At 39.1% G+C, this 144,179-nt stretch overlaps 2 protein-coding genes and 1 long non-coding RNA gene across 3 annotated transcripts; 1 reads left to right on the forward strand and 2 right to left on the reverse strand.

Annotated features, from left to right (window-relative positions):
• Positions 1 to 41,522: 41,522 nt before the first annotated feature.
• On the reverse strand, positions 41,523 to 42,371 carry LOC145790257 (uncharacterized). Its single transcript, XR_014328942.1, has 2 exons — positions 42,007 to 42,371; positions 41,523 to 41,866 (listed from the first exon to the last, which is right to left on the reverse strand). It is a non-coding gene; the product is annotated as an uncharacterized LOC145790257 (long non-coding RNA).
• Positions 42,372 to 48,405: 6,034 nt separating this feature from the next.
• Positions 48,406 to 66,638, forward strand: LOC114315520 (S-adenosyl-L-methionine-dependent methyltransferases superfamily protein). The gene is made up of 15 exons (XM_082888899.1): positions 48,406 to 48,769; positions 48,844 to 48,932; positions 49,630 to 49,696; positions 49,802 to 49,917; positions 52,616 to 52,682; positions 52,808 to 52,856; positions 53,105 to 53,190; positions 53,395 to 53,660; positions 53,751 to 53,806; positions 60,241 to 60,326; positions 62,084 to 62,176; positions 64,083 to 64,401; positions 64,964 to 65,541; positions 65,881 to 66,115; positions 66,198 to 66,638. The coding sequence occupies exons 1-15, from the start codon at positions 48,569 to 48,571 to the stop codon at positions 66,461 to 66,463; spliced, it is 2,574 nt and encodes an 857-aa protein (XP_082745025.1). The 5' UTR covers positions 48,406 to 48,568; the 3' UTR covers positions 66,464 to 66,638.
• A 2,557-nt stretch (positions 66,639 to 69,195) lies between these two features.
• RABA4A (RAB GTPase homolog A4A) lies at positions 69,196 to 74,011 on the reverse strand. The gene is made up of 2 exons (XM_028262129.2): positions 73,389 to 74,011; positions 69,196 to 69,795 (listed from the first exon to the last, which is right to left on the reverse strand). The coding sequence occupies exons 1-2, from the start codon at positions 73,616 to 73,618 to the stop codon at positions 69,348 to 69,350; spliced, it is 678 nt and encodes a 225-aa protein (XP_028117930.1). The 5' UTR covers positions 73,619 to 74,011; the 3' UTR covers positions 69,196 to 69,347.
• Between the last annotated feature and the right edge of the window lie 70,168 nt (positions 74,012 to 144,179).

The raw sequence follows: 144,179 nt of genomic DNA on the forward strand, positions 1-144,179 counted from the left end.
TCACACGCACGCAAACTTATTACAATTGTGCCCTCGCTCGGAGGGTCCGAATAAATAATATACAGTCCGAATAAATAGTTACAGTCCGAATAAATACAAAATCCTAATTAATTAACAAATTAATCTAGGAAAGCAGGTAAATTGGCACGCAAATCTATGGACCACCTCAGCTCTGTTCCAAATGATGAATGATGCATGCTCGAGTTGCCTTGCGTAGAAATTCATTACGATGCCCCGGTTTGCCTCTGTTTGCAATTGTTTTTGAAATATTGTGCAACGCTCCAGAAGGCTGTTGATTTCTGATTTACTTCAACAGAGAGCAACAAAGGGGCATGGCAAAGTATTTCACATATGTATGCATGACTACTCTTCAGGGAGTGTGGTCCTCGATCCTCGTGCCACCAATCACGCATATCGATGCATGATGGCCGATGAGCCGAATTGCACGACTCAATATGAGATGAGTGCACATGAAAACACAACAAGACCTAAACTCCATCATGGGTAATCCAGAGTGTCGGCGACAGGGAGTTGAGACACGTTCCGTCACTCGAAGTACGAAACGTCCCTCGTTTCCCGTGCTCGGGCTAACTCCTATCCCAAACACAATGCAAATGAGATGGAATACACAATGCGACTAACATACAACCTAGCATACACAATGCTATGAAATGGCATACACAATGCTCGATGTAACATGGCATACACAATGCACTAACACGCAACCTAGCATACGCAATGCTATGAATTGAAAAAGCATACACAATGCACAATGGGCTTACACCAACACGAGTGGACCTCAGCCACACTCACATCAGTAGCCGTAAGATGAAAATGAGATGACCGAAATGCGTGCACACATGCACGCAAACCGAGGACCGAACCTAAGGCATTAAATGCCACTCTACCAAAACATGACAAGGATGAAGCATGGCATTCAAACGTGTAAATTTCAGCACTGAAACATAATGCTAAATGGTCCCGAAACATGGAAATATGGCACCCGATGCATGGAATAAGCCCCGAAACTCAAAACTAGTCCAATGCATTGAACCATAAGTATACAAAGAAAGCATTATTTGATCATGAAGTCTAAAGACAGAGCCAAGGCAGTCCCAAAACATGCACATTTCTAGTTTAGAGCATGGCCAAAAGATGCTAACATGATGGACTAAAATAGTATGCAACATTGGCTAGCCAGCATGGTTTACATGGCATGTATATGAAGCAAATGAGAACTCATCAAACCAGCCAAAAACAGTGAATAAAACATGTCAAAATATGCCTAAATAATCACTAAAATGTAGCCAATGCATGCAAAAATAAGGGGCTTCTTTGGAAGGCCATTCAAGGGGTTGTTAAGCACATATAAGATAGACACTTAGCATAACCAAACCAACTTTGGAAATGAGTTATGACAGCCCTAAAACTCACAAAATTGGCCCTGAAATCAGTCAAGGAAGCATACAATGAAAAGCCCCCTCAAAAGGCCTTGAATGAAATTGTTCTACACATGCACTATAGACATAAAATATGATCAAAAGGGCCCCGGACAGACCTAAGGAAGACCTTAAAACCCACAAAATTGGACCCAAAAAGTGACTTCAATGCATGCAAAATAGAGTCCCTTTGGAAAGCCAATGATGCTAGTAAAGAAAATGAGGGGTGAGAGGGTCACCCCTCTATGATTTCAAAGCTCAAAACCCCATTAATGCCACTGAAAATCCCCTGGATTTCAGTGGCAAAGAGGCCAAAACAAGTCCAATGCAAATGCTCTAATGCATAGCCCTAAATATGAAGGAATGAAGCATGCAAGGAAGGAGATGACTCCAAACAGAAAAGTGACCTCAAGAAAACTTAAAGAGGAGATCAAAACAAGGCTTTTTCCAGTTTATAAAAAATCTCTAAAATGTCCACAAGTAAGGCTAAAGTATGATGCAAAAATAGCCCTAAAAGAGAGATAGCGGGTAAGGGGAAGTAGACGACCTCAAACAACAAAGTGCCCTTAAACAAAGTTGAAGAGGAGCTCAAAATATGACACTTTCTAGTTTATGACAAAGCCCAGAAATACTTGCAAGTGAAGCTAAGTAATGAAGCAAAAAAATGCAAGTTTAAGGGAAATAGACACTTACCCTTGAAGAGCCGACCTCCAGCAGCTTTTGGACCAAGTTGGTGAGCTTTCAACCTCTGGAAATAACTTCCAAGGTGCTGGAATGGATGATGGAGGTGTGGTGCTAAGGGTTGTAGTGCAAATGGACCAAGAAAATTAAGGTTTTGAAGCTTGGAATAGTGACAATGGAGGAGGGAGGTTATATGCCTTAAGAAATTTTGTCCAACCCTTAGATATGAAGAGGAGGGCCTCTCTTATAGAGAAGAGCAGCCAATGCTTCTCTTGGAAGCTTCAAAGATCCTCCATATACGTGTATGGAGGATGCACCAAATGCCCCCTGTTGGCACAGCTGTAAAGCTTTCAGAGAGGGCAAAAAGCAAGAAGCAGGCCGGCCAGTTCAAGTGGCCGGCCGTCCACTCCCCCTGGTCGGCTGACCAGGGGTCAAAAGGTTCAAGCAAAATTGTTGGTCGGCCTACCCAGAAAGGTGGCCTCCCAGATGAGTAGAACACAACCCTGTGGTGAAAAACCAGAAAATGTGACCCAAGAGAGAGAAAAGCCAGCTTTTAAGCAAGGTTTAAAAGGGTCAAGAAGAGAAAACTGGTCGGCCTACCATATTGGTGGCCTCCCAGATGAGTAGATCACAATGGTGGTATGAAAAGCCAAAAAATGTGGCTTAAAAGTGAGAAAAACCAACTTTTGGAGAGAAAAATCGGCTTTTGGAGAGAGAAAATGAGAAAACTATTTTTTTCGGGGAAGAGGTGGTCGGCCACCATTCTACCACCTCCCTAACAATGAAAAAAAGGGTCTCTACCAAAAATGGACCAAAACGGATGCAAAACGTGCGGTTCGGGGGCCAAAACGTGCGGTTCGGGGCCCCGAAAACAGGCTGTTAGGCACCAGAAGTGGCGTACGACCACGAAGGTGGTCTCCCGGGCCACAGTGTCCCTCTAAAGGGAGGAAATAAGGTGTGTGCCAAAAACCGGAGCAAACGGAGGTAGTTAAGCGGTCCCGAACCGAGGCACACGGCCGACGGCTCCAAAAACCGAAAACCGGGCTCCAAACAGGAAAAATGGCCTACGACCACGAAACGTATCCTACGGCCACTGAGAGATGATCTACGAGACCTCTCCCTCCCTTCGAAAAGAGAAAACAGAGAAAACAGGACCTGGTTCGTAAACCGAGGCAAAGCACAAAAGAGCCTCGAAGTCCGGAGGCAAGGCTCTCAGCCGAGACTCTGAAACCTCAGATTGAGCACAAAATGCAACATAACCGAGCGCTCAACTGGTGACGTCTAAGTCTTAAGGTCGGTCAAAAATGGGGTGTCTACAGTTGCCCCTCTTTGACAGAACTCGGAAGTCATACATGACGGGAGTGAATGTCAAAGCCTAGAGACGACCCATTTTTGACGAGGCCAAAGACTTTGACAAACAGGCAAGATAACAAAGATGTGCCCGCAGGCATGCTCGCAGGCAGGGGCAAAATGCAAAATGGTATGCACAAAGCCTGACGTAACTCATGACCATGCAAAGTAGCAAGTTGTAATGAAGCGCACACGCAACAGTTTTAAGCAAGAATGCAAAGCAACAACTACATTTCATGCAGTTTAAGAATGCGGAGAATTATTCAATTCCTGCCACGTCTCACACGGAGAAGATACAATACCTGCGCGATTCGTCTGGTCATACTAGCTTCAAATGAACCATACATATAATATCGTGCCTGAAAGAGGAAGAAACTCAACAGGTACAATATTATTAAAAACAATGCGTAGCAATGCAAGCGAAAAGTGCGCAACAACGCAAGTCGAGGGATGCGTGACAATGCCACCTAAGTGTGACGCATAACAATGCGAAATACAATGCAAATGCACTAACAAGTGCTGATAAGATGCGCAAGATAACGCAATGTAATGCACTAACAAGTGAAGGTAAGGGTGCGCAAAATAGCGTGAGCAATGCAAAATGATGTGCAATATTATGAAAACAATGCAAATGATATGCAATGCATTTGAGATGATCAAACCACAAGCGGTATAAAACCACACAAATATCATAAAGATGATGGAGATGCAAAATCCGTCTACCATAGAAAAGGTGTCGACACCCTCAAACCACAATCCCATCAGTGGAATAAGCTCGTCCATATGCAGAACTATGTGTGTGTAGATGGAACACAAGATACAAGTAATTGGGTGGCATGATATAAGTGAGGAATGATCTGCTGAGGAAAGATCATGATCCTAAATGCTGGATACAACACACTACACTTCAATGCAATGAACGCAATAGATAAGGCGCGCGGCCAAACCGTATCTTGCCTAGGAAAAGCATGGACACAAACAAACCACATCTAACACGGAAATGGTGCCGTCACCCTCAAACCATAATCCCATTAGTGGAATAGGTACGTACACAAAATCTCATAACCATGCTTCGACGTGAAAAGTATGGGCACATACCAGACCAAGCTCAACATGGAAAGGTGCAAGCCATAGATGGATAATGCAGTAAATGCATGCAAACTATAATGCAATGTATTCTATATACAATACGATAGACATACTAGATGACGTAGTAGTTAGGAAGTGAAGATACCTTACAGGGGCAATTGGCAATGACCTACCTCAGCAATGTCTTACCTCATGCTGATGTGGGAATCTTCCCCTTCTTCTTGGTTGAACCACAGGTACTACTTTTCTCCCTGACTATGGTTGCAGCTTTCCCTATTCTCCAACAGGGTGACAGAATATGTTGGTTCAGTATCCAGAATTGAGGTGCATACACATGCTATCTCAATCTATGGGGCTGCTATACAGATTTCAAGCCGAGGATATACCTCTGGGTATTTAAACCTGACTTTAGTCTTGGAAATCCCGAACCTTTGCGTTCTAGGCAAGAGCCATTCGAACTCTAGTTTCCACCGTCTCAGTTGGTCTCCTAAGAACTCACCGCAAACACAGGCAGGTGGCTATACCAGACCACCGGAAGTCGTTTGGGCACGACAAACACCAAAGGATTTGCACCTTTAGAGGATTTAAGGTCTCCTAGACCAAAGGGTGCACAAGACAGTGTGAATGATGCAAAAAAACAATGTGCACAAGACAGTGTGATGCAGAGTGAATGCACAAAACAGTGCTAAGAAGATGCACAAAATAGTGCGATGCTAAAGGTGTACAAAACAGTACGAGCATGGTGAATGCACAAAACAGTGCGATACAGATAAGGTGCGCAAGATAGCGCGATGCAATGCACTAACAAGCGCAGGTAAGGTACGCAAGATAGCGCGATGCAATGCACTAACAAGTGCAGGTAAGGTGCGCAAGATAGCGCGATGCGATATGCAAAGCATAAGACAGTGCGATTGAGGTGCGTAAAATAGCGCGAATGTAAACTACACAAAACAGTGCGATGCGCAAAATAGCATAAAATAGCGCGAATGTAAACTGCACAAAACAGTGCGATACGTTAAACAGCGCGATTGATTTGAAATGCACAAAACAATGCGATACGCTAAACAGCGCAAGTGATTTGAAATGCACAAAATAGTGCGATTGAGGTGCGCAAAATAGCGCGAATGTAAACTGCACAAAACAGGGCGATACGCTAAACAGCGCGATTGATTTTGAAATGCACAAGAAAGTGCGATACGCTAAACAACGCGAGTGATTTGAAATGCATAAAACAGTGCGATTGAGGTGCGCAAAATAGCGCGAATGTAAACTGCACAAAATAGTGCGATACGCTAAACAGCGCGATTGATTTTGAAATGCACAAGAAAGTGCGATACGCTAAATAGCGCGAGTGATTTGAAATGCACAAGACAGTGCGATACGCTAAACAGCGCGATTGATTTTGAAATGCACAAGACAGTGCGATACGCTAAACAGCGCGAGTGATTTGAAATGCACAAGACAGTGCGATACGCTAAACAGCGCGATTGATTTTGAAATGCACAAGACAGTGCGATACGCTAAACAGCGCGATTGATTTTGAAATGCACAAGACAGTGCGATACGCTAAATAGCGCGATTGATTTGAAATGTACAAGAAAGTGCGATACGCTAAACAGCGCGATTGATTTTGAAATGCACAAAATAGTGCGAGTGAGATACAACCACAAGATGCACAAGACAGTGCTAGTAAGATACAAAGTGTAAGTGCACAAGACAGTGCGAGTGAATGCATGTTCTATGCAAATGAGGTGCATTTTCTATGCAAGTATGGAAGAGTGCATTTTTTATGCAAAAGATACGAGCATTTTCTATGCAAGTATGGGGACACTTTCTGTGCATGAAGCAGGCATACTCTATGCAACTTTTGAAAGCACGTCCCATGCAATATTGAAAGCATATTCTATGCATGAGACAAACAAAGCATATTCTATACAAAAATTGAAAACAAGCATATTCTATGCATGAATCATAACGATGTGCGGCACGCATGTAACAGAAGTGTATATGAAAGTGCACATTCTATGCAATAGAGGGACATAAAACATGTACTTTGGTGCCTCTGATTTATCTCTCGGAGGGTTTCGCAACACACTCAGCTCAAAAAGGGCACACCCTGTTTATATTGGCGAGAGATAACATCTGCATGTAAAACCCTCAAGTGCTGCTTGGACTGCCATTCTGACTTGAAGCAGGTTTACGCTTAGGGTCGAGATACACTCATACTCCAGAGAAATGGCGAGGCCTGAGAAAGTGCACCTGGAATGCAGTCTCGGATTTTGCTAAAGTTGAAACATGCTAAGATGCTCCAAATTTTCCCTCTTTTCTTTTGCTTTGCAGTCCGGAACCTAAATAGCTTCAGATAGGTCCTTGCTTTACTATTCACACATGACTTGGGTTGAACTCTGCGGTTTTATGAAAGAACCAATCCTATTTTGCACAAATGTGGAGAACGACACGGCACTCTGAGCACAAAACCATTTTTGAAATTGAAATGAGAAAAGGGTTCTCAACCGGGTATTGAGCCTACAACTGACCACAGCCAAAACGACTCAACAATGGAAAACAAAGGTAGAACAACCCAAACACAACTCAACAAAGGAAAAAACAAGGTAAAATGACCTAAACACATCTGTTGACACTCAAATGATTCAAAACAAGAATCGAGACAAACACAAACGCACAAACACAACACTCAGCTATGTTACAAAGGCAAGAGACCTCTTAGTGCACGAGAAGCCAGTTTCTCCGGATATTGTTTCCCACCCTTTTTTATTTGTGATCCTCACATCACTCGGCCCTCAGGCTCGACTTTTCTCACAAAATCCTTTTCCTTACTTTTTCTTTCAGCGCACATCTCTCTATTCTTTAATCTCTCATTTTTTTTTTCATCCCTCCCCTGGGTGGTTGATGGATAAACAAGAAGTCGCGGGCTCTTGCCTCTAGCATTCTGCTAGATTCTCTTTCTTCTGCGCACAGCTAGTGAATTCCTCCCACAAAGGAATTACGTTACAATTGGGTGTGTAGCAAATCTGCAGCTAACATCGGTTGACGATGCTCTGCTGGGGAATTTGGGCGTGATCAGATCTGTCCAGATGAGGGAGTGGAATATTTTGCCCCATTCTAGTTCGTGCTTTGCACTTGGCTTGATACCTCGTTGCTTGGAGGATGTGAGAGCTTTCTGCCCTTTTGCGGTCAGCTTCCGCTGTGCCCTTTCTGGCGAATACAGTGCCCTTTTCGGCAAGTAGAGTGCCCTTTCTGGTAAGTATGTTGACAATGGGGGAAAAGACAGAACACCTAACTCAACTGTGCCCCTAGTTCATCATTTTGACCATTTTTTGTTTTTGGCTTCTGCTAAAACAATTTTAACCAAAATGAGGGTTAGATTAACATGCTTGTTCGATTTTTGATTTGAAATCATGCAAGTCAGGTTATGAGCACTGAAAATTTTCCTTTTTTGGATCTAAGAAAAAGGTCCAATTTTAGAAAAAGATGGAATAATTTTCGAGAAAATTAGTCAACCTCAGTAAAAATTTTCAAAAACTGTTTTTGTAAATGGTCACTGCTCAACAAGCACGGAACCTACTCTTGAGATGCACAACCTCAGATCCATAACAATGGCAAACTGCTCCTCATCTGAAGGACATTGCATGGCAACGGAAAGTTGCCCCTTGTTTGAATAGCACCGCAGCACATTGTATAGCAACAGAAAGTTGCTCCTTGTTTGAACGGCACCGCAGCGCATTATAGTCAGTCCTCAGAGCGACGAACACAACCAGACTCTCGGATACAGAAGATGATCAGAACCATCACATGGACATAGTCAAATTTGAAGTGTTTTGCGGCTGGACTTCAGAATGAAGTTGCCTACGTATCCCAAATATAGGAATCAAGCCTTACGTAGTTCGGGCTTAAGGTACACTCGGGTATTAACCTCTCCTTTTGCGCTTTAACTTTTGCCAAGGCCGCCCTTCCGGGTTTTCAATCTTGCGAACTCTGTTTTTCTTTTCTTTTCAATTTTTTTATTTCTTTTCTTTTCTTTTTTTTTCAATTCAACTTTTTTCTTCATTTTTTGTATTTTCTTCATTTTTTTTGTTCTTTTCCTTCTTTTCTTGCTCTAATTTTTGCCTGGGTCGCCCTTCCGGGTTTTCGGCCCAGCGAGCCTCTCAAGGGTAAAAGTGTAGCTTTTGTCCATATGGAATGGTTTGAGATCTCGAAGCTATCTGAATCTAGGAGAATGGCTGTTGTTCGTTGATGATGTAGGAGTCCATCCAATGGGGGGCTGAATTTGCCCCTAGTGTTGTGGATAGGAACTTGGTTGTCCTTCACCAATACTTTCTTCTTTTCTCCCTTCTGGGATTTGGCATTCTCACTGATCTTCATCTTTGACTCTTCGAGCACATTTGAAATTCTTTTGCCCCTAGTTCGAGGGGTGATCCTGATCTAGCTTCGCAAGCTTCTTGATCTGACTTTCTCGCCGCTACTTCACGGGCTGCTTTTGATCCGGCCACACAGGCCTTACATTGTAGTTGACCGTTGAACATTCTGAATCCAAGTTCAAGTTTTGAAATCAAGAGGGGTGGAGTCTCAAGGCTGAAAGCGATCCTAGGCTGCACAATCTCAAGAGAGATTCCACACAGGTCTTCGCAGGACTGCGCAAAACATTTTTTTGAAATCTTTTAGGAAAGCGACCAGTCGCTCGTGTTGAAGACAGTGTAGAACCAATCTGGATCAAGCCAGGATCCTTCCCAGTACTCACACTAACAAGCATGATTTCATTCATTAAGGGCTTAACATGCCTCTCTTTCTCTCAATTGATCAAATTTTTGCAAAACCTGAGGAATTCCTTCCTCTTCGTTTTCACCGCAGTGTTCAAAAAAAGATTTGAAAAACTTAGGTCAATGCAATAATTTCAAGGCACAAGAGAGCAGGTGGAATGCACTACCGTCTCATTCAAATCCTAGCACAACTAGCACACGACAGAAGCAAACACAAGAGTGCGAAAATCACTGCTATTTCAATCAGAATCTGTCGGCACAACTGGCTCTAAGACAGAAACAGACTCAAAAGAAAATGAAAAGACAAACACAAAACAAGCAAGTGATGTCCGAGGTAACACCCCCGAAATCACCCGACTCCAACAAAACAGGACTGACTCGATACAACAAGACAGACCCAAAACAAAAAGATTGACTCTATACAAAACAACAAGACTGACTCAATACCCAAGTCAGAAAGCACAAAAACTGGTGTTTGCATATTGCTCAGAACAGTGCGTGCCATTCCCACGTCTGAAGTTAATCGAGCGCCACCCGCAGCTGGTTCATCCCCCGATCACATCACATTATCCCTCAAGTTCACCGATCCAGTGCCGATAGACTTTGCTGAGCTCGGCGGGAGGATGACCCCGTTGTCAAACAGATCTTGTACTTCGTGGCGAAGACGAAAGCAGTTGTCGGTAGTATGGCTAGTTTGCTGATGGTACGCGCAGTACTGGGTAGCATTATGCGTAGCCGGAAGAGGGTTCGGGAGAGGCTGAGGCTCAAGGGGTTTGAGATGGCCTTGTCCAACAAGGATTTGGAGAGCTTTGGACAAAGGCATAGAGAGGGCATGGAAGGCCCTCCGCCCTCGGGGTTGGTACTTCAAGGTTTGTGGATTTTTGCTTGGCGCACCAGAAAAGAGATTGGCAGGTGCTGGCCTGGCTTGCTGATCTCTTCTGAGTGGAGGATTAGAGCTAACAGGATCGTCTCTGGTATGACGGCCCTTCTCCTGGTTTTCCCTTTGATTCATACTGCCCCCAACTTGAGTAGCGAAAGTGTTATCCACAGCCTTTGCAACAACTGCAATCACTTGCTGTTTGTTCAGCCCTTCGACTTTCAAAGCCTCAACAGCCCATATGAGGTGTTCATGGGGATCAATGTCTACCCCTACCTTGTTCTTACCACTGGCCTCCACTTTATCAAAGGATCGGGTCGCTATATCCGAGCGGAGCCCAGTTGTTGTCGACACGCCAACACCCAGATCTGAGATGGCTTCAGGTTGGCCCTTTTCAGTTGCAGCTTGCTCCAAGATTAAGGAGCCTTTTGGATTGAAACTTCTAGCCTGTGATGTGGTCGATGATGGAGCCAAAATTCCAAAGGCTAAGTCTACCACAGTTCTCTGAAGATCTTCGATCATTCTCATCAACTCAGAAGTGGTGGGCTCACAGGTTTGAGATGATTGGGGTTCAGATGCACCCATCATGCATAAGTCCATGCTTTCTGGGATAAACACCTCAGGCTTGGGTAGATGGACTGGGGTGATGTATATGCTGGGGTCGTAAGGGACGGCCAGTGTATGGATTAGAATGAGATGTGGATGAGGTACTTGGTCATTGGGGTCTAAAGGTGGAGCTATTGTCCGGTTGTCGATGAGATTTTGGACCTCGTGACGAAGGCGGTAGCAACGGTCGGTGCCATGATCACGCTGCTGATGGTACACACAGTACTTGGAGGGGTTATGTCTGGCTGGAAGTGGGTCAGGCAGAGGTTGAGGATTGAGGGGTTTGAGATACCCTCTTTCCATCAAGACTTTTAGTGCGCTAGTTAGGCTCATATAGAGAGGGGTGAAAGTTCTGCCCTGAGCTCGGGCTGGGCCGACGGTTTGTAGGCTTGGATTGGCAAAAGGGTTGGCTATGGCGGCTGTATTGATTTCTGCGGGTTTGGGAATAGCGCTACTACCAGCATTGGCACTCCCTGAAATCACCCTCCTTGTCGCTTCACTTGTTCTGGGAATGATCCCACTGTTGAACGCATTCTTGATCTGAACCCCCAGTTCATGCAAACTTTTGAAAGTGAATAGCGGAGCGACTATCAACTTTTGCAACATATCATGCTCAAGGTTTCGCACCATCATCTGCACTTGATCCCTCTCAGAAGGGCAACGATCTGTCATTTGTGCTGCCTTTGCTCTCCACCTCGCAACGAATTCCACAAAAGGCTCTGTTGGGTTCTGGCGAGTTGCTTCAAGCTCTTGGATGGTCATTTCAACTTAGGTATTGTAGGAATACTGATCGACAAAGGCCTTAGCCAGTTCTTCCCAGTTTTGCTCCACTGTATCCTCCAATTTGGCATACCAAGTGGCTGCTACACTCGACAGGGTTCTTCCATACAGAGAGAGTTTCTGTGGCTTAGTCAGACCCATCGGCTTCAAGATATCCAAGAAAAGGCGGATATGTACCATAAGATCTCCAGACCCGTTGAAACGGTCAATATGTGGCATTTTGAATCTGTTTAGGAGCCGTGCGGCAACCTCGGTGTACCCATCCTCAATGTCGGGAATGGAGTTAAGGCCATGTACCTTTTTGAATTGCTTCTCAAGGTTTGCAATTTTCACTACGGTCAGATCGAGCTCATTAACATCAAGGGGATAAAGCCTCTCATTAGGCTGCACCAGGGGTCTGAAAACTCGAGCTTGAGCCAACCCTTCTCGAGGATCTGGACCCTGCAAATCTTCAGCTGGCGGAAGTGGGTCAAAGTTCGGCTGGGGTCCCAAAGCTAGATGTGAGGCAGATGCCCCAGATGGGCGTTGCATTTCAGCATTAGTTTCATCCTGCACGGCAGTTCCCTGATTTAACGCTGCTATCACAGCCATAAATTCTTCCGAACCCTGTGCCATCACGGTCTGCTGAGTTCGAACAAAGGTGATGTGACTGGCGACTGACGAATCAGATGAACCGGTAAGCCCCGACTGGCCTTTCTTTGCCTTGCCTCAGCGAAAGAACAGTGGTTGCCCTTAAATTGAATTTCTGACCTAACAAAGTCTATTAGCACTAGTCTAATGTACCCGGGGGATATCGGAACCTTCTGAAGCTATGGTTCCCAGACTACCTAGCAAAAGAGAAAACAGACAGCATCTCAGCCCGATTTCACCAAAACAGATATGAGCATACTAGGATGACTGTGCCTCCTACTGAATTCTGCCCCAAAATTCTGCCTGTAAACTGATACCCTCAGGTAAAACTGATTCCCCAAATACTGATCCTGATGCCCACAGGCCTGATACTCAAACTTGCAAACTGATACATGCATTCCCTGTAGAGACGCACTCTAAAAGCACATAGCAAGCAAAGAGAGCCAAAACATCCCTATGTTGGGGGTAGGGTTTCCTTGTCCTATTTTGTCAGGAGCTAGGGTTTCACTACGCACGCAGCAGTTTCAAACAACCTATCATCGGGTAAGAAACCTGTCCTAGTTTGGAATGGTCACTATGGATTCCGAATATGCACTAGGTCGAATGGTCAAAAGGGTGCCCCTGGTAAAAATCGGGGTTTGTGTTCCCATACTGGCAAAGCCCGCAACCGGTCAGCCTTATGGCATGCTTTGACAAAGCAAGCCTCCGGCAAATCGTTCAGGAATAGCAGATAGCAAACACGGTGTCCTAGGCGCACCAATGCACATGTAATGCAAAGAAACACATAAGTGTAGTCAAAACAAGATATCATGAGTTCGAGTCAAGTTCTCTAATTCCCCAGCAGAGTCGCCAGAAACTGTAGACGTCCCCGAACATCCCGGGAGGGAATCCCCCCCCCCCCCCCCCGTTTTGTTCATTGGGCTCACTACAGTTTAGGACTCAATGTCACGGTCCTGTATCTAATCTCGCAGAGTGCAATGCAAGACCGATGAAATCATCAAAGAGTTCAAATCCGGCAAATCGTTTTTGAAAACAGATTGTTTTGAAAGAAGTGTCAAACATGGACTGCTTTGCCAGATACAGAGTCGCCACCTAAATATTTATTTTGGGAGAATTTAGAAAACCCTGACTCTTTGCCTAAGGCCACATGTCCGTCATCACCAAAGTTGCCTCGGCTCGGGAACTTGGGTACGATTGGGGAAGGTCACTTCGTGAGCACCCCCGCTCGTCCGATCAAAGATCGGCCTCTACTAACCATGATATCTAGTTTTGAAAACATTATGCGTTCTTATTCCGGTTATTAGCATAGATTTACTATATGATGCGCACAGCATACAAATATAGACCGGATTGCCTGAATTGGAACAACACATCTCATGTTTGTTTTGAAAATGGTTTGCTACTCGCAAGTAGGCTTAAAATGCAGATTTTGCCACCCTTAGGTGGGCTTAGAAAACGTGGTCTTGCCACTCTCAAGTGGGCTTAAAACTCGCATTTAATGAATTGTCCCAATCCAAATAACCCAGCCTTCACCCACAGGCGTTCAAGCAGGTATATCACATAAGCAAATAGCCTCATGGTAAGCATGCTATCATGGCAATCACTCACACGCATGCAAGGATGCTAAAGTATAAACACTTACTGAGTACTCCAAGCCAAAACATAAGCTATGTTAGAAATCCATGCATGATCCTAACTATACAGAAATGCCTAATGCAACACATGCAAAAATACAACTAAGATAGGCTCGGCTATTCTAAGATGGCATATGAAATGCTACAGCTAATAAGTATTCAACTCGGAATTGAGATACAAATGCAGTTAGTATGGTGCGCCGAGCCCAGTGCATGCAAGACAGATGAATGAATGCAAACATGTTATCATACTGTAAGCTACTTGAAACATGCCCTAATCTAACCATCATAAGCTGGTAAATAAAAAGGAGAAAGACATGGGGTTGGAAGACATACATCACACGCACGCAAACTTATTAAATTGTGCCCTCGCTCAGAGGGTCCGAATAAATAATATACAGTCCGAATAAATAGTTACAGTCCGAATAAATACAAAATCCTAATTAATTAGCAAATTAATCTAGGAAAGCAGGTAAATTGGCACGTAAATCTATGGACCGCCTCAGCTCTGTTCCAAATGATGAATGATGCATACTCGAGTTGCCTTGCGTAGAAATTCATTACGATGCCCCGGTTTGCCTCTGTTTGCAATTATTTTCGGAATATTACGCAACGCTCCAGAAGCCCGCTGATTTCTGATTTACTGCAATAGAGAGCAACAAAGGGGCATGGCAAAGTATTTCACATATGTATGCATGACTACTCTTCAAGGAGTGTAGCCCTCGATCCTCGTGCCACCAATCATGCATATCGATGCATGATGGCCGATGAGCCGAATTGCACGACTCAATATGAGATGAATACACATGAAAACACAACAAGACCTAAACTCCATCATGGGTAATCCAGAGTGTCGGCGACAGGGAATTGAGACACGTTCCGTCACTCGAAGTACGAAACGTCCCTCGTTTGCCATGCTCGGGCTAACTCCTATCCCAAACACAATGCAAATGAGATGGAATACACAATGCGACTAACATACAACCTAGCATACGCAATGCTATGAAATGGCATACACAATGCTCGATGTAACATGGCATACACAATGCACTAACACGCAACCTAGCATACGCAATGCTATGAATTGAAAAGGCATACACAATGCACAATGGGCTTACACCAACACGAGTGGACCTCAGCCACACTCACATCAGTAGCCGTAAGATAAAAATGAGATGACCGAACTGCGTGTACACATGCACGCAAATCGAGGACCGAACCTAAGGCATTAAATGCCACTCTACCAAAACGTGGCAAGGATGAAGCATGGCATTCAAACGTGTAAATTTCAGCACTGAAACATAATGCTAAATGGTCCCGAAACATGAAAATATAGCACCCGATGCATGGAATAAGCCCCGAAACTCAAAACTAGTCCAATGCATTGAACCACAAGTATACAAAGAAAGCATTATTTGATCATGAAGTCTAAAGACAGAGCCAAGGCAGTCCCAAAACATGCACATTTCTAGTTTAGAGCATGGCTAAAAGATGCTAACATGATGGACTAAAATAGTATGCAACATTGGCTAGCCAGCATGGTTTACATGGCATGTATATGAAGCAAATGAGAACTCATCAAACCAGCCAAAAACAGTGAATAAAACATCCCAAAATATGCCCAAATAATCACTGAAATGCAGCCAATACATGCAAAAATGAGGGGCTTCTTTGGAAGGCCATTCAAGGGGTTGTTAAGCGCATATAAGATAGACACTTAGCATGACCAAACCAACTCTGGAAATGAGTTATGACAGCCCTAAAACTCACAAAATTGGCCCTGAAATCAGTCAAGGAAACATACAATGAAAAGCCCCCTCAAAAGGCCTTGAATGGAATTGTTCTACACATGCACTATAGACATAAAATATGATCAAAAGGGCCCCGGACAGACCTAAGGCAGACCTTAAAACCCACAAAATTGGACCTAAAAAGTGACTTCAATGCATGCAAAATAGAGTCCCTTTGGAAAGCCAATGATGCTAGTAAAGAAAATGAGGGGTGAGAGGGTCACCCCTCTACGACTTCAAAGCTCAAAACCTCATTAAAGCCACTGAAAATCTCCTGGATTTCAGTGGCTAAGAGGCCAAAACAAGTCCAATGCAAATGCTCTAATGCATAGCCCTAAATATGAAGGAATGAAGCATGCAAGGAAGGAGATGACTCCAAACAGAAAAGTGACCTCAAGAAAACTTAAAGAGGAGATCAAAACAAGGCTTTTTCTAGTTTATAAAAAATCTCTAAAATGTCCACAAGTAAGGCTAAAGTATGATGCAAAAATAGCCCTAAAAGAGAGATAGAGGGTAAGGGGAAGTAGACGACCTCAAACAGCAAAGTGCCCTTAAACAAAGTTGAAGAGGAGCTCAAAATATGACACTTTCTAGTTTATGACAAAGCCCAGAAATACTTGCAAGTGAAGCTAAGTAATGAAGCAAAAAAATGCAAGTTTAAGGGAAATAGACACTTACCCTTGAAGAGCCGACCTCCAGCAGCTTTTGGACCAAGTTGGTGAGCTTTCAACCTCTGCAAATAACTTCCAAAGTGCTGGAATGGATGATGGAGGTGTGGTGCTAAGGGTTGTAGTGCAAATGGACCAAGAAAATTAAGGTTTTAGAGCTTGGAATAGTGACAATGGACGAGGGAGGTTATATGCCTTAAGAAATTTTGTCCAACCCTTAAATATGAAGAGGAGGGCCTCTCCTATAGAGAAGAGCGGCCAATGCTTCTCTTGGAAGCTTCAAAGATCCTTCATACACGCGTATGGAGGATGCACCAAATGCCCCCCAGCTGGCACAACTGTAAAGCATTCAAAGAGGGCAAAAAGCAAGAACCCTGGTCGACCGACCAAGGGTCAAAAGGTTCAAGCAAAATTGCTGGTCGGCCTACCCAGAAAGGTGGCCTCCCAGATGAGTAGAACACAGTCCTGTGGTGAAAAACCAGAAAATGTGACCCAAGAGAGAGAAAAGCCAGCTTTCAAGCGAGGTTCAAAAGGGTCAAGAAGAGAAAACTGGTCGGCCTACTATATTGGTGACCTCCCAGATGAGTAGATCACAATGGTGGTATGAAAAGCCAGAAAATGTGGCTCAAAAGTGAGAAAAACCAGCTTTTGGAGAGAGAAAATGAGAAAACTGATTTTTCAGGGGAAGAGGTGGCCGGCCACCATCCTACCACCTTCCTAACAATGAAAAAAAGGGTCTCTACCAAAAATGGACCAAAACGGATGCAAAACGAAGGTTCGGGGGCCAAAAAGCGCGGTTCGAGGCCCCAAAAACAGGCTGTTAGGCACCGGAAGTGGCGTATGACCACCAGGGTGGTTTCCTGGGCCACAGTGTCCCTCTAAAGGGAGGAAATAAGGTGTGTGCCAAAAACCGGAGCAAACGGAAGTAGTTAAGCGGTCCCGAACCGAGGCACACGGCTGACAGCTCTGAAAATCGAAAATCGGGCTCCAAACGGGAAAAATGGCCTACGACCACGAAACGTAGCCTACGGCCACTGAGAGATGGTCTACGAGACCTCTCCCTCCCTTCGAAAAGAGAAAACAGAGAAAATAGGACCTGGTTCGCAAACCGAGGCAAAGCACAAAAGAGCCTCGAAGTCCGGAGGCAAGGCTCTCAGCCGAGACTCTGAAACCTCAGATCGAGCACAAAATGCAACATCACCGAACGCTCAAATGGTGACGTCTAAGTCTTAAGGTTGGTCAAAAATGGGGTGTCTACACCGCCATTATTTGCCAATCGAACTGTCGATTTTTGATAAGGAAAATGGTAAATTTTAGTGACACTTTTATCAATCCGCCACCCGCCATACGGTTTCTATTTTTCTCTCAAACCGCACCGACCCGCACCGCGCACACCCCTAGTCATAATATATATACAGATCAGACAAAAATGACTTAGCCTCTTTTTCAAAATACACAAGACTTGTTTAACCAAACCCGAATTCAAAACTTAAACTTTAAATCACATAGCCATAATCACTTGACATATTCAGAACCTCCATGGGAAGCACATAGGTTGGCTGACAAAAACAGATTCTAAGCGGATGCCTCTAAGCCTGGTCACGCGCCTGATCACCTACATACATAAATAATACAGTGAGCTAGAACCCAGTGAATAATAACAAAGTAAAGGGTTTTAATGAATGAGTCCGTACAAATTCAGAAACCATAATTCAGTTTCGTATCAAATTCATAATTTGTCCAGATCATATACAGAAATCATAAGTCATGCTTAAGCATACGTGATACATCCATTAGCACTAACAGAGCAGATACAGAACAGAGGCAGACACGTGATGGTTATGAATAACCAGTTCCATAAAGGAACCTCTGGATCCAGGTAACAGAGAATAAATACGCTGAGCCCCATGATGGAGCCTCCGGTACGAGTAACAGAGTGCAGACATATTAAGTTCCAAGATGGAACCTCCGATACCGGGTAACAGCCAACGCATATCACATGATGCTAAGGATGTCACGAATACATATCAGAAATTGGACAATCATTCATTGTACAGAATATAGCACATCAGAAAACAGATCTTATTTTATCATACAGAAAATAAATACAGTTGAACATAACTTTACTAAGTTATTACTCACAGGTTGCCGCAGAAGCAAATCAGACGGACTGGACATATCAGATAAACCAGGCAGACAATAGTGTGTGACCTACATAAGCACATAATATATAGACATTGAAATACAATATTACTCCCTTGATTGAACTTGACTTTTCTAGTCTTTTTCCGTTCTACTACGCTTATTCTTTCTTATTCAAATAAACCGGGTTCTTACTTCACATATTCTTTCATTACTAAGCCTATCTTTTCCAAATAGATTGATCTTTTACTTGGCTTCTTAAACAATTACCACTAGATCAATGATTCATTCTTTAACTAACTAATCTATGTTGATTGGTAGCTTATTAATCTTTATTGAGCCATAAATCATGTCTAGAATGCTTTGGAAAGAGATGAGAATAAAAATGTGAACTAAATGCAAATTTCCAAAATATGCTAAAAATTGGGTCTCTGCTCGAGCGCCATTTTGGTAACTCGAGCGGACATCGTAAATTCTGGAATTTCCAGAATTGCAATTGAAGTTCAAATTTGATATTCAAAGCCTCAAAGCACGTATTTTTGGTACACAAAAATGGAGAACCATTGTATAATTTAGTAAACACTTTCAATTAGAAATCATTCATTCAAAATCATGCTCTAATTGTTCAAATTTAGTTTTAACTCATCTTCTCCATATCAAATCCAATTTCAAGCCCACTAATTTTAAAACACGAATTAAACTTTCAAAACTCTTGAAAAATTCATAATGTACGTACAATTTGAACTCAGTTTCATGTTAGGGCAAATAAATTCAACCCAAAGTAATTAATTTCTAAGTTAATTTTCATACATTTGATCATAGCTTCAATTTCTCATTTTCTCTTTAATTACATAAAATTGGCGTCAAGTTCATCTATTTTCCTTGAAATCATGAAATTGGCGTCATGAAACTTCTTATAAATTTTCCAACTAATTTCCATAATCTTAAACTCAACTTAATTTGTAACCTCAACTTAATTCATAATCAAAATATGTTGAATTTAAATAAAAGCTTAAATTACATCACATGCATAGATTAAAAATCTAATTATAATATCAAAGCTTTATCTAGCATTAGGATTAATTATAATTTTTCATAAACTTGATGTTCATAAAATATTTCCTTTTTCTCTTCAAAATATGAGATTGAATTAATCCAAATCCTTCAAAATCCATGATGTATGTATCATTAGAGTATTAAACTTGTAAAATTTATTCATGCATGTAACAAATGGAACTTAATCTCATGCAAGATTACAAAATTAAAGTCAAAATAATTGATTTCTAATTTAATTTCCATAAATTGAACACAACTCTATTTATTCATCATCTTGCTAACTTCACCTATTTATATGAAATTGAACCCAAGTTTATCAAATTTAAGAAATCATAATTCATACTCTTGGTCTTAACTTGATTTTACATGCAAACCAAAATTTAATCTCATAAGTCTTTTTACACATGAATTAAATCTAAAATTTTGAAATTCTAACTTGCATGTAAGGATGGACCTCAAATTTATGAAGAATAATAAAAAATCAAACTCAAACTAATTAATTTCTAAATTAATTTCCATAATCATGAATCTAATTTAATTTCTTGCTCAAAACCCAATTTCTTACTAACCCATGGAATTGGTTCCATAACTTTCTTAATTTTAGCTTTTAACTAAATTATCTACAAAAAATTAAGACAAATATTTACCTATAATTGTTGAATTCTTGAGCCTTCTTCCCAATCTTTTTTTTCTTCACTTCCTCTTGCTTCCTCTCTTTTTCCTTTAGTTCATCTCTTGAGTTAGCTTCCGAATTTCCAACAACCTGGGTTCTTGTTCACAAAGTTGAGCCCTCTCTCTCTCTGTCTCTCTCTCTCCCTCTAGGATTCTCACAGCATATATCCAACAAATGCTAACCCAAACACTTTTTAACTCATTAGTTATACTCACACGTGCACCTCTTGGCCATGGCACACGTATACACACTTGCACTTTCTAGACAATCTTATAATTGAATCATAAATAGAATTAACTTAATACATAATTATCCATTAGCTTAATTAAGCACAACTTTTAGTCTTGATTAATCATAATTAGCACATAACTTAATTAATCATAACTAATCACAAATCTCACATAATTTAATTAGTCTAATTTGACTTCTATTATAGGCTAATTAATTATATTTAAATTTATCAATCTTAATCAGATTTTTAATCAAACTTCCGAAAGGCTCCAAATATTAAATTAAATTTACTATCATTATCAATTTTAATTTCCCAAATCATTTAGGCCTTCAATTTCTGATCATGCTCAAATTTCCATCAATAAATTACATATTCAAATTGGACATATCATAGTTAAATTTAATTTATAATAACCACAATTCTCAATCCTCATGACTTAATCAACTCCAGTTAGGACCTAATTAATCGAATCTCAATTTTACTAAACTGAAATGAATATTTAATTAAACTCCCAAATGGGTCCGTAATTAAAATTAAATTAATTCAACTTCTCAATTTTACTTCCTTAAGCCATTTGGATCCTTAATTTTTAATTTCAAAATAACTCTTTAATAGAATCATATATGAATCAGATCCCACAATTCTCATAAATCCCAAATTAAATTATAATACTCGGCAATTAAATTTCAAATCCTCTTAATTAATCAAGTACTAATCATTATACGTGATGGAGTCGTTACATCAAGGCCTACTCAAAGCCCATCCCGAGGCCCGGCAGCCCAGCCTGCCTGAGGCCTAGTGTCATTACTGGTGGAAAAAACATAAAATCTTGGTGAAAAAATAGAAAAAAATAAAAAAAAAATGTTCAAGTCCTGTCCAAACCTGAGCCCAGACTCAGGTCTACCGGCCTGCCTAAGGCCCAAATACCTCCTAGGCTTGGGCCTAATTTTCTGGCCCAGTACGAATTTTGGCAGGAGCTTACGAGGCCCGACATGGGCCGGTCCGAGCCAAGGCCTAGGTGGGTCAGGCTAAAATTATACCCCTACATGTACCCACCTGATGAAATCAAAATTTCTTGCTGAAGTAATAAGAAATTTTAAAATATTTTATAAACTAATTGTTTTAAAATATGTAAATTCTTCATATTATATAATATAATATTCATCAAATTTTAATTTTTTCTATAATCAGAGCCAAATCATTCCCTAAAAGCACTAGATCAAACCATTTAGTCTGGATTGATTCGTGAATATACTTATGAATAGGTCAAACCCTTAGTGAGAGGGTAATTTTTGGTAAAATTGGGCCGAGCCGCGAAGATGGACTATGGCCCAAAGTAGGAAGGACAGGATGAAAAAGCCCAATGGGGATGTAAAACTTACTCCGGCTCAGGAATAAGAAGGTTACTCCGGTTTAAGAGATAGAGTTACTCCGGCCAAAGGAGATGAAGTTACTTCGGTTTATGAATGGTAAAGTTACTTCGGTCCGGGAATAACTTGAAGTTATACCGGTCTTGGAGGTATACCGGTCTTGGAGTTATACCGGTCGAGAATCGTTAGTTCGGTCCAAACGTACCATGGGTTGAACAGGAGAAAACCGAGGTAAAAAGGAGTAGAGGGAGAACTTAGATAAGGGAAGTTCGGCCTACTCTGTGGCTCAGCATAGCCAGTTTTACTTTGGTCAAGTGGTAGTTCGGCCATAGTAAAAACCATCCCACTTGGTTTAAGCAGTGGGGGGGGGTATAAAAGGATAAGCATTATCCTTTAGGAGTATGAATCCTAAGAGGACTCTGCATGGAGAAATAAAAGTCCTACTAGGATTGTGCCACTCGAAATCTATAAAAGCTCACAAGCATCACCTTGGAGGAGGTAACGAGATAACAAAACGAACAATTTTTGCTTCCCGAATACATTGAGCTTTGTCTATTTGTCAAGTTTTCTGACTTAGGCATCGGAGAGGTTTCCGGCACACACCCGCCGGCTAGCTCACGTTTGTGTTTTCAGGTGACAAAGCGACGTCGTACGGAGGAGCGTGGACTTAGTCAACAGGATTATACGAGGAGAATTATTTCTTCCCCGTACAATTGGCGCCGTCTGTGGGAAAAACAGACAGAACGAAACCTCTTGACTAAACTTCTCATTTTCTCATTCAATGGCACACATTGAAGACTTGCCGCAGTCCGCCGTCGACGGACTAACTCCAGAAGGGGGCGCAAGGCGTGAAGGATTACCTTCTGTTCCTTCCATGGCGGATCTGGAGCCACAACGACATACCTCCAGGAGGGATGCTAGAGGGAGACGGACTCACAGCCCCCGTCAATCCCATTCCCAAAGTCCCGACAGACAAAGACGGAGGATTGACCCTCAAACTCTGGAAGATCGCGTGAAGGAACAAGATGAATTGATAAGAAAGATGGCGGCGAACATGGAGGCCTTGAAACGCCAGATGAAGAACAAAGAAGTGGCGACAGGAGAGGGGCTCAAACACAAAACACCCCCTCGCCACTCGGAAAATCGTAGTAGGAATACTACACCCTCACAAGGAGAGAGCAGAAGCCTCAGGACAGGCGACACTCATTCCTTGACTTCCAGAACTCGTCACTCTAGGTCTGAGAGGACGAGACCTGAGAGATCATACACTGAAGGAAGCACATATTGGCCTTCACATTCACACCAAACCAAATCTAGACAGACAGAGCTGCCCAGGTCATCCGACTTACGAACCGTGCTCGAAGAAAAAGCACGATGCAAGGAGGATGCCAGGGCAAGGGATCCGCACCGAGTTTCTGCCTTACAGCGGTTGGCTCCTCGGACGCATGGAAGCGTCGAGGTTGGAATGCCAATACCGCACCCAGCCTATGAACCAACGGACAAAGCCTTAGCAAGACTATAGACTTCGCCGTTTGTTCCAGCAATTGAGAACGCGCCCCTTCCATCAGGCTTCCTTCAGCCGAAATTCACCACATATGAAGGAAAGACGGACCCGTATTCACACTTGAGCCACTTTCGCCAAGTCATGGCCGTATACAGGCGAAACGAGGCCTTAATGTGTATACTCTTCCCGTCAAGCCTTGGCGACCTAGGCTTGACTTGGTTCGAAAAACTCCCAGAGGGCAGCATAGCCTCCTGGGCCCAACTGGCAGAAGCGTTCGTAACAAGGTTTCGAACAAACACTAAAACGCCGGTGGAAATAGACCAGTTGCTCTCCATCGACATGGGTGAAAAAGAGACCCTCAGATCTTACAACAGTCGCTACTGGGAGACGTTCAACCAGATTGGAGACTGCCCCACCAATCTAGCCATTGCGCAGTATAAAAGAGGCCTTCCAGTCGGAAACAAACTAAGGGACTCGATCACCATGACGCCACCCCTTACCATGGAAGCCCTGATGGAGAGAGTGCATCAGCACATCAGGGTAGAAGAGGATGGCGCACGTGCCAAAGCAAAATCTAGTGCAACCGCAGTACCAGAAAAGAAGACCTCGGCAAAGGTCAACACAGTGGATCGTCAGAATAGAAACGGGCGTGGCAGACGGGATAACGGAGAAGACCCTGATAAAAGATGGTTAAGGATCCGCACTGCCATAACCACAGTGTTCAAAAAACCGATATATCGAATTTTGAGCGAGATAAAAGATGAGCCTTTCGTCAAGTGGCCAGCCAAACTAGGAGAAGCTCAGAAAGACTACGACGACAGATCACGGTGCACCTTCCACAAAGAAAAGGGGCACCGAACTGAGAATTGCACGCCATTAAGACAACACTTGGAAGAGCTGGTGGCAGCAGGCCACTTGGACAAATATATTGAAGGAGGGACGCAACCAGCCCCCCAAGATCACAATAACCCCAACGGAATGCCAATCGACGCCCCACCTCAAGGCATTATCAATGTAATACATGGAGTCTTTGAACCTGAGTGCGTATGCGAGCTCAAGGGATCCATCAAAAAGGCTGGGCACTTTAGAGAAGTACAGAGTGCCCAACCAGCCATTAAAAAGGGGAAAACAGAGGCAACAAATGTTATGACCTTTTCAGATAAAGACTTGGATCGAATATATTGTCCCCACAATGATGCCCTAGTCGTCACTCTCCGAGTCAAGGATTTTGACGTCAAGCGGATTCTGATTGACCAGGGTAGTTCATGTGAGATCATGTACTACGACACATTCAAACAACTGAAGCTACAAGACAAAGACTTGGCGCCTGCAGTTTCTCCCCTAATTGGATTCAACTCCATGCCAGAGTGGCCCGTCGGCAAAATAATTCTTCCGGTCAGAGCAGGAAGCGTAACGAAACAAGTGGAGTTCTGGGTATTGAAGGTCCCCTCCACTTACAACATCATCTTAGGAAGAACATGGCTGCATGCCATGCGATCGGTAGCGTCTTCCTACCACCAAGTAATGCGGTTCCCCAATGACACCGGCATAATTGAAGAAGTCTATGGAGATCAGATCATGTCAAAACAATGTTTCGCCACGGTGAATGGCAGCCGCGCTGCCAAAGGATATGTTTATTCGGTGGAAGAACCAAAAAGTAATGAACTATTCGCGGACGTCGGTAAAGAGGCTGATCAGAAAGTGGTAGAGGACTTGGTGGAGGTAAAAATAGATGAGAAGAACCCGGATAAGTTCTTCTTACTTGGCTCATCGTTGTCCAGCACTGAGAGATTAGAGGTCTTGGAATTCTTGACCTCTAACATCGAAGTGTTTGCCTGGATGCCTTACGACATGCCAGGTATTGATCCAAACTTCATCAGTCACCAACTCAATGTCCACCCATCCGCCAGACCAGTCATTCAACGCACACGCAGATCGGCACTCCACCACGCCGAAATAGTGGCAGAAGAGGTAGGCAACCTGCTAGAGGCAGGAGCAATAAGAGAAGTGCACTACCCAAGATGGATCTCCAACACAGTCGTAGTGCCAAAAAAGAATGGTAAATGGCGTGTCTGCGTCGACTACAAAACAGTCAACAAGGCGTGCCCAAAAGATAGCTTTCCTCTACCAAGGATAGATCAACTAGTGGACCTAACGGCAGGGCATAACCGACTTAGCTTTCTGGATGCATGCAGAGGCTACCACCAGATCGCCATGCATGAACCAGACCAGGAGGTCACATCCTTCACAACACCAAGGGGATTATATTGCTACAAGGTCATGCCCTTTGGCCTAAAGAACGCAGGGGCGACATTCCAACAGATGGTCACCAAGATGTTTGAACCATTGTTAGGCAGAACAATGGAGGCTTACATCGACGACATGGTGGTCAAAAGCAAGGATGAGAATGACCATCTTAAAGATCTAGGCGAGATGTTCCAGATCCTGAAGAAACACAAGTTGCGCCTCAATGCGTCCAAATGCGCATTCGGAGTTGGATCTGGCAAATTCTTGGGCTTCCTGGTGACCAACCGAGGTATAGAAGCAGACCCCTCTCAGATTAAAGCAATCCAGGAGTTGGAGAGACCAAACTCAGTCAAAGAAGTGCAGCATCTCACTGGTATGGCGGCTGCGCTCAACCGGTTCATAAGCAGGTCATCAGACAGACTACGACCATTCTTCCAAGCTTTAAAAGCCAAGTTTGAGTGGGATGAAGAATGCGACCAAGCTCTGAAAAGCTTGAAGGAGTACATGTCTTCTCCACCACTACTTGTTACTCCAGTACCTGGTGAAGAACTCTTTTTGTACCTGGCAGTCTCTCAGCACGCAGTTAGCGCGGTGTTGGTTCGTGCAGAAGGAATACAACACTTACCCATCTTTTATGTCAGCAAGACATTATTGGGAGCCGAAACAAGGTACTTGCCCTTGGAGAAACTAGCATTAGCATTAATGATGGCCTCCAGGAAATTGGCGCACTACTTTCATGCCCACACCATAGTCGTTCTCATGGCCTTTCCACTAAAAGCTCTGTTTGAAAGGGCAAATTTTAGTGGGCGAATTTTGAAGTGGGCAGTAGAGTTGGGACAATTCGACATCAAGTTCCAACCCAAGACCGCAATAAAAGCCCAATCTTTGGCAAACTTCGTCGCAGAGTTTACTCCTGGAAGTCATCATATCTGCCCAGTCGACTTAACTGACATAACCGAACTAGGGACGGAAGTCGACGCCGGAATAGCGCAACCCCTAGTAGAAGGTAATCAATCAAGCACCAAGGCAGACCATACTAAGGACAACAAGGAATAGACAAACAAAGGCTCACCAATAGTTCACACAGAAGATGAAGGACGGACAGCCAACATGGACCTTGAAGAAAACACCATCCTTGATCCCACGACATCATCTGATCCTTCCACTTGCTGGAAGTTATTCGTTGGAGAGATGTGGAAGCTCTTTGTGGATGGAGCATCCAACCGGCCTGGTGCAGGGCTTGGCATAGTCCTCATCTCTCCAGACGGCCTGGTTGTAGAACAAGTAATCAACCTTGGCTTCCCAGCATCCAACAATGAAGCGGAGTATGAGGCGCTCCTCGCAGGACTCAAGTCAGCATACTACATGAAGGCCACCGAACTAATGGTATACAGTGACTCTCTGCTGGTGGTAAACCAAATTTCTGGCGAATACGAAGCAAAGGATGATAGAATGGCCAAGTACCAAGAGTTAGTCAGAACAGAGATCAAGAAGTTTGATGTAGTAAGAATAGAACAAATTGGCAGGGAGGAAAACAGCCGAGCAGACGAACTAGCAGGCCTTGCCTCAATGGCAGATACATCAATCCCTCATCCATTACTCATCGACTTCTTACCAAGACCAAGCATAGAAGACCCTGAAGCAGAAGAAGTATGTTGCACAGAATTAGGCCCTTCATGGATGGATCCCATCATCCTGTTCCTAAAAGACGGCATCCTACCAGAAGAGAAAAAGAAGCCAACAGAATAAGGGCAAAGTCGCAGCGATTTTGGCTATCTCCATCTTTGGCATTATACAAGAAGTCATTCTCTGGGCCTTACCTCAAGTGCGTTCATCCCAGCAAAGTAGAAGCATTCTTGTTTGAAATACACGAAGGGGCATGTGGAAATCATCAAGGGGGAAGGTCGCTCGCTTACAGGGAAATTTCGCAAGGATATTGGTGGCCCTATATGCAAGCAGACTCAGAGAAATATGTGAAGAAGTGTGAGAAATGCCAAAAATTCGCGCACCAAATACATCAACCAGCAAGAGAACTCCTACCATTAACTAGCCCATGGCCTTTCGCAATGTGGGGCTTGGACATAGTAGGACCACTTCCAACAGCACCCGGCGGCAGAAAATTCTTTCACGGAGCAACAGACTACTTCACAAAGTGGATGGAAGTAGAAGCATTGGCATCAATCAAAGAAAAAGACGTGAAGAAGTTTGTTTGGCAGAATATCATCACCCGGTTTGGCATACCAAAAGCACTGATCTCAGACAATGGTACTCAGTTCGACGGCAGAATCTTTAGAAGCTTTTGTGAAGAGTACAAGATAGAGTTCTACAATTCTACACCGGCATATCCTCAAGCAAATGGGCAAGCAGAAGCATCAAATAAAGTCGTCTTGGATGGGCTAAAGAAAAGACTAGAGAAGGCAAAAGGCAAGTGGGTAGACGAACTTCCTCATGTTTTATGGGCATACCGCACCACACCTCGGCGATCGACAGGAGAAACTCCATTCTCCTTAGCTTACGGAATGGAAGCAGTAATCCCACTAGAAGTTGGCCTCCCCACAATTCGAAGCGAAAATTTTGATCCAGACTTAAATGGAGAAGCCATGGCTTTAGAACTCGACCTTGCAGAAGAAAGAAGAGAAAGAGCACTAGTTCATATCGCCGCATACCAACGAGAGTTGATCAGAAAATACTACAAAAAATTACATCCAAGACAATTCAAGATAGGCGATTGGGTACTGCGCAAAGTAATGGGAAACACTTTGATCCCAGGAGATGGAAAGTTAGGGCCAAACTGGGAAGGTCCTTACAAGGTGGTTGGGTTAGCAGGCAAAGGGGCATACCACCTAGAAGACAAGGATGGCAAGGCAATCCCTAGGCCATGGAATACGGCAAATCTCAAGTTATTTTACTTTTAAGCTTTTCTTTTTCAAACATATGTAATTTTTTCTTCCTTCAATAAAACAAACAATTCTTTTCAGCACAAGTTGTTCTTTGTAAAAGTTAGCCTTAGTAAAGATTAGGCATATTGCAAATATTCTATTCTAAGTTAGCTGGAAAAACTAACTTAGAGGTTGGCTGAATTAAACCAACACCCTTCCTAAACCCAGGATAAAGATCCAGGTTGCAAGACGTTTGGTCGGAATAACCAAACATTGTTCTAAGTTAGCTGGAAAAAACTAACTTAGAGGTTGGCTGGAATAAACCAACATTTGTTACTCTTCAGCCGAAGTAAGGGTATGGCTGAAGAGTGGTTGGCTGGATTAAACCAACTCTTGTTGTTCTTCAGCCGAAGTAAGGGTATGGCTGAAGAGTGGTTGGCTGGATTAAACCAACACTTGTTGCTCTTCAGCCGAAGTAAGGGTATGGCTGAAGAGTGGTTGGCAGGAATAAACCAACTCTTGTTGCTCTTCAGCCGAAGTAAGGGTATGGCTGAAGAGTGGTTGGCTGGATTAAACCAACTCTTGTTGCTCTTCAGCCGAAGTAAGGGTATGGCTGAAGAGTGGTTGGCTGGATTAAACCAACACTTGTTGCTCTTCAGCCGAAGTAAGGGTATGGCTGAAGAGTGGTTGGCAGGAATAAACCAACTCTTGTTGCTCTTCAGCCGAAGTAAGGGTATGGCTGAAGAGTGGTTGGCAGGAATAAACCAACTCTTGTTACTCTTCAGCCGAAGTAAGGGTATGGCTGAAGAGTGGTTGGCTGGATTAAACCAACTCTTGTTGCTCTTCAGCCGAAGTAAGGGTATGGCTGAAGAGTGGTTGGCTGGATTAAACCAACTCTTGTTACTCTTCAGTCGAGGTAAGGGTATGGCTGAAGAATGGTTGGCTGGATTAAACCAACTCTTGTTACTCTTCAGCCGAGGTAAGGGTATGGCTGAAGAATGGTTGGCTGGAATAACCCAACTCTTGTTACTCTTCAGCCGAGGTAAGGGTATGGCTGAAGAATGGTTGGCTGGAATAAGCCAACTCTTGTTACTCTTCAGCCAAAGTAATGGCTGAAAAAATGGCTGGCTGGATTAACCAAACTCTATGTACTCCTCAGCCGAAGTAATTATGTCGGCTAAGGAGTGGTTGGCTAGTAAGCATAGTTTAACAATACAAAACCGAAATAGAAGTAAGAGTTAATAGAAGGCATTACAAAGTACAGGCATACATATCAGAACCGGAATAAGAATTGAAGCAAAATTTTCATTAATTGACAAGCCATTACAGGGGCATAGCCCGGTTACAAAGCAAAAAAGCAACAAAAAGAGAAAAAGTACAAAGTCAAGAGAAAAGATCTTCAATTTCGGCATCAAATGCGGCATCAGCATTAACAAGAAGACCGGTTTCAGGCCGAAGCTCGATGTTGGCAACTAGAGGGGTTTCGGTCGGAACCACGGTTTCAGCTGGCTGTTCAATTGTTAGATCCTCCACCATGGGCTCCGACCGAACCACCTCATCGACGCTGACAACCGGAGTATCCTCAGAGGCAGAATCATCATCAGAATCTGAGCCTTCAAGAAACTCCTGTTGCTTGGCATCCGCATACTCCGCAAGGGATTTCGGTGTAAAGTAATCTGGAGGGTTGAAAACCTCGGTCTGTTGATCATGACCGAGCTCCTCAACAGCCGCCCTCCAGCCGCACTTGAAGAACAGCTCCTTGGCAGCGTCGCACTGTTTGACATAGGCATCCTCTGCCTTCTTGTAACCCTGCTTGTAACCCTGCTTTTCGGCTCCCTCCGCGCTCTTTTTTAGTTGAGTTATTTCGGTGTCTTTTCTCTTCTCAAGCTTCACCAACTCCCGCAGATACTTGTCTTTCATAGCAATGGCGGCTTTTTGCCTCTCTGCTTCAGCCGAATTAACCAGATCGGCAAGTCGGCCGTTCTCTGCCTGCATCTCGGCCATTTTCTTTTCAGCCTCTTCAAGCTCAGCGACCTTTGCTTCGGCTTCCGCCATTGCTTGCCTAGTGGTTTTTCTAAGCTCCAGGACTTTTCGGTAAGTAATATTATTTTTCTGCAAGGCCTGACAAAACGAAGACATCTCTTGAGCCGAAGTAAAATTTGGGAAAATCAGACACAAAAAGCGGACAGAGTGACTTACCAAAATCATGGACTTCGACGTGGACCGAATTGACTTCATTTCGTGTTTAATTGCTTTAGGTGGTGCTCCATATCCTTGGGGAGGCAGACACTTTTGGCCAGGTTAAAGGCCAATTGATGATCTTTTTGAGCAACAACCGAATCAGAATCTTTGATATCTCGGTCGTTGAAGGTTAACTTCGGAGCCCATTTGGAAGACTCTGCTGGGTCAGTTTGCTCCGGTTGGATAGGTTGAGGACTTTGGGGGATGGATTCAACCTCATCGATAAGTTGTTGTTCGGTCGATGTAGATCGGGCACGTTTAGAAGGGCGGGATGAAGAAGGTTGCTGAGAAGGAAGAGCCACAACGGCAGGCTGTGTTTGTATGGATGGCTGTACTTCGGCCCTGGTTGTTGCGGTCAGAAGGGCCCTAACTCTGCTTTTCTTTGCCATCTCTTCTTCAACTGTTAGTGGGACAAGTCGTATTTCGGGCAAGTTTGGGTCCGGTTCAGGTGCTTCCTCAAGAAGGAAATCGGTCACTCGGGCTTTTCGACGACCGCTATATCTGTAGGTCGGCTCAAAGTTTAGAAGTTTAGACCAACTTCTTTCTTCGATCCGTAGTGCGGCTCGGAGTGTATTCAGATTTGGGTAACTATAATAGGAAGCAAGATGAGCTAAATCTGCAAAAAAGATACAACTGTTAGGTCGGTTATGGCAGCAGAAACCGAAGTGAAAGAAAAACATACATAAAACCGAAGTAAACTCTACCAGGTTTTCCTTTATTCCAGTTAATACTTCGGCCTGGGATTTGGGCTTGCTGATCTTCAAAATTGCCCGATACCCAGAAAAAGTCATCATCATTGACGTCCTTATCCGGCGTGTCCTGTATTATCTTTTCTCTACGACGGCGTATCCTAAGGTAATAAACCCAGCCGTCTTCTTTGGAACCTATGGAGTACTGATGGAAGATTTCGGCTAAACCGAGGTTCAGGCCTGCTTGGCGGTTTAGCTCGGCTATACCCATTATTATCCGGTATGTATTAGTGGATAGCTGGGTAGGGCATAGTTTGGTTTGCCTCAAAAATTCACAAATTAAAGGCTGGACTGGGAATCTTAGTCCGGTCTCTATTATTGAAAGAAGGGTAAAGGGTATAAAGCCTGCCTCACCCCAGGGTATGATATCTTTCTTGGCTAGGGTAAGGTGTACATCGTCTGGAATGCCATAATCCCTTCGGAATTCGGCCATGCCACCAGGGGTCTCTACCAAATACCTATACTTACCCATTTGTTGTATAAATTAATAATAAGTTAGTTCGGTCGGAAGATTGGACTCAAGTAGCTCGGTTGAGCACAAGAAGGAATGCCTGGGCAACCTAAGTCTGCAAAGTAGAAAACAAAGGGGTTAAGCACAGACCATAGGACCGTGCTACAAATTAAAAACAAGGTAAAAACGCCCTATTTCAGCTTTAAGGGCAGGTGATATCTCGGTTTGGCAGAAGGTTTGGTAAGCTCGGTTTAAGCAGGTTGCTTATTAGACCGGTTCACCATCTAGGGGCAGCTTTCTTAGTTCGGTCTAAAAAACTAAGAGAGCTGGCTTAGCCCCAAGGCCTAAATCGGTTGAACTATGTGTTTTGTTACTTCGGTTGAGCCTCTAGGGGCAGCTTTCGGAGTTTGATATAGAAACTGAGAAAGCTGGCTTAGCCCCAAAGGCTTAGCTCGGTTAAATGACTGAGGTTCCTAGTTTATTGAGTTCAGACTTCGTTCGGTGATCTTATTTCGGCTAAGTCGAATCGGAAATTTATTTTTCAAAACTGCTGTCATCTTACAAGTTCTAGTTCGGTTAATTGTCTAAGGTGATCTACCGCTGTAGCACAAAAACAGTATCCTAGTTCGGCTGGGGCAAGATTTTGGATCAGAGACTAATTTTCTACAACATAGTCCATACACGCATGGGTTCTATTGATTTTCTCATGAGAGTACAGAAGCAAAAACTGAAATGTGCAAACATGTTTCGTAAAAACATAGAAAGCAGTAAGAAAAAAAGCGAAAACAAGTTTTTAGGGACTTACCAGAGGAAGGAGAAAGCTGAAGAGAGGAGAAACAGCACCAGCAAAGAACACCAAGCTCAGGGATCTCAGGGGTTGGAGAAGCAAAAGCACTGAGAGAGAAGATGAAGAATGGAAGGTGAATGATCCAAAGAATGGAAAGGTCATTTTGTGAAAAAGAAGAGAGAAAAAGCGGCAAAAAGGGGCGGGACTGTTCAAAAGTTTCGCGGTACGAGGGCGGCGTGATGACAGCTCACAGCCTATCAGAGCTTGCCACGTGTCACTGGAAAGGGAAGCGTTGCAGTCATGATTGAAGAGATGTTTTGACCGGATAAAACAGAGCTCGGAGTAAAAATTAGCTCGGCTGGATACGCTAAAGGGTTTTTAGCTCGGCTGGAAAGGCTTGTAGAACTTCAGCTCGGTTGGAGAACTAGTAATCCCAATCATGCTATGCAGATGGAATTAAGGGGCAATTGAGAGGGTAATTTTTGGTAAAATTGGGCCGAGCCGCGAAGATGGACTATGGCCCAAAGTAGGAAGGACAGGATGAAAAGGCCCAATGGGGATGTAAAACTTACTCCGGCTCAGGAATAAGAAGGTTACTCCGGTTTAAGAGATAGAGTTACTCCGGCCAAAGGAGATGAAGTTACTTCGGTTTATGAATGGTAAAGTTACTTCGGTCCGGGAATAACTTGAAGTTATACCGGTCTTGGAGTTATACCGGTCGAGAATCGTTAGTTCGGTCCAAACGTACCATGGGTTAAACAGGAGAAAACCGAGGTAAAAAGGAGTAGAGGGAGAACTTAGATAAGGGAAGTTCGGCCTACTCTGTGGCTCAGCATAGCCAGTTTTACTTTGGTCAAGTGGTAGTTCGGCCATAGTAAAAACCATCCCACTTGGTTTAAGCAGTGGGGGGGGGGTGTAAAAGGATAAGCATTATCCTTTAGGAGTATGAATCCTAAGAGGACTCTGCATGGAGAAATAAAAGTCCTACTAGGATTGTGCCATTCGAAATCTATAAAAGCTCACAAGCATCACCTTGGAGGAGGTAACGAGATAACAAAACGAACAATTTTTGCTTCCCGAATACATTGAGCTTTGTCTATTTGTCAAGTTTTCTGACTTAGGCATCGGAGAGGTTTCCGGCACACACCCGCCGGCTAGCTCACGTTTGTGTTTTCAGGTGACAAAGCGACGTCGTACGGAGGAGCGTGGACTTAGTCAACAGGATTATACGAGGAGAATTATTTCTTCCCCGTACACTTAGTATATGTAAAAAGAAAATATAATAAATATTCATCAATGAGCAATTTTTCTGTGAAATTGTATAGTTTTAAAAATTAATAGACTTATTCGGAATTTACTCAAGTGAATATATTGTGCAATTGACTCTATTGGGACATTATGTATTTTATTTTGATGAATTAAATTATTCGGTCAGTCTTTGTGTGGCTCATATTGAACTTCCATGAACCTAACGGCACAGTGCAATTCATACACTGATGGAAGAGAGATTGATCCTTTTTTTAAGGCAATTCCAATTTATTGGTATTTGGAGAGTAAAACATTGTTTGCAAACTAATGAGGGATTGTATGGAGCCAAGGGTAAATAGTAATTTTAAAGATCATGTATAAATTGCTTAGATAAAAAAGACCTCCATAAAATAAATGTTGAAAGTTGAAAGCCCAAAATTACATAATAAAAATTGAATAATAGCATTTGGTAATTTAAAAAAAATCTTACTGAGGTATTCAATAAGAAAAACTGTTTAATGCTCTCGAAGGACCACGTGTTCATACACTTTTACTAATTGTGGGAAAGTATTTCGAGATGACGCCATGTGGCTAAGGTGACGCTGAGGTGCCACGTGGGCAGATCATGTTTGCCGAGATGTTTAGGGCACTGCCGAGGTATTCTGCGGGGATACCAAAATCTGAGATATTTGGATAAAGGACTAGAGTCCTAGATGATATCAAGCTAACTATTTGGATAGAGATGGGACTCTTGAGGGAGTTCATCTTAATCTAAATAGTGTGAGTTGTGATAGATGTTATCCTTGTAAGGATAGAGTCTCATGAAATAAGACTTCTAGAGAAAGTTGGACACTGATCATTATAAAAGTAAGACACCCTCGTGGGTTTAAGGTTTGTTTTTATTTGTGATGCTCTTGCTTATGCACTGAGTACTTGTTTGATATCTTTGAGAGATAAGCTGACTGACTTGATCACCGGAGTGCCTCCGGGCAGACAAACCACTGCGATATTCTCATATTCTTGTTATAGGTTGTTGGGCTTAATCTATTCTACTAGTGCTCTTCAGTTGAGTTTCCCCTTTAGTTGTGTGGTCAAAAATCAAAATCCACAATTTGGCGCCGTTTGTGGGAACTTAGTTAGAATAGATGGTCATCATTGTGCAAGATCAACGTGTCGGTGATGACAAGGTCAGTGAAGATGGAGAATGCATCAACATTGACGGAATAAAGATCTTTCCAGAAGGAATAAATGCAAAGATAAGGGGGCATGAGCGCTCCCGAGGATATGAAGACGACCTTCAGGTAGAAAATACATTGGCCTAAGTGAAGCAGATCCAAGATGGAAGAGCATGGCGTAGGTGAAGTAGATCCAAGATGGAAGGGCATGGCCTAGGTGGAGTAGATCCTAGATGGAAAAGCATGGCCTAGGTGAAGTAGATCCTAGATAGAAGAGCATGGCCTAGGTGAAGTAGATCCAAAATAGAAGAGCATGGCCTAGGAAAAGTAGATTCCAGATCCCAGAAGACAAGATCTCGGCCTAGATGAGTAGGTTTGAGAAGACAAGAGCTCAACCTAAGTGAGCAGATCCTAGATTCAGAAGATAAGATCTTGGCCTAGATGATTAGGTCCGAGAAGACGAGAGCTCAACCTGAGTGAGTAGATCCTAGATTCCAGAAGAAAAGATCTCAGCTTAGATGATTAGGTCTGAGAAGAGAAGAACTCAACCTGAGTGAGCAGATCCCCGATTCCAAAAGACAAGATCTCGGCCTAAATGATTAGGTCTGAGAAGACAAGAGCTCAGCTTGAGTGAACAGATCCAAGATTCCAGAAGACAAGATCTCGACCTAGATGATTAGGTCCAAGAAGAGAATAGCTCAGCCTCAGTGAGTAGATCCCAAATTCTAGAAGACAAGATCTCGGCCTAAATGATTAGGACCGAGAAGAGAAGAGCTCTGCTTGAGTGAGCAGATCCGAGATTCCAAAAGAAAAGTTCTCGGCCTAGATGATTAGGTCCGAGAAGACGAGAGCTTAGCTTGAGTGAGCAGATCCTAGATTCCAGAAGGCAAGATCTCGACCTAGATGATTAGGTCCGAGAAGAGAAGAGTTCAACCTAAGTGAGCAGATCCCAGATTCCAGAAAACAAGATCTTGGCCTAGATAATTAAGTTTGAGAAGAGAAGAGCTCAGCTTGAGTAAGCAGATCCCAGATACTGAAGTCGGCCAGGTTCTGTCTGTCGGCAGAAGTCCATCTATACAAAAAGGTTTTTACTAGATCTCTATTACGATGTGTACATCCGTCCCAAGTTGAAAACTTTTTATACAAGGTCCATAAAAGGAGTATGTGAAAGCCATGCAGGGGACAGATCCCTTGCCCACAAAGCTATATTGTAGGGATTCTGGTGGCCCCACATGCAAAAGGATGCCGAAACCTATGTAAAAAAGTGTGAAAATGTTGTTGAAATCCATAATTATGCGATAAGAACGAAAAGTCTTATGACGATGTTCCTTTGGCGAACATGACAAATAACTTAGACTTGCCGAGATGGTAAAGTTAAACTAAGTTTACGATATTTCAGTGTGAAACATGACGAATAACTTAGACTTATTATGCTGGTAAAGTTGAACTAAGTTTGCGATGATTCGGCATGAAACATGACAAATAACTTAGACTTGCTATATGGTAGAGTTGAATTAACACTTGCCATATGATAGAGTTAAACTAAGTTGGCGATATTTTCGAATGAAACATGATGAATAACATAGACTTACCATATGGTAGAGTTGAACTCAATTTGCCTATGGTAGAGTTGAACTAAGTTGGCGATATTTCCGAATGAAATATGACGAATAACTTAGACTTATCATATGGTAGAGTTGAACTCAACTTGCCTATGATAAAGATAAACTAAGTTAGCGATGCTTCCGAATGAAACATAACGAATAATTTAAATTTGCCATATGATAGAGTTGAATTAACACTTGCCATATGGTAGAGTTGAACTAAGTTGGCGACATTTCCAAATGAAACATGACGAATAACTTAAACTTACTATATGACAGAGTTAAACTCAACTTGTCTATGGTAGAGTTGAACTAAATTGGTGATATTTCCGAATGAAACATGACAAATAACTTAAACTTGCCATATAGTAGAGTTGAATTAACGCTTGTTATATGGTAAAGTTGAACTAAGTTGGCAATATTTCCGAATGAAACATGACGAATAACTTAGACTTACCATATGGTAGAGTTGAACTTAACTTGCCTATGGTAGAGTTGAACTAAGTTGGCGATATTTCTGAATGAAACATGATGAATAACTTAGACTTACCATATGGTAGAGTTGAACTCAACTTGCTTATGGTAAAATTGAACTAAGTTGGTGATATTTCAGAATGGAACATGATGAATAACTTAGAATTACCATATGGTAGAGTTGAACTCAACTTGCCTATGGTAGAGTTGAACTAAGTTGGTGATATTTCCAAATAAAGCATGCCGAATAACTTAGACTTACCATATGGTAGAGTTGAACTCAACTTGCCTATGGTAGAGTTAAACTAAATTGGCGATGTTTCTGAATGAAACATAACGAATAACTTAGACTTACCATAACGGCAGAGGTGAACTAAGTTTGATCTAGTCAGATTAATAGAGACACCGAGGTAGAAAACCTCAGTTAAGATTTGTTTGAATCAGACTTCGACAAAATTGAAGATGCATGCTTAATGTGAACATAAGTGATGCTTAGGTCCATATTAGGCGGTAGGAAGCAAGAATAAGGAATAGGCTTGACACTTGTTGAAATTTTTGAAAAAATTTACAAGCTGGAGTCAACCGAGATATCCAGATGAAGGAAGTAGGAATAGGCTTGACACTTGTTGAAATTTTTGAAAAAATTTACATGTTGGGGTCAATCGAGGTATCCAAATGAGAGGACACTCAAGTTGTTGGTTACCCAAGATCACCAACCAGGTCGTTAAACCTAGAAATGTTGGAAAAGTGAAGTCTTGATAAAAGATAGCAAGTACAAGTAAGGAAACAATACTTGTTGAATGTTATTCAAAGAATCTTTATAAAGTGCACGTTGGCCGAGATCACAATAAAAGGTGAACTTCGAGGTAAGGTGGTCTGAGGTGACTAACTGTGGGTGCTCCCGAGATGAAGTGGATCCAAGGTGATACATGTCAGATGTGTTCCAACCTGAAGTGATTACATAGTTAAAGTATACTTGGGAGAAGTACAAAAATATTTTAAGTATGGAATCATACAAGACAGTAACGACAGAGACAAACATTCAACACTTAGTCAAAAAGAGGACTTGCATTAAAAAAGACAACTTGTTCAGATACGAAAGAAGGCACATCGGCCTGAAGCAAAACAAGATGTCAAGATAGAATCTAACTCCATCCTCGATGATAGATACTACAGGGAAGGGCATATATGTCTCTCTAGGTATCATGGAATCCTTCTCCCTAGCCAACCTTAGATGAACATTGACTAAAATGAAGAATTCCTGACATAAGTATTCTAGTTTATTAGAGAAGTCTACCCTTCATTTGAACATCTCCATGACCTCGGCTAGGGCGATTTTGGCAAAGAAGGTTGGATTTTGTGGGTTAAAGACCTCAGCGAAACCTTAAGGGCTGCTGGGTTATCAATTTTAGGGTTTTGAGAAAGGTTTGGGGCCAAAATTTGTTTCAGTTTTCCTAAGTGTGGATTCTAGCAAATCCTAAACCTAAGTCTATGCAAATGTACAAGATTTAGAGATAGTAATCTACTAACAAGCAAGAACAGACAGAAGAAACAAGTTTCAAAAACATGAAATATTGATCAAAGATTCAAGAATATGAGAAAAATAGAGCATTGACATATTCAGGGTATGAACAAAATTGATAGAATTCGGTGACAGTGTGCTAGAAGATATGTGTCAAATATAGAAAATGTGAAGAAGGGCTCAAGAACATGAAGGACAAAATATGATTCAAAGCAAGTGAAGGCATGTAGAACAATGGGATTCGAATATGAATACAAGATGGCAATGTAGATGCAGATACAGATGCTGCGTGTGATGTGTAACAATTTACAGAAGGAATATATTTGAAAACAGTGGAGAACTGAAGTTAAAATAAAAGAAATCAAAGACTTACAAAGCGGAGGCGAGGAAGTAAATGCCAGAATGGGATTCGCTAGAGTCAGACACCGCTTTGATCAAAACGGGATTGCTGAGTGCATGCCAGAAGTGGCGACCAGAGTTGTAATAGGAAAAGCTTCGAATGAATGACAATGGAGACTTCTAGAAAGAGAGTGAAGGAAGTTTTGTCCAAAAATGAAAAAGTGGCAAAACATTATGTAACTGCGTTGGACGACATGTCTGTTAGGCAGCGTGGGTAGCTTTGATGTGATAGAGTGACGCGTGACTGATACGAACCAACGAGGTGATGACATGATGATCTCGGTTAAGATGTTGATCTCGGTTGAGATGTTGAATTTAGATGGGACAAAACTTGTTTGTTCTTGGTTCCTGATGAGTTGATACTAGGGTCTTGATATTCTTAAACTAGTGAATCAAGATCTGTGCTAGTAATGTGATCTCTGTTGAGATGTTGGACCTGGATGAAATAGAACACGATGGTTCTTGATTCTTGGTTCTTGATGAGTGGACATTTGAGTCCTTGTTTCGATACACTGGCAAGTCATGATCTCGTTCGGAAGAGTATCTCTAGCATGTTAGAAGATGGAATGATATAGGTTTCATCATCTCAGGTTGTTGAGGTAATAGAACCTAGGGGCAGTTGTGGAGAAATATTTTGAGATGACGCCACGTAGCTAAGGCGAAGCTGAGGTGTCAGCCGAAATGCCATGTGGGCAGATCATGTTTGCCGAGATTTTTAAGGCATTGCCGAGGTGTTCTGCGGGGATACCAGAATCCGAAATATTTGGATAGAGGACTAGAGTCCTAGATGACATCAAACTACCTATTTGGATAGAGATGAGACTCTTGAGGGAGTTCATCTTAATTTGAATAGTGTGAGTTGTGATAGATGTTATCCTTGTAAAGGATAGAGTCTCATGAAGTAAGGCTTCTAGAGGAAGTTAGGCACTGATCATTATAAAAGTAAGGCACCCTCGTAGGTCTAAGGTTTGTTTTTATTTGTGATGATCTTACTTATGCATTGAGTACTTGTTTGATATCTTTAAGAGATAAGTTGACTGACTTGATCGTCGGAGTGCCTCCGGGTGGACGAACCACCGTGGTATTCTCATATTTTTGTTATAGGTTGTTGGGCTTAATCTATTCTGCCGATGCTCTCCAGCTGAGTTTTGTGTGATCAAAAATCAACACCGACACTAATCATCATAGAATATGTCCCATTATGTTTTTCAATCACCTAATACAAAAATCATGAACTCTATTTTATCCACCAATCATAACTCCGAATACTATGTGACCATATTTTAGAAGTACCCAATAACCACTTGTTGAATAATGGGTTGAGTTTTTATTGCTCGTCTTGTCCCCATCCCTTCCTTTTGTCCCAACCCACTTTGGGTGGGATGACCGAACACCAACTTTGGACAAGCTAACTTCTCTTAGGATTATTTTAAAATGATGGTTAAAAGTCATTTTTTAGTTTTTAACTCATTTTGGGTCACATTATCTCTCATATTTTTTATACATTTTTTCAAAAAAAATAAAAAGTAAGTTTTTAACCATCTTTCCAAAACAACCCTTAATGGCTACAAGTTCCATTGGCACCATATTTAGTGGCGACTCTAGAAAATTTTATAGATGAGATTACTCAAAAAATTTAAGCCCCATAAATTTTATAATAATTTTTTTAAATTAATCAACATTTAAATTTCTCTACCTTTAAGTAAAATAAATTTTTATAATCGTATTGGATGAGGTGTCATTTTTTTAATTATTGCATGATAACTTCATTGTTAATAGTGCCAAACGCATCATTTTTATATACATGATCAAGTAACTATTGAATCATTAATCCTTCATTTGATTTGGTTTGGTTTGAATGTGGTGAAGATAAATGTTATAGAGAAAGGATTAGGTTCTTCATGGATTTTGACTTTTAATAGATGGAATCCTTAATTTTTAATTATTTTTAATGAGATCAATTAATTATCAAATAAAATTTTTACTATTAAAAAAAATAAAAAATTGAAAGCTTCTTAGTAGGTGATGTGATGGGTAGATAGGACCCATCAGTCTTTGAGTGGCATTGCCTAGGAATGGCAACGGGGTGGGGGGGCCGGGGACTACATTCCCCGTTCCCGATCCCCGAAAGTGATATATTCCCCGTCCCCGTCCCCGATCCTCAACGGGGACCCATAGCCTACCCTCGTCCCTGCCCCCGATCGGGGATAGAGGATCCCCGACCCCGAAAAATCCCTGGTGATTTTTTATTTTTATTTTTTTTTGATCTGTAAAAATCTGTAAACATCCTAATCCTATTAAAATATATTTGTCAACATATTTGCCAATTAAATTTATTTATTTATTTATTTTTGTGGTAATTCCGAGCCAATTGTTTTTGTAGTCCTTATAGATTACAAAACGAAAATTGACAATATTGAAACAACCAACAAACAAAATTTGTAGGAAAACACTCAAAGTACCAACAAGCATCGATGAATTTAAAATAAAAATAACTTAAATCCAGACTCTGTAGTTTAGAAAACGACTTCAATTTTCAGTCAAGGCTTCTAGATCTCAACAGTTGAACCAAAAATAAAATAAAATAAAATAAAAAATCTGGCCAGAAAAAAAGAAATCATATTAACAATCCACGAGAAAAACTTCACTACTCCACATCAAAGATCAAGGATATCCCAAAATAATTACATATATACACACAGAACACATATCTAATAAAAATTTCAAACAACTATCAATTCGACGCTTGAAACAAGACAACTGCTTCAGTGTCTTCACAGGTCGCTAAAATCTGAGAAAAACGAAAATAGAAGAGAAAAATGTCATCGATTTTATCTTATTTTCCTGCGTTTTCACAGCAACCAAACGGAAGATTCAAGAGCAAGAGCAAGAGCAAATTAGAGAAAGAGACTTGTTCGGGTGTGAACTTACTAGCGAGAGCTCCGGCAGCCGGAAAAGCCTTGTGGTGATGATTTGCGAAGGCGAAGAGTGTTGAAAGTAGGAGGAGGAGGAGAAGAGGTTTGGTTCGATGTTCAACGGAAGCGAAGAATAGAAAAAGATGGATCATGATATATATGTGTAGTTTAGAGAGAGAGAGAGAGAGAGAGAGGGAGGCGAAACTCAAACCAGCAGCGGCGGTGAGGGAGGAGGATCGACGGTGACGTACGAGCGGCGGTGAGGGAGGATCGGCAGCGGCGTTGTGTAAAAGAAAGAGAGAAGGCGAAACCCTAGAGATAGGCAGAGAGAGAGCAGAGAGAGAGAGACGGCTTTGTGTAGTGTGTGTGTGTGTTCTGTTCAGCCAAAACCCTAAACACACACACGTGTTATATATAGACAGGGGCAAAATAGTCATTTCACGTCGGGGGCAAGCGGGGCGGGGATCGGGGCCGGGGTCAGGCCGGGTCCGGGGTTGAAATAGGTATCCTCATCCCCGGCCCGAATGTCATCGGGGATTCAGTTTTTAATACCATCCCCGGCCCGTCGGGGGTATTTTTCGGAGAATAACCGCTCAATTCAAGATTGGGGGATCGGGTCCCCGTGGGGCCGGGTTCCGATTGCCATCTCTAGCATTGCCCCCGGGAGTGGAGAGTCCAGATCCTCTCCAGCTTCTCTCTCCGGCTCATTCTTCTGTCAACGGCTCAGATCACCTACAAATAAATAAATGGCTCAGATTTGTTTCTTTAAATTTAAAAAAAAAAAATACATACTCAGTAATACACTCACTGCACACACACACTCTCAATCCGTCCCTTTCTCTCTCTCCGTCCTTTCTCACTGGACACACTCTCATCACAGCACTCTCTCTCTCTCTCTCTCTCTCTCTCTCTCTCTCTCTATCACATTTTTAATAAAAAATAAAAAATCTATTTTAATCTTTTTTATTTTATTTCACAATATATATATATATATATAATTTTTAATATAAAATTTTAATTTTTATAAAATTAATATCATTGAAAATATACTTTTAAAATAAGACTAATATTAAATATATTTAATAAAAATTTAAAATGAATAAAAAGTAATTACTATGTTTAGTTATGCTTTCAAATTATTATTTTAAAATTTTTTATATATGAAAATAATGACTTATTTAATGAAAATATACTTTTAAAATAAGACTAATATTAAATTTTTCAGAGAAAAATATATGAAAATAATGACTTTTAATTTAATTTTATTAATCAAATGAGTTTAATTTTCACATATTTTTAAAATAATTTTAAAAATAATGACTTTATATATTTTTTTGGAATGAAGATTATTTTTGAGAATTTCAAGAAGATTATTTTTGAGAATTTCAAAAATATATGATTTTTGTGTGTTTTATTTCATCAAAATATTTTTTATATTTTAAAAGTAATACTTTGAAAGCATAACTAAACTTAGTAATTAATTTTTATTTATTTTAAATTTTTATTAAATATATTTAATATTAGTTTTATTTTAAAAGTATAGTTTCAATGATATTAATTTTATAAAAATTAAAATTTAATATTAAAAATTATATATATATATATATTATGAAAATAAAATCAAAAACATTAAAATAGTTATTTTTTATTTTTTATTAAAAATGTGATATAGAGAGATAGTGTGATTTAAATTTTTTTTTTAGGCTAGAAATGTGATAGAGAGAGAGAGTACCGTGATGAGTGAGAAAGGACGGAGAGAGAGACAAAGGGAAGGATTGAGAGTGTGTCTGTGCAGTGAGTATGTGTGTGTTAGTGAGTGTTTTTTTTTTTTTTTTTTTTAATGAAACGAATCTGAACCGTTTATTTATTTGAAGGTGATCTAACCCGTTGCCCAGAGGATGAGCCGGAGAGAGAAGCTGGAGAGGATCTGGACTCGGGAGTGGATCCCACTTTTCTTATTTGATACATTTTTTTTTTTGAACGAAAAGAAAGGAGGTTCTGTGAAGGTATCACGACCTCCGTAGGCCCAGGCCCCAGGGTAGACGGTTGCCGGCTTGATTTAACCCATGCCATAGGAAGGGACCTACCACCAAGGCACCAGTGGAGCTCATCAACCACCCTAGCCATGGACAAGTTTCAATTGGAATATAGTGCGAAGTTTCAGCAGAAAGCATGTGAAAAATCTAGAATTTTCGCGTCCCCAGAAATCGAACTTGACTCATGACTGTGGAAAGGCAATGAGTCATTTGATACATTGATATCTATAATTTCATAATAAAAAAACTCACATATTTCAAGGGCAGATGGTTGTAGCAACACTAAATTGACCATTCATAAGATTGCGTATTAGAATTTAAATAAAAAAAAATTTAAAAAAAAAAAAAATCAAATCATACTTTCTTTTTAGATAATAAGGAAGTTTTCTGAACCTTGGTGAAGTGGCCAATTGCAACTTTTCCCTTGGTCTATTACTACAGCACTTATTAGGTGTTTGAGTAAACCTAAAAAGTTTAAAAAATTAAAAAGTTATTACAAAAATAAAAAAATTTATACTATTCATAATTGTTTTGGAGGAAAACAATATTTTCACTCACCTGATAAATTCAGAAAACACACTTAATGAAAAATTAACTTAATAATAATTATATCCTAATTAAAAAATACTATAATAGCCATTGATCAACACTTCTAATATTATATATATAAATTCTCTATACACATCTTTTAGAAATAAAAATATCTTAATATACACTTTTTGAAACAAAAAAATTAAGCCCTAATTTTTCTTTTGTAGTCACTTTGCTTCTTACATACTCTGTACTCCTTTATGTTATTTGCAAACAAAACATCTCCCATATTACTTTAATCTTTAAGTTTATACTCAATTATTAACATCGTTTAATTATTAGTTCAACAATTTTTACTTGATTTTGATATGGAAGAGTTGCAAACCTATAGAAGTTCAAACTCAAGTAATTGTGACAGCAAAATCAGTGATGAAAAGGAAAAATCGTGTAGTATTTTTTTTTGTTTTTTTGCATTTTTTAGTCGGAAACGAAGTGCCGAATTTGTTAAATTAATTACGATTTTTTAAATTTATTTCGGTTTTAGAGTTCTGAATAAAATTAATATTTTCGGCATTAGAGGTCTAAAATTTGTTATTATTTTCGTATTTTTATGGCAGAATTTTTTTATTTATTTCGACTCTATAGAACCGAATTAAAATTTCCCCCATTCTCTTTAGATGGCATGCACTGAAGAACCTAAGGTTCGATTGGATATTATGGTGGATTGTACTAGTTATTTTACAGCTAAACATGTAATTTTTAACATAAAGTTTGTAAGTTCATAAATTTGTATTAGTTAGTTTGTTTAGTTTGTTATTATGAAAGTTGTATGACATTGTATACAGGTTTTCGACAACGAAGATGAGTTGTTCACTTGGGTACATGACATTGGAAGGATACATGGCTTTGTCATTATTATAAGGACGTCGGACTATGGTGGCGGTTGTAAAAGACCAAGAATTTATCTTGGTTGTGAGCGGAATGGGAAGTATAGATTGTGTAAAGAGTTGAAAGATGGCCCAAAAGACTTATTGAGACAAACTGGCCAAATATTATAATACACATTTTTTTTTATAAAAAGTTAAAAAGTTATCCCAAACATTCATCTTTTTTTCCCTAATTTGTTTAGCCAAAAAGTACATTTATATAGTTCATCCCAAACAATCCCTTAATATGGTGTTTGCTCTGATCTTTTTCATTCTTTTTTTTTGTTGTGAGAGCACACATCCCGAAGAAAAATTATTCACTTTCTTTGGTTTCAGTTTTTAAAATTTACTTTTCAAATTTTTTTTTTTACTTTTTTGTTTTTCATATATTTTTTTATTTTTATTGAATTTTTTAATATTTTAAGTAATTTTTAATTTAATTTTTAGACACACCTAATATAAATACATTTGAAACGTATAATATTTATGAATTTTTTTTTTAAAAAAACTCACTAAATACCAAAAATATAAAAAACATAAGAAAATTTAATATATTTTTGTATTTTTATGTATTTATTAACTTTTTAAAATATTTTTTTAAAAATATTTTACTATTTAAATACATCTAAGTAAGGTGTATATAAAAATGTAAAAAAATTGTTTAACATTTTAAAAATATTTACTAAAAACAAAAAACTCAATTTCTATAAAATTAAATTAAAAAAACTGAAACTAAGGCCTCGTTTAGGAACAGACTAATTTAGTAACTTTTTGGCTATTTGGCTAAAATATGAGCTAAAAAAACTAGTATGTTTGTGATGACTTTTTGACTTTTTACGAAAAGATGTGCAAAAAGTAGAAAAGAAAATCTTTGACTTTTTGGTATGGGTTGTTGGCTTTTTGACTAATTTAATAATTTTTTGACTTTTTAACTAAAAAAAAAAATTCCCAAACGAGACCTAAATACATTGGTTAGTGGTGAAGAAGATGGATAGTGACGATAGACATTGATAATGAACATGATCAAATACTTATGGAGGCAATCAACACAAATAATAGATATAAATAAGTCTTAACTCAGTAAAAATGAAAAGATTTAATTATAATATATCATAATAAAAAGTTGCACAGTCAAAAATTTATATGAGTAGGGTCATTTGATAAGTAGTATCAATATCACTATATGTAAGATTTTAGTTCTACATAACCTATCAAAATCAACTTTCTCACAATTCGTTTGTATTGTTATATATTTTCAATAGCATTAATAAAGTAATTGAAACTTATCAAATCATATGTAAAAATAAAACTAGCACATTAATTCTATTACCTCAACTAAAAGTAAAATAATAATCATTCATCCAACCATCACTTATTTGATTTTTATTTACTCATTAGGAAGATATTTTTTGACAGTTGCATTTGTAACTAGTTGAATCAATGACAATTAATAATAATAATTGTCATTGTTTCTTTTTTTATAAATATATTTTAAAATTTGTACTTAAATGTACACTAAAAATTATGCGTAAGATAAAGTTTAAAGTGTAATTAGAACGAGGCAGAGTGAGAACACTAATTTTTTTTTTTCCTTCTTTTCATTGAGTTGAATTTGTAAAATTTCAACAAAAAAAAAAAAAAGGCTTAATTCCATTGAGTCAATTAGGAGTGAGCATGGTTCAGATTGGACTGGATTGAGGTAAAATCAAGACCAATCTGTTATCTACGGATTTTGAAAAATTGGAACCAATCCAATCCGTTTAAATCATGGAACCAATCCATTTAAACACGGATTGGATCGGTTTAGGACCACGGATTCACATAATTAAATAACAAAAAGAATATATATATATAACACTTTAATTTCATAAAAATATAAGCATAGCGCTATATTAGTTCCACAATCGCAACATGTTTTTTTATAATAGCAACATACTGTTCTAGAATTTAAACAACCATAAGAAAATTGGTTTCACCATAAGCATTTAGACTATTACAAATTAAAATTAAAAACCAACAAACAAAAGTAATAAAAAAAGATATTATACGAGTTTAGGTTTGAGTTTATGTTTTATATAAAATAAGAGAAGATACTATGGCGGAAGACGTATAATAAAAATATAGATTATTTGTATACGGTCCGGATCGATTCTAATCCAGAACTGTGAGGTTCAATCCAGAACCAATTTATGTATTACAGATTTTTAATTCTTCAATTCGAAATCGAACCACGAATTCAAAAATCAATCAAAACCTATCGAATTGGACTGAATTGGATCGAATTACGGATTTCACAGATTCCTTGCTCAGCTCTAGAGTCAATTGGTAAAAATATCAAACATTTGAGATAAAATTCAAAATTTATTAGAAAGAATTCAGAATTGTGGCTCCGACCATGATAATGAGTTATGTCATAATAAACATGACATAATCAAAGACTGTGGGGCTGTTTGAAAATGATGGGTTAAGGCTATTATAGCTTAAAATGTAAAATAAGCCCAAAAGTCAATACTGTTTATAATTTTTTTATTTTAAAAAATAATTTTTTTTTTAAAGCCGTAAATTGTTACATGAAGGGCTAAATTACCATTTTGCCCCTTTACATCCATTTAAAAAATTATAATTTAGGGACAAATTTGATATTTTAAATTCAAATATCATTTCAACACACTTTTCAGTACAACAACTCAACTAAAAATTCATCTCATTTTTTCAAACATAAAAATTAAAATAGCCTACTAAAATAGTTAAAAAATCAAAAAGCCTCTAAAATAGCCCCTTCCCAAACGAGGCCTATAAAAATTGTAATTAGATATATATTATATTTATTTTTTTGAGGAGTGTATTATAAAATTTTGTCATAAGTTAAAAATGAAATTAAAAAAAAAAAAGAAAAAGGAAAAAAAGGGCTAGTTTGGAGGCGATATTGTGAAATAAACCCTAATATTTGAAACACTCCTGGACATGTTCATGGGCCACAAACAAAAACCCACTTTAAAGAAGGCTTCTCTTTCTGTGTTTCTGGTTGGGTTGCGTAGTTTGTAGCAGAGCAAGCAAGCGCCGAGGAAGCAAAAAGAAGAGAAAAATGGGAGGAAGAGGAAGGTCTCGTACTCAGAGGAAACACTTTCGTGAGAGCAGAGACAACGTTTGGAAGCACAGCAGATCTGATTCCCAACAACAAGAACAAGAACAAGACGACAATGGCAACAACAAAAGCAGCAACAACAAAAACCCTTCTTGGGAGCCCTTCGCCACTCAAAATCCCTCCTTCGATGAGTACTACAAGGTGCATACATAACCCCCTAAATTCATCTACATGTAGAGTTGTGTATGTATATTTATGTACATTAATCATGGCAGGAGCAAGGAATTGTGTCCCCTGAAGAGTGGGACGCATTCATCGAAGTTCTTCGGAAACCATTGCCCGCTGCTTTCAGAATCAATTCCAGGTAAAATTTATAAGCACACACAATTGGACAATTTAGTTTCCATGAGGTTTAAAAACTCAACCTTTATGTAGTTTGACAATTGATGTATTTGGACATGTTATTTTCTTTTAATTGAAAGTGAGAAATGATGATTCTGTTGTGTTGTAGGCTGTTTTACTCTTACCACAATTTCTTTTTTGTTACAGTGTATTGCAATTTCCATACAAATTCATGAGGAATAATACCCACACATGGAATTACTCTACTTTCACTTTCTACTATCCTCACTGTGTGATTCACAATGTTTAGAAAAAAAAAAAAAAAATCATTGTGCTCCAATTTCCTACTTAGTTCTGATTGTGGAGCACATCTAGATCATTTAAGTTGGGATTAACTATTTACTCTCCAATACCTCCCATCCCCACCCACCTCCAAAGAAAAAAGGACAAAAGAAACATAAGTTCATGTTCAAACGAAATAAAAGGAACTTTGATGTTATAGTTTTACTTTATGACTTTGCCCATATAAAGAAGATGGAATTCCAGTTAGCAACAGAAGTTAATTACTTGTTGGTTTGCAGTTTTAGATTTTGTTCTTGAATCATTTTAGTTTCATTTATGTGTGTGTCAAAACTAAGTTTTCTTGCAGTAAGAGAAGAAGTATTTTGAGCTTGTTTCAAATGACATGCTCATATTGTTTCTTTTGTTTAATGTTGCAGTAGCCAGTTTTGTGGAGACATTAGAATGCAGTTAGAGAATGATTTTATGAAATGCCTACAGGCTGAGGTTAACAAGTTGCATTCTTCCTTTCTCCTATTATGAATGTTCTGACGCTACTGCTGGATATTTTTAATTTTAAAAAAAAATCTTTTTCTATACCTTTATGTATAGGCTGCAGATGGGGGTGAAGTGGTGGGAATTAGACCATTACCTTGGTACCCAGAGAATCTTGCTTGGCATTCAAATTTTTCTCGCATGCAGCTGAGGAAGAATCAAACCCTTGAAAGGTAAATGATGCATTTGACTATTGTTTGTGCTTAGTATTGTCATGTGGATGATTTTATAGGCCATCTTCAACATAAAACAATGACCAAAGATCTTGCTAGGTTAGGGGAGTGTTTGGTGGTGTTGGAAGGTATGTACACATGCAAGTAGTGGGCTGGCCTCTTAATTTACATGTTTCTGGAGTTTCTACTGGCATTTGATCACATATAAGGATGATGGTATGCCAAAGGCTCATTTTTTATCTAAATTATTGGGCAAATTGCAAATACACTTCTTGAGGTTTGCTTAATATACAAATTGCCTCCTGTGGTTCCGTAAATTACAGATAACCCCTTGTCAGAATGTGTCATTTAACATAGTTGACAAAAGAAAAATGAAATTCCTAACTATCCTACTATTCAATAATGAAATTGCTAGAATTGTTAATTGAAATATATTGTTGACATCATTAAAAACTATTAATTGACTTAATGGTTGATTAATGAAAGGGGTTATTTGTTATGCAATTAGAAATTTGAAGGGGCATGATATAATTTTCGGAACCACAAGGGGCAATTTGTATTTTAAGCAAACCTTAGGATGTGTATTTGTAATTTACTGTAAGTTATTTGAAATGAAATGCAATGTGTGTCCATGTGTTAGAAGTGTAGGGTGAATATAAAGTGGAGAGAAGAAAAGAAAGAAAGACGAAGGACATAAAATAATTTGCAAAAAAGAGACTAAAAATTGGTGTTTTCCTCTCTTGTCACATACATTTATACTAATTGGAAGATAAATACGAAAGTGCTCACAACTTAACCCTTCCCCTCAAGTTGTTGCGTATCTCTCATTACCAACTTGCACACAATAGGATGAAGCACTTTACTACTCAACCCTTTATGTTGTGTTTGGGATCATGGATTTGGAAAGGGAAATGGAGAAAAAATTTAACTTATATTTCATTCACATTTCCTCTACCTTTTTCCTTTCCTTTTTCAATTCCCAACCCAGATCTATGATACAAACACAACATTAGTGAATACAACAACTAATTAGTCTTTTGATTTCACAAAAGCATACAAATCACATCATTAATCAATTTCTCCTTGTTAAAATGTCTGTCGATCTCAATGTGTCTGGTTCTATCATGTTAAACGGAATTATGAGCAATGTCAATAGCATCTTTATTATCACAGTACAGTCACATGGGTCCATGGCTCAACCACCCTAAGTCAATCAGTATGAAAAAGATATATTAATCTCCCTATAAGCCTCCAACATGCCTATTTCTTCAAGAAGGTCTATAATATACTTTCTCTAAGAGATAAAGATGATCTTATTTTACCTAACATTTTTAATTTCAAATTCCTTGAAAAGATGAGCTTTGATTGTTGACGCCTCCTCTACATCCTTACCGGTGACTGCTATGTCATCCTCATAAATAGTGAGTACAATAATTTTATTTTCATGCCTTTTGATGAACATAATATGATCAACATGGCTTTGCCTATACCCAAAATCTTAGTATAACCTTAGGCAACCTATCAAACTAAGTTCTAGGAGACTGCTTCAATCCATACAATTCATTTTTTAACTGACAAACCTTTCTATCAATAATTTGAGAAGAGAATCCTGGAGGGACCATCCATATACACTTCCTCCGCATCACCATTAATATGCATTCTTCACATCTTGTTGTTTCATGGGTCATCCTAGATTTGTTGCACAAGAAAGAAGAACCCGAATTGAGTTTATCTTAGCCACAGGGGCAAATGTTTCTTGATAATTGATACCATAAGGGAATCCCTTAGCAACTAGTCTTGCCTTATATCTCTCAATGGTTGCATTAGCTTTTTGCTTAATAGTGAATACCCATTTGCAACTCACTATCCCTTTTTTTATTTTTATTTTTTGTTTTCCCATTGGAAGAGAGACTAACTCTCAGCCCATTCAAAGCCCTTATCTCCTCTACTATGGCTTCTTTCCACCTAGGATTATTGAGTGCTTCCTTCCAATCCATTTGGAATAGGTATAGAGTATAAAGTAAAAACAAAGAGATGGTATGAAAGAGATAAGGAATCATCAGATACAAATTTAGATATATGATAAATGATAAGAGCAATAGGAAGGTAATCCATCAACTCTATGAATATCCACAATATGAACACAAGTAATAATAGAAGTAGTAACTGAGGACTCATTACCTGGAGAATCTGTGATTGGAGCTTGGGATGGTGATTGACATGGTGACACATAGGTAGATCGTTCTTTCCATCGCCGTGAATGGATCTTGAGATTTGTCTAATTTAATGAGAGGTATGAACATAATAAACACAACCAACGACCTTAGAAGGAAGAGAGGCAGAGAGAATGGCGGTATGAGGGGAAGCTACCACATTGGTACTTCTCCCAACAGTAGCTTTTTCGTCGGCTCTATGTATTTTCTTAAAAAATTTTAAATTCATAATAAATGAAGCATTAATGGGATTATTCTTCCATACTATTACACAACTTGTGTAGCACATGTAGTGCGTGTGTCCAACAACGAGTATTAGAAAAGGTAGTTTGCTAAATGTGGACTTGATATAATAATTTGCATGGAAACTCCTGTATATTTTCAAATGATGCAAACAAATCACATTCATAGTGCAAGCACAACTGGTTCAATGTTGACCTGTTCTCATTTATTTATTCATTTTTTTTGTGACTTCACATTCTCAGGTTCCATGAGTTCTTGAAGCTAGAAAATGAAATTGGAAACATCACAAGACAGGAGGCTGTCAGCATGGTTGGTCAATTTTATATAGTGTCTATTACTCCTTGGATTTTTATAATGTAATTTATTGGGAAATCTTGTGAAACATTTCAGTGGTAAAGTGTTCATTTTCTATTTAATGAGTGCTTTTGACTCAGGTACCACCACTATTCTTGGATGTACATCCGGACCATTTTGTTCTTGATAGTAAGCTGCTTCTTCTGCATTTTAGTCAACTTTCTTTGCATGTAGAGCTTATAACTGAATCCTGTTGAATGATAAATGATATTATCTTGTAGCAGTTTATTCTTGAAGACCTATCCATTATAAAAATCAAATAGTTTTTGAAGTTGTAGTCAAGAAACTGTTGGAATTACCAAATGTAAATGCCATATGTACTTGTTAAAGTGTGACAGATGCCAATATATTTTGACTGTTGCCTTTGCTTTATGCAGTGTGTGCAGCTCCTGGTTCAAAAACATTCCAATTACTTGAGATGGTATACGAGTCAATTGAGCCTGGGTCATTACCTAGTGGAATGGTTTTGTTCTTTCTCTAACTCTTCTAACTATATCTTGAGTCTCGTTTTGCTTTTGGTCCAATCTATCTTTCTGCACACTGAAATATAGGGAACACATTGCAAGATTGCAGCCTCTCATCAACTTGCATGTTGTATTTCTTTCACTTGTTATAAATATTCCAGTAATTCTTATTTACATGTGACTTGATATTTTGCATGGTTTAGGTGGTAGCAAATGACGTTGATGTCCAGAGATGTAATCTTCTTATCCACCAGACAAAAAGAATGTGCACTGCCAATTTGATAGTCACAAATCATGAAGCACAACACTTCCCCAGCTGTCACTTAAACAAGAATTTTGCTAATGCTTTTGAGAATGGAGTTGCAATGGAGCCAAGTGTAAGTCAGCTCCTATTTGATCGTGTCTTGTGTGATGTTCCTTGCAGTGGAGATGGTACTCTTCGCAAGGCTCCTGATATCTGGAGAAAATGGTAATCTTTTGGCAATATTTACTATTTTTTCAGTCATTAGTTCCAACTGTGAACTGCGTCATGGCTACCTAATCATTATTTCTTATACAGGAGTGTAGGCATGGGCAATGGAATCCATGGTCTACAAGTTCAGATAGCAATGCGAGGTACCTTTCATCATTTTTATTTTTGTTTCCTCTCATCAAGGTGGCCAAGAGTAGCATAAATACAAAACAAACTAACTCCATCAGAAGTTTTCTACTGTGTTTTCTATGAAATCGCTATCTTGGATAATTTATTTATTTTCTTGAGACACTGAAAGATTATGCTAAGTTTGAGCCTGATTGACCACCGCCACTTTCCTGAATATAATATGTGATGCTGATCATTCCTCAGTCTGATTAAAATTTGTCAGACTATATAACTCATTGCAGTGTGGTGGTTTTTCTTCCTTAATGGTTGATATTTCAAATGTAGTATAGTTTAACAAGAAATGATTACAAGGGTTTAATGGCTGTCTAATCTTCATTTGCTTTCTCAAGTGTTCAGGAATGATCTACTTTCTAACCATATTAGGATTCAAGTAGCTATATGGTTTATTTGTGTTCTAGTTGGTAAAGCTGATATGAGGTTCTTATTTTGTATATAAAATTAAGAAAATGGTATATTTTTCAAAGACATAACATGTGGATTTTGCATATTAATTATGACATCTATGATGACTTAGAACAAGGAGTTTTTGATGCCATTGATATTTTCCAATCCATGTTACATGGACTCAGATACGAATATCGGGTGGAGGTCATGTCCAAACATCAAAACTCTCTAAACCCTAAATCTTAAGGATATAGAGGTATGTATTCAAAAGTTGGGTACTGGCTTGTAGATACTTTGAACATTTAAATACTTGCATATTTTATTAAATTATTTTACAGACTTGTTTTGTTGAGTGTAATGTTACAAGAAAACTCTAATACCTTAGTGATTTACATTTTTGGAATGCACGTTGCGAAAGATGGTAAATTTTCATTCCAAAGAGGTGAAATTAGTGATCCATAGTGATCACAATCTTCATAAAGGTTTCCTTTTATGGAAAAAATATCAAAATCAAATATAACAATAAACTCAAATCTAGGGAGTGGAGTTTGGGTAGGACAACTTTTACAAAAATGAGCCATAATGCTTATAGAAATGAGTTTTTACATGATTAATAAATAATATATTTTATTGGATGTGCAATTGTTGAAAGAAAATTTCTTTAGAAGTACCTTAATTTCTAATGGTGCAATTTACACAAGTCTACTCCTATTGTACCACATTTTAGAGCATGTGATGTATTGTGGTCCCGTTCCACGTACCGAAACAATCCATGTTGCATGTAACATAGGTCGAGAGAAAGAGAAACAAGAGATTTAAATTAGGTCAAGTGTATCAAAAGTGAGGATTCGAGAGTGTTAGTCAAGGCTAATTAGATTAAAGAGGTGGAAAATTTGTTTTGAGACACTGTTAAATGAAGGACTTTTAGAGGTACCTATATATAAAAATAAAAGATAACTACAGAGGTATTAAGTGATGAGAGAGCAAAAAAAAATCGGTTGTGAGATGAAGTAAAGGACAGAGAAGAAAATGGAAGGTGTTGTAGCAACTCAAATCTCTCTGCTGGAGCTCTTGCTAGTGCTACTGGCTCATCCTTTCCTAAAGGTCACACGAAGCACAGAAATTTAAGGATGATTGTAGGTCGGTGGTTACCTAAGGAAACTAATTCGATTTGCTCCCCGGCTGGGAGGATCAATTGAACAGCTTTATAAATGTATAAAAAAAATTCCAATCTGCTATGATTTGATCGCAAACTATAGTCTGCGTTTGTTAAACCGACTCGAATCAATTGGGCTTCATTCCAGTTAGTGTTTAGTCATAAGCCTTTCTCTTTGGATCTTCACTTGTCTTCTTTCGTTCCACTTCTTTCCAACTCATTTTCGGTTAAACAATTTAAACACTGGGCTCCTTCTCCAGGGTGGCAGATGTGTCTAGAGAATCTTACAGTCTCACTATTCCTTTTGGTTAGCTAGACTTTTCCTGAGAAACTCCCATATCACTTGAGTAGTAATACAAAACGTTAAGAAGTGGTGATCTACTAGTTGATTCAAGGGTTTAGGATTTGTCCATGGAAGAGTGTTTGTTGTTTCAGTAGGAAGAATACAATCTTTTCCAGCACTGATGCAAAGTAGCGTACATTGGCGGCAAGGAAGGAGGCATTGGCGTGAATTTGACACATCATGCATCCCCTGATGAATTTATTACAATTTTGATTCGTTATATCCATCATATATTATTAATGCATGCATTCCATTATCACGGAAATATTTACCAAGTTTTGGAGACCCACGTCCTAGTAAATTGAATAAGAATGCTTTCAGTAAGGACAGCTCTGGAATGGAGCAACTAGAATGAATAGGAAATCGATACTGTACTTGACTATTCCAGCTGAAATACTTGGAATAACTCTAGGAAATATTTTATAGAACAATTATAAGGTCGTCATTGCTTTACAGGATATAATGTTGAGCAACTAGAAAACATCTATAAAATAAGTGTAGTTGATATGAGGATTCTAATATGGATGGTGTCAAGACCAAAAGAGTTAGAATTAGTATTTAGTAATTTTGTGAAACGATAGGAGTAATACCAATTGAAGATTAAGTTGAGTGAGAACAAACTAAGATGGTTTAGTCTTGTACAATTAAAGAACAATTTTTTAAAAAAATTTCCGTTGAAAGGATTGAAATATTTCCATCAAAATATACTAAAACATAGTGAAATACACCAAATCACTGCTCAATATATTGAAACAATAAGTTGCTTCGACACAAATTTAGAATTTTTCTAAAAGTTTTTTCTTTTTACAATTTTCTTTGGGAAATTATTAGTGTTGTATTGTTTTTACTATATTAATAAATAATATTATTAGTTACTATTATTGCTATTGTCTAACTAAATTTGTTAGACCTTATTTTGTTAGGAACGTATACATTTTAGAATCATTTACACTTGTATTTAATAAAATTGGGATAATATTTGTATTTAATAAAATTGGGATAATATTTAATAATTTTTGGTTTATAGCAACGATAAGGATGGGTGATAAATGCCAAAGGGAGAGAAAAACCTAAATTGACATGAGATACTGCAATAAAAAAATGTAAAATAAATTGATGTATTATTATTGATTGATGTATTACAAGATTGATAAATTACAATTCCTATTAATCTATATATAGAAGAAAATGTGGTAGTAGGTGTAGTGGAGGTGATAGTGGGTTAGGTGAAGTGGAGTGTGTGGTGAAGTGGAGGTAGGTGAAGTGGAGTGTGTAGTGGAGTAGGTGAAGGTAAAGATGGGAAATTCTAACAGCCCCCCGCAAACTCAAGGAGGATAGAAACTAACCAACTTGAGTTTGGAGAGAAGAACAAAACAAGAAAATACAGAAAAAATAAAATAAAAAATAGGAGACACTGTATGGTCGTGTCAGACCGTTGGTGAAGACACTGTATGGGGTGTCATAACGTTGTAGAGGACACTGTATGGTGGTGTCAGACCGATGTAGAAGACAGTTTAGGGGGTCATGTCGGACCGTTGTAGAAGACAGTTTATGGGGTCGTGTCGGACCGTTTGTAGAAGACAGTTTATGGGGTCATGTCGGACCGTTGTAGAAGACAGTTTATGGGGTCATGTCGGACCGTTGTAGAAGACAATGTTGTGACAGTTTACGGAGTCTTGCTGGACCCTTGTAGAAACTAACCGGAATCTATGTCGGGACAGTTTACAGAGTCTTGTCGGACCCATAAAGGAGCTAACCGGAATCAATGTCGGGACAGTTTACAGAGGCTTGTCGGACCCATAAAAAAATCGCATCCTCAAAAGGTGGGCCCAATTTTTCAAAAGGCGTGCCATCAAAAGGCGTGCCCAATCCATAAAAAGGCGTGCCATCAAAAGGCGTGCCCAATTCATCAAAAGGTGTGCCGGACATGATGGCGAGGCACGTGGGCGCCTTGGCTTGCGTGCCCGAGTGTCGTCTGTCGGCAAGTGGCGCGCGATGCGCGGATCGGCCCTGGCTATTTAACCAAGGTTGAGGCAGAGGCTGTGCAAACCAGTTTGAAACCTCTGAATTTTGGCAGTCTGAAACACTTTGTAAACCCTGCGCTGAAACACTGAGCAACCCAAAACATGGCCTCTTCGTCCCGTCCAGCTACCCAGAACCTGCTCACGCTCTTTCCAGAACTGAACGAGCCTACAAGAGAAATAACTGGTGCGGTGGCCAGTGAACCTCAACCAAACACCTCTGGTTTTGCTCCGTTGAACTTTCCGATGCGGTCGGTGGAGCAAAGAATGGCAGCGCAGTCGGATGTGGAGGCCAATCAGTATACTCTGAAGGCATGTGTGGAAAGCATGACGGCGGTCACAAATTTGTCGAACCGGCTGCAGAGCAGGACAAATGAGGTGCAGCATTTAAACGCCCAACTGGCTCTGCTCCAACGCATGTATAAGGATGCGCGAGCAGAGATAAGCGTGCTGAAAGCGGAAAACAAGGAGCTGAAGCGGAAGGCCACCGTGATGTTCCGATTTGGAGGGCCGCCATATGCTGCAGTGGAGGAGTATGGGGGAGTGAACGTACTCGGTAGCGTGGAAAACACGGAGGCAGCACCGTCAAGGGCCGCGCAGGACGGAGGCAAGAAGAAGAGACCGGCGGCAGAGTAGAGACGAAAAATCCCACTGTTCCAATTCGTGTTTTTTTTTTTTTTTTTTTTTTTTTTTTTTGGTGAAGTGGTGTAAAATGGTGATCGGGGTGAGCCCCGACATGAATAAAATAAGTTGGTGTGCAGTTGGTCTTCTTCCTCTTTTTTTTTTTTTTTTTTTTTTTTTTTTTTTTTTTTTTTTTGGCAAAGAAATAATAATGAAAAAAAAAAAAAAAGATGAAAAAATAAAGTGAAAGAAAAAATAAAAAAGAAAGAAATAATAAGAAGAGAATCACGTGGGTTGCTTGTAATAGAATCAGAGAAATGATGAAAGTGGGTTTAGTGGATAGAAAAAGGGATGAGAGAGAGAGGGAGTGGATGGAATTAAAAAAATAAAAAATAAAGAAAAATAATGTTATCAGAAAGGGCATGTGCAAAGCTGTGTCGTGGGCTTTGCAAAAAGTGTGGTTTATAATAAAAAAATAAAGTGTGGTTTTAAAGTAAGGGTTGGTGGGTGATAAAAAAAGAAAAGCTGGGTTTTCAAACGATGGAGGAAAATAATAAAAAAAAAGAGAAAAGTTTCCCAAAGTTAACCCAAGAGTGGACAGTTTTGCACAAGCCCGAGATTGTCTTCTTTCTATGGGAATTACTTTCGAAAATGTTGCACAACGCTATGGTGTTACAAGGCAAGAGCAAGATCAAGGCCACTGTGAATCTTGCTGGACTTTCAGCACCACAGGGGCTCTGGAGGCAGCTTACAAGCAGGCATTTGGAAGAGCAATCTCTCTATCAGAACAGCAGCTTGTGAATAGAAAGCGATGGGAAATAATAGTAAGGATTTATCAGCAGATCAGCAGCGTGGTCATGGCGGTGGTAGTGCAGTGGTGGCTGAAACCGCGAGTGCAGTAGGGAAGAGAGCCGGCTGATGCTGACTTCTGCTCGATTACCATTGATGGAAGTTCGGACAAAAATATATTGCAGCAGCGGTGGTCCACGGACTGCACAGGAGAGAGATTGTGAGAGTTTTGTGCTTGGACAGCAGCTGGGGAGGAAGCACATGCAGAGTGATCAAGGTATGTGTAGAGGTCCGGCGGGCGGCCAAGGCGAGACTGCCGCCCGCCGGTGAAGCAGAATGACTAGGTTGTTAACCTTGCTCTGATACCATGTAAAATAAATTGATGTATTATTATTGATTGATGTATTACAAGATTGATAAATTACAATTCCTATTAATCTATATATAGAAGAAAATGTGGTAGTAGGTGTAGTGGAGGTGATAGTGGGTTAGGTGAAGTGGAGTGTGTGGTGAAGTGGAGGTAGGTGAAGTGGAGTGTGTAGTGGAGTAGGTGAAGGTAAAGATGGGAAATTCTAACAAAAAAGTTATTTTTAACTAATTGACAGCAAAATGATGAAAAATTATTCATGTAGCGGACCCTAATTAATTGGGACACAAGGCTTTGGTTTGGTTTATTGTATTTAGAATTTAGGAATGTACTTGAAATCAAATGAAATTTAGGGGAAATGGGATTTCTATATCGCATCCACGTGACAGGTTAGAATATATATATATAGTTATTATCAAATTTGAGCTTCTTTCCCTCCATATATTGTACAAAATTAGAGGATCAAGTGTCTAACTTGGGTATGAAGGTTGGACACATATCCCACCCTTTCCCTTCTTATATCAGATGGACATAGGTACACAGGTATACTGGGGAGAATAGAATAGTCCATGTGACACTGTTGCTAGATGAATTGACTGTCCCAAATTAATCATTTGCTTTTTTTATTGGAAGTTAAGTTAGAAGCTTTTGTGCATAAGGGATTATCTTTTTTTTTTTTTGATCATTTGTATATTTGATTATTTCAGGGATATCTTTGCTCAAAGTTGGTGGAAGAATAGTTTACTCTACTTGCTCAATGAATCCAGTTGAAAATGAAGCTGTGATTGCTGAGGTAATGTGCCAGCTATTAGGAATCTTGTAGGCTGTAACTATGATCATTTCTCAACTTTTGATTTTATTAAGAATAGAAATAAATGTGGTTTCTTTTAACTACTTCCAAACGTTCTCATGACTAGTGAAAAGAGAGGGCGGAGTAGGGTAGGGTGTTTGACCATGCCACATTGTCTAGTAGCTGCTACTGCCAATTTGCTTTTTCATCTTCATCCATGTACTTTATGTTGAAGTTGCACTTATCTCTTACAACCACAATGAATTTCTTCTTTTAATAAAAGAAACATTGTATAAACATCATGGATACATTGTTTTTATTGCTTATGGAAAAAACAGGATACATTTTCTTTGTTACTTATGAACTGCCTCTAGGTCAAGGAACGGAACGAAAGGGCTTTTTCTTCTCACCGCTAAAAGAGTAATGACCTAAGATTGGGCATATTTGGTATCGTTTTTATTCTCTTTTTTTGTTCTTGAAAGCTGAAAAAATGGAAACTGATGCTAAAAACAAAAACAAAAAAAAAATGTTTGGTCAAGTGTTTCTGAAAACTATTTTCAACAAAGTTTTTTTGAAAATTTCTTAATTTTTGAAATTTGTTTTCGTGCAAAGTTGAAAACGATTGGTGTTTTTGCACTTTTCATTCATTATTTATGTTTCTGAAAAATGAAAATTTTAAATGTCTCTTTTGGAAATGTTTTTAAGACTTTTAAGGCTTAGCCCAAAATTTCATAAATGGCCAACCTATTTGGCAAAGGATGACAAAGGATTTCAAGTGGACCAAAGCCAAAAAACTACTAGTGTTACCAAACATGTATACATAAAAAAGCCATTACAAAAGTAGCTTTTTTAGTTGGTTGCCAAACATGTCAGCTTTATTATTATTTTTTTATTGGGGTAATTTTACATCAGTGAACATTTGGAAAAATATTTTCAAATTAGTGAGAAATTTTATAAACATTAAAAAGTAAAATCATAAACTTTTTCATGGCTTTGTAATTAATTTTTGAGGTCCCACTAACATGTAAATTCCCCTTTTTATTTTTATTAAAGGCATAAAACTGGCTTCAAAGCCTTTCACAAACGAGGTAAGTAAGCCAAGTATTTTTGGTGTTTGTCATGGAATTGTGTTAATATCATTTTTGATACTACGTAGGACCTTATGGAGATGACCTAATCAAGACTAGATTCAAAAAATAATAAAATAAAGTTCTTTGCACTATTAATATGAATTAACAGTATTACCTAGGTAATTTCCTTCTCAGGACTACTGCTGATAATTTCTCCTGAACAGTTGACATCATCCCATAAGTAATGAAGGAGGGTCTGGTAATAATGCACCTGAAAATGCCTAGAGAGTTGGATTTCTCTTGTCATGAACTGTTTCAACATCCAAATCTTGTAATTATCTTGCAATGAATTGGCCCATAGGGAACACCCAAACTGCTTGGTTGCTTTGCCCCAACAAAGAGACTCAAGTTTGAGTCTCCTTACCTTTCCTATCAAAAAAAAAAAAAAAGTCTTGCAGTGAATTTGTAGCCTATTCAACTTTAAGTCATGTCTATTCCAAACAATATTGTTTTGTGCTTATATTTTTTTGACTTCTGCGTTTTAAGAAGGGACAATTTTCTTCTTTTTGTTTTGTGATTGGATGTTGTCCATGCTCTTGATTTGCATTGGTCAGATTTGGCTATGTAACTTTCACTTGCCTTTCTAATTCTTGCTCCTTTCATGGGCTCATAACCTCTCATTTCCTTCAGATTCTGCGGAGATGTGGTGGGTCTGTTGAACTTCTTGATGTCTCCAATGAGCTCCCTCAGCTTGTTCGTAGGCCAGGTCTTAAAAAGTGGAAGGTTTGCTTTTAATTTAGCTAGATACTTGTTAGATTACTATATTATTGTATATTTGTAAATTAGCTTATTTAAACTGGTTCAACATGCTGGTTTAAGTTGTTTTGTGTATTGACCGTGGACTTTGAAATTGCAATTCCATGTACAATGTAGTGTCTTGCTTCTTTTGCTTGGTTAGTTGAGAGGAATTTGAGTTCTGATGCAACTCGAAACTTCCTTTCCTATAGCTTTCTAATTATAATAATGGTTGCATTTTTTATGGTTGTCATAATTAATTTACCTGATGACACATGTTTGTGGATGATTTAACTCACGAAGCATGGACACTTCTATGGAGGAAGTGCGTCGTGTTGGACAACCGTGTCAGACACAACACTGGATACTCCTAAAAGTGTGTCCGACACTTTTTCAATGCGTCTGAATTTAAAATTTAAATTCATAATATCAGACACTTTACGAACATTTCGGCTACACTTGAACCTTACAAAAATGAATCTCTTTATAGTAACCAGCTGACAATATCCTGCATTTTTCGGAATGCAACTTGTGTACTCATGTTTTAAACAATTTATAAGGTGAATACATCATGCGTATTTCAGTGTTCCGCAATTGTTTTGCATTTTTTAAATGCAATTGTTATGTGAATGATATCTTCATGTTTAAGCTGTAGAATATATGGCTTCTTAATTTTAATTAGTATTATGTTGCTTCTTTTTGTTCCCTTTTTTATTTTTTATTTTTTATCATTGCATTTAAATAAATTATTCATATATTTGATATTTAAAAAATTTATAAAAATATAACTATTTAACCTGATTTACGATTTAACTAGTGGGATACATGCCTGTCTATGCCCTTTTTGTGCTAACACAAAAATAAGGGGAAAATGATGAAGAGTGGCAAGTTAAAGTCTATGCTTGAAAATGGAGGAAAAAGAAACTATTTTGTGAGCCGCACTAACAAACCAGTAGTCCCTGTTGCAGGCGACACTTGACTGGATACTATTTCTGCATGGGTTTGGTCAGGCCCAATTGATTCTAACTCCTTCGGAGTTTAGAAAATCAGATAAGCCATTAGTGTTTTTGTAATAATGCAAAACTAGGGGTATTCTAGGTTCTTAGGTTGTTCAGTACAAAAATTTTCTTCTGTTTCAATGGTGAGACTCCATCTATTTCATTTTGGTAACAGATCTTAAGGCCTTTTTGACTATAAGGTTTCTATCCTCTTTCTTCATATTCTATTTTGTTTATTTTGTTGGATCCTATGCATTATCAGCAGAAACATCTACCCTTCTTCACCTTAATTGAATTCCTAAAGCCCTAAGCCTTTGACCTTATACCTAATTCTAATTACCTTCTTATTGGGCAACGCATGTGTGACACAAAATGAAAGTTTAGCTTCATGGATCATTCTGTAACACTTGATAACACAAAATGACTAGTTTATATAGGTTAAGGCTTTTTACATGTTAAATCTATGTGGAAACAATATATGGTAATTTTCATTAAATGATCTATTCAGTTTATTTCTTCTTATATTCAGAATCAGATAATGAAAAATTCGTGTTGGTGATCTGATTCCTCAATTTTTGAGGAGTTTGTGTATTGGTGTCAAAAGGCTGACAATGCTGATTATGACCTAGAATGTGATCTCATAAGTGGATTAAGTGCCTACCCCTTGTGCCTCAATTTTTAATGTTAACAGGAAGGATTTCATATTCCATTTATTTTGGTTTATACATTTGTCTTGTCTTCTTCAGTACGGTGTTAATATAAATTGCAAAAGCAGGAGAAAAGGATTGCCATTTCAATCCAAAAATGTTACTAAGCAATTCAATTGTATTTAGTATGTTCTTAGTCACAATGTTTTCCTAATATCTGATTTTTTAATCTTTCACTTGGACATGCAGGTTCGAGATAAGGGTATCTGGTTAGCTTCTTACAAAGATGTCTCAAAGTTTCGTAGAGCAGGAATCACTCCCAGTATGTTTCCTTCTGGCAAAAGCTACATGGACACTTCTGAAAATGATAATCATACAGACTTGGGAGAAAGGCATGATAATGGTGGTGATGAGAATTCAGAAAAGAAGGATCTTGAAGCTCTAACAGATGTTCTGGACGAGGAAATTTCAACTCTCCCTTTAGAACGTTGCATGAGAATAGTGCCTCAGGATCAGAATACTGGGGCATTTTTTATTGCTGTTCTTCACAAACTTTCCCCTTTGCCAGGTATTTCAAAACATCATTCTGTTTAGATAATTCTGAAGAATTTTAGGGACTCCATTTGTTGAATTTAACAAACCAAGAAGATAGCATCATAGCAAGCCTTTGGTGTAATGTGCGAGTCATGTAGCTTACTAGACTTAACATGGCTTCATGATGATAAAAATTCACTGCATTTGCATATTTGTGGACAGGTAAAACTTGAAAATTGCAATAATCTAAACAGTCTAGACAGCAGTTATAACAGTTTACAGGGATATGTATATAGGACACCCAGTTTAGTCTGCATTGCATGGGTGTCTGGGAGAGGTAAATTGGGTAAAGACCTAACATTTGGCATAATTTGCATAAAGTGGCTATTCTCAACACAACCACAATCTATATATATGTTTTTTTTCCTTCCTTTTCTGGACCATTTCAGATAGCTGATACCAAACTACGACTTCCATATTTAGTCCTTTGCTCGAACGCATAGTCAGCATGCTCCTTTCATATATTTCCATCTCTTGTTCAACATTATTGGTACTACTGTCTGCAGAAGATAATTATCCTATTTATCTTTGTGTAGCTATTCAGAAGAAACCTACCAGTCTGTATGGCAAGTTGAAGTCGAATAATACCTCTCGACCTGAGAAATTAGCCAAGGATGTGAAAGAGGATATAAATGGAGTGGAATTTAATTCGACAGATGTTACAGAGGAGCAATTACCAGAAGCAGTTTCTGATGCAGATTTACTGGCAGCTTCTGATGCAGATTTACTCGGTAATGAACTGGAGGAATCTGCTTTGGATACTGATCCTAGCAAAATGTGTGATGAAATTGAACCAAAGGGGATCCAAGATCCTGCTGATAAAGAAACTGGTCTTGAGAAAGTTGGGGGGAAAAGAAAGTTACCGAGTCAAGGCAAGTGGAAAGGTGTCGACCCAGTTGTGTTCTTCTCGAATAATGACATAGTGGATAGTATAACGACATTCTATGGTATTGATGAATCCTTTCCATTCAGTGGTCACCTTGTCACAAGAAACAGTGATACCAACCATGTGAAGAGAATTTACTATGTATCAAAGTCTGTTAAAGACATCCTTGAACTGAATTTAAAAGGGGGGCAACAGCTGAAAATAACTTCCATTGGCCTGAAGATGTTTGTAAGTTTTCTACATTTATCTCTGGTTTTGACATTTTTTCGGCCTCAAGAATTATTCATATTCAGATATTTCACATTCAGTACTTGTGATCTAAGTAACCAATTAGCGGAGCGGGAGTGAGAGTCTTTTGTTAAAAAAATTCAGTGTGGGAGCACCTCCAAAACGTGTATACATATGTTTTAACCTAGTTGGGTGAATTAGATGACTTAAATGAAAATCTTAACGAATTAGTCGCCTAAACAATTTAAAGCTCCTTGCAGCCTGCTTGGTCATGGATACATCCTCACATCAATTGTAAGTTTTGAATCATCATCTTATCAGTTTCTTTTTGTTTTTAAGGAACGGCAATCGTCAAAAGAAGGTTCATTGTCACCATGTGCATTCAGGATATCATCTGAAGGATTGCCACTGCTTCTTCCACATATAAGCAAACAGATCGTACATGCATCCCCGGTGGACTTCAAGCATCTCTTGGAATATAAAACCATTAAATTTGCAGATTTTGTCGATGCTGAATTTGGTGAAAAGGCTTCAAAACTGATGTTAGGTTGTTGTGTGGTGGTCTTGCGTAAAGGTTTGTGTAAACAGTTTTTGGAATATAATCAATGATGGTCATTGTGCATCCACCCCTTATAGCTCCTTATCCATTTTTGCAGATGGCGAAAGTTCAGCAGATCCTCCTAAAGTGGATGCTTCAACAATAGCAATTGGATGCTGGAGAGGTAGGACCAATGTATCTGTGATGGTAACAGCGATTGACTGCCAGGAAATGCTTGAAAGGCTGTCAATGCGGATGGAGACCAAAAATGGCTCTGAATTGCCAGAAACCAAGCCCTCTGATGCTGATCCTGAAGTACTCGGAACAAGTGATGTTGAATCTAAAGAAGATGCTGAAACCATCGAAATGGCAACTGTTGGTTGAACCTGAAACATTTCCATTGGAGTTGGGACTTTCCAGGGATCTCCCCCCTTATATTTTGTTGTGATTTAAACCTCACAATTTAGAACACTTAATATAGTTTAGTTTGACACCTTTATAATGAATTGTAGTATGTTTCCTTAGAAAATGAAGTCATCTTTACAATGTTTGTTGCAAAGCAGGGTGTCTGCTCTATTGAGAGCATGATCTTATATTGTGATGGTCTGATTAAAACACTAGGCAAAAAGCTGCGGCTTTAAATTATGGCATCATAAGATGAGAGTCCTGCCTGTGTATTTTCTGTATTGAAAAAAAAGTTTTCAATTCAGAATATATGCATGTTCGCATTTTCACAATTGAAGATACGGGTATTTTTTTTGTATGTTTAGAACTTAGCACAACTGTTCTTTAGTTGAAGGGATTGTGACCGTGAATGGATTCCAACAACGAGAGAGTAAAAATAAAAACCTGTGCATTAAATGGCTAGTAATTGTTTGTCTTGTTGCGGGTGTTTTGGAGCTATGTGTTTGAACATCCCAAAGAGGCAAAAATATAAAGATTGAGATCACCTAAAAAGAAAATTTTTCGGTGCATAATATATATCATATATAATTTTATATAAAATTACATAAATTTTTATGAACTTATGCAAGTGATATTATAAAAATGTGTAAGTTGAACATAAATTTGTGTAATTATACAAGTTTTTACGAACTTACACGAATGTATTTAACTTATTCTTTTTTTGTAAGATCACTTATGTAAGTTTGTAAAAATTTACGTAATTTTATGGAGAGTTTCATATGGTGTGTATTGCACACTGGAGCATTTCTCCATTTAAAAAATGTTCCATAATTTTATCTAGAAGGAAATATATTAATTTTTAATTTATCATTAATTTAATCATGTAAAGTATAATTTTTTTTACAATAATACTTGAAATTTGGCCCGAGAGTGACTCAAATATCCAACAATGTCGTTTTGGGCTTTTTTTTTTTTTTTTTTTTTGTTGCTTTCTTCTTTTTCTTTTTCTTGCTTTCAAATTCAAAAGAGAGAAGAGGCAAGAAGAGAGGAGGAAGAGAAGGAAGGGTGGAGGAAGAGAAGTCGGCGTCTCTCTCTCCCTCTCTCTGCCGTGGCGGCGTCGATCGCCTCTTTCAGACTCTACTTTTTTCTTTTTTTTTTTTTTAAGTTGATCTAGATTTGAAGATGAGGGGAAATAAAAAAAAAAGTTTTGTTGATGATGATCATGTGTTGATGAAGATGCTAATTTCAAATTCTGTTTTTTCTACTTTTTTTTTAGTTGATCTGGATCTGAAGATGAAGGAAAAAAAAAAAAAATTGTTGATGATGATGATGTTGATGATGGTGATGTGTTGATGAAACCCAGCTCCTTTTGACGATGATGATGTGTGATGAAACTCGGCTCCTTCTTCTCTTCTTTTTCTTCATCTTTAGAGAAAAAAAAAAAAAAAAAAAAAAAAAGGAAAAGAAGAAGAAGAAGAAGAAGAAGAAGAAGCCAAAACGACATCGTTTTGGTGTCAGGCCATTCAAGCCATACTAATTTTGAGTTATCAACTGGAACTGTTTTTTTTATTATAAATTGTAGATTTTAAATTGTGAATATTAAGCATTTCACAATTTAGCCCAACTCTAATTGGGCCACCATTAGGCCAACAACAATTGAGCCATCCTAAATGGAGCCATCTCAGTTCATTATTTTGATGGCTTTGCCATTACATTTCTTACACTAAATAAAAACAAAAAATAAATAAAGATAGTAAACTATCAGTAGGTCTTAGTAGTAGACTTATTTCTTATAGTAAAATTGTTGTTAAAAATAATTTTGTGACGATTTTTTACATATTTTTAAAAATTAACAATTAGTGATTTTTTATCACGATTATAAATTGTCACTAAAATTTATAATTTGTGACGTTTTTCTGTAACAATTTTTTTAAATTGTCGCTGAAAGTTAAAAATTAATAATTTTTTTTATGACTTAAAATTGTAGCTAAAATTTATAATTAAGGACTTTTTTGTGACAATTTTTAAACTGTCGTTGAAAATTAACAATTAGAGATTTTTTATAATAATTAATGAAAAATACCATTAATTATCACAAGACTTATTGAACAACAAATATACCTATTAGAACCTACACCTAAGTATCCAAAAAATTCAATTTAAACATTAGGATTGTGTTTAAATCTAAGGAATTAAAGTTCTCTTTGAATGAAGAATTAAAAAAAATAATAATAATAAAAAAAAACCCCTTTATTCAAGGATTTCGTTCACTTATTCACTTTTCATTTTTTTTTCTTAATTATTGATGTAAACAAAACCTACCAATACATTCAAGACTAAACCCTTTACACAACTCCAGGGGAAAAAAAAAAAACAAACAAAAAACCCTCTGTTAAAGGATTTCATACACTCAAGTTTTCACTTTTCATATGTTTTTTCTTCCATAAATCTCCAGTCAAATTATTGATCTAAACAAAACCTAATGATACATTGAAGACCTAAATCCTTTACACCACTCCGTGGATTACATCAATTAAATTGGAACCTTGAACTATTTAGGCGAATGTTATTAGTCTCAAAAATCACATTACTTGGGTCAAAGAGAAGGATCTAACTGTTGAGAATAAATTCATACGACCATAAAACATAAAATTTGAATCAGAAAAAAAAAAAAAAAACAATCTGCAACCAGTCTCATCATCTCTTCCCCGTTCAAAACAATAACCAATTCCTCATTGCACACTAAGCTATATAGTAAATAAAAGATATATATAACAACAAACATATATCAGACATCCAAAAAAATACTTACTAGGAAACATGAAACAAACGTCCAAACAAATCTGGAAACCCCAAAAACAAATCACGATGATGTACAACACATCCTGCTCTTAACAGGGATTTCTTGAGCCGGGCCTGGGATTAAAATCTTCTTGCCAGACAGGTTTGCAGGGTTGCCGTTAGCATGATCCTCACCTGCGACAAGGTTCTTCCTATTCACAATGTTGAAGATCTCTGTCAACACAGTCATGAATGCATTCTCAACATTTGTTGAATCCAGTGCTGAGGTCTCCAAGAAGAACAACCCTTCCTTCTCCGCAAATTCCTTGGCATCCTCGGTGGGGACTGCTCGTTGGTCTTCAAGATCAGTTTTGTTTCCAATCAGTATGATGACGATGTTCTTGTCAGCATGGGCACGCAACTCTTCTAGCCAACGGGGTATGTGATCGAAGGTCTGGCGTTTGGTTATGTCGTAAACCAACATAGCCCCAACAGCACCTCTGTAATATGCACTAGTAACCGCCCTATATCTGCTCATCATACAAAATGGAGGGCGAAATATTCAGTTGCCCATTTAATATGATTTTAGGAACTGTAAGCATGAGCTTGTTCACATTGTTCCGCTCTTGTATCATTGTTTTACACAATTACATTTAACTCTACTGACAGAACAATTGTTAAAAGAAGCATATCAATCCCAATTAACCTAAAAGTTGCAGATGAAAATAAAGTGTTCCCATTAGGCTAGTAATAAAATTTAGGATAGCTAAAGAATCTAAAGTGTGAAAATGTAGGATAGTAATAAAGTTTTTTTTAAGCACTCAACACTAATTCACCAAGAGATTCCACATCCTAGAAAACATATGCTATTGATCAAAGTGAAAGCAAAGCATGATCATTAAAGAATTTCTAAATATTTTGAATATATGGTTCCCAATTGTTTATTATCTCTTTCATAGAATTTTATTTGACCTTGTCTCCAAATTTTCCTCCCCTTTTGTAATGTATCAGTGGTTTTCCTTTTCCAAACCAAAACTTTGATCATCTACCAAAAAAAGTCACCTAACAACACTCACATTTTACAATTTATATTTCATCTAAAACTTCTGAACACATCCTAGCTTCTAGAAATTGTAAACAATTGAAAGAATTCTTGATAGTTCTGGAAGTTTTACCATTAGTTTAACCAGTCTTAAAGGACTTTGGGAACCACTTTTTTTGTTTTATTTGTTGGGGTGACGGGAATTTTTATGGTAATCAAAATTGAAAAGCTACCAAATCACTGAAAACATATCTGAACAACGAGTCATGGATTTTTTCTCGGATGATTTGAATAGATTCATTAAGTTCTTTACAATATGAGATTCGATCCGACAGCAATAATTATTGCCATTGTAGTCTAATCACCTTGCTTGGTTTCCAGTTTTTCAAAACACTTTTCAGAAAATGCTACTCTCTTATTTTCCGTGTTTTTTTGTTTTTACTGAATTTTTTTTAATATTTTAAAGAATTTTTTTACTTTTTAGACACACCTAACATAAATACACCTAAAAAGTAAAAAAATTATAAAAAAAAATCTTTTAAAAATTCACTAAATACCAAAAGTACAAAAAAAATACAAGAATTCAGTACATTTTTTGTATTTTTATGTATTTATTAATTTTTTAAAATATTTTTTCACAAATTTTTTACTTTTTAGATACATCTAAGTAAGGTGCATCTAAAAAAGTAAAAAAAATATTTAAAATTTAAAAAATATTCACTAAAAACAAAAAAACACAAAAACCAAAAAAGTTAATTTTCAAAAAACTTAATCCAGAAAACTCAAACCAAACACAGTGAATAGTTTTGGGGGTTAATTAGTCCAGAAAAGGCAATTAGTTCTTTCAACCCAGCTATTTTTTGAAATCACAAATACAGCCAAATATAGCTGTTGATGATTCAACCGAATACAATATTCATTCCCTTCTAAAATGTTTATAAGAAGCCTCCACTTTTGAGGCTTCACATCTTAGTAAAATGAGATACCATTGAATTCGTAGGATGGGTTGGGGTAAGCCATAATTGGAACTTGGGTGTTTTAATTCAAGACAAGATGAGGAGAAGGGATAATGTATGTAAGATGTTTTAATAATATGCAACAAAAACAAAGACGAAACCAATGGTGAGTGATTTGATTCAAAAAATAGCTAAAAAAGACGGAGATGAGACATGCCAACGCAACAATTTTCATGACACATGGAGGGCACAAAGTATATTGTTTAATATATTTATTATGTTATACATATGAATACTTAATAAAAAATAATAAAAATAAAACATAGCACTAATTTTTAAAGTTTAAAGGAGGATAGATTAATAAGTATAAATCTACATTTTTTTTTCTTTTATCATTATAGCCTAAGTTAATTAATTCAAACTTGTAACAAGTTTAATGTGTGATTAAGCAATAAAAATGTGTTCTCCAAGTGTCCAAAGTGTGCTCGGGGTGATAAAAATTTAAAAATATTAGGACAAGTTTTGAAGTGTCCAAAACGTCAGAAAGCTTCTACCAAGGACACGCATCTGCTCAAAAGTGGCTGTGCTTCTTAATTTCTAGATGCGACATAAACAAAATAAAGGAAGAAAAAAAGTCTGATGCTGATGAAAAAATGATGCCCCACAATTTAACAGACAATATTGCCCATTAATGCAATTGTTCAAAAAGTAGTTGGGGGTTGAAGCTTAATTGAAATGAACAACAGAACTTTAAATAAATAATCAAAGGGGACTTACGTATATGTCTTAATAAGTGGATTTATTGTTCAATAGGTTCTCTGATAATTAATGATATTTTTCATTAAACACTATTAAAAAATGTCACTAATTTTTAATTTTCAGTGACAGTTTGAAAATTTTGTTACAAAAAATGTCACTAATTATAAGTTTTAGCGACAATTCAAAAAAATCACCACAAAAAAGTCACTAATTTACAACTTTCAACTATAGTTTAAAAAACTCGTTATAGAAAAATATCACTAATTGTAAGTTTTAGTAACAATTTATAAAAATCCGAGACAAAAATAAAAAAAAATCAATAATTGTTAATTTTTGCAACATATGTAAAAAATCGTCATAAAAAAATTATTTTTAACGACGATTTTATTAGGATTTATTTTCAATAGGACTTGATAGGACTTAAGTCAAACTATTAAGACCTACTGGTAATTTACCCTTAACCCAAATACCCCAAGAATATTTTTACAAATTAAACAAAAATAATGAAATAAACCCTATTTCACAATCTTCTTTCAAATGTGTTTAGCATGGCTAAATATTTTCGTAACAAAAGTATTCAAAGTATAATAAAAATATTTTAATTAGATGTACAAAAGCATAATTTAACTATTATCAACTACAATAGCTCAATAAAACAATATTTAACTTATAATTCAAACTAAAAGGTGCTACCCTTGTTTTTTGGCTCGACAAGTAATATCCAATCATGAAGGTGTTACCAATACATGCTTCAAATCCTTGACAGTAAAGAAGGTCTCTAGTTCAAACCAAACACCTTATGCAGAAATTGGAGGGATAATAATCTAACACTAATTAGAGCACAAGGAACCATACTGTTTACTTAACGGGAGATCATTTCAACAAATTGAGATAAAATATCTAAAAAGTAAAATTAGACAGCAAATGTGCATGGAAATGGAAATTGGAAAAGATCAAGAGTAGCCACACAAGATTTCAAAATTCAAATCGGACACCGAGACAGAAATTTTGTACAGAGTCAATGTCAATCGGAAACCGCTGTTTCAGCAATTGGAAATACAGTGAAAAATTGTGCGTGAATTAGCAAGATTTCATTTAATTTCATTTCATGTAGAGAGTAACAAGAAGAATATCGTTAATCAGAAATCGTGTCACACAGAATAGAGATCACAGGAGATTGTTTATTGTACGTTTATTAATAATAGCAATCAAAATCACAACTGAAAATAGAACTCAAAACATAAGAATAGCATAGAAAATCATCCAGTAGAAATAAATAACTTGATAATTAACACCGCATAACAGAGCAAACCTAGATCAGATTATAATAATGCGTATATAAATCGAGAGAATAGTATATTTATACCGTTCTTGGCCGGCAGTGTCCCAGATCTGAGCTTTGACGGACTTGTGCTCGATGACTAGGGTTCGAGTCTGGAACTCAACACCAATAGTAGCCTTGGAGTCCAAACTGAACTCGTTCCGAGCGAACCGAGCAAGAATCTGAGACTTGCCGACTGCGGAATCGCCGATCAGCACCACCTTGAAAACGTAGTCGATCTTCTGGTTCGCATCACCATAACCACCGCTTGCCATTTTCCCCAACTTTCTCTTTCTCTCTCTGAAAACGGTGGGTCTCTTCTTAGAGGAGGAGGAGGAGGAGGAGGAGGAGGAGGGGTATTTATTTATGTTATGGAGTGTTTGTGTTGTTTTGGAAATGAAGCAATCAGAGGATATTTCTTGTTGTGTTGTGTGAATCGATATCTAATTATTAGCACTACTAATTTGATTGATAAATTTGAAATTAATTTATTAATTAATAATTTAGAAGATAAATCAAGATTTTAAAATTGACTGTGAGTCCCCCACATGGATCGACCTGTCAGGGGTTGTGTTTTTGCGGATGTCTCGGCTGCGTTGTCTGACGGTAACTCGTCTTTTCTCCCGGACTTGAGTTTGCACGTCTTGTTTGGGAATTATTCAGAGGATTTGATTTCAATTTTTTCAATTCCATTTTTTAGAAATTAATTTTTTTTATATTTTTATTTTCAGTAAATATTTTTAAAATTTCAAGTAATTTATTTTATTTTTTTAAGTGTACCTTATTTAAATATATTTAAAAAATAAAATATTTGCGAAAAAATATTTTAAAAAATTAATAAATACACAAAAATACGAAAAATATATTGAATTTTTAATATTTTAAAAATATTTTTGGTGTTTAGTGAATTTTTTAAAGATTTTTTTCAGAAAAATTATACTTTTTAAGTGTATTTATGTTATGCATATTTTACTTAAATAATTAAAAAAATTCAGTAAAACAAAAAAAAAATATAAAAAACAAAAAAGAATAATTTTTTGAAAAGTAAATTCTGAAAACAAAAAATAAGCAAAGTGATTATTTTATTTTAATCCACTTGATAAGTAATTTTTTTGAGGGGTTATTTTTTGATAAATTTTCTTTCGAAGTGTTTTATTCCGCCTAACTTATATTTTTTTTGATTATTCCATTAAATCCTGTTTAATGTAATATGAACAAATCATCATTTCTAATTTTTTGCACATGTTTCTATTTTAAAATTGATACATAACAATAGTTTCTTATTTTATGGAGACAATCTCTCCCTCATGCTAAAGAAAAAATCTTTCCTTTATTCTACGAAGAAAATCTCTCATTTATTCTAAGAAGAAAATATCTCCCGTATTTTTTAGAGAAAAATCTCAAATTATGAACTTTAAACCTTTTTATAATTTAAAAATTTTAAAAATAACGCAACAAAAAATCTGAATGAAAATTAAAATACAATGTGAATATTAACAGTAAACAACAAACATACAATTAACTTTTAAAAAAACAAAACACATACTAAAAGTACATGTGAATGTTCATAATAAATAACAAACATACAATTAACTTTCGAAAAAATAAAATTCATATTAAAATACAATGTGAATGTTCACAATTTATAATCAACATACAACTAGCCTTAAAAAAAAACCTATACCAATATAAACATTTACACTGCAACATGAAAATATAAAATAAAATTAAAAAAGTAAAAATCAACTATTTCAATTGTTCAATGGTAACAAAAATGATTGTTTAACTAACAAGCATAGTAACAAAAACAATAAACATACAATTAACTTTCAAAAAAATAAAACTTATACAAAAATACTGTGAATGTTCACAATTTACAATTAATATACAACTAGTTTAAAAAAAAAAAAATACCAATGTGAACATTCACACTACAATGTGAAAATAAAAAGTGAAATTGAAAAAAAAGTGAAAATCGACTATTTCTATTGTTTAATGGTAACAAAAATAATTGTTCAACGAACAAGCATGGTAAACAAAATAACAAAATACAACTTTCAAAAAAATTTTAAAAAAAAAAAAAAAAAATTCATACCAAAATACAATGTGAATGCTCACAATTTACAACTAACATACAACTAATCTTATAAAAATTAAATTCATACCAATGAATATTCACACCGCAACATGAAACAAAATCGAAAGGAAAAAAATAACTATTTCAGTTGTTTAATGGTAACAAAAAATGATTGTTTAAACAACAAGTATAATAACAAATAACTAATAATATGTGAACATTCACATTTTGCAAAATATATAATTATGTATATATTTATATCTCAATATTTATTTCTGAGACTTTCAAACAATGTGAAATGTAAACATTTACACTGATTGACGAAAAAATAGAAACTATGGCAGCAATATAATTAGAAATCTAAAAAAAACTCAATCACTCTTAAAACAAAAAAAATCATTCACATTCTCATCTTCATTATCATCTTCATCATTATCACTATCATTAACAATCTATAAATTTCACTATTTCACAAATTCAAATCAAACCAAATCCACCTTTGAATAATATATTTGTAACAAAATTTATTAGATATAAATAGAGTTTTGACTTACAACAATGGAAAAATATAGAGTTTCGAATACAAAGTAATAATGGACGAACACAAAACTTCGAACATAATAGAGGAACACAAAGTTTCACTGTAACAATGGAGGAACATAATATTATTTTACCACCATGTGTAAACTATAATTTATAAACCCTATCAAATAGAGAGTTTTGAAACCCTAGCACAATGAAACAATACCACAAATGTGAATGAAACTGATCAAAAGAAAAATATAAATAATGGTAACTACCAAAATAGATGTAGTAATAAAAAGAAAATATGTATATCTTTTTTCTATGTAATACTTATCAATAATAGGTATAAATGTATAATAGTCCAACAAATAATATAAATCAGGAAAAAAGGATCTCATGGAATAAATATATAAATACATGGGACTAACTAGGTTATAATTTTTCTTAGTAGATTTATTGAGTTAAAATACATCTAAATGAGATTTATCAATAAAAAAACTATTTTTTTAACAGTTTATTAGTGAAAAATCCACTATAACAATTGTTTAAATCATTAGGTTCAATATATATATATATATATATATATATTGTTGATTAGAGGTCAAATCTTTGTAAAATTGTTTGGTAAAAAGTCTTTTTGTTTATTTTGGAGAACATTTTATTTCTAATTTTAACTCTTAATTTATCTGTTGACTTTGTTTTTACCATTTATTCAAATATATATCAATTTGTTAAAATAAATTTTATCTGTTCAAATTTTTTGATTTTCTGTTTAATTTTTTCTCTTTGTCTGATTTATCTGTTCAAATTTTATCTATAAAACTTTTATCTGTCCAATTTTTTTATCTATTTGTCCAAAATTTATCTGTTTAATTTTTTTATCTGTACAAATGTTCTATCCAAAATTTTTAACCTATATGTTCAAATTTTTTTATCTATCTATTTAAATTTTATCTGTGTTTAAATTTTTATCTATACAATTTTTTTTATCTATTTAGTTTTTTTTCCTTTCTATTAAAAATATCTATTCAATTTTTTTGGATCCATTATATGTTGATAGCCTTTTTCCCCTATCTTTCTCTATTTGTTCTAATTTATATTTATCTGTTTAAATTTTTTTATCTGTTCAGATTATATCTATCTATTTGTTCAAATTTTTTGATTTTTCGTTTAATTTTTTTCCCTCCTAGTCTGATTTATCTATTCAAATTTTATTTGTCTAATTTTTTTTATCTATCTGTACGAAATTTATCTGTTCAATTTTTTCTGTACAAATGTTCTATCCAAATTTTTTTATTTATTTGTCCAAAATTTATTTGTTAAATTTTTTTATTTGTACAAATGTTCTATCCAAATTTTTTAAGCTATATGTTCAAATTTTTTTATTTATCTGTTTAAATTTTATCTGTGTTCAAATTTTTGTCTATACAAATTTTCTATCCAAATGTTTTTTTATCTATTTAATTTTTTCCCCTATCTGTTAAAAATATCTATTCATTTTTTTTGGATCCACTATCTGTTGATAGTCTTTCTTCCCTCTCTTTCTCTATTTGTTCTAATCTTCTCTAATTCTAGTTTAGAGCCATTTCAACAAACACTTGGATGTCCATACTAGATCCACAAATCCTGTGCAATGATCAAACACATACACAAATTGGGCCATCTAAGATGGGCCGCATGAAGCCAAAGTCCACTGGACTGAAAGTCATTGCCGAATAGACATGAAAGACAATGAAGAAAAATGCCGAGTTAAGGGTACTTGTGTCGTACGTCAGAGCTAAGTATATCAGGTAAGTCAGCATAGATCCATTACGTGGGACCATGCTGTTCTTTTCGAAAAAGGATAGTAAGGAGATGGGCCTTAACAGAGTGATGATAGAGGGCTAAGTTGCATAGAGAGAATATCAAGGAGAATGACTTTATAAAAAGAAAAGAGAGGCTGAACGAGTAGGCAAGTGCTAAAAAACTTGTACCTTAAGAAACCAAAGAAAAACACTAATCTTTTGACAGAGATTAACTTGCTCGTCAGAGTGTTAATTCCAACACCATCAAAGTTTTATTTTTGTTTCAAGTGATAGCTAAGAAGATCTTACAAGGGCTTGTTTGGATTGAAGGAGTATTTTAAAACCATCTCCCTATAATTGGCGTCGTCTATAGGAATACTCGAACTCGTTCATGGCAAACTCAAACTAAGATCCTCCGGTTACCGGAGTTAATAATGTTACAGTAGGAGTAACTCTCAGTCTAGAAGAAATCCCCGCAAGGAGGTCTTTGAACCCGTTAACCCCATTTCAGCCTTCAATATCCATAGAGGATGCCATGCAAACATTAATGAGTCAAATGCAACGTAGTGAACAGCATCTCTAGGACATGGTAACAGAGAATGAGCGCATGCGTCAGGAGTTGGCAAAGTCCCAACAATTGCCACTTTCTAGCGAGAGTGGTCTATCGCCAGGTGTGCAAAAGAGGTGATGTCAGCCCTGGTGGCACAATAGCAACACTTCAGATTCATTTCGGTCAGGACCCAATAAACGAACCGAATGACGATCTCAATTTGATTGATGAAGAAGATTCTTCGCGGGCTTGACGCACACGAAAGAAGGAAGACTCAGATTTAGAAGATAGACACAACCCCTTTGTTCGTCGAATTACAAAGGCGATCTTGCCTAAGAAGTTCAAAGCATCGTCGTTTACTTTATACGATAGAAAGTCAGACCCCACAGATCACGTTCGTCATTACAAGCAAGTAATGACACTGCATGCAGGCAACGAAGCACTTATGTGCCAAATATTCCCCAACAATTTGGGACTACTCGTTGTCAGATGGTATTACGAGCTTGAGACGGCTTCGATTGAAAGTTTTCATCAACTCCAAAAATCTTTCAAGGCTATATTCATCACAAACGAGACTCAGCCGAAACAAGCTGACCTTTTGTGGGCAATGAAAATCAAGCCAAACGAGACTTTCCGCAAGTACTCAGTGTTATTGGGAATGTTTTAATTTGGTAGATGACGATTGCAACGACTCCATAGCAATCACTGCCTTCAAGATGGAATTGGATCCCAATAGTCCACTTAGGAGTTCATCGACTTGAAGGTCTCCAAAGATAGTCTGGGCCTTGATGAAGAGGGTCGAAGAGTACTGCAAAGTGGAAGATGATGCAATCTGAGTTAAAGCCAGACTGCAAGCTGTAGAAACGACAACACCTATCTTGGTACAACTATTGACTATTGCACTACTAGACAGAATCCCACTAAGGAGTAGTCTAGAGCCAAGAGGTCGATCAAGAAAGGAGAACTGTTGAGATTCGCACCGACAGAACTAACAATACCAGGTAGAAAATAGGTGCTTTAGGCGGTTAGATAGGAAATACACAGAATTTCCTGAGCCAATCAATAAGATTCTGTCAAAAATTCAACATCTAACTTTCTTTAAATGGCCGACCAAGATGGCCGGGCCCCCTGATATGAGACGGTGAGACCTGAAATATGAGTATCACAAAGACCATGGGCACGTAATCAACAATTGTTATGCCTTGAAGGATCATTTAGAAGACCAGGTCCAAGATGGTCGACTAACTGAATACCTCTAAAAAATTGTTGACCTACCAAGTTTACTTGCGGTATGCCCCGATTCACCTTCACTCGGTGTAATCCACATGATATACAACTTACCCCCACCAAAAATGGTGAATACAATCTAGTTGTAACAATCCTCCCAACCTAGTTCTGACCTCAGTGTATCAGCTAAACAACCACGGTTGTCAAATGAAATTAGTTTCACCGATGCCGATCTTGAAGGGGTCACTGTGCCTCATGATGATACCCTCGTGATCAAGTTGCGCGTAAATAAATTCGCCGTTAGGCATATCTTGATCGATCAAGGGAGTGCCTCTAAGATAATGTACTACAAAATGTTTCTTAAGCTCGGCCTTAAGGATATGGATCTCATGGCGGTCGACTACCCTCTTTTCGGCTTTAACGCCAATTAGGAATACCTCCTAGGTAAGATCATATTACCAGTGCATGCAGGCACCAAGATGCTGGAGGTTGAATTCCTAGTCGTTAAGCTTCCATCGCCTTATAATATAATCATGGGTTGAACATAGCTCCACGCAATGCAAGCCATATTAGGTACTTACCATTAGCTCCTTCGATATCCAACTAAATACGACATCGAGCAAATTCGCAGTTCACAAAAGTCAGTGAAGGATTGTTATCTCACAACCGTAGAGAAGAAACTAAGGGAACTAGAGGTAAATTCAATTGAAATTTCGAATCAGGAGAGTCTTGAGGATGTTGGAAAGATCTCGACTGAAAAAGTAACAAAAGATTTGGACCAAGTGCTAATTAATGATGATCTTGAGAAATTCTTTTTAGTCGGCACAAGTCTTAGTGTTGCCGAGCGATAAGAGCTGGTGTTCTTCCTTTTTAACAACATCGTCATTTTTGCATGGTCACTTTACAACATACTAGGGGTAGGTCCCGCCATAGCTATGCATAGCCTGAATGTTGACCCTAAAGTTAAGCCAGTCGTTCAGAGAAGCCGTCGTTCAGCTGCCGAATATACCGCAGCTGTAGTTAACAAAGTTAACAAGTTGTTGAAAGCTGGGGCAATTCGAGAAGGTACCTATCCCACGTGGTTGTCCAATACTGTCGTGGTAAAGAAGAAGACATGGTTGTGGCGTGTCTGCATAGACTTTACAGATTTGAACAAAGCTTGCCCTAAGGATTTTTTTTTTACCCAGAATTGATCAACTTGTGGACGTAATCGCCCAACATCAACATATGAGCTTTCTAGATGCTTATAGGGTGTATCATCAAATTGCCATGGATCTGACTGACTAAGACAAAATGATATTTCTTATTCCAAGGGGAACCTATTGTTACATGGTCATGCCCTTTGGACTGAAAAATGTCGGGGCAACATATCAAAGATTGATCACTGCCATGTTCAAAGATCAAATTGGTAGAACTATGGAAGCCTACATCAATGATATGGTGGTGAAGTCTAGAGAAAATGGTGAATACTTAGCCGATCTTGCCACAACTTTTGATATTCTCTAGAAATTCAAAATGAAACTAAACGTCTCCAAATGTGCATTCATCATTGGATCAGGCAAATTCCTCGGCTATATTGTAAATCATCGTGGAATCAGAGCTAATCCAAAACAAATCAAGGCTATCTTAGAACTTGACTCACTAGGTTCGGCCAAAAAAGTTCAGAAGTTAATGGGTATGGCTGCAGCACTTAACAGATTTATTAGTCGGTCCTCAAATCGGTGCAAGCCATTCTTTCAAACACTTTAGTAGGGAAGATTATTTAAATAGACCCTAGAATGCCAAACCGCTCTAGAAGGGTTGAAAACCTATCTCAGTTCCGTCCCACTTTTGTCTATCCCCTCGCCAGGCGACACTCTTATCTTATATCTGGCAGTATTCGATCGGATAGTAAGCGCTGTCTTGCTTAAAGAGGAACTCGGCGAGCAGAAGCCTATCTTTTATGTTAGGAAGGCAATGGTTGACAACGAAACCCGATATTTACCCTTGGAGAAGTTAATTCTAGCTTTTGTAGTGGCTGTCAAAAAATTGATGCACTACTTTCAAGCCTATACCATTAAGGTATTAATAGATCCCCTTATCTGTTTGAATAAGTTTCCAAATGGGCATTGGAACTCGAACAATATAACCTCTAGTTTTCACCAAGGATGGCTATCAAGGGGCAAGTCTTGGATGACTTTGTTGCCGAGTTTAGTATGCTTACTTCACATACCGAGTTAAACCTTTAGGACCAGCCGACTCCCCAATCACATCTGGAATGGAGAATGTATGTTGGGGATATTTAACAGTTGTATTGTGACAGGTCATCTAACTAGTGTGACAGTGGGGCATGAGTGGGGCATGAGTAGCTATTATGACCCCCGAAGGAGCAGTGATAGAACAATCGGTTAAACTTGGCTTTGACGCCTTAAACAACGAGGCCGAATACGAAGCCCTACTGTTCGGCCTTAGAAACTCGCTTCAAATGAATGAAAACTAGACAGTTGCTTGTGACTCGAAATTGGTCATAAACCAGTTAAAGGGTGAATATGCAACTAAAAATGATCGCATGATGGCCTATATAAGGGTAGCCAACTCCTTGCTCTTGAAATTTGATAGCCATGAACTGAATCAGATTATTCGCGATCAAAATACACACACCGATGCTCTTGCCTGTTTAGCTCTGACTGTAAACTTAAAAGTTAAGCGCACCATCGAAATGGGTTTCATTCCAGAGCTGAGTATCAGCATCCTTGAATATCTTGTTGTAAACACCATCTAAAGGGGGCTGAGTTGGATAGATCCTATTGCTGTATTCATTGCTTTAGAACAATTGCCAAAGGATAAGAAGGAAGCTCACAAGCTGCAGAATAAGGCTTTGAGATATTATTTGGATCTTCAAGGAAAACTTTATGAAAAATCTTTCTCTAGGCCTTACTTGGAATGTGTCCATCCGGACAAGATGGAGGATTTTTTGGTTGAGATACATAAAGGCAGTTGTGGCGCTCACTTAGGAGGAAGATCATTGGCTCATCGAGCCGTTACACAAGGGTATTGGTGGCTGATTACGCATGCTGATGCTGAGGATTATGTTAAGAAATGAGAATAGTGTCAGAAGTTTTCTCTACTAACACATCTGCTCGCCGAAGAATTGAACTCCGTGACCAGTCCTTAGCTTTTTGCTCAATAGGGCTTGGATATAGTCGGACCACTACCGAAAGCTCCAGGCAATAACCGGTTCCTAATTGTTACTACTGATTATTTCACGAAGTGGGTTGAAATAGAACCATTGGCACATATGCGGGATATAGATATCAAGTGCTTTGTTTGGAAGAATATCATCACTCGATTCGGCATACCCGGGGCGCTTATTTCCAATAATGACACTTAGTTTGATTACGGCGTCTATAAGAAGTTGTGCGACATGTATAGCATTTGACCCTATTTTTCTTTACCAGCCTACCTACAGTGTAACGGGCAGGCGAAAGTTTCCAACAAAGTAGTCTTGGATGGCATCAAGAAACGTTTGGAAAAAGCCAAGGGTAAGTGGGTTAAGGAATTAGAAAGTGTATTGTGGGCCCATCGCACTATGCCAAGACATTCTATGGGGGAGACACCATTTGCCTTGTGTTTTGCTAATGAAGTTATTATCCCCTAGAGATTGGCCTACCAACCCTTTGATGAAGGGCTTTTGATATAGGCCGAGATGATATGATGTTAGCCTTGGATATGGATTTAATTAAAGAACACCAAGATTGGGCCCTTGTGACTATGGCGCAATATCAACATCAACTTGCTAAGTTATACAATCAACGAGTGCATCTACGCTGGTATACTCCTGGAGAGTTGGTCCTTAAAAAAGTACTCCATGTTGCTAAGAATCCTGTGGACGGTAAACTCAGCCCCAATTGGGATGACCCATACCAGAGCGATTCCATTGTCAAGGCAGGGGCATATCAACTCTCAGACATGACTGACAAAAATTTACCCTAGCCCTGGAATTCTACTCATCTTTGCAAATTTTATCATTAGTATTAATGGTTATGTTAATTTCTTCAACCCTCATAATAATGTTCATCGGCTTTTGTGTATATTACTACCTTGTATACATACAATCAATCAATGATACAAGACGTTATTTTACTTCATTTTTATTTATCTTTGATTGTCCTACTTTTATTTAGCTTTTGAATTCGGAGGGAGATCTCTTCGTGCTTGGCACGAAGTGCCATCATTAAAGCCTCCGAATTCGAAGCGCTCTTTGTGCTTGGCACGAAGCGCCATCATTAAAACCTCCGAATTCGGAGCACTCTTCATGCTTCGCATAAAGCGCCATCACTTAAACCTTCGAATTCGGAGTGCTCTTCGTGCTTGGCACGAAGTGCCATCATTAAAGCCTCCTGTAGACACCCCATTTTTGACCGGCCTTAAGACTCAGACGTCACCAGTTGAGCGCTCGGTGATATTGCATATCGTGCTCATTCGGAGGTTTCAAAGTCTCGGCTGCGAGCCTTGCCTCCAGACTTTCAGAATCTTTTGTGTCTTGCCTCAGTTTGCGAACCAGGCTCTGTTTTCTCTATTTTCTCTTCCCGAAGGGAGAGAGAGGTCTCGTAGATCATCTCTCAGTGGCCGTAGGCTACGTTTCATGGTCATAGGCGATTTTTCCAATTTTGAAGCCCGGTTTCCGATTTTTCAGAGCCGACGGCCGTGTGCCTCGGTTCGGGACTGCCTAACCACCTCCGTTTGCTCCGATTTTTGGTATACACCTTATTTCCTCCCTTTTGAGGAACACTGTGGCCCGAGAGACCAACTTCGTGATCGAACGCCACCTCCGGTGCTTAACAGCTCATTTTCGGGGCTTCGGGCCGCGCGTTTCAGTCCCCGAACCTCCGTTTTGCATCTGTTTTGGTTCATTTTTGGTGGAGACCTTATTTTCATAGTTAGGAAGCTTGTAGGAGGGTGGGAGGCCAGCAATTGATCTGAAAAGCCAGCTTTATTTCTTCATCACTCTCCGACGCCCGTTTTCCTTACTTGAAAGCCAATGTTGACCACCCCGGGGCCACTTTGTTGAACCCTAAACCCCATATTTGTGTTGTACACACCTGGGAGGCCACCAATATTTGGTGGCCGACCAGTAATTGTGCTTGAACCTTTTGACCCCCTCTAAAAAATGAGTTTTTCTCTCTCCTGGTTCACATTCTTCGGGTTTCAACCACATAGTTGTGTTGTGCACGCATGGGAGGCCACCTTTTTGAGGTGGCCGACCAGTAATTATGCTTGCCCCCTTTGACCCTTGGTCGGCCGGCCATGGGAGGTGGTCGGCCGGCCCCCTGAACCTTCTGAACTTGGTTGGCCGTGACCCCCACACCTGGTTCCTTACAGCTGTACCCTCTATTCCCCCCCGATCCTGTATCCGAGGGGGGGTCTTTTTGGGGGGAAATTTGAATTTCATTTTCCCCCATTTCCTCCATCCCTTTGCCTATATAACCAGCACCCCTAGCTGCATTTTAGAGGGTTACAGGAATTAGTTTGGAGCTCTTGTATTAAATCTCCCTCTCTCTCTACTCCAAGCACCAAAACACCCTTAACCCTACACCATTTACCCTACACCTCATAGCACAAGGCCTCCATCCTCCATTCCAGCAACTTGAGGCTGCTTTCCAGAGGTAAAGAGCTCCCAAAATTGGTCCAAGAGCTGCTGGTCCATTAGTCTACAAGGGTGAGTTCCATTTTTCCTCTTTTGTGCCTTATTTTGCTTTATACCTAAGCCATACTTGCTAGCATTTTTGGGCTCCGACCCAAACTGTAAATAATCATATTTTGAGCCCCTTTTCATGTTTGATCAAGGACCTCCTGCTGTTTGAGGTCCCCTACTACCACTTGCTTCTTTATCTCTCTTTTAGGCCAATTTTTGCATAGTATTTTAGGCCTATTTGTGAGTTGTTTTGGACTTTTCCATAAACTGTAAAATAGCTTGTTTTGAGCCCTTCTTTAACATTGTTGAAGGGCTCTCCTCTGTTTGAGGCCTCCTGCTATCACTTGCTTCTTTATCTCTCTTTTAGGCCAATTTTTGCATAGTATTTTAGGCTTATTTGTGAGATGTGGAACCTTTCCATAAACTGTGAAATATCTTGTTTTGAGCCCCTCTTCAACATTGTTGAAGGGCTCTCCTCTGTTTGAGAATAGCAGCTGTCACTTGTCTCTTGACCCCTCTTTTAGGCTTTTTTTGTATTATAGTTTGGCCTTATTTGTAATTATTTTCGTGGCTTGATATAAACTGTAAAGTGCCTTGTTCTGAGCCCCTATCCAACTTTGTTGAAGGGCTCTTTGCCATTTAGGGCCAGCTGCTGTCCCTTTGTGTTTAATCTCTCTTTGCCATTTAGCCCTATTTGTGTTCATTTTTTAGGCTTGTTATAAAATGGAAATATGCATGTTTTGGGACTGTCTTGCATCTATCTTCATGCTTCATGTTCAAATAATACATGCTTTGTATAGCTGTAAGTCATTCCATGTGCCTAGTTCGAATTTCGGGGTTCATTCCATGTGTCGGGTGCCATGTTTCCATGTTTCGGGGCTGTTTTGTATCACATTTCAGCGCTGAAATTTGCATGTTTGCATACCATATTCCATGCCTTGCCATGCTTTGGTAGAGTGGCATTTGTTGCCTTAGGTTCGGTTCTCGATTTGCGTGCATGCGTGCACGCATTTCAAGAGTCTCATTTTCACCTAATGGCTACTGATGTGAGTGTGGCTGAGGTCCACTCATGTTGGTGTAAGTCCATCGTGCATTGTGTATGCCATTTCATTTCGTAGCATTGTGTATGCTAGGTTGTATGTTAGAGTATTATGTATGCCTCGTTACATTGTGCATTGTGTGTGCTATTTCATAGCATTGTGTATGCTAGGATGCATGTTAGGATTGCATTCATGCATATCATGCATATTTCATTGTGTTTGGGATAGGAGTTAGCCCAAGCACGGGAAACGAGGAACGTTTCGTACTCCGAGTGACGGAACGTGTTTCAATTCCCGGTCGCCGACACTCTGGATTATCCATGATGGAGTCTAGGCCTTGTTGTGTCCATATGTGCATTTATTTCATATTGAGTCATGCAATTCGACTTCTCGGCCATCATGTATTGAGATGCGTGATTGGTGACACGAGGATCGAGGACTACACTCCCTGAAGAGTAGTCATGCATACATATGTGAAAATACTTTGCCATGCCCCTTTGTTGCTCTCTGTTGCAGCAAATTAGAAATCAGCAACCTTCTGGAGCCTGGCACGCATCCCAAGAATAATTACAAACAGAGGCAAACCGGGACATCGCAAAGGATTTCCGCGCAAGGCAAATTCAAGCATGCATCATTCATCATCCGGAATAGAGCTGAGGCGGTCCACGAATTTACGTGCAATTTATTGCTTTCCTAGATTAATGTGTTAATTAATTAGGATTCTGTATTTATTCCGGACTGTATTATTTATTCATTTGGGACTGTATTATTTATTCGGACCCTCTGCGCGAGGGCACAACTGTAATAAGTGTGCGTGTGTGTGATGTATGTCTTCCAACCCCACGTCTTTCTCCCTTTTATTTACCTGCTTATGATGGTTAGATTAGGGCATGTTTCAATTAAGCATACAGTATGACAACATGTTTGCATTCATTCATCTGTTTTGCATACACTGGGCTCGGCGCATCATACTAACTGCATTGTATTTTCAATTCCAAGTTGAATACATGTTAGCTGTAGCATTTCATATACCATGTCTAGAATAGCCGAGCCTGCTATAGTTGCATTTTTGCATGTGTTGCATTAGGCATTTCTGTATAATTAGGATCATGCATGGATTTCTAATTAGCTTCTGTTTTGGCTTGGAGTACTCGGTAAGTTTTATGCTTTAGCGTCCTTGCATGTGTGTGAGTGACTGCCATGAATAGCATGCTTACCATGAGGCTATATGCTTATGTGATATAACTGCCTGAATGCCTGTGGGTGAAGGTTGGGTTATTTGGATTAGAACAATTCATCAATTGTGAGTTTTAAGCCCACCAAATAATGGCAAAACCATGTTTTTTAAGCCCACCCGAGGGTGGCAAAATCTGCATTTTAAGCCTACTTGCGAGTAGCAAACCACTTTCAAATAAACAAACACGAGATGTTTTGTTCCAATTCAGACGATCCAGTCTATACTTGTATGCTGTGTGCATCACATAGTAAATCTAGGCTAATAACCAGAATAAGAACACATAATGTTTTCAAAGATAGATATCATGGTTAGTAGAGGCCGATCTTTGATCGGGCGAGCGGGGGTGCTCATGAAGTGACCTTCCCCAATCGTACCCAAGTTCCCGAGTCGAGGCAACTTTGGTGATGACGGACACGTGGCCTTAGGCAACGAGTCAGGGTTTCCTAAATTTTTCAAAATAAAATATTTAGGTGGCGACTCTGTATCTGGAAAAGCAGTCCATGTTTGACACTTCTTTCAAAATCTGTTTTCTCAAAACGATTTGCCAAATTTGGACTCTTTGGTTCAGATTGAGAACCGTGACAATTTGAGAGTCCTGAACTGTAGTGAGCCCAATACGAACAGAATGGGACCCATCCTCCCGGGGCGTTCAAGGACGTCTACACCTCCGAATTCGGAACATCATGCAAGGCATCATTTTTTAGTATAATTTAGAGACATAATTAGCCTAATGAATGCAAACAAACGTAATTGAATTTTTATTAAGAAAACATCATGACAAATCCGCATTATATTACGGGTACATTTATTCTAAGGTCGATTGGCGTCCTAGTTACAGGAGTTGAACACAAAAATCAAATTGGGATCTGTTACACCGATTAGCTTTACTCAGGGTTCGTGGTATCTTCCTTATCATCCTTTTTTTGGCATTGTAGGCTTCAAACGGCATTACATAGCTCTGGTATAACAGCGAAACATAATCCACACCTAAAGCTTGAAGGGCCTTTGTCCATCCATGCTTGAAGCCATAATTTTCGCATCAGCAGATGTCATCGGCTAATTGCTCCCTTGTCTTCTCAATGCCAATCTTCCTTCCCTCAAAGAAGCCTTTTTTGTAGGCTCGACTATCTATTACTTCACTGACAAATACATTTGCCATATCTTGATCGGCTATTGCCTGATCCATAGGGCGTTGGGTTACTCTGTCTTTTGACATTGTTGAATCTACTGCCTCCGCCGCCTTAAGGTTTGCTATCCTGGCCTTTCGAGCCTTGTTTTCTACCTACTCTTAAGCTTCCTCAAGTCGGTGCTCTAAATTTCAGATCTGCCTATCTTTATGATCAATTTCTTTCTAGACGGCGTGAAGGCGCATGCCGACTTCATATAAATTGTATAGTCCTTTGATAGCCCTGTGGACTCCTTCCCTGAAACCTCATAGTCGCCTTGATTAGTCATTGATTGATGCACTTCAGAGGGAAGATTTGCCGTGTAAATTCAACTGCCATATTTAGGTCGTGGATGATTGAATCGGCCTCGGTCATGGGTTTGTTCTCAATGAAAACGGAGAAGCTCAACGAATGTGGCAGTCTACTCGGCTCATTTTGCGCTGAGGCTTGGGCACCAGTAGTTCTAGTGTTTCATTTCTTTTAGATCCCACTTCTAGGAGATCTGCTTTGTTCATTCCTTTTGGGAGATTTGCTTGGTCACCTGAGCGATCGATGCCTATTCTGCTTATCTCGTTCAATGGTGTTTTTGCACACAGAGTCGCTTGGCGCTTGATGACTCATTTTTGCATTCAATTGTGCTAGAGTCTTTTCTTCCCCTCTATTGTTGAAAAATAGTCTACCTAACATACATGAGTTTCTGAGTTTTGTCGGAGGTGAGTTTCCCCGCTACGCTCTACACTTCATTAGCGATAGAATTTTAGGTGTGAGAACCGTTGGCAACACAAACGTCTCTTCGCAGTAACAACCCTCCTAAGACAAACACATTAATTATAAGAGGACACCCTTTCAATGTATAACTTTAAATTACTCACGGAGGTGCCACTTTCAATGTTGTCTAACAATTCTATGTGTCCACTGGCACATTAATAAGCAGAGCACACGCTGCCGATCGCATTCTATGTAGTTGGCCCATGTTTGCTTTTATTCCAGGCAGGACAAGGGCAGATATATGAATCTACTCAGTGTACACATTGCCCCGCTTGTAACTCGGTAGGATTCATTATGTCAATCTCAATGAATTCATTTCTAACTGGGGAAGGGATAGATATATGAATCTATCTGGCACGCGATATATCCCGCCTGAGAAATGGAAACACATGTAATCGGCTTACAGTTAGATGTAGATAAACGTTTACTCGATTCAAAGGTTGCCTTCATTTCTAACTGGGGCAGAGGCAGATAAATGAATCTACTCGGAGTACACATTGCCCCGTCTGTAACTCGACATGATTCATTGTGCCGATCTCAATGCATTCATTTCTAACTGGGGTAGGGGTAGATATATGAATCTGTCTGGCATGTGATATACCCCGCTTGAGAAATAGAAACACATTTAATCAGACTGATTCATTACTAGGGATGATTATGAATATATTCGGCAATTAAGTCTACAATTGCATCAATATACATTGTGCCAATTGTACGAGCATCAATTCAGAAATGATTAAGTATAGTTCAATTACACCCATTCAATAAGACAATTTTGATGTACAAAAGAATGTTTTTCATTTATAAATTGACTTGTTAAATGAGTTGGTAACTTTACATATGAAAACGACCTTAGCACATCTATTACAAAAACAAACAATAAAAAACAAAACAAAAATGAAGCATTACAATTAAAGCATTTAATCTAAAATATTTGGCATCTGAGCTCTCTAGGTTTGACTCTAACGGCTCAACGTCCTTTACCTGAAATAGAATCGCCACATCGAGCAAAACCTGAGCGGCAGTAAGGGCCTTTTGCCAGCCATGTTTGAAACCTCTATTTTCGAAGGCCAAAACCTGGTCGGCATGTTTTTCAGTGACAACCATCTCTCCTTGCTCAAAGGCCTTTGTCGTTACCACTTGAGCCTCCATTAACAGTCTCTGTGTCTCAAGCAACTCGGCTCTCAATTTCCCCAGCTCGTTCTTGGCTGTTTTCAAGGTCTCCTTAGAAAGCTTCGCCCTCTCTTCAGTAGAATGTGAAGAAAGTTGGCATGCTTCACTTTCTCCTCTTCGGCAAAAGCTTTTTGTTACTTTTTTGTAACTTTTTGTTGTGCCGTCTCTAGTTTTTGCGTCGCAACTGCCAGCTTAGCCATTGTCGACTTTGCTTTATGCCGGCCAGCTGTAATTTTTGCCTGAAGCCGATTGCTTAACTCTATTGCATCTGGAGACGGCGGCTAATGTCGGCAATTTGTTTGGCAGCTGTAGACACCCCATTTTTGACCGACTTTAAGACTCAGACGTCACCAACTGAGCGCTTGGTGATGTTGCATATTGTGCTCATTCTGAGGTTGCGGAGTTTCGGCTGCGAGCCTTGCCCCCAGACTTCGGGGCTCTTTTGTGCTTTGTCTCGGTTTGCGAATTAGGTCCTGTTTTCTCTGTTTTCTCTTCCTGAAGGGAGAGAGAGGCCTCGTAGACCATCTCTCAGTAGCCGTAGGCTATGTTTCGTGGTTGTAGGCTATTTTTCCCGTTTAGAGACCAGTTTCTGATTTTCAGAGCCGTCGGCCGTGTGCCTCGATTCGGGACCCTTGACTACCTCCGTTTGCTCCGATTTTTGGCACACACCATGTTTCCTCTCTTTAGAGGGACACTGTGGCCCGGGAGACCACCTTCGTGGTTGTACGCCACCTCCGGTGCTTAACAGCCTGTTTTTGGGGCTCCAGACCGCACGTTTTGGCCCCCGAACCCTCGTTTTGCATCGGTTAGGGTTCATTTTTGGCAGGGACCCTATTTTCATTGCTAGGGAGGTAGTAGTATGGTGGGAGGCCACCTTTTTCCCTTGAAAACTAGTTTTCTCTTTTTCTCTCTCCTAAAGTCGATTTTTCTAACAAAAAACTGGTTTTTCTCACTTTTGAGCCATAATTTCTGGTTTTTCATACCACCATTGTGTTGTGCTCATCTGGGAGGCCACCAATATGGGTAGGCCGACCAGTATTTCTTTTTGACCCTTTCAAACCTTGCTAAAAAGATGATTTTCCTTTCTCCTAGGTCACATTTTCTGGTTTTCCACCATACAGCTGCGTTGCACTCATCTGGGAGGCCACCTTTCTGGTATGGCCGACCAGCATTTCTCATTGACCCTTTTGACCCCTGGTCGGCCGACCAGGGGGAGTGGCTGGCCGACCACCTTAACTGGTCGGCCTGCTTCTTGCTTTTTGCTCTCTCTGAATGCATCACAGCTGTGCCAGTTGGGGGGCATTTGGACCATCCTCCATACACGTGTATGGAGGATATTTGAAGCTTCTAAGAGAAGCTTTGGCCTCTCTTCTCTATAAGAGAGGCCCTCCTTTTCCATTAGAGGGGTTGAACAATTTTGTTTAAGGCTTATACACCTCTCCTTCCATAGCTCACTATTCCAAGCTTTAAACCCTAATATTCTTCCACCATTTGCACCACACCTCATAGCCTACCACCTCTACCATCCATTCCAGCAACTTGGGGCTGGTTTTCAGAGATTGAAGGTGTGTTATTTTGGTCCAGAAGCTGCTGGTCCCTTTGGCTACAAGGGTAAGTCTCTGTTTTTCCCATTTTGACATTGTTTTGCTCTATACTTTAGCTCCATTTGCAAGCATTTTAGAGCTTTGGAATGAACTGAAAGGTGTCTTATTTTGAGCCCCTCTTGAACTTTGTTTAGGGACACTTTTCTGTTTGAGGCCATCTACCTCCTTGTTTGCTCCATCTCTCTTTTAAGGCTTATTTTGCTTCAAATCTTAGCCCTATTTGTGAGCATTTTTGGACTTCAACCTAAGCTGAAGAAAGTCTTGTTTTGACCTCCTCTTTAAGTTTGATTGAGGTCACTTTTCTGTTTGGAGTCATCTTCTTCCTTGCATGCTTCATTTCCTCATGCTTTGAGCCATGCATTTGAGCATTTGCATTGGCCTTGTTTTGGCCTCTTAACCACTAAAATCCAATGGATTTTCAGTGGCTTTGATGTGTCTTTGAGCTCCAAAATCATAGAGGGGTGACCCTCTCACCCCTCATTCTCTTTACTAGCTTTGTTGGCCTTTCAAAGGAGCTCCTTTTTGCATGTTGTGAAGTCACATTCCAGGACTTATTTTGTGAGTTTTATGGTCTGAATTAGCTCTGTTCAGAGCCCATTTTTCCATATTTTATGTCTATGATGCATGTGTAGAACAATCCCATTCAACGCCTTTCAAAGGGACCTTTCATTGCATGCTTCCTAGACCAATTTCAGGCTCTTTTTGGTGGGTTTTAGAGCTGTCATAACTCATTTCCAGAGGTGATTTTTCCCTTTTGTTTGTCTATCATGTATGTGTAGAACAACCCCTTGCATGGCTTTCCAAAGAGGCTCATCATTCTTGCATGTGTTGACTGAGTTTCAGTGGTTATTTGGGCATATTTTGGCATGAAATACTTCTATTTTTTGCTGGTTGGGTGAGTCCTTATATGTTTCATATAATTGTAGAATAACTCATGGTTCACTAGCTTTCTTTGCATGCTTTATAGGCCATTGATTCTAGCATATTTTGGCTATGCCTTAAACTGATAATGTGCTTATTTTGGACTGCCCTAGCTCTATTTTTGGATCTTGTGGTCGAATGATGTTAGTTTTGCATGCTTGTAGTTCAAGGTCCATGCTTAGCTTTGAGTTTTGAGATCCATTCCATGCATATACTGAGGTGTGTTCATGTTTTGAGCCTATTGTTCATCACATTTCAGAGCTTATTTGAATGCCATGTTGCCATGTTTTCATCTCTTTAAATGCGTTTGAGAGTCGGGCTTGTATGCCCCATTTACCGACAATTGAATGAGCTCCATTTCGTTGCATTTCGAGTCATCATTTTAGGCCAATTTCCCACTATTTCAGACCTGTCTAGGGTCTGTTTAGGGTTGGTTTTGCCTTTGGTGCATTGCTTTGGGTACCTCTAGAGTAACACACTTCACTAGTTTCGGTACCCGGGCCCCCTAGCTTGCATTGTGTGCCATATTTGCATGTTTCGGGACCATATTTCATGCTGTTTCAGAGCTGTAATTTATGCTATTCCATGCCATCTTTCATTCCTTTCCATGCTTTGGTAGAGTGGCATTCCATGCCTTAGGTTCGGTCCTTGGTATTCGTGCATGTGTACACACATTTCGGTTGTCTCATTTTCATCTAATGGCCACTGATGTGAGTGTGGCTGAGGTCCACTCACGTTGGTGTAAGTTCATCGTGCATTGTGTATGCCATTTCGGTCCATAGCATTGTGTATGCTAAGTTGCATGTTAGAGCATTGTGTATGCCATGTTATATCGAGCACTGTGTATGCCATTTCATAGCATTGCGTATGCTAGGTTGTATGTTAGTTGCATTGTGTATGGCATCTCATTTGCATTGTGTTTGGGATAAGAGTTAGTCTAAGCACGGGAAACGAGGGACGTTTCGTACTCTGAGTGACGGAACGTGTCTCAATTCCCGGTCGTCGACACTCCGGATTACCCATGATGGAGTTTAGGTCTTGTTGTGTTTATATATGCATTCATTTCACATCGAGTCATGCAATTCGACTCCTTGGCCATCATGCATCGAGATGCGTGATTGGTGGCACGAGGATCGAGGACTACACTCCCTGAAGAGTAGTCATGCATACATATGTGAAAATACTTTGCCATGCCCCTTTCTTGCTCTCTGTTGCAACAAATCAGAAATCAACAGCCTTCTGGAGCTTCGCACAACATTTCGGGATTAAGTGTAAACAGAGGTGAATTGGGGCATCGCAATGGATTTCCGCGCCAAGCAACTCAAGCATGCATCTTTCATCATTCGGAACAGAGCTGAGGCGGTCCATAAGCTTGCATGCTAATTTACTTGCTTTCCTAGTTAAATTGTTAATTAATTAGGGTTTTGTACTTATTCGGACTGTATTACTTTCGAACTGTATATTATTTATTCGGACACTCCGAGCGAGGGCAATGTTGTAATAAGTGTGTGTGCGTGTGATGTATGTCTTCCAACCCCACGTCTTTCTCCCTTTTATTTACCCGCTTATGATGGTTAGATTAAGACATGTTTCAATTAGCATACTTATGCTTGCATGTTTGCATCATTCATCTGTATTGCATGCACTAGGCTCGGTGCATCATACTAACTGCATTGTATTTCAATTCCGAGTTGAATACTTGTTAGTTGTAGCATTTCACATGCCATCCTTAGAATAGTCGAGCCTACTATAGTTGCATTTTGCATGTGTTGCATTAAGCATTTCTGTATATTTAGGATCATACATGATTTCTAATCAGCTTCTGTTTTGGCTTAGAGTACTCGGTAAGCGTTTATGCTTTAGCATCCTTGCATGCGTGTGAGTGACTGCCATGATAGCATGCTTGCCATGAGGCTATCTGCTTTCGTGATATAACTGCCTGAATGCCTGTGGGTGAAGGTTGGGTTATTTAGATTGGAACAATTCATCAATTGTGAGTTTTAAGCCCACTTGAGAGTGGCAAATCACCTTATTTCAAGCCCACCTGAGGGTGGCAAATCCATGTCTTAGCCTACTTGCGGGTAGCACCATCAAACCATTTTCAAAATAAACAAACATGAGATGTGTTGTTCTAATTCAGGCGATCCAGTCTATATTTGTATGCTGTGCGCATCACAAAGTAAATCTAGGCTAATAACCGGAATAAGACTACATAATGTTTTCAAAACTTGATATCATGGTTAGTAGAGGCCGATCTTTGATCGGGCGAGCGGGGGTGTTCACGAAGTGACCTTCCGTAATCGTACCCAAGTTCCTGAGCCGAGGCAACTTTGGTGATAACGGACACGTGGCCTTAGGCAACAAGTCAGGGTTTCCTAAATTTTCTAAAATAAAATATTTAGGTGGCGACTCTGTATCTGGCAAAGCAGTCCATGTTTGGCACTTCTTTAAAAAAATATCTGTTTTCAAAAACGATTTGCCGAATTTGGACTCTTTGATGATTCATCGGTCTTGCATCGCACCCTGCGAGATTAGATACAGGACTGTGACTTTGAGTCCTGAATTGTGGTGAGCCCAAATGAACAGAACGGGACTCATCCTCCCGGGACGTTCGGGGACGTCTATAGCAGCCTGCAAAACAAGTTTCTTAAGACACTAGACATTTAAAATGCTAGATATAACCAAGGAATTGAAGTAATGAAACTTACCAAAATTGTCGATCGCACAACCATTGCAATAGATAAAGCATCGGGTTCAGCACGGAACATCACCTTGTTCAATGGCAGTGTAATAGAGGTTGCCATGCCTAGTGCAACCCCAGGCTCCTTGACGGCTGAAGCACCTGTCAAAATCAAAACACCTTTGATTTTAGGCAATATTTGGAATGGCATTGTCAAGTCAAGACTAGATGCAACTTTAGCTCATTTTTCAACAAGCTGCTCCATTAACTACGAAGATTCAGCAAGATGCTTAGAGCCAGTCACATTAGCGGCTTCTACCGATGCTAACGAAGAGGGCTTCAACCGACGCCAACAGTAGTGGTTGCACCGATACTTTGATTACGGCTTGCTTGGTGGCCCCTTCCGTCTGGATAGTTGGAGTATCGACTACTTGGTTGGTGGTATCAATAGATGCCTTTTTGGACTTAACTCTTTCAGCGTTCCTTTTCCTGGAAAACTAAGCAAGGGAAAATGATTCACTTGCCATTTCTTCCGACTTGGATCCAGGCAAATCTCCTAAATCGATAAAGATATCTTTCTCTTGAGGACTCTTGATATCTATTCAGCTAGGAAAGCTGCAAGCTCTAAGTCGCTAACTCTTTCCTTGGAGCCGACTTGATCAAAAGCTATGTCATGTTTCCTATCTAAATCTTGCTCTTCTACCTGACAGACGTCTTGTTCGGTGGCAACGTTCAGCTTTGCTTGATCTTACTTAATGATTAGACCAACTTTCTACTCAACGTCTTGTCCTACACCTTGTTCAGCATCCTGACTATCGTTTCCATCACCTTGTTCACTGACTGATGAATATCCAACCCCAACATATCTAAAATTAATGAAGTTACGAAACACAAGAGCCGAGAGTTATTTCTCACCTCTGGGAATCGGTATGTGGTCAGCCGCTGTGAAGGATGAATAAGAAGGATCATATCTTAGAAGAATATGGGTAAAGTGTTCTTGTCCTTGGAGATTAGGGCGACTAGCAAAATCAAGAACGACCTTTACTTGAGCGAGAATGGCTTCGTTTCTTGAAGTGAGAGACTTTTAAGATCATTGCCTGCAAGAAAAAAAAACATGGTTAGCCTACAGAAGAGCTAATTAACAAAAAAACCTGACAAAAGAACTACTCGCCCACCTGGTTCACCCTTTTGCCTAGGCACAAGATTTAGGTGATCTTCTCATTCGCTGAATCCCTAATTACCTTGAACGGTAACCAATACGTCATCTACCCTTTTGCCAGAGATGGTAAGCAGGGCGTAGTAATGCCAAATGGTAGGAATCCGTAAGTTAAGTCGGAGTTGACGGGTTAACTTTACTACGCCCATTATTATTCGGTAGAAATTCACGTTGGGTTGTGAAGGAATAAGTCCCTAATAGTGAAGAACAGTTCTAAGTAAGGTGTGGAGAGGGAAACGAACTCTACCTTCCGTAATCACCAGTAAAAGGAAGACGATGGTATTGATGTTAGCCCATGTCAACCTTTACGTCTCTAACGAGGGTCAGTTGAACGTCGTTAGGAATCGAGAAGTGACAACAAAAGGTGACGACTCTATCATCAAATAGGAGGGCTTTTAAGTGATTAGCCATAAGAAGATCGAAAACAGAATGCAAAAATGAGAAATAGCAGATAATGAACCAAAATTATGAAAATGAAATAAAGAGTGAGACTAAGAGGACTTATAGGTTGAAGTAAAGGATTCACGAATGATCAAAAGAGACGAGCAATCACAAATGAGGCCTTGAAGGTGGAAAGTTGTGAGAATGCAAGGATAAAGTCTTTTAAAAAGTGGAAGGGCGAAGAGTTTTCAAATCGCATTAAATGAATGGAAATTACGAAGAGGCGGGAAACTACAATCATTTCATATCGTCCTATCTGACGTATCGGCAATGGGATAACGTGTTCATTACGTTCCTGAATTTCTACGCATGAAGTATAATTAGTTTTGAAGTTTGTGAATACAGTCCAGCAGGAGTCGAGCACGCAACCCACTTAGCATATAAGTTGACCTGGTGCTCGGGGGGCAATTGTGGGAGCCAAAAAGAGGTATACCCAAAATGGCAAACAGAGTGCATCCAAGCCCATCTGAGATAGGTCGAATGAAGCCAAAGTCCACTGGAGTGAAAGTCATTGCCAAATAGATATGAAAGACAATGAAAAAGAACGCCGAGTTAAAGGTACTTGTGTCGTACATCAGAGCCAAGTATATTAGTTAAGTTGGCATGGATCCATTACATGGGACCAGATTGTCCCTTTCGAAAAAGTATAGTAGGGAGATGGGCCTTGACAGAGTAATGATGAAGGGCTAAGCGGCATGGAGAAAATATCAAGGAGAATGACTCTATAAAAAAGAGGAGGGAGGCTGAAGGAGCAGGTAGGTGCTAAAAAACTTGTACCTTAAGAAACCAAAGAAAAACACTAATCTTTCTACAGAGACTAACTTGCTCATTGGAGTGCTAATTCCAACACCACTGACCGGAGCTTTATTTATGTTTCAGGTGACAGCTTGGAAGATCGTACAAGGGCTTGTTTGGATTGAAGGAGTATTCTAAAATCACCTCCCCATAATTTCTTACAGTATGATTTCAAATAGTTCTTCACATTGTTTTGTTCATAGCATCTCTACTCTTGGTTGTTTGCATATACATGTATATGTAAAGAGAGAGAGAGAGAGAGAGAGAGGAGGGAAAGTTGCAGGGAGGGACAGATGGAGGGAATCACACACTTAAACCCGCTCGATTGAGCTACTTATTGCCTTAATCTTCCAAACTGAGATCGAGATCTATAAACCCTAACACTCTCTAGAGGAATGCATGGAATGATGATGATGATGGATTGATCTGTGGCACCTAAAGAGAAAGAGGCGCGTTAGGAGGTCTTGAGATCATCGGAGATCTAACATTGAGGCATCTGAGATATATGACAGTGCTGATCTGAGATAGACGAAGGCACCAAAGAAGATGTCGGAGACGAAGGCCGAAACAGGAAGTTCAGGCGGCTGCCATGCTCTTGGAGGTGAAGAAGGTATGAAGGCAGTGATGAAACCCGTTGGTGGGTAATGAAGAAGTGAAACGATGATCGCACATATGCAAAGTGCTTGAAAGTTCTTCGCGTATCCTCCGCTGATGGTGACAACTGATGTCCACCGTAGTAGCCAAATCTAAGAGAGAGAGAGAGAGAGAGAGAGAGAGAGAGAGATGGTTACAAAAGCACTTGGAGTTCTATTGATGCCCAACATAAGAGTCAAGATTTGTACAGGTAAAGAGAGAATGAAACAGGTAGAGAGAGAGAGAGAGAGAGGCGTTAGTTTAAGAGGATTTTGACTAGGGTTTGATATGGAAACAATATATATATATATATATATATATATATATATGCATGGGTAGTTTGGTCATTGTGCAAAATCATACCCTTATGGACAAAGAAAATCAGCGCTGGGACCTTTGGAGAAAGAAAATTTAATTTTGAACTTTTGGCTCGAGTGCTATTTTTTTAATATTTTTTTTTGACTAAAATATAAAGTGAAAAAAATTAATATATTTAGACTTTTTTTTTATTTTTTGCAAAAAAAAATGTGTAAAAAATAAAGTGAATGAAAAGAATATTTTTAACTTTTTTGTATGAGTTGAATTATTTTTAGTATTTGTTTGACTAAAATAACCAGTTGTCATTTTTTTTTTTTTTTTTTTTTTTTTTTTTTTTTTTTGTGTGGAATTACTGAGATGTTTGAAATAGCTTTTGGTGAAAAAATTTCATTCCCCAATTGTTAATAAAAGGTTTTTAAAGATTGAAATATCAAATTTTAAATATTTGGGTGGAGATACTCTTATAATTTATATATCAACTGTTGTTTTAGGAAATAGGTTAAAAGTTAATTTTTTTTTGACTTTTTAAAAAAATATATAAAAAAATAGAAATGTGATATGATCTAAAAGATGTTAAAAGTTAAAAAAAAAAAAATACTTTTAACGTCTTTCCCCCCCCCCCCCCCCCCAAAAGGGATCATAAGAACGTAATGTAAAAATAACTCATTACATGTAAGGTGGAATTGTCAAAACATAGCTATTTTTCTTGGCAAGAATTATTATAGTGGAATAATGGTTAACGCAATTTAAAAAGTGACATTAAGATTTTCAAAATTTAACCACTACTTTGCTTAGGACCCCCACTACTCGTCATATTTAGTTTGGTTGCACACAAGACTCTCGAAGTCATGATGATATTATTAAAGAATGTCTTTATCAGAATAATTTTACTTGCCACTTTGGATAGTTAGCAATAATTTTTTTATGGACTTTCCAAAAATCTGTTTCATGTTTGGTAAGAAAATTTTGAATCATGGGTACACAACCCTTTACATGTAAAGATGTTTGGATGTTGGTAGCTTTTAGTTAAAATAGTTAATAAAGAAAAAAATCTGTGAAATTTATATGATATATTGAAAAAAATGAGATTTTTAACTAAAGAGTCTTGTGAGAATTCTAAAGTATCATTATAAAATTATTGAATTTTCAATTTACAAAATAGATTAAAAAACAAACTATTGACTGATGTATTCAATTAATAATTAATTATTTTACAAATAATAAATATCCATTGATTTTTGAATTTCAAATTCACATGGAAAGATAACAAAATATTCTATAATCTCCCTATCATAATCTCTCTCACAAATTTTGAAAAAATTAAAACATTTCTTGTTACTTTTTTTATTTTTTTATTTTTATTTTTATTTTTTTATCAAAAAAAACCTAACTACTTTACCCAACTACATTTTTTTTATTATTATTTGTTAATGATATATGCTACTTGTTTCTTCTTAAAGAGATTATATCATGCAAGAGAACACCACACTTACTTTTTCTAAGGATGTTAAAAGTTAGTCAATATTTAATTTTTTTTAATCATTATATTTTTATTTTTCAACAGTAACATTTCTCCTATTATTTTACAGCACATTATTTTGAATCTCTTTTTTTGCTTGGAGATGATTGTATACGCATATATGCATCATATTTGTATGCTATAATGATTTATTTAGGAACATTAAATAAAAAAGTTAATTAGAGAATACTTGTGTCTAAAAAAAAGTGATTAGTCAAATAGTAAAAATATTTGGTAATTATCATGTTAAACATTGGTTGTTTGAATAGGTTAGAATTGGATTAAATACTAACGCTCTGTTTGGTTGGGAGATTTGAGAAGGAATTTGAAAATGGAAAGAAAAAAGGTGTGTGAAATTAGGTAAAATATAGATATATTTTATTCATATTTTATCTAGCTTTTTTCTTTTCCTTTTCAAATTCTTTTTTAAATCCTCCAACCAAATACAACGAAAAGGTCACACAAAAATAGGATCAAGTCGATCCCGATAATAACATGAATTATTGCTTCATTATATGTACAATCCTAAGCCACTTGCTCCATTTTTTTTCCCCTTTTATTTCTTAAACAAAATTTTCTAATTTTTTATTTGTAAGAAATTAAAAAAAAAAAAAACACTTTGTTGGCTTGCTCATCAATAAATAAAAATTTAAAATAATGAATACTATTCCATAATTTATGGATTTTAAAAAAGAGTATCACCCATATATGGAATAAGAAAACTTAAAATCATGCTTTTTATTTTTTATTTTATTTTTTTTTTCATTTTTAACTTTTTAGAATTCTAACGGCAATTTCTCTAATATTGTCTTTTTATATTTGCAAACATCAAAAACTAGAATAGAGTTGCATAGTGATTAGTGGAGACAAAGATGATGATAAGGTTGGTCAAGAGAATTGTTTGAGTGGGTTTTGAAAAAGTGAGTATTACTTAAAAAAATAGTAAATAATTTGGGAGATGAATTAATTTAGAAAAGTAATGCATGGTTGAGATTTATTCAAAGTGTGAATTTTACTATATAAAAGTTGAATATAGATTATATATTATTTTTCTTCATATAATTTTGGGTACTATCAATTTTTTGTTCAAGTTTTAACTGGATCTTATCTTAAATTGTTTTTCAAATATAAATATACATTAATATATTGATACAATAAATATTTGACATAGGTCCTGTTTGGTAGAGTTGTGGGAAAGTGATTATAACTTATAGCCTAACAGCTTATAGCTGTGAACATAAGCTGATTTTTGACTTATAAATTAAGTTTCTCCTCCCCTACTCAAAGAATAAGTTGATTTTTGACTTACAAAAAGTTATGAGCTATATTATTAAGTGAAACCAAACACATCAAAATAGCTTAAATTAAGCTAAAAGTTGAAATAAGTTAGAAATAAGCCCTACCAAACATGACCATAGTTTAAGTATCACTATATAATTTCTTAATTATAAATATACCAAACAAATATGTACATATGTCTGATTTTTTATATAAAAAATATTTTAAAAAATATTTACTAATTAAAATGTAAATAAATAAGTCAGCCAACTAACTAAAGGATTTGACATGAACTAATACAATTCTTGAAGCACTAAGTTTAAACCAAGAATTGTTGATAAAAAAATCGACTCGAATTAGATTTCAACTACTTTTTAGTGTTTAATCAAATATTAGAACCTCCAAACTAACTTATAATAGTCACGACCTGATAAATTATGATATAGTTCAACAGAAAATTTAAATTTATTTTACTAATTAATCGATCAATTTTTTAGATTAAGTGTAAGATTAGGGCTAGAATATGCCCTATTAAATATATGTAACTATTCATTTAATAGTTTTAAACATAAATATATAATTTTTTTTTTAGCTAAGTTCAATTTTTTTTAAAATAAATATGCTTAAAATATGTTCATATTTCTTATTTTTATTATAAAAATACTTATAAATATCTATTTACAATTTAATAAATAAATAAGTCAAATGATTCATAAGTTGAACATATTTTTAATAATTAGTTTAAGGTCAAGCTAGTGTAAATATTGAGTCGACTACTTTCTAGGTTACTTATAATGTTGAGCTCAACTTTAACACCATAAGTTAATTCTAATCCATTTTTACATGAAAGTTATGAAATAAGACAAATTATAATTTTAATGCATGAGTAGACAAAGGGGCCATTTGGGAAGAAAAATAAAAGCTGCGTTTTGCAGTTTTTTTGGCATCAAAACCATTTGGTAAGGTCGCTAAAACTACCTGTGAAATTACAGTTATACCTTCCATGTTTACATTTGTAGGTAGGGCAAAATCCAGGAGGGTGGGGATATTTTGGTCATTTGAATGTAATGTGATAGCATAAACAAATATTAATAAAAAAAGTCAAAATAGTTTTTTACCAATTTTCCAAATGACTTTATAAAAAAATCAAAAGATTAGCCTTTACAAAACATAAAAAAAATTAGTATTTTGACAAATGTAATTTACTACTATCATATGATAAATTAAAATTTAAAAAATTCATAAGACAAAATGTATTTATATTTTATCAACTAAATTATATTCTTTAATTTTTACCAATTCAATTATGATATGTATTTTTTTTATTAAGAACTTAAAACATAAAATTAATGACATAAGAATAATAATAATAAAAAACTTCTTTGATGTATAACTCTAATAAAAATAAATAAAATTTAATTGATTTAAAATAATTTTTACTATATATTTTAGATAAATTCATACTATTATTTAATTAAATTTTTTTTTTGATTATTTATTTATACTCGTGTATACCACGGGTGTTGCTAGTAGCCAGGAAGACAAACTATCACATTTAAATCATAATCATTTGATTTTTTTTTTCTCATAACTATCCGATCAACTACAAAAAGAAAAGTCGACTATCATCCTAAATACAACTTTTTTAGCCAAATTAAAATAACCAAAAAAATCAACTAAATAGCTAAATTCTCAAATGAACCCAATATTTGATGATTAGGCCCAACATATATATAAAGTAAAAAAACGATAACAATTATACTTCACTCAGTGGCAGAGCCACAAGGAGACTAGGGGTCACGTGCCCTCCTCAGATTTTTCTCTCTTTTTTTTTTATACATATGTATATAAATAAAATTTTAAACAAAAATAATATTTAGAATAAAATGTCAAGGATATTTTTAAATTTATGAAAACAATAGTGATTTTTTTATTTATTTATTGAAAATGAAGTAACTACAACAAATTATAGTTTTATGTATGAAAATTTTGTAAAAAAATCTCCTTATAAAGGTAATATCCATCATTATTGATATGCAAATATAATTATCTCACTATATATATATATATATAAATTACTAGAGTGTTTTTTTTTTTTTTTTTGAACAGCAAAATAAGGGACTTCATTGATGAAAATGTAGTACAAAGTACGAAACACATTACACCAATAAAGAGAGAAAGAGAGGAGGGGTGCAGGAGCATCACAATGAGATAAATCATCCCAACGAGGTTGGCACGAAATAGCCCATCCTATCATATGCAAGCACCCCAAGTTGGTGAGAAACCAACGGAAGGAACAGATCAAAATTACTAGAGTGTTAGTTATATTTACACGTGGAGTTCACCCTTCATTTGTTGCTTTACTATTGGTTGGTGATATCATATGTCAATAATGATATGATATCACTATTATATGAAATTTTTACTCAAATTTTGTAAAAATTTAATTTATCTTACCATTATATAATTCATTTAACGACTTAAATATATGATTTTTTTTACATTGTTCATGATACATTAGTTACATGCAATACTTTCTTTTCGATTTTACTCGAAGTTAATTATAAATGTTTTTGTGAAATACTTTTGTTACAATTTATTTAAGTTTTTATACTTAATATTAATTCAAAAATTATTATTATCTTCTTATTGTTGGTTGTGAAAAAAAAAATTTAAAGTTGTAATTAATAAGTGCTCCTCCTGATTTAGTTTCCTGACTTCGCCACTGACTTCACTTATTATATTTTGTTTAGCGTGTGAGTTTTTTTTATTTGTTGTCTTATTATCATGAGTAATGTTGCATTTATTTAAATTCTTACTAACAATGTTATTAAAATATATGTCTAAATATCAGTATATTTTGACAATTAATTACAGTTAACCTATTATGTTTTTAGTAAAATTATTAATATGTGTAAAGCCATTCTATTGTCACATGTTGTGATACACTTATATTAGTCAAATATTAATGACATTTGCATGGAACCTATTATATTAATAATTGCAAGTTTGACACATTAGAAAAGGCTATTTTTTGGCACAGTCTGTTTTCTTGTTTTTTGGGTTAAAATTTACAAAAAAATTAAAATAAAATAAAATAGATTAAAATAATTAATAAGATAAAATATCACCTCAAATTCATAATCATTTCACTTTCTTTTTTTTTCTTTGTAAATATCACATCCAACTACAAAAAAATCTAATCCTCTTCCTAAAACACAAATATTTTAGCTTATTAAAATAGCTAAAAACTAAGATAACGTACTAAAATAGTCAACTTCTCAATCACTCACAATGATAAACAAAACATGGTTAAAAAAAATTGTCTTCTTACCATCAATCCACGACACATAGAACCATTTAATATATAAAAGCATGTATTTTATATTTCAACGTGAACATAAAAAATATACGTATTTAGGAACATATTCAAAATTATCACTATGAGAATGCGAAAATATATTTAAAAATGCAAATCTTTATAATTTTATATTATTTTAAATTTTATAATATAATATATGATATTTTTCAAGTTTTGGATGCAGCCATCCCATCCGCACCCGAGATCCATCCTTGTATTGATTTTTTTTTTTTTTTCACTTTTTATATTAATAAAAATTGATGTTGCACACTTTCTATTCAGATATTTTATTAATGTGTACTCCAATACAGTGGCTCCTTAAATCAAACAATGGTGTAAAATCTAAATTTTTTTTTAAACACAAGGTGCTATTTTGAGGTGTCTCTAGACTAATTCTTTCTTGACACAAGGATTGTCGATGATACAAGTCCTTACTATTAGCAAGTTAAAAAGCTGATAATCTAATGCATAAGTTAAAATAACTTCTTCAATTTTTTAATTATTAAAATCATAACTTACTTAAGTAATTTTTTCTCTCATAAAGGATAAACTCCTTAAATCATACAATGGTGCAAAATCTAATAAAAATTGAGTAATACTACATCTACTTAAAATCTTACTAACAATCTTACAAAAACATATACATCCAAACATCATTGAATACTTAAATGTCATTATTTTTTTGACAACTAATCGCATTTAGCCTCTTTTATTTTTAGTAAAATTATTACTACGTGTAGAATTATTCATAAAAATTTTAAACACAAGAAAGGTGCCGGTTTGAGGTGTCTCTAGAATTCTTTCTTAACACAAGAATTGTCGATGATGGAAGTCCTTACTATTAGTGAGTTAAAGACTGATAATATAATGCATAAATTAAAACAACTTCTTTAATTTTTTAATTATTAAAATCATAACTTACTTAAGTCATTTTTTTCTTTCATAAAGGATAAGTTGAAACTGTACCAAATTCTTAGACACAAACTCCTAAAATAAAAAGCCACAAACACTAATGGTTGTATCAAACAAGGTCATAGTAAAGGTACATGTGTGAATGGGTCAAGCATCCTTCTAGTTTGGTCCTAATAATTATAGGCGTAACTTGACCGAGGGCCCAAACAGAGTCCAAATTAAATTCTAAGCCTAGGATAGCATAATATTAAACACGGGTTGAGTTTAGAAACCTACGGCCAAGATTAAATTAAATTTGGGTTGGTCTTGAGCAATATTCTAAACAACTTGAAATTCAAATTCTATGTATATTGTAACACCCCCCCCCCCCCCCAAAAAAAAAAGCAATGTAAAACAACCAATGAATCTGTCATCAACAAATCCAATATGGTAATCAAAATTTTAAATTCATATTTTTATCTTGTAAGGGATATAAAAAAAGATCCACATGCATTACACATTCAAACTCTTTCAAGTTGAGTCCATAGTATGTGTGATCATACAACAACCAGAAATAACAACAGAGAAATGCCTCAAGGGTTACAACTTTTAAGGCTCAAGCCTGATTACACAAAAGTGGTTAATTAACCCATACAATTAAAGCCCTTGGATTGACAAAATATCACAAAAGAAAAGAGCTCTTGCTCCCAAAAGACTTTCCACGTCTTTAGCTAGGTGGGATCAACACCTCCTTTCTTGCACAAATCCACTAGGGATGAATACAATGTCCAAGAAAGATATCTTCACAAAATATATATGCTTAAGCAGTCTATTATATATATATATATATATATGCAATGCTATGTCATGCCACCATATCACAAGCTTCGTTTTTAAAAATATATATATATATATAGATTGCCATGATCTTTGAAAGAATTATCAAATCATTTCAATAATTTCTAAGATTTAAGATGAGATGGTAAATACGACTCAGACAAATTCTTAGAGCTAATGTCTGCAAGTAGGCATATCAAGCACTACTAAATCCTACCTTACCAGCTTGTAACCGGAGGGCGTAGGTACCCACACGCGCATTTTCTAGTCTTATGCCAAGAGCACTCAGCCAACTTAATTCTCAACTACATCCCCTAACCAAATTTCCCATTGTAATTACTTCAAAACATTACAATAGTAACAATTGTTTTTCTCGAACAACATAGCCATTTCCAAGGCATAACTAGAGTCAAATCATGTTTTGAAACCATATATATGAATGAATTGAAATGCAATGGTTTAATTTAGTTCCGATATGCGTGATTTCTCCACAATTCCCAACATTTACTTAAGGAACAAAATAAGAAAATATTTATATATGTTCATACACCAACAATTTATATCAATACTATACCCATGTGACATATGACATTCTCTTATATTCACAAACAACATTCATTCTCATTTTCTAAACGAATGCACGACATGTTACCATAATTTCTCAACTGCAACTCTTATCCCTTTCATGAGTATCTCAACAACACAACAACATGAGGAAGATTTCTGAAATTTGGATTTAGCAACAATTTCATGGATATTTCACAAATTTCACTTTTCTCTAATTTGCCCCAAAACCTAGGGTTCAATCAAAAGAGGAGTTTTTCTTTCTTTTCAAAATGTGTTCTTGCAAGCATTCCCAAATAGTTCATAGTTCACAAAATAATGTCTCTTGGACCAAAATCCTAAGAAGAAAATCATTTCTTTCACATTTCCTAGATTCAACATTTTAAAACTTAAAACCCAAGCTTGAATTTATAGTAAAATAGACAAGACATGCAAAAATTATATATGTAACTCAAAGAAAACTCCCTACCTCAAGACTTGAGAAGAAAACATGAAAAGGCTACGAAATCAACGGTGTCAAAATCCGATCTCCACTGTACACAACGTAGCTCTTGATAAGCTCTCCAAAATTAAAGAAGGTACTAGGGTCAAAATCTCAATGAATATGGAGGGATCAAAGAAGTAATGAGGTGGTTGGAGGGTTTCTTAGAGAGAGATGAGAGAAATGAGAGTGAGAGTAATTGTAGAGAGAGAGAGAGAGTGAAGTGAAAAGTGAGAAAAAGTGTGTAAGGGTCCAACTTTTAAGTGATTGGACACATCTTTTCAGAGTACACTGCGGACAGATCGCTTGAGCGACCAAATCTAAGCTCGAGTGAACACGTTTTTCGGATGGACGATATGGATTTTTTCGAGATAGTTAATCATTTTTTTTAACCGTGAGAGGGAGGTCATTCAGAACTTGCTGGCTCCAAAACAGGGGCAACGCCAGAGGTGCTTCCACAGGCTCCCAACACTGACGGAGGTTGCCCGCTTTGCTTCTCATCAAAAAGAGCATGTGACACTTTGAAGGGACATATATCTAAAATATTAATGGTAAATTAAAATTATATGCCTGAGACTTATAAAAATGAGAAAATAATAAATCAGTTGAAAGTTGAATTTTTTTTTCTCCAAATTAATAGTAAAGTTTATAAACTTCAATTATTAAAATCATAAAATTTTCTATGTATATAATTATTTTTGAAAAGTTAACCTAATTTGTAATTTCACCTACTCCCCTCGTCCCAAAATAATGATCCCTTTTGGGGAATTAAACTTTTTTTGATAGTATAATTCTTGTATTTTAAAAAAATTGATTTTCTAAAATTACCTTTTAATAGTACATTTTTTAAGAAATATTAATGTCATAATTGTACTTTTTATGTTGTTATTGAATTTAAAAAAAGGGCAAAATGGAAAATTTATATTATTTTTGTACTTGATTTTTGAAAAGGGACTAATATTTTGAGACAATAAAAAATGGAATAAGAGACTAATATTTTGAGATGAAGGGAGTAAAAAAAATGCTGATTCCTCCCATTGTTATCACAAATTCAAAAATAAAAGTACGATCATGTAAGTGCACTTCAAAAAAAAAAAAAAAAAAAAAAACGCTTACCTACCAATCCTCATCATCATCCTCCCCTACAAACCCCTCTCTACCCTCCCACACTGGTGTAAATATTAAATGTAATGGTGATATTCTATGTGATAGTTTCATTATTTAATAAGCAATCTTAATTTGTGATATGGACTATAACATTGTTAGGTTAGTGAAAGACAATAGTTGTTCATGAGAATAGGATTAGGAGAAGATTATAGGAAAATCATAGTCTCTTGCTTCTCTAAAAGATACTGTTTACCACAACACTGTAATATTTATAAATATCTCATTATTTTCCCATCTTGTACTCTCCTTTTATTTTGCCAAAAAAAAAAAAAAGGCTCCTTCAACCTATGGGAGAGTCCTTCCATAGTATTTGAATTATTTTTGGGTGTACATATGTAATTTATATATCATATATCATCTTTTGACTACTCTATGAAATCCTAATTCTATCCTATTATTCATTTAATTTCATTTGCAATTTTTTATTTACCAATAACGTTACATAAGACGAGGTGATGATCATACTTTCCTCTCATTCTTCTCTACAACCCACGGCCATCTAAGCTAAAAATCACAACCAACTTTCCAACTATACACCTGACCACAAACGATTACACATCAACTATCTTCTCGGCAAACCTAACATGTGTGAACATTGTTGTATATATACCAACAAATACATAACTGAAAAGTCGCCGCATGATAACCATGTTTATTAGAATTTCAATCGTACGACTTGAGTTGGGTTATACAATTCAGATCATATTAAGATTTAAATTTTTTTTAAAGTGACTACGATCCTAATTATAAAATCACGTACTCGGCGAAATCAATTCTCTTTACCAATTAGAGATGTATACGGTGAATGGGAAGCCAGGTTGTGTGCTTCAACAACACCACCCCAACACTCATTTTGAAATATGAACCAAGCCCAAGAATTTTACCCGTGTAGGTAGCTTTGCTGACTCATGACGCTTCGGAGATAAGTTTGTAAGATTTTATTCTTAACTGGGTTGCCAATGACTATGTTTTGTTTTATAGGGAGTGAAGGAAGTAGAGGCTAAGGGCATTGCTCAGTAAAATAAGAAGGGTCTTTTTTTCAGAAGTTAATATGTTTCAAGTGTTTGATGATTGTCCTCAGTGAAGGAGTGGCAAAGGGAAGGCCGAGGAGGGGCGGGATGGGTGGGGGAGAGGCAGGGAAGGTGGTTGAGGATGGATCTGCTACCGTTGCAGCCTAGATCATCATTTATCTATCCCCTATCGACAATCAACACAACCTAGATCAAAACTAGCAGTATTAAAGAAGGGGAGGAATAGTTGAAGGCGATGGGAGCGAAATGTATATTTTAGGACTTGATGAGTTAATTGTATTTGTTAAAAACCTTCACGCTGTGTTTGGTTGGGGGATTTTAGGAGAAATTTAAAAAGGGAAATGAAAAAAGTGTGTAAAATTAGGTGAAATATAAGTATGTTTTATTTACATTTTACTTACCTTTTCTATTTCCCTTTCCAAATCCCTCAACCAAACACAGCATTAAGGGGTTGTTTGGGATGACCTAAATAAGTGTACTTTTTGTCTTTTTATGAAAAGATGTGCAGAAAAGTAGAGAGATGATGTGATGAAAAAAAGATAAAAAGATAAAAAGTACTTATTTAGGATAGCCAAACTTGACAATATTGGCCTATTATGTCATTTGTTTGTTTCTTTTTTTTTTTTAATCAACATTCTTGGTAGTTAGATTTGTTAGTAAAGTTAATGTACATAAATATACCACTTAAAGGAGTTGCCGCTTATTCATCAGCTTGAACCCCTAAATTTTCCTCATTTGTTTTGTTACTCAATTATGTACCAATTTGCATGCTTGTGCTAAGTTTGGTTATACATGTAAAATTTTATTTTGGTTAGAGAAGTTCCTTACATTTGCATGATTAAGTTTGTTTTTTGATTGTACCATTGTAAGATCTTATAATGGTTTGACTATCCAATTAATTATAGACCATCTTTAAGCCATCATTAAACATCTCTTAAACTAGCATTTTATAAGATAGATTATTGCAGAGAATCTTGATTTCATAATAATAGGTCAAAAAAAAAGTCAATATTGTCTAACTACAAAATAAAAATAAGAATACAGATGCATAATACAAGTTCCATTTATTAAACTTGAGTTGATAAATTAAAGTTGAGAGATTTGATCTAGACAATTATCAACACAATTAGGGCTGGATTTGAGCTAACTCTCAACTTAACTTAACCCGTCCAAGTTACACTTTACTAACCATGCTCAAACCACAAATATATAATCTCATCATCATTGAATAAAAGTGTGAAGAGAAGAGAGGCAAACTGTACCACAGCAAGAGTTGAAGAAAATTGGGCTTCAAGAGCTGAAACTCATTTGGGCCAATCAAATTTATGTGGTTGGTAGGCTTAATTTGGATAGTTAAAAGTCGTGTTGAAATTGAAAGACCAGTCTAGCTTGGTTTGGTGGCAAATTAAACCAGCCCAAACCAAGTGCACATGGCTCTATGCAAAATTGGATCTCTTATCTATCTATTAGTGAGAAGGCCGCGTCCCACGCACATAACTTATTTCTAATACAATTAATTTTAATTTTTATATTTATTTTGTTTTATAAATAAAAATAATAAATATAAATAAAATATTTTAAATAGATTTCGTTTTTTAATATAATTAGTTTATACAATATATCTAATATTTATATTGTTGATTTGATGAAAAAATATATATAATTTATATTTTGGTCACGGTATCAATTGCTTTTAATCTTCAAATAATACTAAAAAAATTTATGATTTCAATGGTTTTGTTTGGTAGAACTTATTTCCATTTTATTTCAGTTTTTAGCTTAATTTAAGTTATTTTGATGTGCTTGGTTTAACTTAACAATACAGCTTATAGCTTTTTGTAAGTCAAAAATCAACTTATTTTTTGAGTGGGGGAGGAGAAGTTTAATTTATAAGTCAAAAATCAGCTTATGTTCACAGCTATAAGCTATAAGCTGTTTGATTATAAGTTATAATCACTTTCCCACAGCTCTACCAAACGGGGCTAATATACATTTAACATATTTTCATATAATTATATATTTTTATTGTAAACATATTTTAATACATTAAAATTTTACTTTTTTTCTTAGAGATAAGTATAAGCAATGTTAAAGTGATTTAATTTTGTTATCACTTGTAATTTAAATTTAAACTTTGTTGGATATCCCATTTAGAAATTTCTCAACTTGTGCTGATTTAAATGTGCCTTTGTCTTTGTCTTTGTCTTTGTCTTTGTAGGATGGTGTAGTGTTTGAGATTGTTCTATTCTTTTTCATTCAAACCATATCCTTAGATAATTTTAGTACTGCTATAGATAATTAAATAGACAAAAATGAGGGTAGTAAATATTATCATAGGTAGTGTCCATATTAATTTTTTTTTTCCACCCAACACTAAAAAATAATTATATATCTTTTTATATTAATTTTTTTTTCCACCCAACACTAAAAAATAATTATATATCTTTTTATTTCATCCTAAGCAGATATAATCTCACTCAATCTATGCAATTATTTATCCTGTCTATAATCATATCATTTTACAATCCTATATATGATCTTACAAATAATCTAATCTTATAGTATAACTTTATCCCTTATAATCTTATTAATAATTTCATCATATTTAATCCTATAATATAACTTGATTCCTCGCAATGTTATCAATAATCTTGTCATATATAATCTTATAGTATAATCCGTATCTTATCTCATAAATAAAAAAACAATACTGTATATATATATATATATATTTATATATAAATATTTATGATATTTAAATTGGGAAAAAATAATATACATATAATTTTGAATCAATTTTAATAATTTTTCCCACCATATGTGACAAAGGATGTGGTCCCTATGTCTGATATATCAATCAAAATATGGTAATATTACACCTTGTTACGTATTTTTATAATAAATATTATGTATTTTTGCAACAAATATTATATACTTTTTTGTAAGAATTACGACAGTTTATGGTTTAGAAATAAAATTTTCCATTTTATGTTAGTGTTATGCGTTGTTTTTTTTAGTAATGTTATATATTGTTTAGGGCAAACTTCACTTTACCCCATGTGGCTTGGGTCGGGTGCAATTTACTCAATGACATTTGAAAATCACCACATAACTCCCATGTGGTTTCTAGACCAAAGCGCATCGTCAGCTTTTCCATCTAAATTAACGGAATGTGAGGCTCACGCATCTATAAGGATAGTAAGTTGACTTTTAAGACTAAATTATCCCTCATTCACCTTCAAATTTACAAAATATACCATTATCCTGAAAATCAATTACATGTATGTACATACATATATATATATATATATATATACATACAAATAGAGAGAATGACAGAGGAGAAGATGGAGAAATTGTACAAATCAATCTCCTCACTATCCTAGAGCTACCGCCACTCCATTTCCCTTCATCATACCCTCATAATAGACCAACATGTTCACGATCTAGAAAATATTCACAATTTGGAAGTTGTTTTTTGATTACTATGATCTGGAAGTTTGATTGACAATTTGTTTTGATTTTTTCATTAGCACTGTGTATATATAGATATGCCCTATATGTATAGATATGCATTGTTATATATAATATGGGATATAAATACATATATATATGCAAATATAAGTATAATTAGAAATTAACTTCTGCACTGTTTCCATATACATTGTGTATATAGTATATATGTGTGTCAATTTCCGACCACACTGCCAATCAAGCACTCAGCTGGAGAACACTGAAAGAATAGATTAAGCTCGAACGACCTGTCACAAAAAGAAGAGATTCTGGCGGTGGTTCGTCCACTCAGGGGCACTCCGACGATCAAGTCAGTTATCTCTCAAAGATAGCAAAAATGCTTAACTCATTATTCAGAGCATAAAAAGCATACCTTAGACCCATAGGGGTTCCTATCTTTTATAGCCAACACTTACCTAATCCAAATAGAAGTCTAGCTCCAATGGATTCTGGATTACTGCTAATCTTGGACTTCCAGTAGGATTAGGATAAACTCCCTAAGAGTCTTATCCTTACCCAAACTGAAGTCCTCTCCCAATCTAGGACTCTTGTCTCTTATCCGTTTACCTCGGATTCCGATATTCTCGCAGATAACCTTGGCCTAGCCGAGATCATTTCGGTGTCATGACCAAGACACGTGACACCTTGTAGACGTCCCCGAACGTCCCGGGGGGAAATCCTCTCTGTTTTGTTCATTAGGCTCACTACAGTTCAGGACTCAAAGTCACGGTCCTGTATCTAATCTCGCAGAGTGCAATGCAAGACCGATGAATCATCAAAGAGTCCAAATCCGGCAAATCGTTTGAAAACAGATTTTTTTGAAAGAAGTGCCAAACATGGACTGCTTTGCCAAATACAGAGTCGCCACCTAAATATTTTATTTTGGGAAATTTAGGAAACCCTGACTCGTTGCCTAAGGCCACGTGTCCATTATCACCAAAGTTGCCTCGGCTCGGGAACTTGGGTACGATTGGGGAAGGTCACTTCGTGAGCACCCCCGCTCGCCCGATCAAAGATCGGCCTCTAATAACCATGATATCTAGTTTCGAAAACATTATGCGTTCTTATTCCGGTTATTAGCCTAGATTTACTATGTGATGTGCTACAAGTATAGACTGGATCGCCTGAATTGGAACAAAACATCTCATGTTTGTTTTGAAAACGGCTTGCTACTCGCAAGTAGGCTAAAATGTGGATTTGCCACCCTCAGGTGAGCTTAAAACTCACAATTAATGAATTGTTCCAATTCAAATAACCCAACCTTAACCTACAGGCGTTCAGGCAGTTATATCATATAAGCATATAGCCTCATGGTAAGCATGCTATCATGGCAGTCACTCGCACACATGCAAGGATGCTAAAGTATAAAACTTACCGAGTACTCCAAGCCAAAACAAAAGCTATGTTAGAAATCCATGCATGATCCTAACTATACAGAAATGCCTAATGCAACACATGCAAAATGCAACTAAGATAGGCTCGGCTATTCTAAAGATGGCATGTGAAATGCTACAACTAACAAGTATTCAACTCGGAATTGAAATACAAATGCAGTTAGTATGATGCGCCGAGCCCGATGCATGCAATACAGATGAATGAATGCAAACATGCTATCATACTGTATGCTAATTGAAACATGCCCTAATCTAACCATCATAAGCTGGTAAATAAAAGGGAGAAAGACGTGGGTTTGGAAGACATACATCACACGCACGCACACTTATTACAACATTGCCCTCGCTCGGAGGGTTCGAATAAATAATACACAGTCCGAATAAATAACGAATTACAGTTAATTATTACATAACCACTAACTAATTAACAAATTAGCTAAGTAAGCTATAAACTGGCATGCAAATGGATTGCCCCGGCTCTGTTTTGGATGATAATGAATGCATGCATGCTCGATGCGCTTTGTCGGTAAATTCCATCGCGATGCCTTGTCCCGCCATTGTTTGCAGCTGATTTCAGAACCTTACACAAAGCTCCAGGAGGCTGAAACTCCACCTTGGGAAAGCCACTGACCAGGTATTGGCTTGGAAACCCCCTGCCGACCACCCCTCATGGTGAAAACCAAAAAAGGTGGTCGGCCTACCAGAAAACCTGGTCGGCTGACCACTTTCTGCCCCTGGACTCTGGTTTTTCTGCAACAAAGGCAAGAAAGAGAGAAAGCAATGTATTTTCAACATATGTGTGCGCGACCACTCCTCCCCGTCCTTGCACAAGCTCTAGGGAGTGTGGCCCTCGGTTCTCGAGTCACCAATCACGCATCTCGATGCATGATGGCCGAGAGACCGAATTGAACGTTTTAATATGACATGAATGTAGGTATGAACATATGAAGCCAACAATTCTATCATAGATAATCAAGAACGTTGGGGACCGGGAATCGAGGCACGTTTCGTCACTTGGAGTACGAAACGCCCCTCGTTTCCCGTGCTTGGACTAAACCCTATTCCAAGCACCATGCAAATGGAATGGCATGCACAATGCAACTAACATGCAACCTAGCATACGTAATGCTCTGTACTAAAATGGCACACACAATGCGCGTGATGTAACATGGCATACACAATCCTCTAAAATGCAACTTAGCAGATGCAATGCTATGGATTGAAATGGCATACACAATGCACGATGGACTTACACCAACATGAGTGGACCTTAGCCATACTCACATCAGTGGCCATGAGATGGAAAAGAGACAACCGTAATGCGAACACACGTGCACGCATACCGAGGACCGAACCTAAGGCATAAAATGCCACTCTATCAAAGCATGGCAAGGGATGAAAGATGGCATACAAACATGTAATTTCCAGCACTGAAACATGATGCTAAATGGTCTCGAAACATGGAAATATGGCACCCGATGCATGAAATAAGCCCCGAAACTCAAAGCTAGGCACGTGTATTGAATTATAACTATGCAAAGCAAGCATTATTTGGCCATGAGGTACAAAGACAGAGCCAAGGCAGTCCCAAAACATGCACATTTCTAGTTTAAATCATGGCCAAAAAGTGCTAACATGATGGACTAAAATAGCATGCAAATTTGGGTAGCAAGCATGGTTTACATGGCATGTATATGAAGCGTATGAGAACTCATCAAACCAGCCAAAAACAGTGAATAAAACATGATAAAATATGCCCGTATAACCACTGAAATGCATCCAATGCACACAAAAATGATGAGCTTCTTTGAAGGGCCATGCAAGGGGTTACTCAACACATACAACAAGGACACTTAGCATGGCAAAACCAACTCTGGAAATCAAATATGAAAAGCCTAAAACTCACCAAATTGGCCCTGAAATGGGTTAATGAAGCATACAACCCCCTCAAAAGGCCTTGAATGAAATTGTTCTACACATGCATTGTAGACATAAAATAAGACCAAAGAAGCTCCGGACAGAGCTAAGGCAGGCCTTTAAACTCACCAAATTGAGCCCAAAAAGTAACTTCACAACATGCAAGTGAGGGTCCCTTTGGAAGGCCAACAAAGCTAGTAAAGAGAATGAGGGGTGAGAGGGTCACCCCGCTATGATTTTGAAGCTCAAAGGCACATCTAAGACACTGAAAATCCGCTGGATTTCAGTGGCTAAAAGGCCAAATCAAGGCCAATGCAAGTGCTCACATGCATAGCTCAAAACATGAGGAAATAAGGCATGAAAGGGGGTAGATGACCCCAAACAGAAAAATTATCTTAAACAAACATGTTTATAAGCTCAAAAGGAAATTTTTTTTATAGTTTATGACAAATCTCGAAAATGCTCACAAGTAGGACTAAGATATGATGCAAAATAGGCCTACAAAGAGGGATAAAGCATACAAGGATGTAGGAGACCTCAAACAGAAAAGTGTCCTTAATCAATATTCAAGAGGAGCTCAAAATATGACACTTTTTAGTTTATGAAAAAGTCCAAAAATATTTTCAAGTAAGGCTAATCAATGGAGCAAAAAAATGCAAGTTTAAGGAAAATAGGTGCTTACCCTTGAAGAGCAGCAAAGCTGGAGCTTTTGGACCAAGTTGGTGAACCTTAAACCATTGCAAATCAGTCCCAAAGTGCTGGAATGGATGAAGGAGGTGTTGTGCTAAGGGTTGGTGTGCAAATGGTGCAAGAATATTAGGGTTTGGAAGCTCAAGTGTAGGGATATAGAGAGAGAGAGAGTTGTAAGCCTTCAAAAGGGGTTCAACCCTTACCCTGGAAGCTCAGCCTCCCCTTTATAGAGGAGAGGCTCCAAAATATCTTAAAGTGGCTTCACATATCCTCCATACACGTGTATGGAGGATGGTCCAATTGCCTCACAGCTGGCACAGCTGTGATGCATTCAGAGAGGGCAAAAAGCAAGAAGTAGGCCGGCCAGTTCAAGTGGCCGGCCGGCCACTCTCCCTGGTCGGCCGACCAGGGGTCAAAAGGTTCAAGAAGAATTTCTGGCCGGCCACCCCAAAAAGGTGGCCTCCCAGATGAGTGTAACACAGCTGTATAGTAAAAAACCAGAAAATGTGACTTAAGAGAGAGAAAAACCAACTTTTAGCAAGGTTCAAAAGAGTCAAGGTGAATTACTGGTTGGCCTACCCATATTGGTGGCGTCCCAGATGAGCACAACACAATGGTGGTATGAAAAGCCAGAAATTGTGGCTCAAAAGTGAGAAAAATCAGCTTTCTGTCAGAAAAATTGGCTTTTGGAGAGAGAAAATGAGAAAACTGATTTTTCCGGGGAAAAAGTGGCCTCCCACTATCCTACCACCTCCCTAACAATGAAAATAGGGTCCCTACCAAAAATGGACCAAGAGGGATGCAAAACGAGGGTTCGGGGGCCAAAATGCGCAGTCTGGGGCCCTGAATACAGGCTGTTAGGCACCGGAAGTGGCGTATGACCACGAAGGTGGTCTCCCGGGCCACAGTGTCCCTCTAAAGGGAGGAAATAAGGGGTTTGCCCAAAACCGGAGCAAACGGAGGTAGTTAAACAGTCCCGAACCGAGACACACGATCGACTGCTCCGAAAACCGAAAACTGGGTTCTAAACGGGAAAAATGGCCTACGACCACGAAACGTATCCTACGGCCACTGAGAGATGGTCTACGAGACCTCTCCCTCCATTCGGGAAGAGAAAACAGAGAAAACAAGACCTGGTTCGCAAATTGAGGCAAAGCACAAAAAAGCCCCGAAGTCCGGAGGCAAGGCTCGCGGCCAAGACTCTGAAATCTCAGAGCGAGCACAATATGCATCATCACCGAGCGCTCAATTGGTAACGTCTGAGTCTTAAGGTCGGTCAAAAATGGGGTGTCTACAGTTGCCCCTCTTTGACAGAACTCGGAAGTCATACGTGACGGGAGTGAATGTCAAAGCCCAGAGACGACCCATTTTTGACAAGGCCGAAGACTTAGACAAACAAACAAGATAACACAGATGTGCCCGCAGGTAGGGGGCAAGATGCAAAATGATATGCACAAAGCCGGACGTAACTCATGATCATGCAAAGCAGCAAGCTGTAATGAAGCGCACACGCAACAGTTTTAAGCAAGAATGCAAAGCAACAACTACATTTCATGCAGTTTAAGAATGCGGAGAATTATTCAATTCTAGCCACGTCTCACACGGAGAAGATACAATACCTGCGCGATTCGTCTGGTTGCACCAACTTCAAATGAACCGTACATACAATATCATGCCTGCAAAAGAGAGAAACTTAACAAGCACAACATAGTTAGCAACACATGTTCAACGCTACATCGAATGCAGACAAACAGGGTGCCGATGGGAGAGTGCATCGCAATGCGAGAGACACGTGCGTGTCAATGCAAGCTAAGCGTGAGGGTATGACAATACCAATGAAACATGCACAACAATGCAAGTGGTATGCATGAGAATGCAAGTGACATGCATAATAATGCAGGATAAGTGCAAATTCGAATCCGTGTTTGACGTGAAACAACGAGCAAAGAAATGCAAGTTTCGACGAGTGCGACTCAATAACGACCTCCAGTTTACCTCCCGGAAGGGTCACAACGTTCTCAAAAAGGATACATTTTGCTCTTGACGAGTGACGATGAAACACGCATCGAAAGTTGGAGTTGAACTTCCCGCGGAGGGATTTCGTGACGAAAAGTGCACTTTTCTTGTACTTTCTCGGGTGCCGGGGACTCCGATGACTACCAAAATTTGCAGAGACCTTAGAGACCCTCTTGGGAACACCACCGACCAGGTCCGGAGTCCAGTGGAGGCCACTGACCAGGTTTGAGTGCAGGGGGTGGTCGGCCTACCAGAAAAGGTGGCCGGCCGACCACCTAGCCCAAATCCGATGCAATTTGGTACTTTCACACTTGGACCTTTAAGTATACTCGGCCAAAGCTCTTTTTGCTCACATCTTCAGATCCGAAATCACCTTCTCCTCCTTCCTAAACTATTTTCTCCCTCAGATCTGCGCTCTATACGCGTTTTCCAATGCCCCACGCCAAGTTGTTTCGCGAAAACTTTCAGTTCTCTTCACTTTGAACCGATTAAATTTTCATTTCGGAGCTTCTTTTCTCCATTTCACCACTTGAGGTAAGTTTGTCTCAACATTTGGATGATTTTGTTAGGAGTTGACTTTTGTTGACTTTTTCATTTCCCGAGAGTTGACTTTTTCCAATTTTGACTCGTTTCGCTCATTTTGGCTCCTTTTTGCAGATTCCCTGAGATGGCGGGTCAATTTCACCATGGCGGAGGTTCTCCAGATGCCGGAGGCGATCCAGATATCATGTCTCTACCGCCGAGGATTCGGCCATTCATTCCCGAGAGGTATGACCCTCCGGCACACGTCCTTCCTCAGGCGATTTTTTATCACTTTACCGACTTCGATCCTCGAGCTCCTGTGGACCTGCTACCGCGGGAGTCCGAGTCCCATCTCTCTCATCAGGCACGAGAGGTACGTACTTCACTTTTTTACATTTCTTGCCTTAATTCTGCATTTTCCGTGCATTTCATGCTATGTATGCTTATTGCTCGTTCTGAACACATTCGCATGCCATACTTTTGCTCATTTTGAACACGCAGCCCACACTATTTCCGAAATCTGAACATACAGCCCAAATTTGTTTGTGAACACGTAGCCCACATTTGTTGAAAGTTAAACACACAGCCCAAACTTTAAATTGTTGAACTCGCAGCTCATATTTGTTGGTGAACACGCAGCACACACTATTTTTGAAATCTGAACACACAGCCCAAATTTGTTGAAAGTTGAACACGCAGCCCAAACTTTGTTTGTGAACATGCAGCACACATTTGTTGAAAGTTGAACACGCAGCCCAAACTTTAAATTTCTGAAATCTGAACACACAGCCCAAATTTAATTGTGAACACGCAGCCCAAATTTGTTGAAAGTTGAACACACAGCCCAAACTTTAAATTTCTGAAATTTGAACACACAACCCAAATTTAATTGTGAACACGCAGCCCACATTTGTTGAAAGTTGAACACACAGCCCAAACTTTAAATTTCTGAACACGCAGCTCATATTTGTTGTGAACACGCAGCCCACATTTGTTGAAAGTTGAACACGCAGCCCAAACTTTAAATTTCTGAACACGCAGCTCATATTTGATTGTGAACACGCAGGCCACATTATTGCTGAAATCTGAACACACAGCCCAAATTTAATTATGAACACGCAGCCCACATTTGTTGAAAGTTGAACACGCAACCCAAACTTTAAATTTTTGAAATCTGAACACACAGCCCAAATTTAATCGTGAACACGCAGCCCACATTTGTTGAAAGTTGAACACACAGCCCAAACTTTAAATTTCTGAACACGCAGCTCATATTTGATTGTGAACACGCAGCCCACATTATGGCTGAAATCTGAACACACAGCCCAAATTTAATTATGAACACGCAGCCCACATTTGTTGAATTTGATTTGATTTGCGCATAGCTCATATCTTTCATTTGCACGCAGCTTATTCATTTCATTCTAAAACTGAATACATGTGTTCATTATGAATGCAGATGTCCTCCCACGTTACACAGGGATATGGCTCCATTGCTGCGAGAGATTGGTATGCGGAGCTCCCGGAGGCCGTCCGCGATTGGGTTGATCTAGTAGGGTTCGGGCCCTTTTGTACCGGGATATCTCGCTATCCAGCTAGCAGGACGTTGATGGGCGCCCTGGTGGAGAGGTGGTGGGACACCACCAACTCATTTCATTTCTCATCTGCTGGGGATATGACTATGACCCCATTTGACTTCGCCGTGTTGACAAGCCTCGACGTGGGAGGCTGGGTGATCCCCTATGATGAGGACATGGGTGAGTGGGAGGCTGCCTGGGTTTATTTGTTGGGAGCTAGCCCACCGGTCGACCGATCTTTGGGCCGGGTCCGATACACCTGGTTTTCTACACAGTTCAGGCATATTGAGCTCGAGACTCCTGAGGAGATTGCACAGTACGCCCGAGGGTTTTTGATGTTCCTCTTCGGGACCACTCTGTTTGCCGATAGGGGGAACATTGTTGGGCTATTTCTGCTGAGTGCCCTGGTAGACCTCTTGCAGGTTAGTCAGTATGACTGGGGTGGGGCAAGCTTGGCTACCCTCTATTGCTACATGAGCGCAACCTCCCGCGGACGGGGGAACATAGTCGGCGGCTACTGGAGAGCCTGGGAGGTACCTTCTGTCCTCTTGATTTACATTTCTACTTTTCATTATCTGTACATTGCACGCACGACACACTTTACATTTTGTACTCACATTCTGCATTCAGCATTCTGTATTCGGATCCTGCACTCAGCATTCTGTATTCTGATTCTACACTCAGCATTCTGTATTCAGCTTTTGCACTCAGCATTTTGTATTCTGATGGCTTTTGCCCTGTTTTCCACAGTTATGGGTTTTTGCGTACTTCCCGACGCTAGCCCTAGAGCTCGAGGTGGAGGCGCCCCTCATGACCCCCTACTCGCTCGTTTTCGAGGGCCAGCACTGGCCGCGACCTCGGGAGACCCTCCTCTACCTGCGACAATATTTCAACACGGTGCGGCCGACAGAGGTAATTCAGAACTCTCAGTTCTCCATGTTTTCATCTTTGATTTATTTTGCACATCTACGATTTCTGATCGGCTTATGCATTGGTTATCTGCAGATCACCTGGCAGCCCTGGGTGCCTTTGGGTGGGGACCTCCGATTTCAGCTTACCGGAGGATGGGCCACCTCTCGGTACAGGATCCTGTTTGAGGGGCCGGTTGGTAGGGCCTCGTTCCTGGGGGAACGTTTCATGCGCCAGACGATGGGCTACCCCGAGCAGAGTGTCCCTGCAGCACCTCCGGTCGACATGCGGTCCGCTGATAGGCTCACTCTCCAGGGTGTCACTGACGCCAGGTTGGGCACCGATGTATTGCTACACTTGGAGGACGGGAGTACGCGACCTACCGTCATACATATTTGATGCCTCCATTGGCAGGTGTTCGTACCCCTACGAGGTCCACTGGCATACCATCCTCGAGTCGCACCCGAGCTAGAGACATTCCTTCGACCAATAGGGTTGGTACATCTAGGGGTGGGGCTGGACTGGTCCCCCCGATTCCCCCGACTTATCATCATGTCGGATGGCCAGACATTCCGACTGAGTTGACGGGTTGGCGATACGGGATTTCCTACCCGATTCCGATAGAGCCTCCTATGCCTGATCATCGATATGTCAGTGATCCTGACTCACCACCGGTATGCCCCACTGCTTTTCATTTATCACTCATATACTTAGACACTCATTTATTCATTGATGATTTGAGCTTGTATCTGCAGCCACCCAGAGAGTACATGGAGGGGATGCTCGGATTGGTGGCCTCACTCGAGGGTATGGTCTTGCAGAGAGAGGCGTAGCTGTCCATCATGGGTGTCTCGGTACTCTTTAGTTTTCTTGTATTTTATCATACTTCCGATGATACGCTGATCTTGAACATTTCACTGCATTGATAGGCTGCCTATGTAGAGCACATCTGACACACACCACATTTACGTACTATATCTGCATGCACCCACTTTATGTAGCTTTCTTGTATCTGTGCATCTAATATACATATTTTGGCTGATGCATTCAAATTGCACTCTTTCTTTTCAGATGCCTCCGTTATATACTGAACCACAGGCCGGGCCATCTGGGCCTTCCCGAGGAGCCGAGCCATCTAGGCCTTCTCGAGGAGCTGGGAGAGGGGAGTCGTCTCGCAGACGAGGTGGGCGCAGAGCACATATCATCGATGAGGGGTCCAGCGAGGAGGAGGAGTCCGTGCATCCTTAGTCAGAGACATCCGCCGGCAGAGAGGATGACTCTGAGTCCGATTCCGAGGATGGAGGTGATGCCGAGGAGGGTTCCGAGGACAGCCGCTCCGATTCAGATAGCGGTGCTGATGGGGATGATGCAGGGGCGGTTCCGCAGAAGAGGACGAAGAGGGCCTCTTTTTCTCGCGCTTGAGAGCACAGATGTTCTTGCTTTATTTGCCTTTTTTTTACTAGTAGTTGTAACACATTGCACATTATTAGGTAGTTTTATTTTTTGTAAAACTTGTACCCTTGTTGTAAAATGTTGTAACAAAGGAAGCATGATGGAATGAAACAGCTTTTGTTTAAAAAGTGTTGTATTTTATGTTCTTGCATCGCATCGCATCATTTTGCACAAAATGAGATTTGAATGAAAATTGAGCATCGAAAATTTGCCAAGTCAAGTAGTGAACCGACGCAACAAACAAAACAACTTATCTTACTAAGAAACAACAAAACCTTAGCAAGTTTACAACTCGATAAACAAGACACAACAACGTTGATTAAATAGAGAGTAACAACTCGATATACACAACTCGTCAACTCGACAAAACTTAATACCTCGATAAACTAAACAACTCGATAAGTAAAACAACAACTCAATAAGCAAAATAACAACTCGATAAGCAGGATTTAACAACAACTCGATAAACAAATGCATTTCGGACGATCTGGGTGACGGAACGCATCCGAAACAGAGGAAAACTCGCACCTTCAACACCCCTAATGCATGGAAATGCTAGGAACTTTCTTCTAGAAGCTAGAACAAGACCAAAGCCACCTTCCTTTCTATGGCCGACCACCTAGGGGAGCTGGCTGACCATCTTTTTGCATTGGAGGGGAGAGGGGTGGTCGACCTACCAGAAAAGGTGGCCGGCCGACCACCTAGCTTGGCAGCCACCAATTTTTCGACACGTGTCCCCCGAACAGTGCCTTATCCTCTTTAAAAGCTCCAGCCTCGTGGCTTTCTCATTTCATCTTAGTTTTGCATCAAAATGGAGGCGTTCTTCACCCAAAATCTCACAGTTTGGATTGCTTTTCTAGATGGCTCGGAAAAGTTGAACTTCCGGGGCTTCGGCTTGAACGCACTATTCACGCTGGGCCGTACTCCGCTGCATCTTCCTTTCCTCTTTGGAATCCGATAACACACGTCTTTAGCTTTAGCGGGCAAAAGATGTGTCCTACTTTTGAGGATTTCCAAGTTTTGATGGAGTCCGAGCGCAACGAGGAAATCTTGCCTCAATTTCGATTCGGCCACGTCCAAGCCTTAGGACAAATGTGCGGCCTCACTTTGCATGATGCTCGATCATTGATTCATGATGGGGAGCTGGACATCCCAAGCTTGGTTTGCCGGTTTTCTGATGCTGGTGACCGCGGCGACCATCATTGGCAGGGCTATCGGCAACACGCGCTTTGCCTATGCTTGCTATCTCATTTCTTACTTGCCTCAGGTTCCGGAGGATCCAGTGTCCGGTTGATCGAGGTTGCCCAAGGTTTGAAGGAGGGCAAGAGCTGCATTGCTATGACATTGGCTGAGACATTGATGGGCTTAGACGCTTTTCATCGCCAGGAGACGGCTAGGCTTGCAGGGAGCCCACTACTATTGCAGGTAATGTTTCCCACCCAATCTCACACATGTATTGCTCACGTCACTCGGCTCTCAGACTCAGTTTTTCTCACAAAGCCCTTTTCTTTCTTTTCTCTCATCGTACATCTCTCTATTCTTTATTCTCTCATTTTTCAATCCCTTCCCAGGTGTGGTTGATGGACAAATTACAGATTGTGGAGTCTTGCGCAATACTCAGCTTGCGGCTACTTTTTTCGACAACGCCTGGTCGATGCCCTTGATAAGGGATGGTGGTACAACTGGATGCGCAATTTGTCTGCGAACCGCATCGCTTGGCGCTGCCCTTGGCTCGATCTGCCGGCGATGAGTTACAACATGACCCGTTAACCTGGGATTCAATTGATTGGCATGACACACTGTGTCTTCTATTTTTCGTTCCGGTTCCAGCGCCAATTCGGACATGATCAAACTTGCCCGCCAGAGGGGATAGAGTTTCCTGCTGCATTCCCGGTTCGAGGTGCACAGCTTGCCCGGTATGCCACAGCATGGAGGACTAGAGAGCTCTTGGCCCCTGCTCCCACTTTCAGTTGCACTTTGTCTGATGAGTGCTTGGATTGGCTCAATGAAGAGGCACAGGAAGGGCCCGCTTTGGCATCAAAGGCTTCGACCAACTCTGGGAGGGGGCGCAAGAACATCTGACTTAGCTATGCCCCGGATTTATTACTTTATTAGTACTTTCATGTTTTCTTTATGATTGTAATAAAAAGTAACTTCAATTTGTATGCAAGAGCATGAGAACTCTGTATTGAAATCAATGAAATTGAAGGTTGTGGGTACTGAAAATTTTCCGCTTTGGTCCAAAAATGGTCTAAGTTGTAAAAAGATTAATTTTGAACAAAGTCAACTTTTATTAAAACTTTTCAAAACCATTTTCGATATGGATCAGAACTGGACACGCCTGAAATCTGTCATTGAGATGCACAACCCCGGATCCCAGCAACTGGAAAGTTGCCCCTAGTCTGAATAGTACCGCAACACTGCGCAGCAACGGAAAGTTGCCCCTAGTCTGAAGAGCACTGCACCGGAGATCATAACCAAACTCTTGAATGCTGAATAGACAAAGATGGCTGAGATGATCAAATGAACAAAGTTGATCAGGGAAAAGTTCATGGCTGAACTTCAGGATGAAGTTGCCTACGTATCCCAAAGATGGGAATCAAGCCTTACGTAGTTCAGGCTTGGGTTCGCTCGAGTATTTTCGCTTTCCTTTTACGCTCTAACTTTTGCCAAGGTCGCCCTTTGCAGGTTTTCAACCTTCCGAGCTCAGTTTTTATAATTTCAAATTTTTTGCGCTCTGGCTTTTGCCTAGGTCGCCCTTTCGGGTTTTCGGCCTAGCGAGCCTCTCAGGGATAATATTTCTTCAACTTGTCCATATTGATCGGTTGCGAGAACTCTAGGCCATCTAGGTCCATTAGAACCACAGCTCCACCTGACCAGATAGACTTAATGATATAGGGACCAATCCAATTGGGTCTGAACTTGCCCCTTGGGTCGTGAATGGGAGCTCGGTTGTCCTTGAGCACCAAATCTCCTTCTTTTAGATTCCTGGACTTAACTTTCTTGTTAAAAGCCCGGGCAATTCTGCGTTGATAGCCTTGAACATGGTACAGTGCTTTCAATCTGCGCTCGTCAAAAAGCATGAGTTCTTCAAATCTGCTCTGTTGCCAATCTGCTTCGGCTATCTGACACTCAGCCAGCACTCGCAAAGACGGAACCTCAATTTCAATAGGTAGAACGACCTCCATCCCATAAACTAATGAATACGGAGTCGTCCCAGTAGAAGTTCTAATTGAAGTCCAGTACCCCCACAGAGCAAACGGCAGCTTGTCTGGCCAATCCCGGTAGGTTTTCACCATCTTCTGCAATATGTGTTTGATATTCTTGTTGGCGGCCTCGACCGCCCCATTGGTTTGCGGCCGATATGTGGATGACTTATGAAAAGCCACGTTGTATTTGTCCAACAAGTTAATCACTTCCTTCTTGAAGTGGGAACCATTATCTGAAATGACCTCGTTTGGGACTCCATAACGACAGATGATGTTGTTTGTGATGAATTTTGCAACACGTGACGCCTTCAACACCGCATAGGATTAGGCCTCAACCCACTTTGTGAAATAATCTATCGCGACCAGGATGAACTCATGCTTGTTAGACCCCTTCGGAGTGACAGCCCCGATCACATTGATTCCCCAAACTGAAAATGGCCATGGCGAAGTCATATTGTACAGCTTCGACGGCGGGATGTTCATACGGTTTGCATGGATCTGACATTTGTGGCATTGCCGAACAAAGCCGATACAAACCTCCTCCATGGTGGACTAGTAGTAACCTTGTCTGAGGATCTTCCATGCCAGCATTACCCCGTTCATATGCGCACCGCATTCCCCTCCATGGATGGCCTCCATCAGTTTCGACACACAGCTTATGCATTCCCAGATGACCTCTCTTATACAATTTACCTCCACAGATGATGAATTGAACGACCATTCTTCTGATTGCCCTTTTATCCTTGGCATTTACCCCTGGTGGATATGCTTCCTTCTCTAAGAAATTCCAAATATCGTAATACCAGGGGTTCTCATCCTGAACCTCATCTATAGCAGCAATTGATTCATATGCTGGCGCAAACTTCTGGTCAATGATGACTGGACGCATCCGGACTCCAAATGGGATGTCTATCATGGAAGATAGAGTTGCTAGTGAATCTGCGAACCTGTTGTTCTCTCTTAACAGATGAGCGAAGTTTAACTTCTCAAATTGAGGAATAAACAAACCCAAGGTCTGGTGATACATCATCATTTTTTCTTCTTTGACTTTCCAATCTCCTTTCGCTTGAGATACAACAAGGTTCGAGTCCCCGATGACATCCAACTGTTTTACCCCTAGTTCCAGGGCTGTTTCTAAATCGGCAATGCATGCCTCATATTCTGCTTCGTTGTTCGGGACTTTGAATCGGAGTTTGAAGGCTAGAGGGATACGGGAATTGTCGGGTGCTATCAGTAACACTCCTATCCCATACCCGTATTGATTTGACGCTCCGTCAAAGTACATTGTCCAAAACTCGTCGTCGATATGCAAAATGGCCTCATCTGGGAATAAGTACTCAACTGCTTCACTTCCTTCCACTGGATGATCGGCTAAGAACTCTGCTACTGCTCTTCCCTTGACCGACTTACGCGTCACATATTTTAGATCGAATTCGCAAAGCAACAGCAACCAACGAGCTAGCCTACCCGTAAGTGCCGGTTTCTCGAAGAGATATTTGATGGGATCTAATCTTGAAACCAACATTACAGAGTGAGCTAACAGTTAGTGCCGTAGCTTCCTGGTAGCCCATACCAAGGCCAAGCAAGCCTTCTCCAATGGTGTGTAGCGAGTCTCATACTCTAACATCTTCTTGCTCAGATAGTAGATGGCCCTTTCTACTTTGTCCTCTGATTCCTGCGCGAGCATGCAGCCCATTGTGGTCTCAGTTACCGAAAGGTACATATCAACGGTCTTCCCGGTTCTGGTGGTGACAACACAGGTGGGTTCTGTAAATATTCCTTGATTTTTTCAAAAGCAGCTTGGCATCGGTCGTCCCACTGGAATTTCTTTCCTTTCTTTAGGAGACCAAAAAGTGGTTCACAAGTCAAGATTAATTTTGAGATAAACCGTCTTATGAATTGCACTTTACCCAAAAAGCCTCGCACCTCCTTTTCAGTCCTTGGTGGTGGCATTTCTAGGATGGCCTTGATTTTGGAAGGGTCGACTTCGATACCTCTCTGTGTAATGAGGAACCCCAATATTTTCCCTGCTGTGACACCGAACGTACACTTCTGAGGATTCAACCGCAACCGGAATTCTCTGATCCTTCGAAAGAACTTTTGCAAGGCGGTGTAGTGGCCCTCTCTTTCCTTGGACTTGATAATCATGTCGTCCACATACACCTCAACCTCTTTGTGGATCATGTTGTGCAATATTGTGGTCGTGGCTCGTTGATATGTAACTCCAGCGTTCTTTAGCCGAAATGGCATCACTCTACGGGGTGGTGAATGTAGTCTTTTCCAGGTCTTCAGGTGCCATCACTATCTGGTTGTAGCCCGAAAAGCCATCCATGAATGAAAGCAAAGCATGCCCCGCTGTAAAGTCCACCAACTCATCGATATGCGGCAAGGGGAAGTCGTCCTTCGGACTAGCTTTATTCAAGTCCCTGAAATCCACGCATGCCCGGATCCTGCCATCCTTCTTCGGCACTGGAACAATGTTGGCCAACCAAGTCGGGTATTTGGATACCAATAGGAAACCTGCGTCAATTTGCTTGGTGACCTCTTCCTTAATCTTGAGAGCCCAGTCCGGGCAGATCCTTCTGAGTTTTTGTTTAACGGGTCGGGCCTCGGGGTCAAGAGGGATCCGGTGCTGTACGATCTCAGGATCGATTCGAGGCATGTCTTCGTAGGACCACGCGAAAATGTCTTTGAAATCTTTTAATAAAGCGACTAAGCGCTCGCGTTCCTCCGAAGACAACGTGGACCCGATCTGGACCAGCCACGGGTCCTCCTCAGTACCGACATTCACAATAGTGATTTCATCCATTAAGGGTTTAACAAATCTTTCCTGTTCTTGTTCAATTAAGCGTTGCAAAACCGGAGGAATTTCTTCCTCGTCGTTTTCATCAAAATTTTGAAAGTCTGAATCAATGCAATAAATCAAGGGCACAGAAAAGTACTCAGAAACCACTGCCAAATCATTCTCATTAAGCACATCCAAATCATCCGATTCTTTGGTTACAACAGACTCAAAAGAGAAAGAAAAAGACGACCTGGACAAGACTGTGGCATCCGGGTTATCATCCCCAGGAATACCAGACTCAGACTCAGTCGAGCTGGAACCTAATTCCGACTCAATAGACTCGGTGGAATTAGATTCCGGCTCACTACCTGACCCGGTGCTGCTTGACAAAAATCCCTCTTCATACTGCTAGATGAGAGAGGGTGCAATGGATGCATTCAAAATAGTTGCTGGTAGGCCCGCAGCCGTTCCATTCTCGATCATGCATACCGAGAAGTTATCCCCCAAGCACTTCTGTTCGATCGGAGGATCTGAAAGTGGACACGCCAGCGCTACCCCCATCTCACTTTCGGTGTCCTCAGACTCTATTTTCTTGCTCTGCTCGACCTCAGCTAATGGGTCTGTCTGCTCTTCGGCAACGTCATCCCCGGGTAACTGCAGGTCAAAGAAGATCTCAAACCCCGGCACGCGCTTCCTCTCTGCGTTCAGCCATGGCTCTGGGAAGCCACAAAACGGAAAGTCTTCCCCCTCCCGGACGAAGCGTCCGTTTAGGGTACCCTGAATGGGCCGTTGCATTAAGTCAAAAGGCTTCCCTGCCTTCTTCGCTCTGGCTCTCCCAGCCATCTCCTTACCCTTCCTTATCTAATCCTCTTTGGTGGGCAGATAACCCAAGCCAAAGGTATGTGGGTTATATGGCACCTCGGCCAATGCTGCGACGCCCTTCCGGCCGCTCTTTCCCAATCCCATCCCGGGGATGTGTTGAAGCTTGTTCATGAGGTATACTGGTTGAGCACTGATATACACTCCCTCATTAACGGCTAAGATGTTCTGCACGACCCGGGCCTCAGCTAGGGTAAAACCGGATAAGAACACATCCTCCATACCATGCTCAATTTCCAAAACTGGCACAGATACTTCCGGCGATGGATGGATCGATGAATTCCCAAAAACAATGGCTACTCCCTTTCCATGGGGGTATTTCACCATTTGATGCAAGGTAGAAGAAATTGCCTTCACGTGATGTAGCCACGGCCGCCCCAAGAGTAGATTGAAAGTGGCAGGAACCTCTAGGACGTGAAAGTCAATTTCATGCTGCCCCGGTCCAACCTTGGTCTGAATTTTCGGTGTCCCCATGACTTCTCTGCTTGTGTTGTCGTATGCTCGAATCACCTGGGCTGTTGGCACAAAGTCCGCGGTCTTCAAACCGATTGCATAAGCAGTCCTCGCTGGACACACATTGATGGCGGACCCTATGTCGACAAGCACCACAGGTATCCACTTGTTCCTGCACTCCACAGAGATGTAGAGTGGCTTGTTATGGTTCGCAACCTCAGGTGGCAGTTCTTCGTCGGAAAAGGTCAACATCGGGGTAGCTCCTCCCGGAAAAACTAAGCCCACCAGCTGTTCGGGCGTGGTGTCTATTGAGAGCTTGGCCTTGTCCATGGCCGATAAGACAGCTTGTCGATGCACTCGCGATGCCATAAGCAGTCCCCAGATGGAGATGTCTGCTTGTATCTTCTTTAACTGCTTCAGTATAGCCTCTTCTTCGACTTTTCTCTTTCTGTCTCTCAGCTTCCTTATCCTTCCCAGATGCCTCTGGCTGGTCTAGGTGCGGGGGCTTGAAATACCGCCCGCTTCTCGTCATATGATCGACCTCACCGATATACCAGGTATCATTTGGCTGATTACTCCCCCAATCCTCATCCGTGTGGGCAAGACATAAATCATCGTCCTCCCACCACATTCCGTCAGCAGCCAACAGACACCTGTCTGGCTCCGGTTCAATTGCACCCGCAGTACTCTCCGTCCACATGCTTGCAGCATTCTCTATCTTCGTGCACACAGCACTCTCAGTCCTCTCAGGGCCCTTAGCTTTCCTAATTCTCTCGGCATCCTCAAACCTTTCTTGTTCCAACTACGTCAGTACAGCTGGTTGTTCAACAATTCCCGCATTCATAATGCCCAAGTCTCGAGCGGAATTCTTAGCACCGGCGCTCTCCAGCGATTCATTCTGATTTCCGGCCCTTCCGGCCACCACTGATATTCTTGCCCCTGCCGGGCCCTGTTCCAACTGAGCTCTGTCAACAACGTCTGGCAGGTCATCAAGCTACCCGGTGACCTCTGCTGACTCCTCAAAGTCTGACCAGTTGACCACCATGCCCTCTAGCTCTTGTTCATTGAAAAATTGGAGGTTGGCAAAGTCCTCTTCCACAGCCGTCAAACCATCTGTCCCCTGCTCAAATCCATCCCCTCAGATCACACATAGCTCTGCCCTCTCTGGCAATTCAATATTAGGCTCAAATTGACCTGCTGGCAGAATGTAATCACTCGGATCGTAGGCTTCCCCAGCGACACTCCCAGACTACTCAAACCCTGATTGAACAATTCCATCCTCCTCTGAAATCTCCTCTGTTCTGTCTTTGCCAGTCACAACCATTGGCTCGGGTTGGGTTCTGGAGATGTCCAACATGCACAAAGAGTCAGTGCAGTCAGGAAGGAGCACCTCCGGCTTAGGTAGATGGGAAGGAGTGATATATATGCTGGGATCGTAAGACACGACCCCAGTCTGGATAAAGTTAATTCTTTTGGGAGGTGGAGCTTGGTTGTGCGGTGGGAGAGGGTTTGTTGTGACATTGCGTTTTTCTGGAGGTATAATCACCTGCTTGTCAATGAGGTCTTGAATCTCATGACGCAATCTGAAACATTGGTCAGTGTCGTGACCATGTTGTTGGTGATATGCGTAGTATTTTGCTGGGTTATGAGAAGGAGGGAGTGGATTTGGCAATGGCCTCGGCTCCAGGGGCTTTAAGTGCCCTTTCTTGATTAATACCTCTAGAGCCTTGGACAGGGGCATATACAGTGGGGTGAAGGTTCTTTGGCCTCTGGGTTGGAATCGGGTGGTTTGTGTATTGCTTCCGGACGCACTAGAGAAAGGTGTAGCTGCCATGGGTCTGGGAGGGGGGATGGTGGTGACCACGCTTACTTCTGAAGCTCTAGCATTTGTGGCATTGCTGGTGCCTGTGTTGTTGTTACGGTTGAAAGTTCTTCGGGGTTGCTCTCTATCTTGGTCAATCAGACCTTGTTTCATAGCATCCTCTATTTGTACCCCCATCTCGTGCAAATCTGAAAAGGTTGGAAAGGGGAGCACAATCATTTTCTGTATCAATTTTGGCTGGAGATTGCGCACAATCATCCGGATTTGATCTTTATCTGCAAGCCTTAAGGTCATCATTGAGGCCTTCACCCTCCAACGGGCCACAAAATCCGAAAAGCTCTCCTTAGGCTCCTGCCTTGTTGTCTCAAGATCACGGGTTGTAATCTCGATTTGAGTGTTATAAGAGTACTGTGCAATGAAAGCCTCGGCCATCTCGTCCCAATTCCGCTTAACATCATCTTCTAATTTTGCATACCAGATAGCGGCCACCCCTGACAAGGTCCGGCCGAATAGTGAAAGCTTTTGTGGTCTGGTGAGGCCCATCGGTCGCAGTATATCTGAGAACAACTGAAGATGGACCATGGGATCCCCGGATTCGTTAAAACGGTCGATTTGTGGCATTTTGAACCTATCTGGCAGTGTCACAGCCACATCGGTATATCCATCCTCGATGTCTGGAATGAACTTCACCCCCTGCGATTTCTTGAACAACTTCTCAAGCTTGCTCAATTTCAATGCTGTGTGGTCTACCTCAAACTCGAAGGGAGAGTCCGGTTGATTGACAGGCGTAGGTGCCTTGGATAATTGAGGTAGAATTGGGGGCGGAGCTGGTCCCATTGGTATGTCCGTATTTGCCTGGACATTTGGTGCCTCCCCAGTCGCCGGAATTCCTGGTGGGGGAGGAACTTGGTGGGAAGCAGATGCCCCAGTTTGTTGTTGCAACCTGGTAATTAATTCTGCCTGCTGGGCCATGATCTCGGCCTGTTGTTTGGCAAACTCATCTCAGCGAGCAGCATCCTGCTGCATGGCTCTCATGGTCTCCTGCATCTAACGCATCATTTCTTCAACTCCTGTCGGTGCCGCCATACTGCCCTGATCTGTCTGAACTACTGGCAGGTCTATCTCTATAGCAACAATTGGGATCTCAATCCGACTGTCCACTGATGGGGTAATCCACTACTCTGGCAACCTCTGCTCGGATACACTGCGTCTTTTCGACCTCCGTCTGATAACCGGGGGTAGAGAATGATACACTGGTTGTCCGTTAACTAGATCCTCAGATTGATTGAGTTGGCGACCTCTTGTCCAGAGTGCTTGGGGATTATCTGCTTGATCTGAAGCAATTATGCTAAACTACCTAGCAAAAAGATAAATAAAGCAATAATAAGGAAATAAACGAGCAGACAAACGGACAGCATAACGGCGTAAATAAACACAACACACAATCGGGTATAATTAACACGCAATTGATACACCGTTCTCAAAGACTGATCATTATTCCCAAATCACTGTCCCCGAAGTTGAATCTGATACTTGCAGATAACTGATTCTGAAAATACTGAACTGGTGCTCGCAGGCCTGATACCCAGAATACTGAACTGGCGCCCGCAGGCCTGATGCCCAAACTTGTAAACTGATACATGCATTCGTATAGAGACGCACTTTAAAAGCACATAACAAACAAGTGAGAGCCAAAACACTCCTATGTTGGGGTAAGGTTTCCCTGTCCTATTTTGTCAGGAGTTAGGGTTTCACTACGCACGCAGCGGTTTCAAACAACCTATAAACGGGTAAGCAACCTGTCCTAGTTTGGAATGGTCACTATGGATTTCGAATATGCACTAGGTCGAATGGTCAAAAAGGGTGCCCCGGTAAAATCGGGGTTTGTGTTCCCGTCGTGGCAGAGCCTACAACCGGTCAGCCTTATGGCACGTTTCTCGAAGCGAGCCTTCGGCAAACCGTTCAGGAATAGCATACGGGAAACACGGTGTCCTAGGTGCACCAATGCAAATGCAATGCAAAGAGACACAAAAGTGTAATCAAAACAAGATATCATGAGTTCGAGTTAAGTTCTCTAAATCCCCAGCAGAGTCGCCAGAAACTGTAGACGTCCCCGAACGTCCCGGGGGCAAATCCCCCCCGTTTTGTTCATTGGGCTCACTACAGTTCAGGACTCAAAGTCACGGTCCTGTATCTAATCTCGCAGAGTGCAATGCAAGACCAATGAATCATCAAAGAGTCCAAATCCGACAAATCGTTTTTGAAAATAGATTTTTTTGAAAGAAGTGCCAAACATGAACTGCTTTGCCAGATACAGAGTCGCCACCTAAATATTTTATTTTGAAAAATTTAGGAAACCCTGACTGGTTGCCTAAGGCCACGTGTCCGTCATCACCAAAGTTGCCTCGGCTCGGGAACTTGGGTACGATTGGGGAAGGTCACTTCGTGAGCATCCCCGCTCGCCCGATCAAAGATCGGCCTCTACTAACCATGATATCTAGTTTTGAAAACATTATGCGTTCTTATTCCGGTTATTAGCCTAGATTTACTATGTGATGTGCACAGCATACAAGTATAGACTGGATCGCCTGAATTGGAACAAAACATCTCATATTTGTTTTGAAAACGGTTTGCTACTCGCAAGTAGGCTAAAATGTGGATTTGCCACCCTCAGGTGGGCTTAAAACTCACAATTGATGAATTGTTCCAATTCAAATAACCCAACCTTCACCCACAGGCATTCAGGCAGTTATATCATATAAGCATATAGCCTCATGGTAAGCATGCCATCATGGCAGTCACTCGCACACATGCAAGGATGCTAAAGCGTAAAACTTACCGAGTACTCCAAGCCAAAACAAAAGCTATGTTAGAGATCCATGTATGATCCTAACTATACAGAAATGCCTAATGCAACTAAGATAGGCTCGGCTATTCTAAAGATGGCATGTGAAATGCTACAACTGACAAGTATTCAACTCGGAATTGAAATACAAATGCAGTTAGTATGATGCGCCGAGCCCGATGCATGCAATACTGATGAATGAATGCAAACATACTATCATACTGTATGCTAATTGAAACATGCCCTAATGTAACCATCATAAGCTAGTAAATAAAAGGGAGAAAGACGTGGGGTGGGAAGACATACATCACACGCACGCACACTTATTACAACATTGCCCTCGCTCAGAGGGTCCGAATAAATAATATATAGTCCGAATAAATAATGAATTACAGCTAATTATTACATAACCACTAACTAATTAACAAATTAGCTAAGTAAGCTATAAACTGGCATGCAAATGGATTGCCCCGGCTCTGTTTTGGATGATAATGAATGCATGCATGCTCGATGCGCTTTGTCGGTAAATTCCATCGCGATGCCTTGTCCCGCCATTGTTTGCAGCTGATTTTAGAAACTTACACAAAGCTCCAGGAGACTGAAACTCCACCTTGGGAAAGCCACCGACCAGGTATTGGCTTGGAAACCCCCTGCCGACCACCCCTCATGGTGAAAACCAAAAAAGGTGGTCGGCCTACCAGAAAACCTGGTCGGCCGACCACTTTCTACCCCTGGACTCTGGTTTTTCTGCAACAAAGGCAAGAAAGAGAGAAATTGGGCTGAAATGCTACTTGTCTTCTCTTTCAAGGGGGATTCAGAGACTTAGTTCAGAATAGTCGGTGTTCTTCTTCTCTGCGACAAGGCTGACGTCTAATCCGTCAGTCACTAGTCACATCACCTTCGATCAGTTCAGCGGACTCGTGATAACACTGAATCCAGACGAAATAGTGGTTATGGTAGCCGCATTAAACCAGGGAATAACCATGTAGGGTGAGACTGATGTTGACATGCCACACCCGCCCAGGTCACCTGTCGCACATCCAATCCGGGAATCCCAACTATTTTAAGCCCGTGAGCCCACCATTTTCGAGTTGATCGGAATGATTAGCGATCTTCAGAGATCTGTGGCTGATCTAGCCTACGGAATGTCGGCTCCGCCACCGACCACATCGTATGCCGGGAACTTCATGCCGGAGGAGCCCCCGTTACTGGGGCGAATTGTAATTGAGCTCAGCCAACCTGAAGCCATCCCAAATTCTGACAGTGGTACGTTGACAACAACGGGGCTCTGCTCTGATGTAGCAACTCGAACCTTCTACCAAGCTGAGGCGAGTGGTAAGAACAAGGTGAAGGTGGACACCGATCCCTATGAACAACTCTTGTGGGCTGTTGAGGTTTTGAAAGCCGGAGGACTGAATAAACAGCAGGTGCTCGCTGTTGTTATAAAAACTGTGGATGACACTTTCCCCACTCAGAGTGAGAGCAGTTCAAGCTAAGGGAAAAATCGAGAGAAGGGCCGCCGTAGCAGAAACGATCCTTTGAGCTCTAATCTTGCGCTCGAAAGAGATTGGCAAACCAAGCCAGCACCTGCTGACCCTTTCGCTAGTGTACCCAACAAAAATCCACAAACCTCGAAGTACCCACCCCGAGGTTGTAGGGTCTTCCATGCCCTCTATATGCCTCTGTCTAAGGCTCTTCAAATCCTTGTTGAGAAAGGCCACCTCAAACCTCTTGAGCCTCGCCCCCTCCCGAATCCCTTTCCAGCTAAGCATGATACTACCTCGTACTGTGCGTACCATCAACAAATCGGTCACTGCACCGACAATTGCTTCCGTTTTCGCCATGAAGTACAGGATTTGTTTGACAATGGGGTCGTCCTCCCACCAAGCTCAGCAAAGTCTATCGTCCATGGATTAGTGAATCTGAAGGATAATGTAATGTGATTAGGGGGTGAACCCCCTGCAGGAGGCACTCGGTTTACTCCAAATATGGCGTATGCCACGCACCGTTTTGAGCATTTGTGAATGCTAGTTTTTGTGGTTTCTGACTGGGGTATTTAGGTCAGTTCAGTTGTGTTGTTTTGAGTCTGTCTCTTTGTTTTGGGTCAGTCTTTTGTTAGGGTCTGTCTTGTTGTATCGAGTTAGTCCTGTTGTATAGGAGTCGGGTGATTTCGGGGGTGTTACCTCGGGTATCACTGTCTTGTTTTGTGTTTGTCTTTTTTTTTTTTCTACTTTCTTTTGAGTCTGTTTCTGCCTTGGAGCCAGTTATGCCAACGGATTTGAATGAACAGCAGTGACTTTCACACTCTTGTGCTTGCTTCTACCTTGTGCCAGTTGTGCCAGAAGTTTGAATGAAACGGCAGTGCATTTCACCTGCTCTTTTGTGCCTTTAAGTCATTGTATTGGCCTAAGTTTTGCAAAACTTTTTTTGAATAATGTGTTGAAAACAAAGAGGAAGGAATTCCTCGGGGTTTGCAAAAATTTGATCAACTAAGAGAAAGAGAGGCGTGCTAAGCCCTTAATGAATGAAATCATGCTTGTTAATGTGAGTACTGAGAAGAATCCTGGCTTGATCCAGATTGGTTCTGCATTGTCTTCGGTACGAGCGACTAGTCGCTTTCTTAAAAAAAAAAATTTCAAAAAATGTTTTGCGCAGTCCTGCGAAGACTTGTGTGGAATCACTTTTGAGATTGTGCAGCTTAGGATCGCTCTCAGCCCGGAGACTCGACCCCTCACTTTCAAACCTTGAACTTGAAATTCAGAATGTTCAACGGTCGATTACGATGTGTGGCCAGATTTGAAGCAGCCCTCGAACTAGGGGCATAGGAAAAATGTCAGATGTGCTCGAAGAGTAAAAAATTGGGATGTTTCTCAAGCTAACAAAGATCGGCAAGAATGCCAAATCCTAGAAGGGAGGAAAGAAGAAAGTATTGCTGAAGGATAGCTGAGTTCCTACCCACAACACTAGGGGCAAATTCAACCCCCCATTGGATAGACTCTTACATCATCAGCGAACAACAGCCATTCTCCTAGATTCAGATGACTTCAGGATCTCAAAACCATTTGACATGGACAAAGCTACACTTTTACCCTTGAGAGGTGCGCTGGGCTGAAAACCCAGAAGGGCGACCCAGGCAAAAGTTAGAGTAAGAAACAGAAGAAAAAGAACAAAAAAATAAAAATAAAAATGCAAAGAATGAAAAAAAAAAAAGAAAAAGAAGAAAAGAAATGAAAAGAATCGAAAAAAAGGAAATCAAAGCTTGCAAGGCCGAAAATCCAGAATGACGGCCTTGGCAAAAGTTAGAGCACAAAAGGAGAGGTTAAATACCCGAGTGTACCATAACCCCGAACTACGTAAGGCTTGATTCCCATCTTTGGGATACGTAGGCAACTTCATTCCGAAGTCCAGCAATAAAACATTTCAAATTCGACTGTGTCCATGTAGTGGTTTTGATTATCTTTGCTTTCTCTGTATCCGAGGATTTGGTTGAGTTCGGCACTCTAAGGACTGATTACAATGCGCTGCGGCACCATTCAAGCAAGGGGCAACTTTCCGTTGCCATACAGTGTGCTGCGGTACTGTTCAAACAAGGGGCAATATCCCATTGCCATACGGTGCCGTTCAGACAAGGGGCAATTTTCCTTCGGATCTGAGGTTGTGCATCTCAAGAGTAAGGTTCCATGCTCGTTGAGCGGTGGCCATTTGCAAAAACAGTTTTGAGAATTTTTACTGAGGTTGACTAATTTTCTCGAAAAGTATTCCATTTTTCAAAACTGGACCATTTCTTGGACCCAAAAAAGGAAAATTTTCAGTGCTCATAACATGACTTGCATGATTTTAAATCAGAAAATTGAACAAGCATGTTAATCTAACTCTCATTTTGGTCAAAATTGTTTTAACAGAAAGCCAAAAACAAAAAATGGTCAAAATGATGAACTAGGAGCACAGTCGAGTCAGGTTTTCTATCTTTTCCCCTTTATCAATGCATTTGCCAGAAAGGGCACCATACTCGCCAAGAAGGGCATTCTACCTGCCAAAAAAGGGCACAACTGAAACTGTCAACAAAAGAGCTGAAAGCTCTCTCATCCTCCAAGCAAAGAGGTATCAAGCCAAGTGCGAAGCACAAGATTGGAATGGATCAAGATACTCCGTTCCCTCATTCGGTGCGTTGACAGATGTCACCGGAGGAAATAGCCGGGAACTGATTATGATTGGGCGTGAGTCCGTAACTTCCTGTTCATCCATCAACCACCCAGGGGAGGGATAAAAAATGAGAGATTAAAGAATAGAGAGATGTGCGCTGAGAGAAAAAGTGAGGAAAAGGGTTTTTTCTGCAAAAACAGAGCCTGAGGGTCGAGTGGTGTGAGAATCATAAATGAGAAAGGGTAGGAAATAATACCCGGAGAAACTGGCTCCTCGCGTACTAAGAGGTCTCTCGTCTTTGTAACACATCTGTGTGTCGTGCCTTTTGTTTTGTTTGTCTTGATTCTTGCCTTGAGTCGTTCCGAGCGTGTCTCATTATGTTCAGGTTGTTTACCTTTTGTTTTCCGTTGTTGAGTCTTTTTCACTATGTTCAGTCGTAGGCTCAATACCCAGTTAAGTATACATTTCTTAATTTCAAAAAATCGTTTTGTGTTTAGAGTGCCGTGCCGTTCTCCACATTTGGGCAAAATGAGATTTTGTTCTTTCAAAAACCACAGGGTTCAACCCGGGTCATGGGGGAAATGAAAAAGGGAAAATGTCGGGCATCTGAGTTTGTTTCAACTTCTGCAAGCTCAGGCATCGCATCCTGTGTGTTCAAAATTAAAAGACTACTATGTTATGAGCCGTGTGTTCAGATCGAGCAGAGTTGTGTTATGAGCTGCGTGTTCAGAATTGAAATGTGTGCTGCGTGTTCACAATTAATATGAGTTGCGTGTTCAGAAATTCAAAAGTTTGGGCTGCGTGTCCAACTTCTTCCAACAAATGTGTGCTGCGTGTTCACATTCAAAATATGAGCTGCGTGTTCAGAAATTCAGAAGTTTGGGCTGCGTGTTCAACTTCTTCCAACAAATGTGTGCTACGTGTTCACATTCAAAATATGAGCTGCGTGTTCAGAAATTCAGAAGTTTGGGCTGTGTGTTCAACTTCTTCCAACAAATGTGTGCTGCGTGTTAACATTCAAAATATGAGCTACGTGTTCAGAAATTCAGAAGTTTGGGCTGCGTGTTCAACTTCTTCCAACAAATGTGTGTTGCGTGTTCACATTCAAAATATGAGCTGCATGTTCAGAAATTCAGAAGTTTGGGCTGCGTGTTCAACTTCTTCCAACAAATGTGTGCTGCGTGTTCACATTCAAAATATGAGCTGCGTGTTCAGAAATTCAGAAGTTTGGGCTGCGTGTTCAACGTCTTTCAACAAATGTGTGCTGCGTGTTCACAATCAAATATGAGCTGCGTGTTCAGAAATTTAGAAGTTTGGGCTGCGTGTTCAACTTCTTTCAACAAATGTGTGCTGCGTGTTCACATTCAAAATATGAGCTGCGTGTTCAGAAATTTAGAAGTTTGGGCTGCGTGTTCAACTTCTTTCAACAAATGTGTGCTGCGTGTTCACATTCAAAATATGAGCTGCGTGTTTAGAAATTCAAAAGTTTGGGTTGCGTGTTCAACTACTTTAAAAAATTGTGGGCTGTGTGTTCACCTCAAGAGTTTGGGCCATGTGTTCAACTTTCAAAAACTGTGGGTTGTGTGTTCACCTCAAGAGTTTGGGCCATGTGTTCAACTTTCAAAAACTGTGGGCTGTGTGTTCACCTCAAAAGTTTGGGCTGCGTGTTCAACTACTTTCAAAAACTGTAGGCTGTGTGTTCTCCTCAAAAGTTTGGGCTGCGTGTTCAATTACTTTCAAAAACTGTGGGCTGTGTGTTCACCTCAAGAGTTTGGGCCGTGTGTTCAACTTTCAAAAACTGTGGGCTGTGTGTTCACCTTAAGAGTTTGTGGGTTGTGTGTTCAACTTTCAAAAACTGTGGGCCATGTGTTCACCTCAAGAGTTTGGGCTGTGTGTTCAACTTTCAAAAACTGTGGGCTGTGTGTTCACCTCAAGAGTTTGGGCTGTGTGTTCAACTTTCAAAAACTGTGGGCTGTGTGTTCACTTCAAGAGTTTGGGCTGCGTGTTCAACTTTCAAAAACTGTGGGCTGTGTGTTCACCTCAAGAGTTTGGGCTGCGTGTTCAGATTACAAAAAGTTTGGGCTGTGTGTTCAAACTTTCAAAACTGTGGGCTGTGTGTTCATCATCAAAAGTTTGGGCTGTGTGTTCAACTTTCAAAAACTGTGGGCTGTGTGTTCACAACAAAAGGTTTGAGCTGTGTGTTCAGATTTCAAAAATTCAAGTTCTAGAGCTGTGTGTTCAAAATGCAAACAGAATGCTGTGTTATAGATTGAGTGTTCAGAACAAGCTGTGTGCCAACTCAACAAAATTCTGTGTTGCGAGCTGTGTGCCCAAAGAATGTGTTGTGTGCCCCAAAGAATGAGCTGTGTGCCTAAAGAATGTGCTGTGTGCCCGAAAGCGAGCCGTGTGCCCAAAAATGAGCTATGTGCTCGAAAAAGAGCTGCGTGCCCAGATTAGATAAGAGTGTTGTGTTTCGAGCTGCATGCCAAACGAACAGAATATTGTGTTGTGAGCTGCGTGCCAAACGAACAAAGTGTTATGTTGTGAGCTGTGTGCCAAGTCAGCATTGTGTTATGAATAAGCTACGTGCCAAGTCAATATTGTGCTACGTGTGAGCTGTATGCTAGAACGAGCAGAAATACTGTGTATGTGAATGTGTCCAGAACGAGCAGATATAAAACATAGTAAAAACATAAAGTGTGCAAGAAATGCAAAATGCATCATTATGCATATCTTTCTCGCATTGTTATGTAGGTTTTAAGTACATTGTTATGCACCTTACTTACATTGTTCATGCATTTTATCGCGCTATCTTGCGCACCTTACCTGCACTTGTTAGTGCATTGCATTGTTCGCGCTATTTTGCGCACCTTACTTGCACTTGTTAGTGCATTGCATTTCTCGCGCTTCCTTGCGCACCTCCCTTACACTTGTTAGTACATCTTTAATCGCACTGTCTTGTGCACCCCGCTTGGTCTAGGAGACCTTAAATCCTCTAAAGGTGTAATTCCTTTGGTGTTTGTCGTGCCCGAACGACTTCCGGTGGTCTGGTATAGCCACCTGCCTGTGTTTGCGATGAGTTCCTAGGAGACCAACTGAGACGGTAGAAACTAGAGTTCAAATGGCTCTTGCCTAGAACGCAAAGGTTCGGGATTTCCGAGACTAAAGTCTGGTTTAAATACCCAGAGGTATATCCTCGGCTTGAAATCTGTATGGCAGCCCCATAGATTGAGATAGCATGTGTATGTACCTCAATTCTGGATACTGAACCAACCTAGTCTGTCACCCTGTTGGAGAATAGGGAAAGCTGCGACCATAGTCAGGGAGAAAAGTAGTACCTGTGGTTCAACCAAGAAGAAGGGGAAGATTCCCACATCAGCATGAGGTAGGACATTGCTGAGGTAGGTCATTGCCAATTGCCCCTGTAAGGTATCTTCACTTCCTAACTACTACGTCATCTAGTATGTCTATCGCATTGCATATAGAATACATTGCATTATAGTTTGCATGCATTTACTGCATTATCCATCTATGGCTTGCGCCTTTCCATGTTGAGCTTGGTCTGGTATGTGCCCATACTTTTCACGTCGAAGCATGGTTATGAGATTTTGTGTACGCACCTATTCCACTAATGGGATTGTGGTTTGAGGGTGATGGCACCATTTCCGTGTTAGATGTGGTTTGTTTGTGTCCATGCCTTGTCTAGGCAAGATACGGTTTGGCCGCGCGCCTTATCCATTGCATTCATTACA

This window comes from Camellia sinensis, chromosome 1 (assembly GCF_055761805.1).
Source record: "Camellia sinensis isolate YWXY chromosome 1, ASM5576180v1, whole genome shotgun sequence".
Classification (NCBI taxonomy): Eukaryota; Viridiplantae; Streptophyta; class Magnoliopsida; order Ericales; family Theaceae; genus Camellia; species Camellia sinensis.

Bases quoted from the DNA above. Each gene is read 5' to 3' on its own strand.
- LOC114315520 (XM_082888899.1), top strand. From the start codon at position 48,569: ATGGGAGGAAGAGGAAGGTCTCGTACTCAGAGGAAACACTTTCGTGAG. The intron at 49,697-49,801 runs GTTAACAAGTTG...CTTTATGTATAG, and splicing joins TGAAATGCCTACAGGCTGAG to GCTGCAGATGGGGGTGAAGT. The intron at 52,857-53,104 runs GTAAGCTGCTTC...TGCTTTATGCAG, and splicing joins GGACCATTTTGTTCTTGATA to TGTGTGCAGCTCCTGGTTCA.
- RABA4A (XM_028262129.2), bottom strand. From the start codon at position 73,618: ATGGCAAGCGGTGGTTATGGTGATGCGAACCAGAAGATCGACTACGTT. The intron at 69,796-73,388 runs GTATAAATATAC...TATGATGAGCAG, and splicing joins GACACTGCCGGCCAAGAACG to ATATAGGGCGGTTACTAGTG.